At 41.4% G+C, this 127023-nt stretch overlaps 1 protein-coding gene across 1 annotated transcript; it reads right to left on the reverse strand.

Annotated features, from left to right (window-relative positions):
* Positions 1-33185: 33185 nt before the first annotated feature.
* Positions 33186-92502, reverse strand: LOC124555897 (unconventional myosin-Va-like). The gene is made up of 6 exons (XM_047129956.1): positions 92449-92502; positions 56360-56617; positions 56058-56192; positions 36944-37066; positions 34118-34234; positions 33186-33224 (listed from the first exon to the last, which is right to left on the reverse strand). The coding sequence occupies exons 1-6, from the start codon at positions 92500-92502 to the stop codon at positions 33186-33188; spliced, it is 726 nt and encodes a 241-aa protein (XP_046985912.1).
* Positions 92503-127023: the final 34521 nt, after the last annotated feature.

The raw sequence follows: 127023 nt of genomic DNA on the forward strand, positions 1-127023 counted from the left end.
TATAAAACTGCTGAGGAAATGATTGCACTACAAATTGCATCTATTTGCAAACCATTACAAGAAAAATTCCAGTGATGATGTTAGATGAAAAAGATCTTGCATTTCTCCTTGGACCATACTGATTTTTTCAATAATGATGGATGTGCAGGATTTATGTAAAGTTCCTTATTATCAAGTGAGAAGGTATCATGAAAGGTTATCCTCAGGAGTCACATTCTCTGGCCACATAAGTTGGAACAATATAGTCATAAGATATATTCATTGTATCTCTGTCAATTAAACCTTATACTTATTTCCTCACAAATCATTTGTACATTGGGTGAAGTTTAACAAAACACAAGAAACTAAATACAGTTCATCAGCATTCTTAAAATAGGGACTTCATAGTTCAAGGATATATTAAACAGGTTGGGAAGCCACAGAAGATGATCACAGCATTTACAATCATATAGTCATATCAGGAGGGTGAAATCTGTAACTCTGGGCGTACCAAGAGTATCCTGAGAGGAAGCATTCAGTAAGTAATGTAAAGTAGGAGTACAATGCTTTAACATTTCTGGCTCGGTTCTTTACTGCATTATGAACATGAAATCTGCAGCTAAATGACAGATGCAAAGCTGCCATGATTTTTCTATGCTGAAACCAGTAGGTTGTATACCATAATCAAAGAAGTGAAGCAGATGATGCAATACTGGTAGAAACTATACTGCTTTCAGAATAAGATTTTCACTCTGCAGCGGAGTGTGTGCCTGTCAGGAAGTTTCACTATACTGCTTGCATATAGTGGCAATGAACTGCTAACTCATTACAAAAGCAGCAATAAATTGGATAATAATATTTTAAAATATAACAACTGGAATTTACATAATTATTCATGGTATTAGCAAAGTTTTCTCAGATGAGCTGCAGCTTGGCACAGGGTAAATGACAGCCAGTTGAGTCTTTAATTAGTACCCAACACAGTCAACATGTCTGCAACACATATCATTGTAAATATAATGCTTTCAATCAAAATTTCCATAATCAATCTAATGTTCATGACAATTTTCGTAACACATGTATATCTTCCAACATGCCTGTGTGAGAAGTGAAACCATTACAGATATGTTGACATTACAACATTTTATTTCTACGTAAAGAATATTTCACATCAAGTTGCTGTTAACCTAATAAAAATGTACTGGTAATCTAATAACTTACATATTCACACACGCCTTATTGCCACATTCTGCAAAGTAGACGTGAAAGTTAATTTAGCATCAGTTCCAGTCAACTCTACTCTTCATGAAAGAATGCCACTGACATAGGAATGAAGGTGAGTGACCATTATGTGGAATCGTGATGAGGTTGGGTGAATGTGCATTGCTGTTGTTCAACTTTTAACATATCGTTTCTCAGCCACTCATGTGCACTAGTCCTGTCCATTATCTTAGTTGCCTCAGCCAGTTTCCAGCTGCAGAGCTTCATGATAAACCAAGTTACTTCTCATACTACAGGAAACAGACTCAGAAGGAGTATGGATTTCAGTTTGAACTTTTCAGTGCTCCAGGCAAGTGTGTTTTTAAGTGCAAGTACATTTCTTAGGTAAGCACAGCCCTTCTATCAGATTGGAGTGACATTAGTTAGCTGGAAATTAGTGTTTGAGACAGTGAGATCAATGTGGGAATGTTTAGCTTCAATAGAAATTTTTAGAGTAATGTCTTTGTGTGAGTTTTTCTCCATTTACATTGACTTTGAACTTCCTTTTTAGTTATTATTGACAACAGCTGCCAGTAGCCAGCTGGAGGTGATGTATTCAACTGACAGCATTTATCATTTTCCAGTCCAGAGCTCATATCTCTGAATCTGTCCTGAAAGTAGTTTGGTAAGGACAGGGTTTTCAATTATTGACTCTGGAGTAGTGAGAAGTTCAACCCTCTCTCACAGGTCAAGTCAAGGCTGGCAACCCTTATTTCAACTGACTGGGTAGTGTGGCAGTGCCGAGAAGTTATCCAGTTCTACTAATAATGCTTCAGAGTGAATCTACAGAGCAGTAAATCACATTATTTGTGTAGCACACTGGCCATTGCTAAGAGTAGTGCATTCCAACTGCTGCCATGGATGGAATTGCATGCAATGCCACAGAAGCTCTGACATATGGACAAAAGGAATGTATCAAACCCAACATTGCATAGTAATGAATGCAGCCATAAGGGTGATTGTTGTTTTAGTAATATAGTGGAGTTTAATAGCTGTTATTAAAATAGAATAAAAAGTTATGAAAGTAGTGATAAAATTATAATATGGTTTATAGGAAATTAGGAGTAGCATAGTATACAAATACTAGTTTGACAAAGAGAGAATGAAATTTTTCACAGAAAAAAAACAAACATGAAGAAATTAAGACTGAAGATGTGTTGTGTAACAACTGCAGGTGTAAATTGATTCCAATAGAAAATAAATGGTTTTTTTATTAACAAGAATATGAATTTTATTGGCTGGAAAGACAATTTCTGTCAGAGTTTTGCTTAATTGAATAATAAAGGTAATTATCTCATGTTAGTGCGTAGGTGCTCACCCAGAGGATACCAGCTTTAACGGTGATGATGGAAGAAAGTTTCATCACAGGAATCTGGACAAGGGGATGAGGCAGGGAAAAGGTGGAAGCAGAGAAGAGAGGTGGGGTAACATCCCTAAAGTGTGTCACTCAGTCATTATGAGAGGGTATTTTGTACTGTTGGTTATTCCTCAATCAAATGTGAATGTAAAGTTTTACAAACACCCTCCAAGGATTTTATTTGAAGAATGAAGTATGTGAAGTGAGAGTTTACTTTCATTCCATGCTAATCTGCAATGACAGAAAAATACTGCACTGCAAAAGCACTCAGCACAGTCAACTACACAAGAAAAAAAAGAGAAAAAATGAATAAAAGAAAGAAGAAAAATGAAATGGACACTTCACTGCTGGGTCACAAGATGAAAGCAACAAACATTTTCCACTAGTATCTGACAGAGAAAGCAGTATGGTATTTGTGCCCAGCCATGAAGTTCAGCATTAAGTAAGGGACTAACTGGAAACATCTAAAAAATTGGCATAATTATGAACTCTTAAAAAGACCACAGAAAACTACAAATATTATTGCTGATTTGGCCTCAGTCCTCTATGCATTCTCCTATTGTTAAGTTTTGTTACTGAGAAGAAAGCATAGAATTATACATTGTTTCCCCATTATAGCAGTCTGTATTATCACCTCTTCATGCAAGTGTGTTTCCTCCTAAGACATCCTGTACATGCTATAAGCTGTTTTAATGAAGTTTTTAAACATTAATATGATCTGAATTAATATTCACCAGCTTTTCTGAAGTCACTCTTATAATTTCATGTTGCATAAAAGGGGGGGGGGGCTTTTAGTTAAGCTTGGAGATAAAAGCTTGTGCTGATTATCATTCTCCTCTCTGAGTTTCTCATTTTCTTGTTGGAGTTGTTCTCTTTCTGCTTGCCACTTATTTTTCTCTTGGTGCAATTCATCTTCCAGCTGCCTACATGAATTTACAGTTTAAAGAGTTAATGATTCCCAGACTTAACTAACAAAAATAAGATATGGTACTGCATTTTTGCACATACCTGTTTATCTTCTTCTGTGCTTCAAATGCCAGTACTAGCTCCACAACCTCATTTATTAAGTGTACATGACTTCCATAGTTGATACTAGCAACATTCTTCAAACCTTCAGTTTGCTTTGCTAGAATACTGTGTAACTGAATGCATTCCTCTTGCCATCTGTCAACTTCAAGTTGCAGCTGATTGTACTGCTCTGAATGAGAAAAAATTTATAACACTGTCATAACTAAATGAAATTAATACTAATTCAAGTATAACAAAATAACACCAGTCGTGTAGAAAATCAGATGTTATGCTGTTAAACAGTCACCTGTGAATGTCAAGTTACCATCCCTAGAGTATTTGGAAACACAGACTTAAAATGCACATCAGGAACACATTCTCAAACATTATATCTATTATATTTGTTTTAGTGTTATAGCAATTTTATACCTTTAGCATGTAGTATGATAGAATAATTATTTCTGTCTAGAACTGGCAGTATTTGTAAAAACCTGCACTTACAGAAGTCCTCAATTATTAGAAAGAGCGTCTATGGAGGGAAAAAAAAACTGTTTTTCAGAATGAAAACCATGAACTTGGCCATTTGGGAACAACAGCAACAAGAAAGATCCTTACTATGATGAAGGAACAATTTGAACTTACTTAGCAATTCTTCTCGTCCTGGTCCATCATCTAATGTTTGATTAGAACAGCAATCATCGAATGATAGCTGAAGTTTAGTCATATTTGCATGTAATCTTCGATTTTCCACTTCCAGTTGCTGCAACTGAAATTGAAATATAAAAGGTCTCTCAAGAATGATGCCTCAGAGATAACAGATACTTAAAACAGAATTAAACTGACTCAACACTGCTCAGTTTATGTTCCTGGCTCAAAAAAGATTTTTATGTAATGATGTCACTCATCATTTTTTATGTACAATTTGAGGTACCTTAATATGCAGTGGTCTTTGTAGTATTGCATACTTGAGATTACCTCAGAGTCTGTCACACATCTATAAGTATGAAGAACATTGTCTCTTAACTGTGTCCACATTGGAGTCTATTTCTCAACAGAGTATTTGTTAAACAGACATGCTGTAAAAATGTCAATTTTCTCTGGTCCTCTTCCGTAACAGTTAGTTGAAAATGGAGCTATTTATACTTTTTAACACTACTGGTGAATGGGGTTGTTCATATTAGTAATTGGGTCTTTTGCAGCTCTGTTTATTTTATAATCAGTTTCATCGTAACAATAATAAACACCTACAGCCACTGCACATACCAAATGTTTAACAGTGTCGTGTGTAGCCGGCAACATCAAATGTTGCCTAAAGAAATAGTTGTTTTATGTTATGGACTAAAATCTACATCCAAGTTTTATTTCAGTTTCACCACCATGTCTAAATGCCATAATAAACATGTTTAAAATACTCTAATGCTAACTATGAATGAGCACTTTTTAAAAAACAAAAATTATGACATTGTAGCCTCGTTGCCTGGGAGCCCCCTTCCAGGAATGTTCAGCCCCGGGTTGCAAGTCTTATTTCAGGTGACGCAACGTTGGGTGGCTTGCATGTCAGTGGTGGTGGTGGTAGTGGTGGTGGTGGTGGTGGTGGTGGTGGTGACACAACACGGCCGGAAATCGAACCTGGGCCCACTGCATGGCAGGCAAACACATTGCCACTCAGCTAAGCGGGTTGACTACTAATAACAAATCAACATACATACACTGCAGACCACCATATAGTGCACAGCAGAGGATACTTTGTGCCACTATTAATCACTTCCTCTCCTGTTTGACTTGCAAATGGAGCAATGAAGAAATGAATATCTAAAAGCCTCCATACAGGCCCTAATTTCTTACATCTTATCTTCATGATCCTTATGTGAAATGCATGTTGGTAGCAGTAGATTCATTATGTAGTCAGACTCAAATGTTGGTTCTCTAAATTTCAGGAATAATGCCTTGCAGAAAGAGCATTATCCTTCCTCAAGGGATTCTCATTTAAGTTCATAAAGCATCTTCATAACACTTGTGTGCTGATGGTGCCATGTACCCCTCATTCACCTAAAGGGATCAGCAACCCCTCAGACACTGATCCATCATGGGCTTGCATATGTACAAGGTATTGCCTCACTGCATTGAACTGATCACATAAAGGATGACAGACAGCAGGACGAGCACCACCAGAGGTCCTCCACGTCAGGGACCTATTTCCTCAACTGGGTTGTGTGCAGAACTGGATTGGCATGAATTCCTCCATGTCCCATCTATACAGGACAGTGCAAGCCAACACGATTTGACGGTTCACCACACCAGGGTTCTGGGCCAATTCACACACAAGCTCTAAGCAGCTAATCAGTCAGGGCCTGATCAGAAGCCCCCACAGCAGCACTTATAACTTTCCAGTGATATCCTGAGACATACCTGTCAACCAGCTATGTTGAGCACTCAACCTCTGTCATTAGGGACTATCTGTGGCATGGTCTTCATGCCCCACAATGTTTATTCACTGAGTGTTCCAGGTGTGTGCCTGTTAGTGTCAGAGAAGTTGTATTATATTTTATTGAGAAGAGTTTTCCTTTGTTATTAAATCTCTCTATTGTGGTTGTAATAGACCCTTGTTCTTGTTTAGCTGTATCTTACTATTTCTTATCAAGCATCTACCCATGGGACAAATTGCAGATTGAATCTACTGGTAACAAATCCAGCTGCCCACTCTGAACTGCTTCATGTCTTCCTTTAATCCAACCTGATGGGGATGCCAAATACTTGAATGAATGACTAGCACTAGCATTCTATACACCATCTCCTTAATGGATGAGCTACACTTTGCCAAAATTCTTCAACTAAAATGAAGTCTACCATTCACCTTCCCCACTGCCATTCTGAGGTATTTATTCCACTTCATATCTACATCTACATCCAATCATTTCACTTATGTCATACTGCACAACCACAGAAAAAAAACCTATACAAAGGGTAGAAACTGGCACATCCCCATTATGATTACAAAAGTGGCCTCCTGCTGCTGCTCATTTGATACAGAAGTCTTATGATAACACAGCTATAAAACATTCTCATAAAAATTGGAGTATGCCATGCTGAAACTTTTGCTTCCACTGATAGAAATGCATTGCACAGAAGCTCGTTAAAAAGTGTATAATCAACTGTTTGAAATATTTCTCAATAATAGTTGCAAAGAGGATCCAAGTTTGTACCATTTATCCATCTTATTTGCTAAGTGAATAACAATTTCTGATAATTAGACAAAGTTAATTAGCAACAGTTAGAAAAAGTACCCTTTTAAGAAAGTGTCATTTGCAGCCTGTCTAAGTTTTCTGATTTATCATGGTATAGTTCTCTAACTGGATTCTTTCATGTCATGGTATAGTCCTCTAAATACATGTTTACATTAAGAATATCCCCCCTAACAAATCTTTCTTACTACTATATAGAAAGTCATTACTGAATTGAATCTTTACAATAGGAAATGTTCCCATACATCACAGCTATTAACTACAGGCAGTGTAGATAACTGTTATGAGCCTGAAACAAGAGGACTGAGTGGAGAGCAAAAAGTTTCACTTCTTAATCAATACTGGTTCTATGATACTGGTATAGGATAATTGCGGATTAGAAACTGACATTTGTTTTATGTGGGTGACATGAGCTGCGTACAATTTAATAAAGTATTGAGGAAGATTAGCTCAACATCCTTCTGGTAATGACAAATCAACCATGTCCTCCTCAACAGTGATATCTCATCATTCACCATAACTGATTTAGGAAAAATAAAAAACATGTGTTTGAAACCTGGGAAAATAGGCAACTTTATCTCCACAAAAAATTAAGACCTGCCATGCAAGTGCATGAGGTCGGGCTTGCTGATCACAGCTTACTGTAATTGTGATAGTGCTATAGGTTAACATCAACAGTGATCTGATAAACAATTAACCATTATGATAAAATTCTCTTGGCCTCACAATAACATAAAATGGTGTAAAATCATCAAGCCCTTGGGCCAAGTACTCCTCTGCCATTGTCAAGTGGTGACTATCTTTTGGTTGCTGCCATCATACTTATACAGCAGTGCTTCCTTCTTTGTTGTCACTGGTGTTTGCTCCACTGCCATATAGTGTAATACTTTCATTGCACACCCACAGCACCCACTTCAATTTTCTGATGGTAGGGTCCCAAGGCTTGCTTAACTATAGGCCATCAACTTCATTGAGAGTGTTGTTACAAATTTTTATCTCTATTGCTTTTTTAATTATGATATCCTAGAAACAACACATCTGTGTAATAACTGATGTCTTTTTGAATGAAATGTGATGTCTGTTTTCCAGAGCATGCTCTGCTACCACTGATCCCTCAGGGTAACAAAAGTGAAAGTATCTTGTGTTCTACTCAGCACTGTTCATTAGTATGCACAGTCTGTCCAACATAAAAATATCCACACCCACACAGTATTTTATGTACTACTGGCATTCAAACACCCATACCATCTTTCAAAGGACTGATGAGTTGTGAAACTTTTGTTGGAGCCCTGATGACCGAATCTATTTCATGCCTCTTTAGGAAATGGCTGATCTTTCCCATTATTGAGCCATAGAATGGAAAAAACACAAGCTTATATTTCTTCTCGTGGCCCTTCAGCTTCTATGTTTCCGGGAAGATGGCTTTTGAAATCTGGCGATTGTTGTAGCCGTTTTCCTTGAATACTTTCTGTAAGTGACTCAGTTCCTTTGGCAACCTTCCAGTGTATGAGAGAGCTTTCTATTGATGCACCAAGGTCCTCAGAACAAAACATTTCTGTGACAGATCGTGATAGCTGTTAGCTTGCAGATCCTGATGTGTGTGGGTGGATTTCCAGTAAACACTGTGACTGAGACACACATTGCCTTACAGCAGATGAGGACATCAAGGAACAGCAAGGCACTATAGGTCTCCACCTCAATTGTGAACTTTATATTGTCATGGATATTGTTGATGTGATCCAAGAATTACCCCAGTTTTTTCACATCAATGAGACCAGATGATGAATGTGTCATTGATGTAATGATAAAAGCAAACAGACTTTGCAGGAGGCATGTCCAGCATGATGTTGTCCATAAACAAGTTGGGTATAACTAGAGCTAATGGACTTTCCAATGTGAGGCCATCCATCTGATTTTGTATGATGGAGAATATAGAAGGTTTTAATCAGACAAATGCTTTTCACTGGCTGTGGCTCCTGCAAATCCTAGTTGCTTTTATCATTACATTGACAATACATTCATCATCTGGTCTCATGAATGTAAAAAGCTTGGGGAATTCTTGGACCACATCAACAATATCCATGACAACATCAAATTCACAATGGAGGTAGAGACTGGTAGCGCCTTGCACTTCCTTGATGTCCTCATCTGCCATAAAGCAATTTGTGTGTCAGCCACAGTGTTTACTGGAAACCCACCCACACATACTGCAGATACCTGCACATTAACAGCTATCACTATCTGTCACAAAAATATTCTGTTCTGAGGATCTTAGTGCATTGTGTGGAAGGTGTCTCAGATGCTGAAAACCTGCTGAAGGAACTGAGCCACATACAGAAAGTATTCAAGGAAAACAGATACACTAGTTACCAGATTTCACAAACCACCTTCCTGAAAACACAGGAGCAGAAGAACCCTGAATAAAACTCAATGAAGTTTATGTTTTTTTCTGTTCTGTGGCTCATTAATCAGAAATATTAGCCACTTCTTAAAGGGGTATGAAACAGATTCAGTCTACAGGCCTCCAACAAAAATTTGACAACTCACGAGACCTGTAAAAGTGATGTAGGCCTCAAAATGCCAGGAGTATATAAAATACTGTGTGAGCATTGACAGTTTTCTGTCAGACAGAACATGAGAGATGCTTTCCCCTGTCATGTCATAAGAAATCAGTGATAGTAGAGCATGCTCTAGAGTATTCACATCATACACGTACATTCACATCATACTGCATTCAAAGAGACATCATTTATTACATGGACTAGTTGTTTCTGGGATAGCATAATTAAAGAAGTGATAGATAAAAGTTTGTGAAAACACCCTCAGCAAAGGTGGTAGCCTACCGTTGAGCAAGGATTGTAAGACTGCCACAGAAAGCTGAAGCAGGTGCAGCAGGGGCACAATGCAAACATTACCCCATATGGTGCTGGAGTGAGCACCTGTGACATCATGTAAGGCAGTGCAGCAGTAAAGGATGTTAGCGGCAACCAAAAGACAGTCATTACTTGACAGTTGCCAAGGAGCACTTGACTGAAAGCTTGTGAGTTTTAAACCACTTGCTGCAACTGGAAGTTCAAGAGAGTTTTAGTGGTACATATCACTGCAAAACCATGCATTAATATAAATCCTCCACAATATTTTAAATGACTCCACATCATACTTAATCAACATGGAATGAGGTTCAGAAATGTTATATTTATGTATGGCCAACTTCACTGATTTGTACATCACTAAAACTAACCGACTTACAGCTAAGATCTTCCCAATTTCATATTCAAAAAAGATAAAAGGAGCACTAACAACTAGCCCCATGTTAGCACTTTGCCATCCTCAAATCTCGTACAAATTTATACACTTGGCGCTGGCAGCACTAATTCAGATTACTTGGCTTGTCACTGGCCACTTGTCACCTTTCCATAGATGACAAGCTTCTAAAACATTGACTTTTGTGAGCTTTAATTTTCCAGAAATCCTCTATTTTCCATGTCATTCCACAAACTCAAATTTTCTTTTCAAGTAACTTCTTTGCAAGTTCTACACTGTTATAATAATCAGCCATGAAGAAGTGGTGCCACTTTCCCTCAGAAGGTGTCAATAGTTCCATCACTGTTTTTGCTAAAGGCTGTCCAGCACCGGAGTATATATCGAATGAAGAAATGTATCCTGTACTCGAATCACACAGCATCCGAATGAGTATGCTGTATTTCACAATTTTTGATGGATTATAAACTTTAAAATTTAACTGTCCACCCAATGGTGTCATTCCTTCATCAGTTGAGTTGTTCTGACTTGGATTAAACATTTATTCAAACTTTTTGGAATTGCACTTTGACTAGTCGGTCGGCATTATCCGGTTTACTGTTGCTGTTGGAAAAATGTAAAAATGATAATATTTGTCTGAATCGGTTGCAGGACATTACTATGAAATAAACACAAGTGACCTCAACTTACAACATTAGTCTTCCTTCTTCTCTGACTTTTGAACTATGAAAATGAAATGTGCATATGGCATATTTTGCCAGGGGTACCCTTTCAGGGAGTTTGTCAGCTGCAAGTCGTTTTAGTTGATTTCATTTTGATGACTTACATGCCGGTATTGATGAGGGCAAAACAATACCCAGTCCCCAAGCAGAGGAAACTGCTGACTCTGCTGGTAATCAAATCCAGGCCCCTTAAATGTCATTCAGCCTCACTGACCACTAAACTATGAAGGTGGGAGTGAACTATGAAATGCAGTTAAAAAAAGTTCATAATTGAAGTATCAAAAATTTCAGTTATATGCTTAAAATAATTAGACATCACTTTTGATTATAGATCTTCACAGTTATTAATTTACAAGATATGTCCACAAAGCAAGTTCCATTTGGTTATATAAAACAAACGTGCACAGACACAGACAGAAAAAATATTTATTGTAAAAAATCTGCAACTGTTAAACTACTTTTTTACATAGCTTCTAAAATTTTGTAGACACTTGTCATACCGTGGCACAAGTTTTTGTATGCCTTCTTCATAGAAGGTTACCACCTGCGTATTCAACTATGTGGTAACATGTTCTTTTAGCTTGTCATTATCATTGAAGTGTTGACTACCAAGGGCAGATTTTAGGTGTAAGAAGAGAGCTAGGAGCAAGGTCTGGGCTGTACAGAGGATGATCAAATGCATCCCAGTGAAATTCTCATAAGAGCTGTGAGGTGGGGGAAAAAACACCACCTTTTGACAGTAATCCTTGGCGCTTGTTCTGTATTGCACGGCACAATTTCTTGATGGTCTCTCAGTAACCATGTGCATTGATTTCTTACCATGAGGCCAATCAATCAATCAATCAGCAAAATGCCTTTTCTGTCCCAAAAAACGGTGCACATGACTTTCAGAGGTGTCAAGATTTGCTTAGGCTTAACCTTTGTTGGGGATGAAGTGTGCCTCCATTCCATTGATTGCTGTTTTGTTTCAGGGGTGTCTTACATTACCCAAGTTTCATCCCCCCCCATGACTATCTGAGAAAGAAAACCATCGATTTCTTCACTGTACTGTGTCAAAAACTGAAGTGCACTGCCCATCCATTGTTTTTTGTGTTTTTCAGCAAGAAATTTGGGTACCCAACATGAGCAAAGTTTCTGAAGTTTCAGTTTTTCAGTAACAATTTCATGAATTAGTGATAGTGAGATTTGCAGAACTTTCATAGCAAGGGCACTAAGTGTAAACTTATGGTTGTGCTTAATCTTCTCTTCAATTGTGTGAACCAGTTCATCAGTAACCATAGACAGGCGTTCACTCCATTCTTCATCGTGAACTTGATCACGTCCTTCATTTAACAGTCTGACCCATCTTCTAACCATTGAATCACTCATAGCATTTTGTCCATAAACCTCACAGATTTGCCAATGAATTTCCTTTGGTTTAACTTTCTTTGCATTTAGAAAATGAATCGCAGATCTGATTTCACACGTGACAGCATTTTCAATTATGGCTGACATTATAAAGAAGCACTACAAAGCACATGTCGGCAGTAGCAATTTGAAAATGGCTTACATGTCCTCTCATTGAGGAAGAGTAACTGCCGCAGATAGAAATAGAAACAGAACTTAATTTGTGGACTACCCTCGTATTATTCAGTGTGGTCATTTAAAGATACAGAAGGGATGAAATTATCATGACTAGACTTTTGAAAATATATTTCTCATTTATCTGAAACAACTCTGTATCTTTATAGTAATTCTACTTTTTTAATAAAAATAAGGAAATGTGATTTTTGGATTATCTTAGAAGAGAATAATTTACAATAAGCACTGTAACTACTCACACCTCAAGTGGAGGGTCATTACTACAGTAGCACCGGCAATGCCTGAATGATAAATTCTGATTTAAAGACCCTGTAGTTAGGTCACTATTCCCATTTAATTCTGTTCTTTGATGTGGCCAGTATTCACGAAGAACATATTTCTGTTAGTCTAATGTGATATTTTATAGTTTTAAACAAATGAAATGGTAGTTTCATCCCAAAAACAACATTGTGGTGTACATACAGAAGGGAAAAAGCAGGGTTAATAGCACTGGGGGGAGTTTAAAATATTGCTTCTTTGGAAACAGCTCATACAAAATAATACCAGTTTTTAAATTTTTCATAAAACATAGTTTTTAAACTAAATATAGCATCACCTGGTTCCTTTAGAGGCTGTGAGGAAGTACATGAACAATGAGTATTATACAACTTTCTTAACAATGGTACAGTTTTAAGAAAATCTGCACATGAAAGAAATATTTTATGTACATCATGTTCCTAGCCAAGCATGTTACTCATATTCACTATCCATCAGAACTGCTAAAAACAGTTAAAGTTCAGCACACAGATTATTCCTCGCTGATAAGCTCGGCAATATTTACAGTTAACAGTGACTAAAATAGCTTTTTATGGATTTAAAATTTTTATTCAGTCATAGTCAGAGGAACAATACAATTCGTTTCTACATCTTATGTTCTCAAAGTCTCACACTATTTACTGACAACAGAAGTAAAATTATGCATCTTTCCATAGTATAGTTAACACCACAATCTTGAATTATGATGGAAATAAATTTTTTCAAGTCTCTGTTCCTTTTTACCTACATTTTAGCCCAAGAAATATTTTATACTTCAGCTAAAGCCAATGACTGATGTAGAAATATCTAGTAGGTGTTACACAAAATATATAACAGGAAAAACAAAAAGAGTCATTAAGATGAAAAGTTCACCTCATGCAGATCTTCTCAAAGAGTGGGTCTGCCTATCACATTTATGATGGATTTACTAATAACCTCATTTGTTTTACTTTTAGCCATCTGAGGGCCTATTAGTATTAAATTTTTAAAAATGAAAAAGTGATTTTTGATTAACAATCAATATTAGTCAGCAGAGAAAATAATATTTCAATAATTTACTTGAATTTGCAAGATGAGCACCAAACTTCTGCCTGATACATGATACCCACAGTTAACAAATGTTACAGTACAGATTTTAAACCAATACATAATAATAATCTTTCACACAAATAAGAAGATATAAGTAATGTCATTATGTTGAGTCATAAATAGAAAAACATGGCGTAAGAGCAAAAAATAAAAGAATTAGAAACTATCAAAGCAAGTTCATCCCCCCCCCCTCCCCCTTTCAATAGGCAATTACATTTTAAAATCAAAGGTTTACTGTCAGTCATGAATCACAGCAGTTTGACAGCCTCCAGATTATCATGGCTTTCCAAAGTTGCTAAGGCTGCATATGATATGATGTGTTATTTCTTCATTAATTTTCATTTTATTGACAATGAATCATTCTTTGATGTCAAATGTGATTGTCTGTATGAGACACTTGGAACACAGACACAGACACACACACACACACACACACACACACACACACACACACACACACTTAATAGGGAGCATGTCCACCGTTTTCACATGGATAACAGCGGTGAGGTGACACATAATGGCATGTAAGCAGTGAGGTCTTGGTAGGTCACTGTAGGGAGCTGGCAATACACCTGGACACCCAAGGCACCCGATTTCCATAAATTCCAGGGGGGGGGGGGGGATGACCTCTGATGCCACATTCAATCAGGTTCAGATCTGGCTAATTGAGGTGGCCAGCACATCAATTGGAACTCACCACTGTGTTCCTTGAACCATTCTGTCACACTCATGGCCCTGTGATATATCACATTATCTTTTTGAAAAATGCCACTGCTGTCGGTAAACATGATTGTCATGAAGGGATACACGTGGTCTGATACCAATGTATGGTACTCCTTATCTATCATGGCCTAGCGTAAGCTCCACTGGACCCGTGAGTGTCTACTTGAATGCTCCCCAAAGCATAATGGAGCCACTGCCAGCTTGTCTCCATTCCAAGTGAAGGTGTGAAGGAGATGTTCCACTGGAAGATGACAGATTTGCACCCACCCATTGGCATGATGATGATGGCATCGGGATTCAATGCTCTGCCACTGCACCAATGTACAGTGCCAATGGTCACTTGCTCTTTTCAATTGTAGTTGTTGATGTTGTGGTGTTAACATGGGCATATGCTTGGGTCATTGGCTGCAGAGGCCCATCATTACGAGTGTTCAGTGCACTGTGTGTTCAGACATACTTGTACTCTGCCTAGTATTTAAGACTGAGGATTGTTTTGCTACAGTTTGCTGCCTGTTCTGTTTTACCAGTCTGCTCAGCCTACAACGTCCGACATCTGTTATGAGTGGCAGTCCCTCAACCCCATGACGTTTGGATGTGGTATCACCATGTGTTGAAGGCAATCACCACAGCACCTCTCAAATACCTGACAAGTTGTGGAGTTTCCAATATGCTCATGCTGAGCCTCGGGCCATTACCATCTGCCCTCACTGCCGTCAGTCAAACTCAGACTGCGCACCTTCCCCATTCTACACGCGCACACGCACACATGCACACACAGTGTGTGTGTGTGTGTGTGTGTGCGTGTGTGTGTGTAGCAGTCATTCCTCACAAGGTGACACTGCTATTGATGGAAGGTTGGTGACCATAATGTTCTGTGCATGTCAACCAGTAACTTGCAATGTCTCTGTAAAACAATGTTCAAATTACATTATCATGGCGAGTCCCAACAATTTAAAAAATTATATTATTTCTGACAAAAATCACTTACACAGAACAGACAGAAAGAAAGAAGTTAACTTGATTTCTTTATCATCACAGTAATTTCTTTTGTATGGTTGATATGGATATTGTGAAAAAGCAAAATGTTTAAAAAAATGAGACCATACTAACTGATACCCATATGAAATGAAACAGAAAATCCATTTTTAAATATCCTTATCAGGGTACAACTCCTTATTTACCTTTTAACATGAAATGCCTTAGTCTGAATGGAAATCTCTAGCTAAATAATAACAAAGGCTTGCTGGAGGCCCATTATGCACACAGTAACTAGTACAAAATTGATACTAAAAACCAGTCATATCTGTAAATCACTTACACATAGCAGATCTGATATTCATTTACATGGCAGTACTGGCCAGAAACCAAATTCTTGTAACAACTTCCAGACTTATATTTGTACTGTTCATTTGCAGACAAACCACATTATGATTACAACAAAGTAATTTGGCACTCATAAGTGGCTGAAAGTAACTTGTCACTAAAAAAAGGAAAATAAAAAAAGCAGTCCTGCCTGAGTACAGGAGATACAACTTTACATTTAAGAGGCCTGGAGTAAATTATAATAGATACCTAGTTGGCAGACACTGAGGAATGACTACAAATGAAAAACAAGATCATCCTGAAATTAATCATGCAAGTTTTACCTAAGTGTTAATGAGGAACAGATGATGAAGAAGCAGTATAAGAGGAAGAAGGTGGCGAGATAAACAGAATACCAAAGATACGATAGAAATTTTTCTTTCATATTAGGCAAAAGTGAGAATACGGAGGAACAATCAATGTCCTTGAAAGAAAAATGGCTTATGTATTTCAGTTTCTTCATGGTTACTGATCTGTCAGATGACAACATTTTATTTCTCTGTCTCCTGAATCCTATTTTTCTTGAAATAATTTTAACAAAAAGGAATAATAGTCTAGTAGTGACATGACATTTAAATAAACCATCATTGTGGAGAATTAAGAGAGCTTAAAACACTGCTCCACATAGTATATACACATTCTTTGACTTTTAGAACAAAGTTTTGATTTCACAGGTAGAGGAGGAAAAATGACAGTTGTGTTGCAAGTAAACAAAGTTGTCATGACAACATCTGTTTTTACATCTGCAAATATTTGTTGTTGACAGTGATTTAGGACATTATACAGATCCAAACACACACACACACACACACACACACACACACACACACACACAACCCCAGTACCTCCAGCCCTTTCCCCCCCACTCGCACATGAAAGCCAAACATTAATCACATATTTCAACAAAAGCCATATGTACACAAATTGCAAACATTTTAAATAATTATAAAAGATATTTTATATATAATATTTTTGATGAACAAAAAAACTGTAAGCAGATAGATTAACATAATAACGATATATTAAAAATGAAATGAATATTAGAGTGAAGGAATAAAGAAGTTTACATTTATAGGATGCTGATGACTGTTTAACATTAAATACATATCTCATTACAATTTTTACATTTATTACTTCAGAACCCAGATCTCCAGAAGGAAATCTACGTAAACCTTGTAGTAGGGCACATTTCTGTTTTCCTGATGAACACTACTCTCACAAGTTGAAACTTTCTTCAGCATTGGTAGGTTCAACACCTCTGGTACTTCTATATCTTCAAGCTTGATTTTTGATGGATTAAAAGGAAATCTTACTGGAAACATGAATTTTGTGTCCATCAGCAATGTGGCCTGCAAGAGCAACAAGGTTATGCAAACAGTGATGAATAAAATACACAACATGAACCAGTGTACTTCCATAGCAAAACACCCATACACACACACACACACACACACACACACACACACACACACACACACACACATCTGGAGGGGAGATGGTGTATTCCTTTACCACAATGAGCAGTTATGGGTACCAGGAAATGCTCGCGGCATGCAGCACCATATTGCACAACATCAATTCACAGCTAACATGTGGGTGGGTTTGGTCAGTGAGTGCTTCATTGAGCAGTACCTTTTACCATCCCACGTATTATCAGACTTTTCTGGAACAGGTTCTTCCCAGTTCGCTTGAAAATGCTACAGTACATGTGACGCACAGCATGTGGTTCCAGCATAATGGGGTGCATGCTCATTTTGGATTGGCTATTCATAGGTGTTTGAATAAGTCATTGTTGCATTAATTGATTGGGCATGGTGGTCCAGGTCACTCGATTTGAGTCTTGGTTTCTTTCTGGAGAGCCATGAAATCTCTCATGTATCGTAAGCTTGTGTAGTCTGAAATGGATCTCGTCACAAGAATATTCTTTGCAGGTGTTGCAATCAAAGAAACTCCTGGTGTGTTTGACCATGTCTGGCAGTCAATGCATACTTTGATTTCATCATTGTTGAATGCTAAAATTATACTTTTATACTTGATGCTTGCCAATCAAATGAAATAATGTGGAAACGAACTCATCAGTTGGCATGTTAATGATTTCATGAATGTATTCAAAAAGAGTATTGCCTAGGGGTCCTGAATAAACACAAAACATCTATGGCTTTTTGTAATACAAATATGTTATAATCACTAAATAGCACTTAACAGGAAGCACTGTACATTAACTCCTCACATTGGTGAAGAGCCTTCACACTTTTTTTTATGTATTTGTTAAATCTTCTCAAAACATACCCAGCTGAGTTCAACTGCTTGAGTTTTAGTACTCCTATAGCTACATGTCAACTTTTGCAGCCCGTCCTTAACATATGATAATCACAATTTGTTTGCTCTGTATTTTTTACTCATTTGTTAAAATACTATGATAGTACAAACTCACTGTTGAATTATCATATCTACGCTTGTTTGTAATGTACCACTCCACACATCACTTGTGTAGCTTGGTAAGACAGTTTATATTTCTTATGAACTACTAGTGAATGCAACTCCCACAAACATTTGTATTTATTAGGGCCATGTGGAAGGTCCAGGCAAAGCTTTGGCCTAGTTGTACACCATGGAGGTGTACGTGAATAGACCTCAAGTATATGGTGGTAAAGGCAAGGACTCCACTTCAGACAGAAGAGATCGGATGCAAACTGCACTTGTAAGCCCTGACCTGGGCTTCCAATGTGGGAATGAACCCCTGTACATGCCTAACCTTCAATGGAGGAACTCCGGCCTCCACCAGGAAGCTGGTCACTGGACTTGTGCTAAAAGCTCCCGTTGCTAGTTGAATGCCACGATGGTGTACTGGGTCGAGTAAATGCAATACTGAGGGCACCGGTGTACCATAAACGAGACTCCCATATTCAAGGCAGGATTGAGCAAGGTCTCTGTAGAGCTGCAGTAGCATAGATCGATCTGCATCCCAGTTGGTGTTCCTCAGGCAGCAGAAGGCATTCAGGTGCTGCCAGCACTTCCATTTCAGCTGATGAGATGAGGAAGCCACGTCAGTCGGGCATCAAAAACCAGTCTTAAGAATCTATATGTATCCTCTACAGTGAGTGGATCATCATTAAGTTAAAAGATCTGGATGAATGGTACGACACTGACAGAAGTGCAAGACGCACGACTTCACGGCTGAAAACTGGAAGCACTGGGCTACAGCCCATGACTGCACCTTGTGGATGGCTCCCTGTAGGCGCCACTTGTAAAACCAGTACTGGAGGAGGTCGTCTGCATACAGAGAAGGCGAGACCAACACCCGGCAGCTGCTTCTAGACAGTTAATAGCCACTAAAAATAGAGATACACTCAATACAGAGCCCTGCGGGATCCCATTCTCCTGGATATGGGGGAACTATGGGAGGTGCCAACTTGGACACGGAAAGTACTGAAAAATAGGAAATTTAGGATAAAAATCTGGAGCGGGCCCTGGAGACCTCACTCATATAATGCGGCAAGGATATGATGTCAGCAGGTCATGTTGTAAGCTTTTCATTAATCAAAAAATTCGTCAACCAGATGTTGGTATCTGGAAAAGGCTGTTCAGATTACAGACTTGAGGGAAACAGGTTATCAGTGGAAGAGTGACCCTGGTGGAAATCGCCCTGGCATGGAGCCAGTAGGCCACGTCACTCCAGAACCTAACACAAACGCTGATTTACCATACATTCTAACAGCTTACAAAGAACGTTGGTGAGGCTGATGGGCCGATACCTATCCATATCAAGCGAGATTTTACTGGATTTGAGCACTGGAATGATGGTGCTCTCCCACCATTGCGATGGAAAGATGCTATCGCACCAGATCTGGTTGAAGATGACAAGGAGATGTAGCTTGTAGTCAGACAAGATATGTTTGATCATGTTACTGCAGATCCGATCTCGTCCAGGAACTGTGTCAGGGCAATGTGCAAGGATGCAGAGGAGCTCCGACTTTGTAAATGGTGCATTATAAGGTTCATGGTGACATTGAGTGAACGAGAGGGCTTTCCTTTCCATCTGCTGTTTGAGGGTGCAAAATGCTGGGGGATAATTCTCCGACATGGAGGTTGGGGCATAATGCTCAGCAAAGTGCTCGGAAATTGCATTTGTGTCAGTAGGTAACATGCCATTGATGTTAATGCCAGTAACACCTGTCAGGGTCTGGTACCCACAAACACATCTGATCTTCATTCAGATTTGGGAAGGTGATATATGGCACTGAATAGTCAAGACATACCTCTCCCAACATGCCTGTTTCCATCTTTTTATTAGGTGGTAAACGTGGGCACAGAGCTGTTTTAAAAGCTATTAGGTGCTCTAGGGAAGGGTGCTGTTTATCTCGCTGTAGAGCTCGCTGACACTCTTTAATGGCCTCAGTGATTTCTGATTACCACCAAGGTATTGACTTTCACTGGGGGGAACCCTAAAGAACAAGGGATTGTGTTTTTCGCCACAGGAATGATCATTATAGTGACCTGCTCAACTACCATCGATGGCATCTTGTGGGGAGATTCAGTGGTGACAGCAGAAGTGAAAGCTTCCCAGTCTGCCTTGTTTAAAACCCATCTTGTTGGACGTCCAGGAAGATGGGAAAGTGGTCACTACCACACAAGTCGTCGTGGGCTCTCCAGTGGACAGGTGGGACAAGTCCTGGGCTGCAGAAGGATAAATCAATGATCGAATAAGTGCCATGGGCCACACTGAAATGTGTGGTGGCCCCAGTATTTAAGAGGCAGAGGTCGAGTTGAAACAGAAAAGTTTCGACATCTCTACCTTGGCCAGTAAGCACAGTGCCACCCCACTAGGGGATATGGCCATTAAAATCTCCCAAAAGTAGGAAAGGTTTAGGAAATTGATGAATCAGTGCAGTCAATGTGTTCAGGGGTACTGCACCATCTGGAGGAAGATATATGTTGCAGACAGTTATTTCCTGCGTCGTCCTTTTCCTGATAGCCACAGCTTCAAGAGGGGTTTGAAGGGGCTCAGTTTCACTGCATATTGAGTTCAGGACATAGACACAAACTCTACCTGACACACTATAATAGGCACTACTGTTCTTGTAATATCCCGTATAGCCATGGAGGGCAGGGGCTCACATTGCCGGGAACCAAGATTCCTGGAGCGCAGTGCAGAAAGCAGGTGTAAAGCTTAACAGTTGCCGTAGCTCAGCCAGGTGGTGGAAAAAACTGCAGCAGTTCCACTGGAGGATGACGATATCGTGAGGTTGGGAAGGCATGAAGCATGCAGGGAGGCAGGTTACGCCTCAGGGTCACCTGCTGCCACCGATTGAGTATTTGTATCCATTCCTATTGTGGATGACATGTCAGTGAGATCCAGGTCCTTAAGGGATGGTGAGGTATCCACCTCAACTGCAGGTGCATAATTGGTCTCTGGAGGGTCCTTTTTCTTAGCAAACTTCTTTGTTTGCTTGCCCTCTTGCTTCTCTTTATGGGCGCTGGGAGTACTTCTCTGAAGTAGTTTCAGGCACAGAGGAAGACCGAGAAGCCCTTCGTCCAGCAGCTTTTGGCTCCTTTAGCCACTGGTGTGTGTCCCCCCTGTGTCATTAGTAGAGACCTTGGGAGAGAGGGTACCAAAGGACCCCTTCTGCATGAGAGGAGCTGGAGGAGGCTGTTGCTTCTCTGGCTGGAGAGAGGGGACTGATGTCCCCTGCATTTGGGGGGCCTTGCTCCCGAAGTAGGTACTATGGGAGGAACGAAAGGAGATTTTCCCCATACCACCAAGGGGGCGGATGTATTCTGGTGGCCTGGAGGGCCCCCTGTTCGTGGCGCACAGAGTGTGGTATGGGTGGTACTTGTGATGGCAATTGTAATGTAGCAGCAGCACATGTGGAGATCAACCAAATGGGGTGTTATCGATCAAATTTACGTTTAGCCTCTTAGTAAGTCAACCGGTCCAAGGTCTTGTATTTCATGATTTTTAGCTCCTGTTGGAGCACTGTGCAGTCTGGTGAGTAGGGGGAGTGCTGGTCTCCACAGTTGATACACGTGGTAGGGAGTGTCTGGATGCAGTGGATGTCCGCAGTCTTGTCATGTGGTGGTGGAAATGCAGTGGGAAGACGTGCCTGAATTTCCAGCATTAAAGCACTGCATAGGGGGAGGGATGTATGGTTTATCACCACAGTGGTAAACCATCACCTTGACCTTTTCAGGCAATGAATCACCCTCAAAGGCCAAGATGAAGGCACCAGTAGCAACCCTGTTGTCTTTGGGTCCCCTGTAAACGCACTAGATGAAGTGAACACGCCACCAATCTAGATTGCCACGTAGCTCATCATCAGACTGCAAGAGTAGATCGCAATGGAAAATAATCCGCTGGACCACGTTGAGGCTTTTATGGGGAGTGATGGAAACTGGAATATCATGCAGCTGGTCACAAGCGAGTAACGCCAGGATTGGGCTGGGGTGCTGTCTGAATAAAGACTGCACCACTGCTCTTCTTGCACAGTGCTGTCACTTCCCCAGGCTTATCCTCAAGATGTTCAACAAAAAATTGAAGCTTCATAGGTAGAAAAGAGTCCCCGTCTATTCTGCTACAGACTAAATACCAAGGCGAATATGGCTCTCTTCTTTCTGTAGCCCACTGTTCCTCGCATGGTGTAGTGAGGGGGGGAAACAATTTAGTGTCATATCTGTCAGCATTGTACTCGATCTTGCCCTTCGCAGAGATTGCTGGTGGCATATGGTCACCAGCGAGAGATGACTTAGTCAACTTCATTGCAGGTCATCTGCCCTGATGCCACCCTCTCCGATCAGGGGCTCTCCCCATAGGTGACACCCAGCCACAGCAAAGGCCACCTGGCATGATGACCATTGCCAGGAGTCCTGATGCTGCAGGAAGACAGGCATCTACTTCTTGGCATACATGGGGAGTTTACAGTTCAGGCATCAGCAGTGCAATCCCTGTGTTGTCAGGGGACTACTACCAAATGGGTACATGACAGCCCCACTACAACGGACTGGCTACCATGCTGGATAGTGGGTGCAGAGAAATACAATACTGTCATGGTGGCGAATGAGGACAGGAGACAACAGAAGCAAGTGACATACCCTGTAAAGTGTCCTCGCGCAAATACTTGAGTTGCAGGTGGATATGCAAAGCCATGACAAGAGGTTCAGGCGATCGAATCTAAGGGCACTATGGACAACTCTTGCACCATGTAAGGTGTCCTTCCCCATATGGCCTGCACTTCTGTGGAATTTGGAAAGTGGCAGGTCAAATCATAAAATGGGACCAGAACTTATAGCGCCAAAAAGTGCGAGATTCCGTTTAGTCACCTATTACGACAGGCAGGGATACCTCAGTCCTATTCTAACCCCCGGACCCGCAGGAGGACTCTGAACAGTCAAAGGGACTGTGTCTGTGATACAATATCCACAGTCAACATCTATCTTTAGGAGTTCTGGGAACCGGGGTGATGCAAAATGTTTTTTGATGTTTGTATAATCAGAACCAGCCAAGACCAAACCTTGTTAAGACAAGTCTGTGCATTTCATCTGTGGGGTGGAGCAACTCATTGTGAGCTACATATAGTATTGTCAGGAACCAGATTGAAGCATTGTTATGCTACTAAATGTCTAGGTTCAAATCAGGTGAATCTGGTGGTAAAGACATCAACGTAAGGTAACTGTATTGCCTCCTAGATCACTACAGGATGTTTCCAGGCATGAGACATGGAAAGTTATGTTGGAAGATGCCATCACTGGCAGAAACAAATCAAGCATGAAGGAATGTAAATGGTCTACAACAGTGTCCATATACTCCATAGCTTTAATGTGTCTGATTATTTCTATACTTCCCACGAAAAACAAGGTGAATGTCCAACAGAGAATAAAACTACTCCAATTGGCCTGCATCCTGGCCTGTATATCCAGACACAATTACTGATCTTGTGTAACAAGAAATGTGATCCATCTAACTAAGCAAGACATTTACATTGATTCATGGCTTAATCTCCCTGATTCTGTGGCCACTGCAATCACAACTGGCAGTGTCATTGGGTCAACATGTGAACACACAAGGGTTGTCTGTTGTGGGGGCTTATTTTCAATAATGTGCACAAAACTATGCACCCCTTAACACTTCTGCCTGTTCAGCACTGTGTCATCAGATCTACCACTGAGCACTCCCTGTCTGCCTTTATAGAGCCGGCAAGTCTCTGACCTCCACATTCTATGACCAGCCATGGAGATTCAGCATCTTGTCACCTACCAGTGCTTTCGCCATCCTTCAACCACCACTTTCTGTGGGTGCTCATAACAGTTGCATGTTATAGGTGACCTTGGGGTGGACAGTTGGCTATGATGTCAGGGTGGGAGACAGTGGGGAGTTCATGGTTGGTGAAGGACGAGAGAGAAGAGACTGTCAAAATTAATGTTTTGTTTTGCACTGTTACATTATCACTGTATCTATACTGGGAGATGGCCTTGCCCCGTTCTATGGGTGTCAGCAATGCATGAAGGTGAAGAGTAATCTTGCAGAGGTAGCCAATCCTGCAAATGAGTCACTGCACCCAGGCAGCCTCTGCATGTGGCACAGAGGCATGTCCACTGCGGTGGTGAGAAACAGCTGCTGTGCATAGGTTGCAATTTGTTGCCTCGTTGCCATCATGACAGGAGTTGGGCTGCTGCTGGAGTGAGCCAGGAAGGTCTGCTGCACTGTGGTACTAAATCTGAAGCACAGACTCCATGTCATCTCCTTGTCTGCTATAGCCCTGTGCCCTTGTGGAACTGCTGCTTGAGAAAAACTGCTACAAAATTGATGACACTAATGGGGGAAAAGAATCGCAACCCCAAAAAATAATTGTATACTCTATAACTATTCATTTTCACTTTGTTACCTATCATGTTTGGTTGGTTACTTTGTTTAAAGGCAGGAGAAGGGACCAAACTATGAGGTCATCGGTCCCTTGTTCCTAATAACATAATGCCACAAGTGTGAGAATAAAACGGACGAAACATATAACACAAAACAGAAAGAAAGGAAAAGCCACAAGAATGAAGGGAAGGCAATGAACACTAAAAGGAACAAAAGAGGACAAGGAAACAACAGGGACGCTAGAAACAGAAGAGAGTAAAACATGAAAGCAGATTACAGTGGCTAGCCAACCACGAGAAAAAAAGGGAAAGCCAGTCACTCTGCAACACATTAAAACCTCCACCCTAAAAGTACTAGGGTGGAGGACACAAAGGGTCAAAGGACATGTACTAAAACCTAGATAGAAGTATAAAACCCACTCTCACGGATAAAACGTAAAACTAAAGCTGCTGTGGAGGCATTGTTGACCAACACCAAAGTCAGGGTGCTGGGAAAGTTAAAAGTCTGCTGCACAGTGGCTAAAAGTGGGCAGTCCAGCAAGAGGTGGACAACTGTCATTTAGGGGGCCACAGTGACACTGAGGTGGGTCCTCGCAGTGGAGTAACCATGCGTTAGCCACATATGGCCAATGTGGAGCTGGCAGAGGACAACTGATTCCCTGCGAGAGGCCTGCATGGAAGACTTCCACACATCCGTAGTGTCCTTAATGACATGCAGTTTGTTGTGCATGCTGTTATCCATTCCGTCTCCCAAAGCCGGAAAACCCCGTGGTGTAGGACAGAACGCAGGTCAGCTTTGGAGATGCCTACCTCCAGAAGCGGTTTCTGCATTGCCTGTTTGGCCAGCCTGTCAGCAACGATTCTGACGTATCCTGGTGTCCACACAAACACCACGGAATGGCGGGACTGTTCCAAAAGATAGATAGACTCCTGAATGGACGCTACCAGAGGGTGGCAAGGGTAGCACTGGTCGATAGCTTGTAAGCTGCTCAATGAGTCAGTTCACAGGAGAAATAACTCGCCATGGCATGAGTGGATGTACTCAAGAGCACGAGATATGGCCATCAGCTCTGAAGTGAAAACACTGCAGCCAACTGGCAAGGAGTGCTGCTCAGCATGTCCTCCATGAACATATGCGAAGCCTACATGACCACCAGCCATTGAGCCATCGGTGTAAACCGCTTCAGAGCCCCGGGACACGTCAAGAATTGAGAGGAAAGTGACAGTCGAGAGTGGCAAGGTTAACGGAGTCCTTAGGGCCATGCAAAAGGTCCAGACGAAGCTGCAGCCAAGGTGTACACCATGGAGGCATACGTGAACAGACCGCAACTAGAGCTGGTAAAGGGAAGGACTCCAGTTTGGAGAGAAGGGACCGCACGCAATCCACAATCATTAGCCCTGATCTGGGCCGCCGATGCGGGAGATGGACTGCCGCGGGCAGGAAAAGGAGATGGTAATTCGGATGCTCAGGGTAACTATGAGCAGTTGCGCACGTCCGATCTACAGTGGAGGGCACCAGCCTCCACCAGGAAACTGGTCACTGGACTCGTACTAAAAGCTCCTGTCGCTAATAAAATCCCACAGTGGTGCACAGGGTCGAGTAAATGCAATGTTGAAGGCGCTGCTTAACCATAAACCACACTCCCATAGTCAATTTAGGATTGGACAAGGGCTCTGTAGAGCTGCAGCAGTGTAGAGCGATCTGCACCCAAATTGGTGTTGCTCAGGCAATGGAGGGCATTGAGGTGCTGCCAGCACTTCTGCTTAAAGCTGACAAAGATGAGGGAGCCAAGTCAATCGAGCGTCGAAAAAAGTCCTAGGAATTGATATGTGTCTACTACAGTGAGTGGATCGTCATTAAGGTAAAGTGCGGGTTCCAGATGAACAGTACGACGCCGACAGAAGTGCATGACACACGACTTTGTGGCTGAAAACTTGAAGCCATGGGCTAGAGCCTATGACTGCACCTTGTGGATGGCTCCCTGTATGTGCCGCTCGGCAACAACAGTACTTCTGCAGCAGTACGAAATGCAGAAGTCGTCTGCAAACAGAGAAGGTGAGACAGAGGGCCTAACAGCTGCTGCTACACCGTAAATCGCCACTAAAAATAGAGACACACTCAATACAGAGCCCTGAGGGACTCCATTCTCCTGGATATGGATGGAACTATTGAGATGCACCAGCTTGGACATGGAAAGTACGGAGCGACAGGAAGTTTTGGATAAAAATCAGGAGTGGTCCGTGGAGACCCCACTCATACAATGTAGCAAGGATATGATGTCGCCAAGTCATGTCTTATGCTTTATGTAAGTCAAAAAAAGACGGCAATCAGGTGTTGCCGCCAAGAAAAGGCTGTTCAGATGGCAGAATCTATGGACACAAGATTATCAGTGGTAGAGTGACCCTGGCGAAGGCCGCCCTGACATGGAGCCAGCAAGCCACGTGACTCGAGGACCCAGCCCAAATGCCAACATACCAGACTTTCCAGCAGCTTACAAAGAACATTGGTGGGGCTGATGGGCCGATAGCTATCCACATCGAGCGGGTTTTTACCGGTTTTGAGTACCGGAATGATGGTGCTCTTCCGCCATTGCGATGGAAAGATGCCATAGCACCAGAGCTGGTTGAAGATGACGAGAAGATGTCACTTGTAGGCAGATCAGAGATGTTTAATTATCTGGCTGTGGATGTGATCAGGCCCAGGAGCTGTGTCAGGGCAATGTACAAGGGCACTGAGGAGCTCCCACTCTGTAAATGGGGCGTTATAGGATTCACTGCAGCATGTAGTGAATGAGAGGACATTCTCTTCCAGCCGCTGTTTAAGTGTGCGAAAGGCTGCAGGGTAATTCTCCAACGCAAAGTGCAGGTCAAAGTGCAGGCCAAAGTGCAGGCCAAAGTGCAGGTCAAAGTGCTCGGCAAAGTGCTCGGCAAAGTGCAGGCCAAAGTGCAGGCCAAAGTGCAGCAAGAAGTGCAGGCCAAAGTGCAGGCCAAAGTGCAGGTCAATGTGCAGGTCAAAGTGCAGGTCAAAGTGCAGGTAAAAGTGCAGGTCAAAGTGCTTGGCAAAGTGCTCGGCAAAGTGCAGGTCAAAGTGCAGGCCAAAGTGCAGGTCAAAGTGCAGGTCAAAGTGCTCAGCAAAGTGCAGGTCAAAGTGCTCGGCAAAGTGCAGGTCAAAGTGCACGTCAAAGTGCTCGGCAAAGTGCTCGGCAATTGCTTTTGCGTCGGTATATAACTCGCCATATACGGTAACACCAGGGACAGCTTTCGGGGCCTGGTACCTGAAAAGACGTTTGATCTTTGCCCAGACTTGCGAAGGTGCCATGTGGCACCCAGTGGTGGAGACTTATCTTTCCAAACACTCCTTCTTCAGTTGTTTGATAAGGTAGTGAACATGGGCACGGAGCCGTTTAAAAGGTATGAGGTGCTCCAGGGAAGGGTGCCGCTTATGCTGCTGTAGAACTCGCTGATGCTCCTAAATTGCTTCAGCGACTTCCGGCGACCACCAAGCGACTGCCTTACGCCTCAGGCAGCCTGAAGAGCGAGGGATCGCGTATTCTGCCGCAGAAACTATTGTGCTAGTCACCTGCTCAACCATCACATCGATGTTACCATGTGGGGGAGCTTCAGCAGTGACGGCAGAGCTGAAAGTTCGCCAGTCCACCTTTTTCAAAGCCCATCTGGGCAGGCGTCCTTGTGCCTGACGCTGGGGAAGTGGTCATTATCACACAGGTCGTCATGTGCTATTCAGTGGATAGATAGGAGAAGTCCTGTGGTGCAAATTGATAAATCAATGGCCGAGTAACTACCATGAGCCACATTGAAATGTGTGGCGGCCCCATTATTTAAGAGGCAGATGTCGAATTGCGACAGTAAAGTTTCGACATCTCTGCCTCAGCCAGTAAGCATGGTACCACCCCGCAAGGGGTTATGGACATTAAAATCTCCCAGAAATAGGAAAGGTTTAGGGAGTTGATCAATTAGTGCAGCTAATACATTCAGGGGCACTGCACCATCCAGAGGAAGATATACATTGCAGACAGTTATTTCGTGCGTCGTCCTTATTCTGACAACCACAGCTTCAAGAGGGGTTTGAAGGAGCACATGTTCACTACAGACTGAGTTTAGGACATAAACGCAAACTCCACCTGACACACTATTATCGTTGCTATGGTTCCTGTAATATCCCTTATAGCTGCAGAGGGCAGGGGTTCACATTGCTGGGAACCAGGTTTCCTGGAGGGTAATGCAGATAGCAGGTGTAAAGCTTAACAGTTGCCGTAGCTCAGCCAGGCGGTGGAAAAACAAGCCGTAGTTCAACTTGAGGATGACATCGTGAGACTGGGAAGACATGGAACATTCACTGAGGCAGTTTACGCCTCAGAGTCACCTGCTGCCTCTGATTTATTGCCTGAGCAGTCTATATCCATTGTGTCTGAGGGTCTGGTGAGATGTAGGTCCTCAGCAGACGCCAGAATCTCCTCCTCATCGTCAGAGGCAGAGCTTGTAGGTAGCAGTGGTGTGGGTGCCACTGAAATTTCCTTCGTCTTAGGGGTTTTCTTTTTGGATTTCTCTCGCTGCTCCTTGGGTTTCCCTGGCTGGGAGGACTTCATTGGCTCAGTCTCTGGGACTGATGATGAGCGTGAAGCCCTACAACCAGCTGCTTTTGGGCTCTTCAGCCACTGCCGGGCGTCATCTTTCCCACTAGAAGAAACCTGGGAAGGGAGTGACCCAAGGGACCCCTTCCTAGCCAGAGAAGCTGAAGAAGACTTATGCTTCTCTGGCTTAGAAGTGGGGACGGACGTTCCCGATGGTTGGTGGAGTGTTGCTCCCAAAGTAGGTGGTGCAGGAGCAACAGGGAGGGAAACGCCCCCACCATCAACGGGGCAGGTGTAGTCTTCTGGCTCTGAGAGGTGACTGGGGTTGGAGGAGCTGATGGTGCCAGAACTGTTGTAGCGGTGGTGTAAGACGATGTCATACACGCAGCATGCAAGCGTTCAAATTTTCTCTTAGCCTCAGTGTAGGTCAGTCTGTCCAGGGTCTTGTACTCCATGATTTTCCTTTTTTTCTGGAGAATCCTGCAGTCAGGCGAGCAAGGTGAATGGTGCTCTCCACAGTTGACACAGATGGGAGGTGGGGCACACGGAGTATTGGGATGTAATGGGCGTCTGCAATCTCAGCACGTGACGCTGGAAATACAGCGGGAAGACATATGGCCGAACTTCCAGCACTTAACGCACCACATCGGCGGAGTGATATAGGGCTTTACATCACACCATTAGACCATCACCTTGGCCTTCTTGGGCAAGGTATCACCGTCAAAGGGCAAGATGAAGGCACCGGTGGCAACCTGATTATCCTTCGGACCCCAGTGGACACACTGGACGAAATGTACAGCTCGCCGCTCTAAATTGGCACGCAGCTCATTGTCGGACTGCACAAGAAGGTATCTGTGATATATGATACCCTGGACCATATGTAAGCTCTTGTGGGGCATGATGGTTGCAGAAACATCCCCCAGCTTGTCACAAGCAAGTAACTCCTGTGATTGGACAGAGGATGCGGTTTTGATCAAGACTGACCCAGATCTCATTTTGGACAAGCCCTCCACCTCCATGAACTTGTCCTCTAAATGCTCAACAAAAAAGTGAGGATTCATCGTCATGAAAGATTCCCCATCAGCTCTCGAACATTCAAGGTACTGGGGTGAATAAGATCCGTCGCCATACTTAGCCTGACGTTTCTCCCATGGTGTGGCCAGGGAGGATAACGATTCTTATTCATAATTCTGTGCGTTGAATTGAGCTTGTGATCGCTTAGAGGCTGCTAGTGTTTCACCACCAGCAAGAGATGATGGACTACGCTTCATCGCTTGTCATTCACCCAGATGCCACCAACTCCGACCAGGGACCCTCCCCACGGGTGCCACCCAGCTGCAGTAAAGGCCACCTGGCAGGATGGCCATTGCTGGGAGACCTGATGCCCCAGGAGGATGGGCATCTACCACTTGGCATACATGTGGAGTTAATGGCACAGGCATCAGCAGAGCGGTCCCTGTGTGGTCAGGGGCTACAACCAACAGGGTACATGGCAGCCCCACCATAACGGACTGGCTACTGTGCTGGATATCAGGTGCCAAGAAGTCAACGCAGACATTGACACTGCATAGTGCATGGTGGAACTCACACCCAGGAATTTGTCCTCACCCAAGAGATGGAGAATGGGCAGGACTGCAATGCGACAACATGAAAGTGGGCTAAAGATCTCAATGCATGATGGACACGATGTACCTTGTAAGACACCCTTCACCAATTGGCTCGCTCTTCAGGAAAATTTTTGAGAATGGAGGTCAAACCATACAGGGGACCATCACATAAAGGCCGAAATGTGTGAAACTCTTTTTAGTCACTTCGTATGCCAGGCAGGAATACCTCAGACCTATTCTAACCCCCATACCTGCAGGGGGGGGGGGGGGGTATACATGTTTGTTATCTTGATATGGGTCTTATATTTTGGGAAATACCATTTTGACTATCTGCATAATTTGAAAATGTATCCCAAGCCAAAACTTGTCAATGAGTAAATGAAAGTGAAATTTTCAGCCTTGTCTGTTTTTCCATTGTATTGAATATTTGCTTCATTCTTCTGTCCCAGCTCATATGTATGTACATATTCACCTTGCATATTCTGTTGGCATAATCCGCTATGGCTTGTCAATGCCTCCTTGTAACAGTACTCAATCATTCCTGAAAGAACATTGCACAGCTCTGCTTCTTGTACCTCTTGAGAAGCCCCTAGTTTATCTGCTCAAACATTTATGATTTCTTAGTGCCTTTGTATATCCCACAGTAGTTTTCAGTTCTTCCACTAGATGTAATTTTGACACCAACAACAACTGACCATTGAACTAATCACCAATACCTGCTGACATCATTGGGTTCTCAACAAATACCACCACGTCCTCAGATGACCTTCCAGGAAAATGTGGAGGGGGGGGGGGGGGGGGCGTGCAGCAGCTGATCTATTACTTGGTCTGGTGCCTGGAGCAATGCCATTTCCTCATCCTTAACTGCAGTTTGCCCCCATTACTGTTTTATCTGCTGACAACTGTACTATCTTTTCTTTCAAAAAATGAACTGCCTTAAGCTCCAAACTGCACCATGCGTGACTGCCATTGCAACACCTTTACTCCTCACCCACACACAATACACAAAGGCAAAGTATAAATATGCAACAGTTCACAACCTGAAAAAATAAATAAATTACAAACTACACCTTATCATTAACACTACACTCCATATACAGCCTTGCAACATGGCCATATTGTAGGACGTAAAGCAAGTTACATATACTCACTCAGCCCACACTGCAGAATTCCCGAGCAGATTACTTTGTGAATATCTAACATGCTCCATATACTGAGCCTTACCATTATCCTGAAACTCAGACACATTAACCAGTTGCTCTGACCTAAAACAAATAACTTCAAGTTATGGTGATAGTTACTGCTAGATCCCATGTCCGTCACACACAACAAAGATAACCAATAGTTCTCTCACTCCCCCTACTGTGCTGACACTGTAGGCAGTGGTCCAGACATCATGCTGCTTGGACAATGCACCATCTGGTGCCTACTGGAGATGCCACCAATTCTGGTGCCAATTATGGCCAAGCCTGAGATGGAGGGGCTACTACAATGTAAGGATGGCAGACAGCAAATGGTTGAGGCAAGGTAGCAGGCTGGTGAAGGTTCAGAAAGAGGTGGCTGCCAAAATTAATATTTTATTTCGCACTATTACGTTAGCACTGCATCAGTGCAAGGGGGCGACCATGCCCTCACTTCATGGGAAGAGGGCAGGTGGTCAGCAGGATGACAGCAAGCAATTGGCCAGCTGGCTGCAACCCACTCACACACAGCTATGCTGACACCTGCAGTTGGTGCTTGGCATATGACTGTCACAAGAGCCACAAACAACAGGTGTCAGTGGTGAATGAAGGCGAACAGGAATCTTGCAGAGGTAGCCAATGAGTGACCATGCCCAAGTGGCTGCTGCTTGCAGGGACCAATTGCTCCCGGGACAAGAGTCCAGCTGCTGCACACTGTACAACAATCTGTGCAACTACAGTGACATTATTTTTCTGCCGTGGAATATGCCTCTCTAGTGTGAAAGAGCAATGGGTACAGGGAACAATGAAACCTTTAGGCTGACTCAATGCAATAAATTTTATTACCCAGCTGGAATAGTGCCATCCTTTCTACACAAATAGGGGTAAAGGGGTGGGGTAGATGGGGGTAGGGCGAGAGAAAGGGGCAGGGGGAGGGGGAGGGGGAGGGCGAGAGAAAGGGGGAGGGGTGGGCGAGGGAAAGGGGGAGGGAGAGGGGGAGGGTGAGAGTTGGGCAGATCATGTAACCATTGTGGGGGCATACCCCTCCTACTCAATAGCTGAAGTACAGGACTAGTTTCCTATGATCTTCCAAGATTCCTGCTGCAATACCTGTGAAGGCAAGTTTTTAACTACAGAAGGAGAAACCACTCTGGACCACAGGAGGGCTGCTACTGAAGAGGAGACAGACTTCAAGAATACAGTCTTCAGTGTTACCCAGCAGCAGTTTTTGGTTATACGGATATGCATTTTCAGACTGCTTTTATTTTGCTGCTTGCTTTGTTTCATGGTAAATATTTTTTCTTCCTGAAGGCTTATTCTTCCCCTCCCTGCTCCTGTAGAATTCTTACCCATACATATCTATAGGTACTAAGGTGCTGCAAAACTTTTTTTTGTCTTTTGGTAACGATAAACTAGCACTGCAATTTAACAGCTATGGTACTGCAGAGACTGTTAGACACCATATCATTCTTTCTAAATCTTGAATATTTATTAGGTACTTACCATCTGCAAAGGGTAAACAGTTAGATGGGATTGAATATGGATATATGGCATTCACAACTAAGTATATAATAAACAAAAAATAGTCTAAACCCATGTAGCTAACAAAATTTCAGCTGTCATCCTTAGGGAATTGATTGGATGTCGTATCATTCAACCATCTTGCTGATCAGTGATATCACACACAAAATACTAGATAGTGAGTAATAGTATAGGTCAGGGAGAAACTGTGGGAGATGTCACTGTCAAAGCTATCGAGGTGGTCAGTCAGAAAATGGAACACTACTCTCAAAGAGCTCTCCAGGAGTAATTAATTTTTCATTGGACTACAAAAACATCATACTGCTGAGAGGAATTAAAATGAAGTAGGCTAATTGTGGTACCTTTGTCAGTGTAGAAAATGCAACACATTACATGGTTTATAGACGTCTAACAATTTCTCTAAAAGGTTCAGTAGTTATGAAACATTGCAAGAGCAGCAATTTGCTCTCATTTCTCCATACCTGTTTCTGAGGTTCACTTCTTTCCAGGAGCTTGGCCTGTATTCTACAAATAAAGCTGACAGGAACACATTCTTCAGATTCATCAATGGTTGTATACAGATTGAGTATTTTGATTATCTGAAAAACATGTGTAGCAGTTAGAACCATACAAAATAAAATACAGTAATAACAACAGCAGAAATATTCATTAAATTAATAGCTGTACTACTACTACTGCTGCAACATTACATTTGTAAGGATGTCAACTTTCTCCTAACTTCAGTATCTGATAAAATGGAGACAGACAAAACTGTTCCTCAAAGAAGAATTTCAGAAGGAAGAATTAATTGTACATACAAATAGTACATAATTCAGAGACAACAGCTGATACTCATTAAGACTTCAAGCACATAAAATTCTGATGATATTCTGTCTGCAAGTATCATGTCACCATATCTGATATAACGAATGCCAACACATTTGTGTTCTCACACTGACAATGGCAGATATCGTTAGCCATGAAAGCCCCATGCCTTTGTTGCAGGAGGAGACAATTCCATTTACTTATATAGATGGATGCCTGCAGTGTTGTGTATGCTACGAAGTATTTAATTTTGCCAATATGTATACCATACAACATGACTGTACGAAGACATCCTGAAAAGCAATGCCTCTGAATTTTCTACACGAAAACTCTAAGATTCCTAAATAAAACAAATATTCTTAGCAGTCTGTATCTCTATTCTCAGTATAGTAATCCTGGTAACACATTTCTCCCTGAGACGACAATTTCTTGGTACAGTCATTGCAGAATATTTGACCTGCTTGATGGACCCAGAACCTCACCTCGGCTTGCACCTCTTTTTCATTGTCAAAGTAACATATTTGAAGGTGTTCTTTAAGTTTTGGAAAAATGAAAATTTGATTGTGCCAAGTTGGAATTGTATGGAGGATGATCGATGACAGTGAAACAAAGGTGGATGATTGTTGCAGATGTCACAATGCTAATTTGTGATCAACCTTTGTCATACTAAAGGAGCAGCATGTGTGGACAAACTCTTCTAACCCAGAATCTGATTTTAGCATGCTGTTTCTAATCCACTGACATAGTTACATTACTCACCACCATGTTACATGCTACAATTCAGAGACCTCTCATGGCAGAGGGCTGTAAATATATATAAATGAAGAATAAAGATGTAGAATGTTAATAACATGTGCTTTATTTAAAATGCATTAAGAATTTATGTATAAAAAACTTGGAGGCATAAATTTTCAGCACACCCTTGTACATGCTCCCACGCAGGGCATTAGGAGCAGATAGTGGGCAAAATACTCAGAGATCTAACAGACTTAAAAGCAAAATATCAAGAGGGTTACATCTGAAAAAAAAGTTTATTGTAGCAATAAGTCTGGTAGCAGATGCATAATATTTGTCTCGAAAGGAGTTACAGAGATTTTAAGGAGTTTCCCTTCCCAACAAATTGCAACTCGCTGGAACTTGGACATGGCAACCATGGCAGGAGAAAGATATGGATGCAAAGTATGAGGACATACCTAACCACACCACAGTTAGCTTGATTGGTAATTTCTTGTTAATTACTTTCACATTTGTGAGCAAGCTTTTCCATTTGCGAAAGTGATAGGGAAAGAAGTGTAATATCTGAAAGATTTAAAATGTTTATCAGAGCTAGCGTTCCTGGCAGACATGAAAATATATCTGAACAATTTAAAATGTTACTGCAATGGATGGAGAATTAAATGGTTGATGTGCAAAACAAAATCTGAGTGTTCTTGGAAAAGCTATGTTTGAGACACAAATGAGAAACTGCAATTTAACATTTTTGGGTCACCTGGCTTCTTTAAGATTACTAGTTTTACTGATTACCAAGTCAAGATAAACCAGTTAAGCATGTCTTTAAAAAGGGACTGCAGGAGCTCAATATTTTGGAAATGGAAATTAAATTATTCAACAATCCTTTCCTGGTTTCATTCCATGATCTGTCACCACTACCAAAGTTAAAATATGTGAATCTTTTATTTCTAACTTCAATGGAAGAAAGATACCACAGCACACTGACTTTGTCCTAGTGGGATTTTTCATTACAGCAAAAATGTTTCACAACCTATACAAAAATATGGTCATGATCATGTGCATGTTTGGGTATATATATACTAATGTTATCACTTTTTTTGTCCATAGCAAGAGTAAAAAGCAAAGAAGGGAGTTTTCTTTATGAGGTTACAATTAATCTTCCACAGTAACACTGCAAACACTTTGATTCTCAATATTTCCTCTTAATATGGAAAAACGTCAAACTTCAGAAGCCTAATGAACATATTACATACTATTAATAGAGTTCCTTATTACTTACTTCCTTTGTTTCCTGCATTTTTTAGTTAATGTAACACTCCAAATTTGTTGTTGGCAATAACACAATGTGCACCAGTTATAGTTGTCAGATTACAAGGTGCTGCTGTGCAAGCTAATTCAATTCCTCACTTACACCAACACTGGTTGGAGCAATCCACAAATTATTACAAGCACATAAGTTGGAACAACCTGTTCTAGCTGCAGAGAATTACATCATCAGTTGCTGTATAATATACATATGAAGCACCAAGAAATGCAAATTACTTTAATGAAAAAACAACTGTAGCTCACAAGTCTTTATAAATATGTTTCTTCCTAACCCATATGGTATATAAACCAGTCTTTAACATGAGTGGATGCATTACTATGTAAGAACCATCACAGTGAGCAATCTAATCATGTGCAAAATTTAATAAATCAGTTATAACTGACACCAATTTGAAACAATGATACAGTTAATTTTGAGTACATACCTGCAACATTGAAAGTTTATCACACATATTGCATACATGCTGAACATCTTCATCCAGCTTACGAGCCTGTAGCAAGTGGGCAGCCTGAATTATGGGCTGTAATGTGGTTGGCACATCAGTATACTGGAACAAATGCGATAATTAACCATTTGAAACACTGAATTTTGCTGCATTTAAAATAATTAAGAGAACACCAAGTACTATGTTTTGGTCTATATTGAACAGCAGAATTGAATAGACATCCACAAAAGAAATCTCAATTCTTCAGTTTACCAAATGTGGGCACTGATATAATCAAGTTATGTGTCATAAGTGGACTTCTGCTGGTGATCATCTGAAGTACCATTTTATGTAAAAACTAGTGGAATACTGGTAAAAAAGATCTATGTAGATTCCCATTTCCTTTCAAATTTTAATGCTCTGTTGATAGTACAGCCAGGAAAGGGAGGAACACTTTTGATAATGTGAAAGGGTCAAAAAAGAAATCAGTGGTGAGGAGTAGAAAATTTAGGACTGGTCCTGTATGAAATTCCATGAACAAACACAGATGAATGATTTTAGTGTCACATGGACATCTTTGATTATTATTCACAAAAAAGGGGAGCACTCTACAACACAAATGTAGAGTGGGGTTCCTACAAATGATAGCTTTTCTCCTATAAAACTCTATTCCCTGCAGGAGTACACAGATCCTCTTCACTGCATTATTAAATCACTTAACTCAGTCACAAATGGGAAACTTGGATGGCTGGTGCAGTTATTCCTACTCACTGAAATGAATGGCTACAGATGACAGTGATAGACCACCAATATGTTAGAAATATCAATAAACTGCCAAAACAATACTGATATTCATACATTGCTACTGTACCACTGATATTTTTCTCACTATACTGGCCTTTCATAATTATATTTGATACACATTTTTACTGGACACTGAATTAAATAATCACTGTTTTTCAGGTATCCCTGTTAGAGGGACTCTGTAAAATGAAGACTCATTAAGTACTGTCAATACCAGATTGATATGACACATAATAAAGAAGATTAGAGATTGTTACATTCATAAAATGACCAGTAAATATCAATGTGCAAAGCATGGTGTGCTCTGAAACATTTGTGCTTGCATCAGTGTTGTGCTATGTTGTTGGATCTTTCTTAATCTGTGTTACAGAGCAGACAAACTTTCAATCTCCATGTCCTTTGGTGGGGTGCAGCTGTCCAACATGTCACCTACTCATACTTTCACTGCCCTTCAACCACTTTCCATGGATACTGAGAACAGTAGCACACAAAGAGCTAACCAACTTAGGTTTCAAGTCATAATAACTGCCATTTGTAGTAGTAGTAGTAGTGTTAGTAGTAGTGGTAGTAGTAGTAGTATTAGTAGCAGCAGCAGCAGCAGCAGATTTATTCATCCGTAGATCTCTTATTACAAGGATATTGGACATGTAAAAGTATTTACAAGTTTAGAACAATTTAAAATAAGCTAATTAGTAGACACACACATTTCTAGACTTCTAGTTAGAGACAACCATTAGATTTACTCCTGGTATAGAATACTTTTTTTAACAAATAATTTGTTAAATAATGTAATGCCACACTGTTCAGTCATATCTCACTATCAGTCACTGCACATGGGCCATTTTCTATACCGCAACTTCCCATTTGCTATCCTGAAAAACTGAATCAGCATTCCTCCATAAAGAGTGAGATGTTGAGCTCAGAAAGAGGAAGAGACGATACTATTGTGCCATGCATAGCTTGGGGGTAAGTATTTCTAGAAAGGAAAAGAGAACGAAAAAAACTAAGTGAAGGAGTTTATGTGGAATGTGGAATGTTGTATGTTTTATCATCATCATCAGCATCATCATCATCATCATCATCATTTATTTATTTATTTATTTGTATAACCTTTTTTTATCAAACCCCTACTCTGTTTTAGCTAAGTAATCCTTCAATGTATAAAATATATCGTATAACAGGCACTTTTAGCTGTCTTTTTAAAGAAGTGTATATCTGCAATTTCTTTAATCTCTTTTGGTAATTTATTGTACAGTTTTATTCCTTGGTAGAAAGTGCTGTTTTGAGTTTTATGTTTCTTTTCTTGGTAAATGTAAGTTGAGTCTATCTCTTGTTGCATGGCCATGGACAGGGCTGTTTGTGCAGTAATTATGAATGTTATTTTTGATGTGTACAATTGAGTGGTAAATGAATTCACAAGGAGCAGTTAAAATCCACAGTATTATGAACAGAACTTTACAAGTTTGAAAATTATGTTCATATTTTGTGCATTTGTTCCCCAAAAAAGAATGCCATAGCTAATCATTGAGTGTACATATGAATAATATGTAACTAAATGACACTGCATGTTACACACTGATGATAGGATTCTAAGGGCTGATGACATTCTGTTTGCAAGTACCTTTGTGTGTTCGCACCACTTCAACTGAGAATCAATAGTCATTCCTAAAAATTTTGCATTTATTACACAGTCTATAGAGGTAAAATCTACATTTAATTTAACATGGTCATTTTTCCTCTTCAAACTGAAATTCATGGCATTAGTTTTCTTCATGTTAAATGTCACTTTATTGCTTATTGACCAATCATAAACTTCCTTGAGAGTTTCATTTGCTTTCTTGGCAAGGAGTTCTCTTGTTTTCTCCACGACTATAATATTGCTGTCATCAGCAAAGACAATTTTTTCACCACGAGTAACACAAGTGGGAAAGTCATTGATGTGCTACCATGTGGAACCACTATATTAATGTATTTTGGTTCTGATAAGAGTTTTACTAAATGTTTAGTTCTATTTGAAGTATGTGTTCTCTATTCTTTGTGCCCTATCTGCTTCATATGATGGAAACCAGTCATTAGCTACACCTCTTATTCCTAATGCTTCTAATTTATTTAATAGAAGCTTGTGGTTGACTGTATCAAACGCCTTAGAAAGATCCAAAAATATGCCTGTGACATACTCATCTTTATCAAGAGCATCAAGTACAACTTTTGTGAATTCTACTATTGCTGACTTCGTATTTTTGCCACTTTCTAAACCAAACTGTGATTCGCTTAAAAGATTGTATTTATTCAGGTAATTCATTAATCTGTCTTTCATAATTGCTTCTATTATTTTTGAGAATGCTGACAGCAGGGAAATGGGCTGGTAATTTTCTGTGTCTTCTGCATTATACTGTATTCCTTAAGCAAAGGTACAACTCTTGCCTGCTTTAACTGCTCTGGAAATATCCCTGATGTGAAGGATTCATTTATTATATTTGTTAAGGGGCCTTGTATAATCCCTATGCAGTGTTTCAGTACAAACACTGGTACTTTATTTAAGCCTGCTGACAATTTATTTTTTAGTTACTGAACAGTTTTATTAACTTCATTCTCTGTGGTTGGAAGTAACATCATTGTATTTAGTGCAACATTATTTGCAGGTGTTATATTTGTTTTGGGGAATTTTTGTTGTAACTTGTTGGCAATACTTGAAAAATGCTCATTTATATAGTTTGCTAAGTGTTGTGGATCATTTATTACCTTATCCCATTCCCTTCGCAGTATGTTATTCTGCATTTGTTTGCCTCTCTCCATTTCCTTTTTTAATAACATCCAAGACTGTTTTGCTTTTATTCTCTGCATTATATATTATTTTATCATTAAATGACTTTTCTGCAGAAATCAGCACATTCTTGTACGACCTTTTTGTATCTGTGATAGAAATTTAAGAATTCTGGATCATTGCAAATCTTTTTGTTGGAACTGAGTTGTTTAAGTGTTTGGGAGGACTTCTTAATACCTGCTGTTATCCATCTGTTTTTGTGAGATGTTCATACAGACATGTATACTTTTGGAAATGCCTTTTCAAAGTTAAATTCAAATAATATGGAGAATTTAGAGAATTTCATATTCACATTGGTTTCCTTCTGATAGAAGTCATTTGTAGACTTGGAGTTTAGGGAATGATTCGATGCCTGATTTTACTACTGTTATTTGACAGAGATTGTCTGATAGTTTGAGATCTTTTACAGCTAAATCACATTTTTCCCTGTCCATATTTGTGACCACAGGGTCAATTACTGATGCAGTCATTGTAGTAACCCTTGTTGCACTATTGACCAATAGGGACATGCCAAAACCTTTGCACTTCAGACTACTTCTAGAACTTCTGTTAATTTATTGAAAAAAATGTCCACACTACTACTGGGAGATCTATACTCACACAAAAGGATTAATTTCTTGGTTATATCAAGCCCTGTTAATTCAGTAGCTGATATTTCAAAGTGTTTAACTTCACTTACTGTACTGAGGTCATGTCTTCATTTGAACTGTATTCCTTTTCTAATATAAATACATGATCCTCCACCCCTTGAAATAGTTGCCATTCCATACAATGATAATACTACATATTCGATTTCTGTGTCTCTACACCAGTGCTCAGTAATACAAACTACTGTGCAGTTCAAAGATTGGAGCTCAACTTCTAATAGTTGTATTTTAATTTTTATTGATTGCATGTTTTGATGGAGGATTGTTAAGTCTGTGAAATGCCCCATGTTACTCTTTCCAATGGTTTGTTTTTCTTTGCGACATCTGGTACGTGTGAAATTTGAAGTGTTAAAATATGTCTTGTGAGTGATTGTTTCAGTATTTTTTAAACTGCTTGAGATAATCTCCATGAGGGGAACCTGGTGTCTGGATTTATCCTAAAAAAGACCTACTTTTCCTACCTATGACAACAGTTATTTGACCATGTGTGGCCCAAGATCCACTCCCTGTACTTTCATGAATCAGCTGTATCAATCTTCCCTTCCTAGTCCTGTTTAGGTGCAGGCCATGCCTAATGAAACCCCATCTGTTGACAATCCCGATGGGCAGCAGAGAAACATGAGCAAAGTTGGTTGTTCTCAGAGCCATCCTTAACCCCACATTGATTCACCTCACAGCTCCATCAAGGTGTGGTTGATCATGAAGCAGGAACAGCTCAACAAAGTGTACGTTGGTGCCATGAGTCAGGGAAGCTATCTTGTCCGTGTCACCACCTATGTCATATGCCCCATCCCTGTCCAAACTGTTTCCCATCCCACCCACTATCACTACATGGTCCTCTTCTGTGAAGTCCTTACATAAAGACCCTAGGTCCTCTATCAAATGACTTAGCCCTGCATTTGGCTTGAATATACTGGTGGCCTGGTACGCTGCCCCTAAACTTTCCTTTAACTGAGGACCTACACCTCAACCATGGCTACTACCTAGCAGCAGCACTTTCTTCTTCCTAACACTTTGTACATTCCTAGGCTTCTTGGCCATGGTTGAAGTGTGCTGCATATTTCCTGCTCCTCATTCTACCTGAGGCACTTCTCCATGTAACTCTGGTACTGGTAGATGCCTGTTTTTGCTGTTGACGATAAAACTGTCAGATAATGTTCTCTTTCTTCCTATCCTCCTACCAGCTGCCACTTCCCAGCCACCCTCCTCCCTCTATCTCCCTTGATCCTTATGAATTCCTTCCTTGCTCCCTCCGACTGTGTCTGAAGGGCATAGATTTTCCTTTCCTGTTCCCCAATCAAAATGTTCCTACTGCATACTCTGCAGTTCCAGGAGAGAGCCTCTTCTGTTCTCCCAAAATTCTCCCCATTTCTATGTTTGCTGTTTACTTGTACATGAATAAACAAACATTGTTCTTTGGGCCGCACTATTGTTTATGTCTAACATTATGACACAATTGGTGTTGAGTGTGGTGTTCACTTCATCATGCTCAGTGTATTTGGTTTTTCTGTCAGTTCTCATGTCCATGCAAGCAGTGCTGAAATCTCTCCTTTAGGAAATGGAGGCCCTTTCAGTTGCTACCACAAATTTGTCAGCCACACTGACTGTGTAGGTAGGCTTCTATGTTGTCAGCATAACCACTACCCTTTCCCCATTATTGTGTTGGGTCTGAAGACAATTGGCTTATGAGAAGTGGCTTAGGTAACAACACTTTGTTTTTGGTGTCACCAGTGCAATCATGCTTAAGGCTTTGTTCACTTCTTGGATTTCCCCTCAAATTTACCAGTTGTTGTTCCATCTTGTCCCACTCCAGGAACCATCATCACTTTGATTTGATGAAATGTGTAAGTGTGTAATTTCTCCAGTTATCACCAAAAGTGCATGCATGTAACTGCAGCACATGCTGAGTTCTATTGTTGACATAAATAGCCCCATCAGTCCTACGGCCTCAGTTGCAAATATCAGTTTGTTACTGATGCTTGTCAGGATTCACATGCTGATTCTATGGTCTGTGTTGCCACCATTCGATTGGCTCCGGAAAGGAGGGGCATCAATACAGACTACAGTCTGATAATCTATTTTTGGCCTGAGTTGCAAATATCAGATTGTTACTGATGCTTGTCAAGATTCACATGCTGATTCTATTGTCTGTGTTGCCACCATTCGATTGGCTCCGGAAAGGAGGGGCATCAATACAGACTACAGTCTGATAATCTATTTTTGGCTGAAGTGTTGAATATTAGTCAATCTTTTGAGGCATCTCATGCTATTGGTGATTAGACTGAGGCTTGGTATGATGTCACCACAGCAACTTCTGTTCCTGGTTGTTTGAAATCAGTTAGTTCTTGGGGGAAGAAGGAGGGGAGGTTGGAGTATACCAATCAGATTCCTTTCAGAGTATGCAGGCACAATAGCGCTTTTCTTAGCAATTGTATACAACCACTCACTTGACGAAAGGTCTGTTCCTAAAGACTGGAAATAAGCACAGGTCACACCAATATTCAAGAAAGGAAATAGGAGTAACCCACTGAACTACAGACCCATACTACTGACCTCAATTTGCAGTAGGATTTTGGAGCATATACTGTACTCTAACATTATGAATCACCTTTAAGAAAATGACTTATTGATACATAACCAACACGGATTCAGAAATTATCTTTTTTGTGCAATGCAGCTAGCTCTTTATTCCCATGAAATAATGAGGGCTGTTGACAAGGGATCTCAGATCGATTCCATATTCCTTGATTTCCACAAGGCTTTTGATACTGTTCCTCACAAGTGACTATTAATCAAATTGCGTGCATATGGAGTATTGTCTCAGTGGTGTGACTGGATTCGTGATTTCCTCTCAAAGAGGTCACAGTTCGTAGTAATAGACATTAAATCATCAAGTAGAACAGAAGTTATATCTGGTGTTCCACAAGGTAGTGTCATAGGCCCTCTGCTGTTCGTGATGTACATAAATTATCTAGGTGATAATCTGAGCAGCCCCCTTAGATTGTTTGCAGATGATGCTGTAATTTACTGTCTATTAAAATCATCAGACGATCAATTCCAATTACAAAATGATCTAGAGAGAATTTCTGTATGGTGGAAAAAGTGGCAGTTGGCACTAAACAAAGAAAAGTGTGAGGTCATCCACATGGGTACTAAAAGAAATCCGATAAACTTTGGGTACATGATAAATCGCACAAATCTAAAGGCTGTCAATTCAACTAAATACCTAGGAATTACAAGTATGAGCAACTTAAATTGGAAAGACCACATAGATAATATTTTGGGGAAGGCGAAACAAAGACTGCGCTTTGTTGGCAGAATACTTAGAAGATGCGACAAACCAACTAAAGAGACAGCCTACATTACACTTGTTCATCCTCTGCTGGAATATTGCTGTACAGTGTGGGATCTTTACCATGTGGCATTGACAGAGGACATCGAAAAAGTGCAGAAAAGGGCAGCTTGTTTTGTGTTATTGCATAATAGGGGTGAGAGTGTCACCTGACATGATACATGAGTTGGGGTGGCAGTCACTGAAACAAAGGCAGTTTTCATTATGGCAAGATCTATTTATGAAAGTTCAATCACCAACTTTCTCTTCTGAATGCGAAAATATTTTGTTGACAACCACCTATGTAGAGAGGAATGATCATCATAATAAAATAAGAGAAATCAGAGCACGAACAGAAAGATTTAGGTGTTCCTGTTTCCCACGCGCCATTTGAGAGTGGAATGGTAGAAAAGTAGTATGAAAATGATTCGATGAACCCTCTGCCAGGCACTTAAGTGTGAATTGCATAGTAACCATGTAGATGTAGATGGCAAGTTACCCAGTGCCTAGGGCACATAGCCTTGACATGCTACATGAAATAGTGTGGGAAAGATGGGCGAGGTGGTTGGTTGTCATTTGTCACTGTCGATGAGGGTGCAGAAGCTGCGTGCGCTATATATAATATTTTGCATGCGTCATTCCAAGCCCTCTTCTGCAGGTGTTAATTGTGTATCTCCAATGCTTATGACTTTTAACAAACTGTTTATTGAAGTGTGAGTAATAGACAAAGAGTTCAGGCAACAAGTGGACACACACATGCAGCTCTGACATTGCTGAACTGGTGAACCTATGTTAATTTGGTATGTTTGGTATTGTGTCTGTGTACTTAACATCTGGCGAGTTACAACTGAACAACGTATTCCAGCTCTGGGGCAATTTACAGCTTGACTGTGTATAAATCTGTGGTTCATTCCTTAACTCTTCTGGTAGTGGATGATGCTGGTGCCAACAATTTATTTGGTCTGGATGCTTTCCATGTTTCTGGTTTTTTATTGCAGATGCAGTGCACCTCGCTTCTGATGAGGTCCCTTTAGCAGCAGTTAGATTCGCAGATTCTGAGTTCACATTTTTTTATGTTTTAGGTTGTGCCACTAATTTTACAGCCCACATTACCTTGAAACCTACTGTGCAGCCACATTTTTACATGTGTGCCCTATTCCTGTAGCTTCGAACAAACAAATGAAATCGGAATTGTATAGGCTGATGATTTTGGGGTCTTACAGACTATTACAACAAATATGTGGCCTACCCTAACTGTCTGCTAAAAAATCAAATGGTGAGTAGCGCCTCTGCAGTGACTATAAAGTTTCCGATAACACTCACACTATTATTGACACTCACCCTTTGCCCCATCAGGATGAGTTGTTGGTCAGACTTATAGGAGGCTAGTTATTTGCTAAAACCGAATTATCTGAAACCTATTTACAGGTTGCATTGGATGAGGATCCAAAAAGGCTCCTTGTGACTGGGATGCCCTTTGGGATATAACAAAATCAGTGCCTCCCATTTGGTGTGGCTGGCACACCTGTGATTTTTTCAGCATTTTTGGAACAATTGATGATGTCTGTTCTGGCATGCATCAACTGTCCTGATGATATTGTCACGGTGGGTGTATCCAAGCATTTATGCAACTTATGTTATTTGGTCATGGCCTCACATACTGCAGCCATCAATTGTGTATTTGGGGTTTGAGTTCTCTCAGGATAACATAAAGCAGGGTTGATCAAGATTTCAGCTCCCAGGCCATGTCCAGACACAAGGGCCAAAGTGCTCAGCCTCCCTTCATGTTTCCGCTATTGCCATGATACACTGTCTCAGTGCAAGGTGGGAGAAGAGGGGAAAATGGAACACACCTTATGTAAATGGCAGTACAAGCACACTGCATACTACGTGGTTTTATATTTTACATTTACCAACAACATAGCTAACAAAGAAACAAATTTTTGGTATTATTTAATTATTTTTGGCTCATCGAAGACATAATTTTTATCTGGTAGCAACTGTTGGTATATGGACAGATGCAGACAATTTCACAGTTTTGCACTCAAGTTGCCACATAATTGTGACTTATTTAGTTTCATAGTCAAAAAAAATGTTTTTCACACAAATATGATGATTGAAACATTGTAGCACTTTTGTAATCTCATTATGATGACTTTGAAACTCTACCTGGTAAAATACAGACGTTCTGGACAGTTTTAATGCAGAAAGATTTTTAATGAAAACTAGAATTACAAGGCAGTTCAATCAATTGCATCTGTATAAGATTAGGGGCACTTTCAACTGAAACAAAGGGTCTAAGAAATAGATATACAATTGACAGTGTCCTCAAAATCTTTATAAAACTATCCTTGAAATTCTTGCAAGGCCACAATGGATTCCTCAAACCATGTATTTTCTTCAATGCTAGTCAGCTTATGGAACTGGACTGTCTTTGTCAGAATGTATCCATTCTACATCGCAATTTTCTTTTCAAATGCATCCACATAAAATCAGAAAGAAGTGTGGATAGTGTGCAGTTGAGTCTGCTTCAAATGCAAAGTCCTTACTCCATTGTGGATGTTCAAATTTTCATTCCTGCTCTCCTTTTTCCTTCATAAATTCAACAATAGTGACTTTTAAGTCAAGAAATCATTCCAGGCATGCCCCTTGACTTAATGAATATACTTTCAGTAATATATGAAATATCTGCACCCTTTGTTCAGTTCTATTGAAATCTATTGCAACTGACAATGGAATAATGTGTGACTTCAGAAATTTTACTGGTCATACCATCAATTTCTTCAGGCACTCCAGGCCTGCAAATGTATCATAACATGCAATTTGACTTACAGAACAATGAATCCCATATGTATCATAACAGTTTTTTGCTCTTTCATTGTCAACTAAACCTTCAAATTTTTGTTGCATAGTATTGTAATTTCATTTCATAGCAAATATACAGTACCTGTCACTTATGCGAACAGAGAATTCTCATCCCTCTCTTCTGTCATTCCTATTCACTTTAAAGGATTGCAGTGATAGATTGCTAGACTGCCTCTTTTTGTAAAACAACCAGTGGACCTTTGAACATCCTTCCATACCATCAACAAACAGCAAAGGTTAAACAGCACTGGCAGTGCAATTCTGCCAAACTCAGAAAGTTGTGCCAACTGAAAAATGCTGCACCACACTAGTAAATGAAATGTCACAACATTCCCTGTATGTCCAAGGAGGACTGAGCAAAGCCAAGTGACAGGCTGGGCGTTGTCCTGCCCACGGTCCACACCCGTTGCATGCGTGAAGTTTGGCACAATGTGGCTGGCCCTGTTGTAAAGCCTTCATGTCACCATGTTGCTGTCACAGCTCTTTGCCTCACCCTTCCAATGTCAAAGAACACCCAACTGCTTTTAGGGAAAATTGCTTACTACCATAAATTCATTCTGGCTGTGCCCACAGCAGACCATCCCCTCCACAAATTTCACCACAAGGACATTTCTTTTCACTGAACATCGGCCTGGCAGCATGCATTAATGCTTCTGAAATGTATGCTGCATTCTTCTCCTGGCATCCTGGCCACCAAATGGTCTTGGCTACAGGCTCCTCTAAGTATGGCCTGATGGTCATGAGGATGGTTCTTAATGTCTGATAGTTGACATGTCAAAAATGCTCAATTCCACTCAGCAGCACTACTGCCTAGTTGAGGAGGAGGCATTGCTATCATCTATACCCTCAAAAAGTTTGATGTATTCTTGTATGGATCTAAGTTCCACCTCATTACTTACCACAAGCCCGTGGTTCTGTTGTTTAGTCCTTCTGCTTTGTACTTTGACAAAGCAGCAGATTGCCTCCAGTGTGGGGCCTTGTTTCTGTCTCACTACAACTATGAAATACATTTTTGGCCTACTGCACAGCATGTCAATGTCAATGCACTGTCCCTGATTCTGACAGGGCCATACCCTACTTTTGATCAGGAAGAGTGCCTTTGTTTTCATTTAGATGTTGAGGCAGAACGTATAGTGGAAGGGTTTCCTATTGCAGGCTTCTGGATTGCAGCTGCTGTTGCTGTCAACCTGACTTTGCACCAAGTTGTTCAACTTGGTTTGCCAGACAGGTCTTTGGGCAGGACTTCTGATTTTTTATGTAGCTATTCTGTCCTTTGTCACCACCTTCCAGTGTGTAATGGTGGTTTTCTCTTAGCAAATGATGGGCTGTCATCCAGGGTTGTGATTCCAATGGCTGTAGAGTATGGTGTGCTTCAGTTCCTACAGCTGGGAAAGTGGAGGGCTCTATTATACCAAGTCACTGACCCATCGACACATCTTCTGGCCTGGCATTGACGAAGACATTGTGTGTCTTGTCACGGCCTGCTGTCAGTGTGCAACCCATCAGGTGGTAAAGCTCTCTTCCTGGCCTAGGTGGTTACTGACTTCAGCATTGGTGCAGTTCTGCCACTCTGAGGACCCAGATGTCTAGATGCTACCAACACCATTCTCACCGGCCCTCACTTATGGCACTTTGCAAGAGGTGGCCACTGCACATGTCAGGGGCCATGTCACTTCCACCTTTACTCATCAGTTCCAGGCCAGAATCTCCTCCCACAGCCACCAGCATCTCTGATGCCCACCACATAGGTCATGGTTGTGTCATCATTTGCCCCAATTCCGTCATCAGACGAGTGCCATTTGGTAAGGGGGAGGGGTGCTATAATCCTGTACATATGGATATGATCCATGTTACCAGGTTACCAGTGCACTACACTCATACTCTACCAATGGCATCTGTGCGAGATGGCCACCAGAGGCTGCCCGTAATTTGGGCATATGGTATGGCACATGGTGCATCTGCTGGAGATCTCCTCCATATAAGGACAGCACAGCAGGTGCTCATCCTCAGATTATGTTCTACTGTTTATTGTACCATTTGTGTGTTTGCTGTTTACTTGTATGTGGATAAACTAACTTTGTTCTTTGTGGCAGCACAACAGACACGTAACAGCCAATCATCACAACTGTAGATAGAATGATATGGCATCTACACAATATTATTGAAACACATATGAAGATATATAAAATGATGAGACAGAGTGTCATTGTATGGTAACTGTTATACACTCCTGGAAATTGAAATAAGAACACCGTGAATTCATTGTCCCAGGAAGGGGAAACTTTATTGACACATTCCTGGGGTCAGATACATCACATGATCATACTGACAGAACCACAGGCACATAGACACAGGCAACAGAGCATGCACAATGTCGGCACTAGTACAGTGTATATCCACCTTTCGCAGCAATTCAGGCTGCTATTCTCCCATGGAGACGATCGTAGAGATGCTGGATGTAGTCCTGTGGAACGGCTTGCCATGCCATTTCCACCTGGCGCCTCAGTTGGACCAGCGTTCGTGCTGGACGTGCAGACCGCGTGAGACGACGCTTCATCCAGTCCCAAACATGCTCAATGGGGGACAGATCCGGAGATCTTGCTGGCCAGGGTAGTTGACTTACACCTTCTACAGCACGTTGGGTGGCACGGGATACATGCGGACGTGCATTGTCCTGTTGGAACAGCAAGTTCCCTTGCCGGTCTAGGAATGGTAGAACGATGGGTTCGATGACGGTTTGGATGTACCGTGCACTATTCAGTGTCCCCTCGACGATCACCAGTGGTGTACGGCCAGTGTAGGAGATCGCTCCCCACACCATGATGCCGGGTGTTGGCCTGTGTGCCTCGGTCGTATGCAGTCCTGATTGTGGCGCTCACCTGCACGGCGCCAAACACGCATACGACCATCATTGGCACCAAGGCAGAAGCGACTCTCATCGCTGAAGACGACACGTCTCCATTCGTCCCTCCATTCACGCCTGTCGCGACACCACTGGAGGCGGGCTGCACGATGTTGGGGCGTGAGCGGAAGACGGCCTAACGGTGTGCGGGACCGTAGCCCAGCTTCATGGAGACGGTTGCGAATGGTCCTCGCCGATACCCCAGGAGCAACAGTGTCCCTAATTTGCTGGGAAGTGGCGGTGCGGTCCCCTACGGCACTGCGTAGGATCCTACGGTCTTGGCGTGCATCCGTGCGTCGCTGCGGTCCGGTCCCAGGTCGACGGGCACGTGCACCTTCCGCCGACCACTGGCGACAACATCGATGTACTGTGGAGACCTCACGCCCCACGTGTTGAGCAATTCGGCGGTACGTCCACCCGGCCTCCCGCATGCCCACTATACGCCCTCGCTCAAAGTCCGTCAACTGCACATACGGTTCACGTCCACGCTGTCGTGGCATGCTACCAGTGTTAAAGACTGCGATGGAGCTCCGTATACCACGGAAAACTGGCTGACACTGACGGCGGCGGTGCACAAATGCTGCGCAGCTAGCGCCATTCGACGGCCAACACCGCGGTTCCTGGTGTGTCCGCTATGCCGTGCGTGTGATCATTGCTTGTACAGCCCTCTCGCAGTGTCCGGAGCAAGTATGGTGGGTCTGACACACCGGTGTCAATGTGTTCTTTTTTCCATTTCCAGGAGTGTATTTGACAAAAAATAATGATGAAATTGATTTTAATGTTCTAATCTAACATCTTCATAAATGAACCTTAATTTGAAATGAGAATGAAAACTGTTTTGTCATTCAAAACTAAGGTGGTATTCTATATCATACGTTTATTGATTTAAACTATCCATTTTCCTTTTTTCCTAAAAAGTTAAATAAAATGTTGCAGCACACATCTTAATGCATTATTTTCTTTTAAGGGATGCAAGGTTGAACCCATCTTCCATAGTGTCCATCTTCTCTGGTGTTCTGACAACCTAACTGCCACAGATCTGCTTGACTGACCACTTATACTTTTCCAATGTGTTTGCAGTTGATTTTGTACACACTGATCTGCTCTTAATATTTCATTGTGTCTTTAATTTAAAATAATGATTAAGTTATGGATATTGTTTGAAAATCAGATTTGGATAATGGAACCAGTGAGAGGTGACACACCAAGGAACTGAAAGCTGCTTACTTGTGACTGGATGGTACCATCATGCACAGGTCACAGTAGAAGTAGCTGTTTTTCTGTAAGTGATAAATAGACCTTTAATTGTGTTAATGGGAGATCCTTCTATGAAACATTTGCCAGATCACAATTAAAAAGTGCTGCTGCCAATAGTGATGCTATTTTGTGTGGTGAAATTAATACAATTATCAAGTTCAAGAGGAAACTTGTGTCTAGCGATGTTATCACTAACAAAGTCAAAAAATAAAAATGCCTAAATAATTCTAAATTTCACAATCTGTATGAAGATCCAACTGCAGCTTCTAACAACCAAGAGGAACAAAACATTATAAAATCATGTAAAAATTTCGGGACAGAAACCAGCAGCTGGACACTTGTAAATATTACTCCAATGGCTCCTAGATGTTTTGGTTTACCTATGTTACATACGTATGACAGCCAGTAGTGTCCAGTTTCTCTGCTTCTTGTTGATTACTATGGAAGAAACTAGATTACATCACAATAAGAAAACAAAACTTAAACTAATATTTGGCATCAGAAATTCCTCAGCTCTTGTAGCTAAAATTCAAACAATATTGGCTTTAACTACACTGCCTGTCAAAAAGTCACTTAATAGCCATGGTCAGGTATCAATTTACTTTCATATACATATGCACGATTGTTGAGTATGTAATGATTAGAGTTGCAGGTAGTCCATTACTGTCGTTTGAGTTAATTGTTGTTACCAAGCCTGGTAGGATATATAAGGAGCATGGACAGTGTAAGATGTTGAATGATCATTGTGAAGAACGTGGAGGTGCCACATACTCTTTTTAGACAGTGTTATCAGCACCTGACAGAGTTTGAAAGGGGCCTCATTGTGGGTCTTCAATTGGCTGCCTCATCATATTGTGCAATATCCAGATCTGATGGCATTTGTATGTGACAGTGACTGTTTGACTGTATGGGAGTGTGAGGGCTCATATACTTATTGTTAATGTTTCAGTGAACCGCACCTAACCACCACATAGAGGGACTGTCATAGTTTGCACTAACAACACTGTAACCCCTTCTGACTTACATCTGCCTTCTGAGAACAAATAATGAACTGTTGCTACATTCTGTGTCATTCCATACCTTTGGTCAGAAACCAGCAGCAGTTTCACCAGAGAATTACCATCCCATGAGGTGGTCATTAAAACCAAAAACAGACTATTTTTTTTTTTTTGGGAGTCATGGTACGGCCAGGAAGAATAAATTGCTAATTAATGATGTCACATTGTCTTTGTTGATGAACTGAAGTTTGTACTACCCTGGATAACCATCATTGGTGAGTACAATGCCAGTCTGGGAGAGGTCCCATTCTTTCATGGTTTTGTAGAGGCACAAGGTGTTACTCCTGGCATTACGGGGTGTAAAGCCATTGGGTGTAACTCCAGGTAACAGGTTATACTGACGCAGAAAACTCTGAAAGACAATGGTACACCACAGGCATTCTGTGTGTTACCTCTCATGCAAGAAGATTATGGTACCATTTTTCAACAGGATAATGGTCATTCACACATGACGTGTATCTATGAACTGTCTGCATGATGTTGAGGTTTGCCGGTGGCCAACAAAATCCCCAGAACTGCCCCTGATGGAACATGTGTGGAATCAGCTTGGATCTCAACTAACATCCCATGCTGGCATGCAGTATATTAAGGACTAGTTACAAAAGTTGTTGGCCAACTTGTCTCAGGAGAGGTCACAAACTCCTTATGACACCTTTTTCAACCAAAGAAGTGCATACATCAATCTCAGAGGGCTGCAGCATCATACTGATAAGTGGACTCCTACTATTAAGCTCTTTGTAAATTTGATTCAGTTTTGTAACCACTGCTGTAACATCACATAACTTCTCAAACTGTGAAGTTTATATTTCTTCCCTTCTTGCAGGTTCACTTTCTTTGTCAGGTAGGGTAGTTTCGTTTAACATCACTAGCTTGTATACAAATACTCCCACTGATGAGTGCAAAAACAAATCGAGATACCTTTTGCACATACCTAAGCTGAATTCCATAGTGCTACACATCAACAATTACCACTGAAACATATGCAAAACAGAATTATTTTCTGTTTGAGAACACTTACTACAGACCATCTAATGACATAGCTATGGATTTCTTTTATTAGTCCTAACTACATGGTGTTTTACAAACAAATTGAACAAGTGCTCTTCCTGTGAAAGCAACAATGAGCTGAAAAATTAAATACTGGATCAGGTATGTTGGCAATGTGAAGTGTTTATGGAATGGTATCACTAGATAAATGCATTCCTACAACATTTAAAGTCACAATACAAGGTGTACAACTTTGCTTACACTGTTTGCCAATAGGTGGCGACAATAGTAAGTAGCAGTCGAAACAAACAGATCACAGAGATCAGGCAGTTAGCTTGGACCTCAGTCAACATAACCTCAGTCAAACATTAGTCAATTTTTGTCTGCATCATGAAGTTGTACTTGATTGAAAATGTCATTTTATGAGCCTAGTTCTCATGATTTGTGGGAGATGTTACTGTTTTGTTTCAATATGAAGAAAACAGTGGTTGAGTCTCATTGAATGCTCTCAAGTATGGATGGTAAGGATGCTATTAGTGAAAGAATGTGTCTTGAGTGGTTTCAATGCATCAAGAACAGTGATTTTAATGTCGTTGACTGGCATGGTGGAAGAGAGAATGTTTTTGAAGATGCAGAATTGGAGACATTGCTGAGTAAAGACTCGTGTCAAACTCAAGAAGAATTGCCACAATTAGTGGGAGTGACACATCTAGCAATTTAAAAACTTCTCAAGGCTATGGGCATGATTCAGAAAGAAGGAAGTTGGGTCCCATGTGAGCTGAAACCAAGAGACGTTTAATGGCATTTGTAGGTTTGTGAACAGTTGCTTTAAAGGCAAAAACAGAAGGGATTTCTGCATCATATTGTGACCAGGGACGAAAAATGGGTTCATTACGATAACCCTAAATGCAAAAAATCATGGGGATATCCTGGCCATGCTTCCACATTGATGGCCAAACCGAATATTCATGGCTCCAAGATAATGCTTTGCATTTGGTGGGACCAGCTTGGCATCGTGTACTATGAGGTGTTAAAACCACGTGAAACAATCACAGATGCTTGCTATCGAATGCAATTAGGTGCATTTGAGTGGAACATTAGAAGACAAACGGCCGCAATACAGTGAGATGCACAATATAGTGATTTTGCAGCACGACAATGCTCAACCCCACGTTGCAAGAGAGGTCAAAACATACGTGGAAACATTAAAATGGGAAGTCCTATCCCACCTGCTGTACTCTCCAGACATTGCCCCCTCAGACTATCACCTGTTTAGATCAATGGCACGTGGCCTGACTGACCAACACTTACGATCTCATGAAGAAGCCACAAACTGGATCGATTCATGGATTGCTTCAAAAGTTGAACAATTTTTTTGATGCAGGATTCATACACTGCCTGAAAGATGGGAGAAAGTAGTGGCCAGCAATGGAAAATACTTTGAATGAAACACGTGTAACCATTTGTTTCATTAAAGCCTCAAATGTTGGGGAAAAATGGCGGAAGCAAAGTTGTACACCTTGTACAATAAAATCCAGTTCACTATGGAGACGGGAGGTTCTTCTGTAAATTATTTCAATACAGATCTACTGCTCCATACAATGAAACATCACGCATGAAGTTAGTTTAATGTAAGTGTATCTGTCATGTTTTTAGAGTAGAAGGTATCCTAGGCACCTGTGCTGAGATACCTCACAATATTATCCCACATGACATCAAGGAATTATATACAATTCAAAGTAAAGTAGTTAAAGCATACCACAGGTGCTGACTGTAGATATTGGTATTATTATTGTAAAGCATGTTATCTACATTCACCATTTGCAGATGAAATGTACATGCCTTCCACAAGAGTTGCCACACTTGTCTTCAGTCCTAGAAGTCTGACGTACCACACTACATGATTAGGACATTATTGATGGCTGTAATAACACCAATCCAAAAGGAATTATTCAATAAAAATTACTTATAGTACATTTTTATTGTGACAGAGTTACACTCTTATATGTGACACATCAACAGATTTCCCTCTGATATGTTATTTGTGGGGCTACATTATGCGGTTCCAGATGACAGTCTATTCCTTATGTTATCTGCAAGTTACTTTGGAGTCATCTGCTACACTTGATGACAAGTCATTGTTGAGTAACAGGAAAAGAGGGTGTCCCAAGGCAAAACACTGTATAATACCCCAAGTAAGTGACCTAATCAGACCAAATTTAATTTTTAGTTACATAATAGTCTAAAACAACATTATTTTTCCCACAACATAATGAGATTAAAGGGACTGCATTGATTTCCCTAAATCCTTATTGTTGTCGATTTGACAATACAAAAGTGATTCCATAAGCCAAAGCCTATGAATACTCCACGTTTCATTAATGTTGTTCTTTGCAGGGAGGAGGAAAAAAAATAGACTACTGATAACACTACATGTACCTGTAGTCTCATGTCACGACACCACTGTTCAAGATGTGATAGATTATATCTTATCTGCATTCCTTTACTCCAATGACACAAATCCTTTCGGAGCAGCAGATTATTCATTGAAATGGCACAGATGAAGTAGAATACCTGCAAAATTAAAACACACAACTTCACTTAAAATGGTAACATTGTCATGGGTATTTTCTTTTATTTCTGGTTTGCAATCTACTAGAGACTTCAGTATTTACAAAATACAGCAGTTTCCTTATAGTCTAGGATCATGTAACTTACTGTTAGAAAATTGGTCATCTCACCTGCTGAAATATCTGGACAGTAAGTTCTGGGTCAACACCATGGTTCCCCATAACTTTATAGATATAATTTAGTTCCTGCAAGAGTGCATCCAATGACTTCTGTACACCCAAAAATGGCTCAGAATCCCATGATGACAACACAGCTCTTCCTCTCTTTCCACTAGCTATCTGACTTGTCAAGCCACTTATTTCTTCATGTTCAAGAATAGCTGGCACCACCAGTGGCTCTATCTTTTCTTGTATGTGCCCAGCAAGACTCTGAATAATGGCATGTGAATGATAGACATTATTTTGGGGACAGTTATTATATACCCTGTAGATGAATTCATAAAACTGCTACTTTCATAGATGAAATGAGACCAAAACAATCTGTTAAGGAAACTCAAAATAGGACTAAACATGTTCTTACTTCAATCTTTTAATGCAGATATTCAATCCTCTATATAGCCAACAGAAAAAAATCCCTACTTTATGTCCTCCATGCAAAGATTTAAGAATTAATTAATTAATTAATTAACAAAGGAAGCGTATAATTGAGTCTGTAATGTTTCTCAGCACTTACATAAGAAAACCAAAGAGAATACAAAGACTATAAACCATGTCTTCAAAACTGAAGAAATTTACAAAACCCACAAAACTTTAAACAGACCTGATCAACATTGTTTCTTCACCTCTGTGCACCTCTGTTGCATCTCATACTATGGTGTGCATATCATCTCGGGGTATTACATGCTACATGATTTGGACAGTAATCCCACAATCAGTCTGCACTTTCTTATCATGTAGCCGTGTAGTAGTTACACACTATAAGGGTACAATATTCAGTAGGTGTGATCTAATTTGAGCTAGAACTTGGGTATTATTTTGAATATTTCATAAATACAATAAGTGAATCAAGTGCCTATCGCCTTAATGAAAATTTTCGAGTTTTGCCAAATGAACCTAGCTCCAACTACTCAAAAATTTGACACTGAACTGTGCAGTCTGTGCATGGTTCTTAGTAGAGTCACATTTCCATGATAACACTGTATAAAATTAGCTTGTTTCTTCATACTTTGAGTACAGTTTCTACGTCTTATTCAGTATTTAATTTGCATCAATAAGTTGTGTTCCAATTCAAAAGCTATCCTATGCAATGACACACTAAGAAGCTGAGGTTAAGGAGGAGACTAAATTTCAGTTCAGCTCATGAGTCTTGCAAGGAGCATATGAAGGTTACCTTGAAATGTAATGAAATCACGTTCTAGGCATAGCCTCATGAGGTAATCAGTTAGGTGGGAATTGTTAGATAATACTCACAGGTCACATGATGAAGAATTATTGCACTATTAAACACAATGGGAGAACATTAGGTGGTATTTAAGAAAGATTCTCAGAAAGTTAAGATAGATCTGGATTTTGCACATGAAAAATTTAGACAGACACAAAATAGTTAACAGAAATCTGTTCTATGGCTTGGGCATGCATAAAATACAGAGCATAAATTATAATAAGTCACATATAGAGTGAGTAGGGAGAAATTTCAACACATAAATTGCCATGTTTACATTCCAAGTTACAAATATTGCTCAATGTTATGACCTCCTGCATCCATGATAGCCTGGATACCATCTCAATTGTTTGCAGCACTTTTTGAACAAAGGACAATGGAATGTTCAGCAGTTGTGGCACAGCTTGAAGATCGTTACTGTGTCCAGCTTTCTCAGCCATGGCAACAGTACATTCTTCAACAACATGTGACACAACTGGCCACCGGCCTTTTTCAGGAGTAATTCCCAAATTGTCAGTTAGTTCTGACTTCTGAATCATATTCTTCAACACTGGTGTAGAAAGAGGACCTCTTCATATACCTTTAATGCATGAGACTTGTGAAGAGCAGCAACACTAGTGCTGCTGTTTTGATAAAAAAAAGTTCTATGAGTAAAGCTCTGCTCACATGCCCAGACCCTTATTGACTGTCTGCAGCTGTAATGCACATTGATACTTACGTTTCAGCACTTTGTCTCTGTACTAGTATTCCTACTAATGGCAAGTCATGATGCTACCACTGCTGACAATGCAAATTCTGCAGCACACAGTCTGAACACTGTAAAGTTGGGTACCCATATGGTAAATGGTTTTCCACCTACACCTGCTCAAATAGCGAAGTTCAATAACAATGCTGTCCCTCCCCCTCCCTCTGCCTCTCCCATTTCCTGCCTCCTCCCTGGTTCGAATTCAGGTGTTCTAGAAAGTCATTCAAGTTCTCACTGCCATGAAGCCAAATAACAGAACTATCATCTACGTATCTGAAAAAACATGCTAGTTTCAGCTGCAGACTCCAAGGTGTGTTCCTCGAAATCTTCCATATACAAATTGGTAATGATGGGTGACAATGGGCTTCCCATTATAACTCCATCTGTCTGCTCACAGTACTGGTCATTGAATAAAAAGTAAGTGGGTGTCAACACAGTGCTTACTTTCTGCAGTTTTGCATTGAAAATGGCAAGGTATGTTCCTGTTGAAGTATCTGAAGTTGTCAACGATGCCACCCAGCTGCATTCTCTTAAGTTATTTGAACACTGTATATGCCAGAAGAAACTAAATCTCACATTGTTAATATCCTCCCAATAGAACTAATCACTGCTTGTGGAGGTTGGATAAATTCTGCAGCAGTACAGTAAGATTGCAACGTGCAGTGTCGTTTTTACTGCAGTGTTGTGATCAAAATATTGTTCCAACATTTGCCAAAGTAGTGCATCATATTAATTCTCCTGCCACTAGTCTTATCAAGCAATGCACTAGCCTAGATATTGTTTATGAGAGGATCCATTACACTCACTGACAGCTGGATTTTGTTTCCAAGGAATTTTTTCAGCTTCATTTAACGCCTGCTTCAAAATTTCAGCTTTTTCTTGGGATTGGTGGATGATGCTTCATGGCACTGGGAATTTCATTCTGTAACTGCCAGGCATTTGGCAAAGTTTGAATGTTTCTGTGGCTTGGAATCTATACTGTATCTCAACATTCTGTGATATGTCTCATGGAGAAAGCTTTTTGATGAAGCAGCTTTATCGGTGCTCCAAAGCATTTGCCAGTGGTTGATTCTATAAGTTCTCTTGTACACACTGTTTTTAAACTACCTCCTTATGTTGCAGAATATACTAGGAGGAAGGCATATTGTGTGTTGACTGGGGGACGTACACCCAAGAGTAATATCACAGCAGCTGAGAGGACTGCTTTACATTCACTTAGAGTTGACCCGTCAAAGGATGCAGTTTTTACTGTCTGATTCCACATATCGCAGGATCGGTTCTGACCCAACAAAAAGTGTTGAGAGAAAGACTAACAACCTCCTGGAAAAAGTTCCTTATGGTAGGAGAATATCAAGAGCCTCAATTCTTATTGTGCTGTTCTCTCTAGGGTACTTGGCCTCCCTAAGGACCACAGGGAAGAGGCTCCTCTTCATAAGATTGTGATTAAGACTGTTGCTCTGACATTGTGTAGAAAAAAACTTTGTTACTCTGTTGAGTCATATAGTAGGTCAATGTAAGCATCATGTTAAGAACTCAGCAGATTTTGTAGATCAGTTAGAGTGAATGCATTTGAATGACATATTCTTGTAAGTTTTGATGTGGTCTCTCTCTCTCTTCACTCATATACTTCTGTCCGATTCATTACAGTTAATTGAGGTTAGGATTGGTGCTGAATTAATGAACCCATTTCAACATGTGTTAACTCACTTCCTTTTTATTCAATGAGCAGTACTATGAGCGGACAGATGGAGTTGTCACTTATCATTGCCAGCTTGTTTATGGAAGATTTTGAAGAACTTACCTTGGAGTCTACGGCTTTGAAAACTGCATGTTTTTTTTTCAGATATGTAGAAGATTCTTTTGTTGTTTGGCCTAATGGCAGTGAGAATTTGAATGACTTTCTAGAACACCTGAATTCAACCCACCTCAATATTCACTTCACAACAGTGGTGGAAAAGGATGGCTGTCTTCCATTCTTTGATGTGGTGGTTAGGAGGAAGATGGATTGTGCGTTGGGACATGCCAATTATAGGAAGCCTCCTTACACTAACTTGTATCTGCAGGCTAATAGTTTTCACCATACAGCTTAACATGAAGGGGTACTTCAAACCTTGGTTCACAGGGCCCATGTCATCCTGGGCCCTGAGAGTTTGTCAGCAGAGTTAGTCCATCTTGAAGTCACCTTTTGTCGGAATGGTTGTAGTGAAAGAGAGATAAGACATATGTTGCACTCTTGACCAACTATGCACTGTGTGAGCCATGATAATACTGAGGTGGTACCAAATTCTACGGCTTTTTGGCCTTACACAGGAAGCATTTCAAACAGGATTGGTCATATTCTGTGGAAATACAATGTGATGTGTGTGTTTTAATAACCATTTAAAATTGGGGTCCTTTTAGGTAACATAAAGGATGATCTTGGTTCACGTAAGGTGGCTGTCTACTGTATTCCTTGCAGCTGTTTCATGTCATATATTGGTCAGACTATCAGGACTGTGAAAGGCCAATGTTCTGAGCATAAATGGCATGCACGCTTACAACAGCCAAGTAAATCTGCCACTGCAGGACATTGTCTTGACACCAATCATTCTTTGGAATATAACAGAGATTCCTATATGCACTTCAAGCTATTGGGATAGTGTTCGTGTATTGAAATAGAGAGAGAGAGAGAGAGAGAGAGAGAGAGAGAGAGAGAGTGTGTGTGTGTGTGTGTGTGTGTGTGTGTGTGTGCGCGTGTGTCTGCGCATACGCACGTTAGAGGACCCAAACTTAGAAAGTGATTTGGGCTGGCTATCCTTATGGAAACTGTAAAAAAAAGAAAAAAAGCAAGGATTGTTGATTATCGGTCAACGAATCCGTTGCTACACACACCGATATTTGACAAAGCGCTGTCCCGCAGGCGATTCACACAAATATTATCATTTTTACATTTTTCTGACAGCAAAATAAACTGGATAATGCTTACCAGCTTTTCAAAGTGCAACTCGTAATTGATTATTTTTCCAAAAAGTTTAAATGAACAAACATTTGAAACAAACAAATTTTGTATTTATTTACATACGTATATCTTCGAAATTTCATGTAAGTAGGGGAACAGGATTGAGAACTTACAAGAACTAGTGATGATATCTCCTAATAATGTCAAGAATGGCCAGTGACAAGCCAAGTAATCTGAATTACCACTGTTGGGATCAATTTGTACGATATATGCAGCCAGCAAAGTGTTAATATAGTATCCCGTAGCAGCATGGCTCTTCCCATATCATTTTCTCTTCTCTTTCCTTTGATTCCCAGTCAATCCAGCAGACACATATTGCCCAACAAGTAATGATAATAGCTCTTTACGTGCAACATAATACATTCAGCATCTCAAAATTATAACAAATTATTGTTGTGTTAGTGGTGATTTCTTAGTGCTTAACTGATGAATCACAGTATGATAATACATACATATATGAATTCCTTCTTCATGAATTAACTGTAAGCCAAAATCAGTAATGGCAGTATCAAGAGATTGTTAATAGTGTTTTACTAATATGCCATTTTCAGAGTGTGGTACCTTCTTTCGTCAGTTGCAGCTATATATCCTTTCAAGCCACATGGCAATGGCCCCATTATATGCCTATTTTAAAATTATTCCTGCATATGTCTCTGCAGCTTTACTGTATGGTTAAATGACGATGGCATCCTCTTGGGTAAAATATTCCAGAGGTAAAATAGTCCCCCATTCGGATCTCCGGGCGGGGACTACTCAGGAGGACGCCGTTATCAGGAGAAAGAAAACTGGCGTTCTACGGATCGGAGCATGGAATGTCAGATCCCTTAATCGGGCAGGTAGGTTAGAGAATTTAAAAAGGGAAATGGATAGGTTAAAGTTAGATATAGTGGGAATTGGTGAAGTTTGGTGGCAGGAGGAACAAGACTTTTGGTCAGGTGAATACAGGGTTATAAATACAAAATCAAATAGGGGTTGTGCAGGAGTAGGTTTAATAATGAATAAGAAAATAGGAGTGTGGGTAAGCTACTACAAACAGCATAGTGAACGCATTATTGTAGCCAAGATAGACACGAAGTCCACGCCTACTACAGTAGTACAAGTTTATATGCCAACTAGCTCTGCAGATGATGAAGAAATTGATGAAATGTATGATGAATAAAAGAAATTATTCAGGTAGTGAAGGGAGATGAAAATTTTATGGTCATGGGTGACTGGAATTCGAGAGTAGGAAAAGGGAGACAACAAAACATAGTAGGTGAATATGGATTGGGGCTAAGAAATGAAAGGGGAAGCTGCTTGGTAGAATTTTGCACAGAGCATAACTTAATCATAGCTAACACTTGGTTCAAGAATCACAAAAGAAGGTTGTATACACGGAAGAATCCTGGAGATACTCGAAGAGATCAGATAGATTATATAATGGTAAGACAGAGATTTAGTAACCAGGTTTTAAATTGTAAGACATTTCCAGTGGCAGATGTGGACTCTGACCACAATCTATTGGTTATGAACTGTAGATTAAAACTGAAGAAACTGCAAAAAGGTGGGAATTTAAGGAGATGGGACCTGGGTAAACTGACTAAACCAGAGGTTGTACAGAGTTTCAGGGAGAGCATAAGGGAACAATTGACAGGAATGGGGGAAAGAAATACAGTAGAAGACGAATGGGTAGCGTTGAGGGATGAAGTAGTGAAGGCAGCAGAGGATTAAGTAGGGTAAAAAGACGAGGGCTAGTATAAATCCTTGAATTTAATTGATGAAAGGAGAAAATATAAAAATGCAGTAAATGAAGCAGGCAAAAATGAGATCAACAGGAAGCGCAAAATGGCTAAGCAAGGATGGCTAGAGGACAAATGTAAGGATGTAGAGGCTTATCTCACTAGGTGTAAAACAGATACTGCCTACAGGAAAATTAAAGAGATCTTTGGAGAAAAGAGAACCACTTGTATGAATATCAAGAGCTCAGATGGAAACCCAGTTCTAAGCAAAGAAGAGAAAGCAGAGAGGTGGAAGGAGTATATAGAGGGTCTATACAAATGCGATGTACTTGAGGACAGTATTATGGAAATGGAAGAGAATGTAGATGAAGATGAAATGGGAGATACAATACTGCATGAAGAGTTTGACAGAGCACTGAAAGACCTGAGTAAAAACAAGGCCCCGGAAGTAGACAACATTCCATTAGAACTACTGATGGCCTTGGGAGAGCCAGTCCTGACAAGCCAGTCCTGACAACGTTCTACCATTTGGTGAGCAAGATGTATGGGACAGGCAAAATACCCTCAGACTTCAAGAAGAATATAATAATTCCAACCCCAAAGAAAACAGGTGTTGACAGATGTGAAAATTAACGAACTGTCAGTTTAATAAGTCACAGCTGCAAAATACTAACACGAATTCTTTACAGACAAATGGAAAAACTGGTAGAAACCAACCTCGGGGAAGATCACTTCGGATTCCGTAGAAATATTGGAACACGTGAGGCAATACTGACCTTATGACTTATCTTAGAAGGAAGATTAAGGAAAGGCAAACCTATGTTTCTAGCATTTGTAGACTTAGAGAAAGCTTTTGACAATGTTGACTGGAATACTCTCTTTCAAATTCTGAAGGTGTCAGGGGTAAAATACAGGGAGCGATAGGCTATTTACAATTTGTACAGAAACTAGATGGCAATTATAAGAGTCGAGGGGCATGAAGGGGAAGCAGTGGTTGGGAAGGAAGTGAGACAGGGCTGTAGCCTCTCCCTGATGTTATTGGGTTGGGTTGTTTGGGGGAAGAGACCAAACAGCGAGGTCATCGGTCTCATCAGATTAGGAAAGGATGGGGAAGGAAATCGGCCGTGCCATTTCAAAGGAACCATCCCAGCATTTGCCTGGAGTGATTTTAGGGAAATCACGGAAAGCCTAAATCAGGATGGCCGGACGTGGGATTGTACCGTCGTCCTCCCGAATGTGAGTTCAGTGTCCCAATGTTATTCAATCTGTATATTGAGCAAGCAGTAAAGGAAACAAAAGAAAAATTCAGAGTAGGTATTAAAATCCATGGAGAAGAAATAAAAACTTTGAGGTTCACCGATGACATTATAATTCTGTCAGAGACAGCAAAGGACTTGGAAGAGCAGTTGAATGAAACGGACAGTGTCTCGAAACAAGGATATAAGATGAACATCAACAAAAGCAAAACAAGGATAATGGAATGTAGTCAAATTAAATCAGGTGATGGTGAAGGAATTAGATTAGGAAATGAGACACTTAAAGTAGTAAAGGAGTTTTGCTGTTTGGGGAGCAAAATAACTAATGATGGACGAAGTAGAGCGGATATAAAATGTAGACTGGCAATGGCAAGGAAAGAGTTTCTGAAGAAGAGAATTTTGTTAACATCGAGTATAGATTTAAGTGTCAGGAAGTCGTTTCTGAAAGTATTTGTATGGAGTGTAGCCATGTATGGAAGTGAAACATGGACGATAAATACTTTGGACAAGAAGAGAATAGAAGCTTTCTATATGTGGTGCTGCAGAAGAATGCTGAAGATTATATGGGTAGATCACATAACTAATGAGGAGGTATTGAATAGAATTGGGGAGAAGAGGAGTTTGTGGCACAACTTGACAAGAAGGAGGGACCAATTGGTAGGACATGTTCTGAGGCATCAAAGGATCACAAATTTAGCATTGGCGGGCACTGTGGAGGGTAAAAATCATAGGGGGAGACCAAGAGAAGAATACACTAAGCAGATTCAGAAGGATGTAGGTTGCAGTAAGTACTGGGAGATGAAGAAGCTTGCACAGGATAGGGTAGCATGGAGAGCTGCATCAAACCAGTCTCAGGACTGAAGACCACAACAACAACAACAACAACAACAACAACAACAACATGTCTTTTTCCACATTCAGATTAAGAAAAGAAAGAAATGTATTAGAGACAATATGGATGTCACGTCAAACCTTATTCTTTTTTAAATTTACAACTTTTTAAGCAAATATCCAGCAAAGTTTAACTTCTTGAACTGATGAAATACCAGGACCACAGAAATAAAAGGCCTCAAATGGCACATCTGATATCTGAAGGCAATGACTTGTTATCGGGCCCACTTCAAACAAACAGTCAGAGAATGTGTCCAACGGGCAGCCAAATAAGAGACATGTGGAGACCAACAAAGTTCCCTGTCTAGTGTGAGACCTAAAACCTTTGTTGACTCCATGAAGGGGAGAACAACAGGACTGAGTTGTAAGGATGGTGGAAGGAATGCTTTATATCACCAAAAGTTGATGCAAACCGTCTTCTCTTCAGAGAACCGGAAGCCATTAGCTTCACTCCATGAATATAGGCTGTCAAGACAACGCTGAAGGCAGCGCTCCAGGAGGCATGTTCTCTGGGCACTGCATTAGATCGCAAAGTCATCGATGAATAGAGAGCCGGAGACGTTAGGTGGAATGCAGTCCATAACGGGCATGATTGCTATGGCAAAAAGGGCTACGCTCAAAACGGAGCCCTGAGGCACTCCGTTCTCCTGGAGGAAGACGGACAATACGGAACCCTCACGTAGCCTAAACATTTGATCTGTTAAAAATGAATCAATAAAAAGGGGCAGGTGACCACGTAGGCCCCACCTGTGCATAGTGCGGAGGATACCTCCTCTCCAACAGGTATCATAAGCCTTCTCCAAATCGAAGAACACAGCTACCGTTTGGCGCTTTCGCAAAAAGTTGTTCATGATGAACGTCGACAAGGTGACAAGGTGGTCAACAGCGGAGCGGCGTTGACGAAAGCTGCATTGAACATTAGTAAGTAGTTGTCGAGATTCAAGAATCCAAACCAACCGAGCGTTAACCATGTGCTCCATCACCTTACAGACACAGCTTGTAAGAGAAATGGGGCAGTAACTAGAAGGAAGGTGTCTATCCTTCCCGGGTTTGGGTATGGGAACGACGGCCTCACGCCAATGCGTGGGGACCTGACCTTTGGTCCAGATGCGGTTATAGGTACGAAGAAGAAAGCATTTGCCTACCTGAGAAAGGTGTGTCGGCATCTGAACGTGAATGGCTTCTAGCCCTGGAGCAGAGGACTGGGCAGTGCAAGTGCACGTTCGAGTTACCGCATCGTAAAGGGGGTACTATAATCTTCCAGATTCAGCAAGTGGAAGGAAGGTCGCCGAGCTTCTTCTGCCTCTTTTCTGGGAAGGAAGGCAGGGTGGTAATGGGCGGAGCTTGAAACCTCCGCAAAAAAACGGCCGAAGGCGTTGGAGACATCCACAGGGTCTACAAGTACCTCATTACCTGAAGTCAGGCCAGGTATCGAGGAGTGTGCCTTAATGCCCCACAGCCGGCGCAGGCCACTCCAGACGACAGAAGAGGGAGTGAAACTGTTAAAGGAGCTTGTGAAAGAGGCCCAACAAGCTTTTTTGCCGTCTTTGATGACTCGACGACATTGCGCTTAGAGTCGTTTGTAATTAATACAATTCGCCAGTGTAGGATGGCGGCAAAAAGTGTGTAAAGCAGGTCGTCGAGCACAGATAGCATCTCTGCAAGCCTCATTCCACCAGGGGACTGAAACGTGATGTGAAGAAGAGGTAGTACGAGGAATGGAACGTTTGGCAGCGTTGATGATAACAGCCGTGAGGTATTCGACCTGACTGGCACAGCTGAGAAAATCTTGGTCTGGAAAGGTCGCCAGGAAGGAGTAAAGTCCCTAGTCAGCTTTTGGTATGTTCCAGCTCGAGGGAAGTGGGGATGGGGTGTGGTGCAGGAGACGAACAACACAGGGGAAATGGTCGCTCGAATAGTTGTCAGAAAGGACATACCACTCGAACCAATGGGCAAGATTGGTAGAACAGATCGAGAGGTCCAAGTGGGAGTAGGTATGAGTAGAGTCCGAGAGGAAAGTCGGAGCGCCAGTATTGAGGCAGACAAGATTGAGATGGTTGAAAACATCCACCAAGAGGGAGCCTCTCTGACAGAATACAGGAGAACCCCTAAGGGGATGATGGGCATTGAAGTCAAAAAACGATAAAAACGGCGGAGGAAGCTGAGCAAACAGGTGCATCATGTCAGCCCGACTAACTGCGGATGCCGATGGAGTGTAGACAGTACAAACAGAAAAAGTAAAGGCACAAAGAGTAATACGGACAGCTATTGCTTGGAGTGGGTTGGTCAATGGGATGGGATGGTAATAGACATCGTCCCAAACGAGCAACATGGCCCCACCATGAGCTGGAATACCGTCCACAGGGGTTAGGTCAGATCGCTCGGAGGTATAGTGGGTAAAAGCAATACGGTCAGTTGGGCGTAACTTCATTTCCTGGAGACCTATGACGAGTGGACAGTGCAGGCGGAGGAGCAGTTTTAATTCCTCCCAATTAGATCGAATACCTCTTATGTTCCAATGTAACAGAGCCACCACGAGTCAGAGAAAGGGGGAACGAAACGGGGGAGAGCCGGTCACCTCGATGGCCGCAGAGGGCCAGGTTTCAAGGGAACATCACTACGACCGTCGGGAGGCAGATCCTGTTCCATCGAGTCGTCGCCAGCTGCAGCCACATTATTGGGTTGCACAGGACGGGCAGTGTTGTCTGCTGGCAACAGGCCTGCTAAGCGCCTGGCAGCCGAGCATCCCGGCGAAACTGAAGATGGCTGGGAGCAGCGACTGTCAGATAGAGCATCAGACGAAATGTGCCGGGGTGGAGAGGGGGATAAAGACTTCTTCTTGGAGGCCTTCTTGGAAGACTGATGAGTCACAGGGATGGTGAGCTGTGGGGGCTGGACCTGAAGAAAGTCCTCACGCTCGGGGTCCTTTTTTGAATGCCGGACCTCGGAAGCTGGAGTCCGTAATGTTTCCCCGATGGACGCCTGAGAAGAGGATCGCTTCTCAGGACGACGACGACGACGACGACGACGACGACGAGGATGAGGAGGAGGATGAGGATGAGGATGAGGATGAGGAGGAAGAGTGGCCCCTGGGGCAGAGGGGGCAGGGGCCACGAGGGAGGAGGATTTGGAAGGGAGGGATGTGGGAGGCGGAGGCATAGACCCCGGATGGGGTGAGGAGGTGGAGGGGGGACAGGATAGGGGTGAGGATACTGCAGAAGGAGTGGACACGACTGAAGCAACGACGTTGTCAACATCACGGGATGGAGGCGGTCATATTTCTTCCTGGCCTCAGAGTAAGACAGACGGTCCAAGGTTTTCAATTCTTGTATGTTCTTCTCCTTCTGATAGGCGGGGCAGTTGAAAGATCTAGGCAAGTGGAGGCCAGGACAATTGACACACTGAGGTGGTGGGGTGCATGTATGTCCCTCGCGAAGACGATGTCCACAATCGCCACAAAGGGGCTCAGCTTCACACCGGGACAACATGTGCCTGAAGCGCAAACATCGAAAGCATCGCATAGGAGGTGGGACGTTAGTTCGAACATCGCACTGGTAGCACATCACCTTTACCTTCTCCGGGACAACATCTCCCTCGAAGGTGAGAATAAAGGCCCCAGTGTCGACGCAATGATCTTTGGGGCCGAGCTAGACTCGCCAGATGAAATGCATGCCACGGCGCTCCAGGTTGGCCCTGAGCTCCTCATCAGATTGCAGCAGGAGGTCCTGATGGAAAATAATCCCCTGCATCCTATTGAGCTCCAGATGTGGGACAATGGACACTGGGATATCCCCTAGTTGGTCGCATGCCTGGAGCGCCGCCGATTGTGTAGCGGAGGTGGTCTTTATGAGAATGGACCCCGAACGAATTTTATTAAGAGCATCAATTTCTCCGAAGATATCCTTGATATGCTGTACAAAGAACATGGGGTTGGAGGTGGCGAACATCCCCCATTGGTCCGAGAACAGACTAAATAGCGGGGGAAGTATTTAGCCCCAAGCCGGCGGGCCTGTCCTTCCTCCCAGGGAGTGGCCAAGGGGGGAAAGGCAAAAGGACCAGAACCAGAGACAGAACCTTTCCTCTTAGAAGACGCGGCCGCAGAGCGCCCCGATTCATGTTGACGTTTCATCTGCGAAACGTCTGCCCCAATACCATGCACTCTGACCAGGGGCTCTCCCCACAGGCACCACCCAGCCTCAGCAAGGGCCACCTGGCAGGATGACCATTGCCGGGAGTCCTGATTCCCCAGGTAGACGGGCATCTACTCCTTGTCTTACGTGGGGAGGGTGCAGCTCAGGTACCGGCAGTACGATCCCTGTGTTGTCAGGGGGCTACAACCTAGAGGGTACATGATGACCCCACCACAATGGACTAGCTACTGTGCTGGATCTCGGGTGCCATGGAAAGTCCATCACGATTGAAGGTGCAGATGGGGACACACTACGGGCGTAACCTGTGCAACCCATCAGGTGTTTAGGCCCAAATTGATGATCAGTGGGTGCAGTTACGACGCCGTTATGATGATGAGTGTCAAGGTCTTACTGCACTGAGGACCGGTGATACACCACGTAAGGTGTCCTTCCCCAAAAGGCTCATACTTCTGTAGAATTTTGAAAAATGGAGGTCAAACCCCAATGGGGACTATCACGATGAAGGCCGAAATGGTTGAGACTCCTTTTGGTCGCCTCTTACGACAGGTAGGAATTCCTCAGGCCTATTCTTACCCCGGACCCGCAGGGGGGGCTCTTCCCTGATGACAGCAATATTATAGTCACTGAGAAAGCAAGAGAACTCCTTGCTGAGAAAGCAAATGAAACTCTCAAGGAAGTTTGTGATTGGTCAATAAGCAATAAGGTGACATTGAACATGAAGAAAACTAATGTCATGAATTTCAGTTTGGAGAGGAGAAAAGACCATGTTAAATTAAATGTAGATTTTACCTCTATAGGCTGTGTAACAAGTGCAACATTTTTAGGAATGGTTACTTATTCTCAGTTGTAGTGGTGTGAACACACAAAGGTACTTGCAAACAAAATGTCATCAGCATGTTATGGCCTTAGAATCCTATCATCACTGTGTAACATGCAGTGTCTTTTAGTTACATATTATTCATATGTACACTCAATTCTTAGCTATGACATTCTTTATTGGGGAACAAATGCACAAAATATGAACACAATTTTCAAACCCCAGAAAAGAACCATAAGAATAATAACCAAAAATAGTAGTCAAGCACATTGTGAAGATCTGTTCAGAACATTGGGGATTTTAACTGCTCCATGTGAATACATTTAGCAGTCAGTTGTACACATCAAAAATAACATTTGTAATTACTGCACAAAGAGCTCTGTCCATGACCATCCAACAAGAGATAGACTCAACTTACATTTACCAAGAAAAAATAAACATAAAACTCAAAACAGCACTTTCTACCCAAGAATAAAACTGTACAATAAATTACCAAAAGAGATTAAAGAATTTGCAAAAATACAGCTGAAAAGTAGCTGTTATGCAATACATTTTATACATTCAAGGATTACTTAGCTAAAACAGGGTATGGGTTTGACAAAAAATTTTATACAAATAAATAATAATAATAATAAAGAACAAAAACACTGTTACAAAGGAGCACGAGGATGTAAAGAGCAACTGATAATAGATGCAGAGGTGACATATCAAGCTGAAACTAAACAAAGGTCACTACACTACGCATACATTGATTACCAAAATGCTTTTGATAGTGTACCCCACTCATGGTTACTACAAATATTGGAAGTATACAAAGTAGATCATAAATTGATACAGTTCCTAAACATAGAAATGAAAAATTGGAAAACCACACTTAATATCCAAACAAATTCAAATAATGTCACATCACAGCCAATACAGATTAAGTGTGGAATATACCAAGGAGATTCATTAAGTCCTTTCTGGTTCTGCCTTGCTCTGGACCCACTATCCAACATGCTAAATAATACGAGTTATGGATACAATATTACTGGAACATACCAACACAAAATCACACATTTGCTGTACATGGATGATCTAAAACTACTGGCAGCAACAAATCAACAACTCAACCAATTACTAAAGATAACAAAAGTATTCAGCAATGATATAAATATGGCTTTTTGGAACAGACAAATGTAAGAAAAAAATAGCATAGTCAAGGGAAAACACACTGTACAAGAAGATTACATATTGGATAACCACAGCAACTGCATACAAGTAATGGAAAAAACAGATGCCTATAAATATCTAGGACACAGACAAAAAATAGGAATGGATAATACAAATATTAAAGAAGAACTAAAAGAAAAATATAGACAAAGACTAACAAAAATACTGAAAACAGAATTGACAGCAAGAAACAAGACAAAAGCTATAAGTACTTATGCTATACCAATATTGACCTACTCATTTGGAATAGCGAAATGGAGTAACACAGACCTAGAAGCACTCAATACACTTACACGATCACAATGCCACAAATATAGAATACATCACATACATTCAGCAACAGAAAGATTCACATTAAGCAGAAAGGAATGAGGAAGGGGATTTATCGACATAAAAAACTTACATTATGGACAGGTAGATAATTTAAGAAAATTCTTTATACAACGAGCAGAAACTAGCAAAATACACAAAGCAGTCAGTCATATGAATACATCGGCTACACCACTGCTATTTCATAACCACTTCTACAACCCTTTAGATCACATATCAACAGATAAAGAGAAAGTAAATTGGAAAAAGAAAACACTACATGGCAAGCACCCGTATCATCTAACACAGCCACACATTGATCAAGATGCATACAACACATGGCTAAGAAAAGGCAATATACACAGTGAGATGGAACGATTCATGATTGCAATACAGGATCAAACAATAAACACCAGATATTACAGCAAGCATATTATTAAAGATCCCAATACCACAACAGATAAATTCAGACTTCGCAAACAACAAATAGAAACAGTAGATCTCATCACAAGAGGATGTACAATACGAGCATATACAGAATACCCTAGAAGACATGACAATGTAGCACAAATAATATATCAACAAGTTGCCATACAACTTAAACTAATAAAACAACACATTCCCACATACAAGTATGCACCACAAAATGTACTGGAGTTCCATTAAATTTTTGGTGTTTGATGATGCTGGTGTTGAGAACTTGTTCAGGATGGACACATTTCAAGCATTTAAGTTTTCTATCACTGGCACAGTTCACCTTATATCCAATCAGGTACAGTGTTCTCTATTGGAAAAACTGTGTGAGGAGTTTTTAGGCTTGTTTTTGGAAGGTGTAGCATGTGCTGAGAATTTTTCTGCTCAATTTTTGTTAAAATTCATGTATCTGCCTCATTTTTGTCATGCGCGTCCTATTCCTGTTGCCCTGAAAGTTCAAGCGAAAGCAGAATTGGATAGAATTCAATCTCTAGGGTTGGTGCAATGTGTTATAGATAGTGAATGATCATCTCTGCTGACTGTAGTTCAGAAGCTGTCAGGGAAACTTCGCCTCTGTGGCGACTTCAGTACTACTGTCAATGCACAGTCGATTGTGGATACATATGCTCTCCCATGCAAGGGGGAACCGTTGTCAAAAATATTGGGTGACCAGTACTTTTCTAAAATTGATTTGTCTAAAGCATATCTGCTGGTTACTGTGGACAAAGTGTCTTGGTGAGTTCTGGTTTTGAATACTCCTTTTGGTTTATATCAATATTTGCACCCTCCTATTGGTGTGGCTAGCATTCCTGCTATTTTCCAAGAATTTTTAGAGGAATTGACTAAGCCTGTCCCAGTTTGCATTAATTATCTGGATGATGATGTCATGAGCTGCTCTGCAGCGCTGCCTGGTTTGGCCGAGTGGTTCTAGGCACTTCAGTCTGGAATCGCGCGACCGCTACGGTCACAGGTTCGAATCCTTCCTTGGGCATGGATGTGTGTGATGTCCTTAGGTTGGTTAGGTTTAAGTAGTTCTAAGTTCTAGGGTACTGATGACCTCAGATGTTAAGTCCCATAGTGCTCAGAGCCATTTGAAGCATTTTTTCGTTCTGCAGCTGATCACTTGAAAAATTTGCACATTTAGTCTTACCTCTTATGGTGTAACCTCACGAAATCTGAGTTTCTTTCAACTTTCTGTTTATTTGTGGTTCGAGATCTCCCTGTTTGGTGTTCACCCTCTGCTGGACCCCACCTCCACTGTTACATCTATCATCTATGCCTCACTCCACATCTATCACAGCTGAAATCATGGTGGATTAGAAACAGGTTGATACCAAACACCTGACTTGCCGCATTTTTGTGGAGGTCGTGTCCATTTATCTGGGAGGATGGTTGGTTGGTTGATTGGGGTTGAAGGGACCAAACAGCAAGGTCATCAGTCCCTTGTTTCAAATGTAGTCCATTCCGATAGTGTGACATCTCAGAAAAGTCAGAACGATAAAAGGGAAAAGCTAAAAAATGTAAAAGTGCAGTCACGTTGTCAATGGTAAAAACAGCAAGTCAGCAAGAGAGCAAACCCAACGCTATGCTAGAGACAGGAAATATCCCACCTCTGAAGCAGTAGAGGCAAGCCCACCTGCGACTTAAAAGTGTGCAACTGCTAGAATGTAGAAGTGCGTATGGGAAAAGGAGACTAACCAATCGTAAACAGTGATAAAAACAGAGTAAAAGGGGAAGAAAAGAGGATCTCGACCAGGGAGGGGAGTCGGGAATCTCCAAACACAGCTTACAGTGGGAGATACCCCAACTCACCACCCTGCCCCAACACCAGAGAGAGATTAAAAACCTTAAAACTGAGAATAAAAACCACTTTCCCAGAGGAAACCGAGAACCAGTTCGACCATCCAGGAATCGTCAGCCAACATCAAAGGTAAAGTGCAGAGGAGTCTGTACTTAGCACGCAGAGCCAGAAGAAGGGGGCATTCAACCAAAATGTGGGCTACTGACTGGAAGGCTCCACAACCACAAAGTGGGGGTGGCTCATCACGCAAAAGAAAACCGTGGGTCAGCCTTGTATGGCCAATGCGGAGATGACACAGTGTGGTCGAGTCCTTTCGGGAGAGGTGAAAGGAAGAATGCCATGGGCCTGGTGTCACCTTAATCACATGAAGTTTATTAGACAGGGATGTAGCCTGCCAAGAATTGCCCCTTATTGTGTGATGTGGGATTTGATTTGAAGCCATAAATCCGCTACAGGAGGGGTTACAGAAAATGGGGGGTAAGTGATTGCTCCCCCAGCCAAACGATCAGCAAGCTCATTACCTGGGATACCCACATGGCCAGGGACCCAAAGGAAGTCAACGGAACAAGCAGCATGGCGAATATCAGCGAGATGGTCATGGATGGCAGAGACCAAGGGATGGCCCAAAAATCACGGTTTAATAGCCAGAAGGGCACTCATTGAGTCCATACATAACAAAATGCGGTTGTGTTGGGACTGTTTGTTGGCACTGTTTAACAAAGGTAAGGGCCTGGGAAATTGCCATCAATTCCGCAGTAAACACCCCACATGTAGGTGGCAGCAGATGATTTTCCATTCCAACAGAGGACGTGAAGGCATATCCGACATGATCAGCAGATTTAGAGCCATCGGTGTAAAAAACAGCAGCATCCCGAAACTCCCATAAAATGGAATCTTTCGGACCTTGGTTAAGATCCATCTGAATTTGGGGCTGAGGAACTAACCAAGCAGGGGTGGAGGTGGGTGGAGGGAGCGTGGAAGACAGGACAAAGAAGGAAGCTGAAAATCACGGTGAAGAGACGCAAAGCAGAGCCCAACCGGTAAACCTGTCCAAGGGCAGGAATCAGGTGGGTGGCGTCCATGGTTTTGGAACAGGACAGAATAGCAAGTATGGGAGAGGAACGGACAGCGATTGCATAAGACACCAGAAGCTGGGACCGCCGAACAGAAAGGGTGGGTATCCCTGCTTCAACCAGGAGACTATCAACAGGACTACTAGGGAAGACACCGGTTACCAAATGGATACCATGATGGTGGACTGGATCCAGCACGTGCAGTGTGGAAGGAGCAGCCGAGCCATAAACTTGACAACCATACTCCAAGCGAGACAGAACTGAAGCACGATAAAGGCAAAGAAGGAGGGAGCGGTCCACACCCCAAGAGGTGTGGGCAAGGAAGCGAAGAACATTGAGTTTACGGAAACATCCTACCTTCAGAAGTCTGATATGGGGCAGCCAAGTGAGCTTGTTGTCGAAAAGAAGACCCAGGAAACGAAACTGTGGGACCACAGGCAATTGTTGTGCATCAAGATAGAGCTCTGGATCAGGTTGGATCGTAGTACGGTGACAGAAGTGGACCACCCACGATTTTAAAGGAGAGAATTGAAACCCGTGTGAGAGGGACCATACAGAGGCACACCGTATAGCTCCCTGGAGCTGCCGCTCTGCAGAGGCCATCAAAAAGGAACTAACCCAGATGCAGAAATCATCCACATACAGAGCAGGAGTGACCAAAGGACCGACAAAGGCCACAAAGACCGTATAATGAGAAAAAGAAAGTGTGGAAAGAAATTCCCATTCAGTAAAAGGTTTGTTTTAAGATTCTGACTGACAAGGGGTAAAACATAAGGCGGAAGATTCGGCCAGCTGTTTCCGGTGAAGGAAAGAAGCTGGATAGGAGGCTGATGCTGATGCAAAATGGGTCGCAAGATGTTCTGCAACAATCAACAGGTCCGTACAAAGGTAAAGGCCTGGGAGGGTGGGCTGCCGATGGCAACCTTGGAGAGAGTGAAGTGTAGCCCATACCCGTGACATACGGACAGTAGAACCGAGGGAAGAAACAAAGCGCTCCCAACATATCCATTTGCTCCATTTGATTAAATAACAGGCTTTACTGCGACGGTGTTTAAAGGTAATATGGTTGGCAATGGATGGGTGTCTCTTAAGGTGTTGCAAAGCTCGACAACGATCACGGATGGCAATGGCAATAGTTGTACTCCACCATGGGACTTGCCGGCGACGAAATGGTCCAGATGAGCGCAATACAGCAACGCTAGCAGACGTCATCAATACAACCTGACAAAGAGGGAGAAAACATGACCTGTGCAGTATATAGAGGCCAATCGGTGCATTGGAAAGACCAACGAGGTAATCTGTCCATGGGGGAGCAGGAAGGGAGCAAGAGAATCAACGGGGAATGGTCACTATCACAAAGGTCGTCGTGTGGCGACCAGTGTAATGAAGGGAGGAGGGAGGGAGAAGAAAGAGAAAGATCAATGGCAGAAAAGTTACCATGACCAGCAAGAAATGAGTATGGGGGCCATCATTAAGAAGGCAGAAGTCGAGGTCTGTAATAAACTGATCTGTGAGAAGACCTCGTCTAGATGGAAAAGCACTGCCCCACAAGGAATGATGAGCATTAAAATCCCTGGGAAGGAGGAAGGGAGGAGGAAGTTGCTGAAGAAGGGTAGTTACGGCAGCAGGTGTAAGAGTCCTGTCAGGAGGGAGATAAAGATCGTGAACCGTGACCTCAGAGTCCATGTGGAACCTAACAGCAACCGCTTCCAATGTAGTTTGAAGAGGAAGTCACGTGCTAGCAACATCTGTACGGACCAATGTACAAACGCCACCAGAAGCCCGCAGGTGTCAGACCTGATTTCGACAGAAAACACTGAACCCACAGAGGGTCGGTGAACGATTATCAGTAAAATGAGATTCCTGTAGAACTACACAAGCTGCACAGTAAGACGAAATAACTGATTTCAACTCTGTAAGGTGACGGTAATAACCATTAGAATTCCACTGGATAACCACAGAACGATGATTCAAATGGGGGTTGAACAGGCTAAAGCCAGTCATACCGCCGGGTCACCACCCATCACCGACAAGAATCTGGTTGTGAAGCTGGGGATGGGACCTCTGGTGACACAAGAGGCTCCTTGTCCCAGGACTTATGTTTCTTCTTCTTTTCTGTTTGAGATCGAGGAGGGCTGTGCGGCATAATGGAGTCAGCTGCAACAAGATTGGGAACATAAAGAGATCGGGTGACCTGGGGCCCAACAGACCACGGTTCTCGCGGTCGTCGCGTGGCAGTAGACCTTTGGCTTGGAAGGTGCCGGGAAGGGGCACCCCGGGAGGGGCGCCCTTGACTGGCAGACGCTGAAGAAGTGGCTTGGGAGGGGGAGCAGCGCTTGGAGGAGAAGGTGTGGGAGCCGCAGGGGAGGGGGGAGAAGAGCTGTCCGGGACTGGGGTAAGGAAGGGGGAGGAAGGGGTGAAAATGTAACTAAAGCATAACTAGACGTCATGGACACAGGGGAAGACATGCATACCTCTTACGAGCCTCAGTGTAGGTTAAACGATCAAGGGACTTATACTCCTGTGTCTTCTTTTCCTTCTTATAAACTGGGCAATCTGGTGAACGTGGAGAGTGATTGGCATGACAATTAACACACACAGGAGGGGGAACACAGGAACTCCTCTCATGGAGTGGACGTGCACAGTGACCACAGAGAGGGGCCCGTGAACAGAGGGAAGACTTGAAACACCTCATAGGAGGTGGGATATGCGGCATCACATCACATCGATAAAACATAATCTTTACTTTCTCAGGGAGGGAATCCCCCTTCAAAAGCCAGGATAAAGACGTCAGGATCAATGCGATTGTACTTCAGACCCTTCTGAACACGCCGAACAAAGTGAACACCCCACCATCCGAGATTGTCCCGATGCTCCTCATCAGTTTGAAGGATGAGGCCCCTGTGAAAAATCACACATTGAACCATATTTAGAGACTGGTTGGGGGGGGGGGGGGGGGTAATTGACACAGGAATCAGGAATTGTGCCAAGATGGTTACAAGCACGAAGGGTCACAGACCGGGCAGCTGAAGCAGTTTTGATCAACAACGAACCCCACCGCATCTTTCTCAGGGAGTCCACTTCACCAAAATTGTCTTCAATGTGTTCTGCAAAGAATAAAGGTTTGGTATTCGTGAAAGTATCCCCATCAGTCATGGTGCAAACCAGCATTACCGATGGAGGGCGTTGCAAACTTGTAAGTGATTTTCAGCCAGCTGTCCAAATACTTTTGATCACATAGTATACATGGATGCTAAATCAGCAATGCTCACACCACATTTGCGTTTTTCAATGATTTTACGTTTCATTTCTAAGGCCACTTTCTCTCTCTTATTGTCGTCTCCTAATGGCTTTATCTAAGGGACATTTGTATGAAAGTTATTAACGTTTGCACACAGAAAAACACCATGTGAACACAAATTTAGAAAAATGTATGATCATAATCTGCACTAAGATGGTAGCTGCAGACAATGAAAGGTGTTTATGTTGTTGAACGTTTCTCCTGCTATGCACAAAAGTCTGGTGACATCACACTAGCCATCGTCACTCATTATGTATAACATTACTCGTTAATTGAGTCATTTTTTACCATTTGTTTTGCTCGTTATGCGAATTGCACATTATGAGCAGTGCTCGTTAAGTGAGGTTCCATGGTATAGCATTTGTATCCACCTGATTCCGACGAGAAAGAGATGTCCCCTGGCAAGTCCCACATCCCAGTTCATTCTCTCGAAATCCCATTACGTCCTGACAGCACCATTCTATTAGTTGGAAGACTGTCTATTCCTCCACCCATCACTGATTGGGCAGAGAGATATCGCAACGAGAAAAATAGAACACTAACATGCAGAAGGAAATTCTCAACTATGCAGGGTATACATGGACGGTACAAAGAAATTCGGAAGCACTACACCTACAATTCATCGATATCGAATGACTGTCTATAAATATCCCCCTGTACATGTCCTAATCTTTATCATATTCCTATGATTACTATGCTAGATATACAACAGTGTAATAGTGTCAGATCGTCAGATCCTTTGTTAATGGCAAAGTCTCTCTTCTTCTCCCGCGTCCGACCATCCTGATTTAGGTTTTCCGTGATTTCCCCAAATCACTCCAGGCAAATGCCGGGATGGTTCCTCTGAAAGGGCACGGCCGACTACCTTCCCCATCCTTCCCTAATCCGATAAGACCATTGACCACGCTGCCTGGTCTCCTTCCCCAAACAACCAACCAACCAATCTCTCTTCTTCTTCTTTTTCTTATTCTTCTCTCTCTCTTTCTCTCTCTCTCTCTCTCTCTCTCTCTCTCTCTCTCTCTCACACACACACACACACACACACACACACACACACACACACACACACACTCACACACACACACAATTTGCTTTTATAATATCCAATGAACTATTAAAACTTCACCAACGCCACCTGGTAGAGAACGGTGGTAAGGTTTTAACATGCCTCTCATTTCCAATATGTCGAAAACAAATACTTTCTGCATGCTGACATATCTGGAGATCCTATTAAATATGTAGGTATTTGCACACTGAAGCAGGTGGCCAGTGGTTAAAGTTGCTTGCACAGAGCAGTGCAAAGTTTTTTCGTCTGTGCTGGAGGAAGGACCATATCCTACAGACCATCAGTCACAATAGAGGGTTCCTGTGTTGATGTTTCATAAGCAGTTTGATACATTGATTTTTTTTTAATGCATCGAAACAGTGTGTGGCTACAGCTTTGTACACTACCATACATTTTGGTTTTCTACCTTGACTTTGAGGTCTGTGTCAGGTGCTAAACTGACATTAACACTTTTCAATCCCTGAGCTCTCACAGAAACTTGGACATACCATGGCATAAACTAAGCTGCTGCCAAAACACACAGGATGGTTGAAATAAAAGACAGAGGTGGTGTTTCTTATTGACAAAAATTTTGATGAGACTGCAACATATGGAAACTGTGGCACTGCAGCATGAGTCTCATTTTCTGTATCACTGCTAAACCATACCCTCCATTACTTTGCGAGTGCTATATACATGTGGACATATCGCAAACCCTGTTACACTTCCTACATGACATGAGACAAATACTGTTCTTTAATGTGGGAAATAGTCATTAGCAGAGAGAATGTGCAAAAGCTACTTTCCTTAGCCAAAACACTGCATACATTCTGTAATATTTTATTGCAATTGCCTATGTCCCTTGCATTCATAGAATAAAGTCTGAGATTGAAAGATCACCTTTGATAACTACCATCCCAACAAAAGAATCATATTCATAGCAGCACTCTGCCCTCTATATCAAAATGAGCTGCCCCTTGATTGAACCTGTCGACTAATGATCCTGAGAAAAAACTCTAGACGCTCTCTCTATGCACCTTGTAACTGTCCCTTGGCCTTTAACCAACCTTCCCTGCGCACATTGTCGCCAACTTAATTTGGAACTGACCTGAAGTATGAGCGCACTATACCCACTACATTCGATACCTTGTTAAAGAACGGGATGAACTGAGTTCCATGTAATCAATATATTTCGATATTGTGCTTTCAGAAAGAGCATAACACGACTTCCAAACTTGCACAACCAACTGATACTAGCGATACAGACCAGTATGCACATTCCACTACTGTAGCTGCTGTTCTGTGAAGACTGTTTGATACCAATCTTACATCACTCATCCAATTACACACGATCTCTCTAGATGCATCCATGCTGAGGAGGTTAGCACTCTTTACTTGTGTGAAGCGAATACGAGCCTGATACATTTGAGACTGTTGCAGTGATATAACAGATGATCAAGAAGAAGAAACGTATGGTTTATGCATGATGGAACTCCAGGAGGAAGGAGTTTAAAAAATTGTACATAAATCACTTGTGCTAGCAATTCTGTAGTATTGGAAAAAGATAAATTGTCACAGAAAATGAACATACACTCATAAGACTACACGATTCAACACTTAAACATGCTATAATGTAAAAGCAGTGTGGTTTCCAATATGTTAGTTACATGGAATGCGATGCTATTAATACTCCAATGGAGTAAATATATGTCCAACACCTGACATATACTCACCCTCTAAGATTTCTATCCTACTTACTATGGTGAGAAGCTTTATGATGATAAAACTACTACCTTCTACACCAAGAGGAAAAAATAGATTCTTTGTGAAACATGCACTATATAGCTTTCTGGAGGTGTACAGCACACACTGTTCATGTCCAAATACGGTTCAAAAATTATTCTACGCTTGCGTCAGTCATATAAAATGACTGTCAGCAATGGAAAATTCATGAAACTACCACATCTTATGAGGAAAAAGACAAACGCATAGCAGTGGTGTTTGACATGTCAGACTACACCAATGCTGCACTATCTATGAGAACAGAACACAATCTCTTCCAAACACAATAACTGTGAAGCAAATGTATACGCAGGGATTACAGTACCTCACAAACCCCTGCCTCAATTTATGTTCAAGATGTGGCAGGGGAATGGAGTACTTTGCATACATCTTCATTTGTTTAGAGGAGGATGCTGAAATAGGTTTTCCATCGGTTTGGTAGACATGGTTCATCGCACATGCATTGGAAGTGCTCCGCTGGCTGTGGTATGGAGGGGTTTCCTGTTAATGATCGCAGGTACATAGCTCTCTAAATCACATGTAGAACATACAATTATATATGAGTTGAATGAAAGTTATACCACACAACTGATACACTATGAGAAAACATCAGAAAAAAATGGTTGAAAGTGCAATACATGACCAGCCACAACTTCTCACTGTCTCTAGAATGCATCATCAGTCTACCATTAAATCATAACTCATTACACCCCCTCTCAGCTGATTAATCCACCTACTTTTTATCATCTTTTAGCACAGATCGATGTCAATTTAGATGCAGAGGGTTTTCTTTTCTAGTAGTGCAGTGAACTTGCATATATCTCTATTATATCAGTAGACATACTGCAGAATGTCGTTAAAAAGCATTCTGGAAATGTTCTGAAAGGTATCTGTTAGCTGACACCACATGATTGTCAGTGGTAACTGCCGTCTGCTACACATCTCCTGTGCAGCAAGCAACGTAAATTGAAGTATTAACTGTGTTTTTCTTACTTGTCACTTCTTTTTCCGTGTGTTTTTGCTTTTAGGAAACTTTAATTTTCGAGCACTAGTAATAGTGTTCCATAGATTTTGTGTTTGTTTCGAATACAGTCCAGAGACAGTTAGTGCTTAGTCTCATTGTTTCCAACAAGAAGTGTCTAGTAACCACAGTTTAGTCAGCTATTAGCCGCCTTTACTGAATTAGCAGTCTAGTACAAAACTGATTACTTAACGCTCTACAGTAAATTGTTGATTCCTTGGGATGGACAGGATGTGTGACGGATGCAGGAGGAGCTGGCCACTGTTTGCGAACAGCTGAACATACTGATGGCCACAGTCAGCCGTCTTCAGGCTGCTGCCTCGGAGTGTAGGGGCAGTGGGGAGTCTGATGCATCCCGTGGTACACCCCAGGTGTTACATGCTTCACCCACAGTCCCTGCTGTCGAGACATCTTCGCGGGTACCGGGCACAGTTGGGCCACCCTCTTCCCAAGGGGAGTGGCGGGTTCAACGATGTTCGCGTCGCATGAGGCGGAGGGCCAATGTGGAGGCTGTCCATGTGGCATCGCCCGCTCAACCTGTGAGTGGACATGTGGCCGCTCCTTCAGCAAGGTCCGAGCAGGCACATGGGGGGAGGGGTTTATTAGTGATTGGGAGCTCCAATGTTAGGCAGGTGATGGATCCCCTTAGGGAAATAGCGGAAAGGTCAGGGAAGAAGGCCAGTGTTCACTCTGCTTGCCATGGGGTCTCATCCGAGATGTGGAGGAGGCCCTGCCGGCGGCGATAGGGAGCACTGGGTGCACCCGACTGCAAATTGTTGCTCATGTTGGTACCAATGACTCCTGCCGTCTGGGTTCAGAGGTCATCCTCAGTTCATATAGACGGTTGGCGGAGTTGGTGAAGGTGGCTGCCTAGATCGCAGAGTGGAAACGGAGCTAACTATTTTGAATGTCATTCCCAGAACCGATCACGGGCCTCTGGTTTGGAGCCAAGTGGGAGGCTTAAACCAGAGGCTCAGACGATTCTGCAGAGATCTGGGATGCAAATTTCTCGAGCTCTGCAATCAGATAGAGAATTGTAGGGTCCCCATGAATAGGTCATGCATGCACTACACCCAGGAAGCGGCTACAAGTTAGCGGAGTACGTGTGGAGTGTGCATGTGTGTTTTTTTGGGTTAGAGAATTCCCTCCCTTGGCCCAACAAGACGCCTCCTAGGACGCGACAAGGTAGCAGTAGGCAAAACGCAACAGCGAATGACAATATTAGTGTGGTAATAGTAAACTGCAGGAGCATCTATAGAAAGGTCCCACAACTGCTCTCATTAATAAACAGTCACAATGCCCACATGGTACGAGGAACGGAAAGTTGGCTGAAACCAGATGTAAACAGTAATGAAATTCTAAACTCAGATTGGAATGTATACTGCAGAGACAGGCTGGACAGTGGAGGGGGAGGCGTGTTTATAGCGATAAAAAGTGCAATAGTATTGAAGGAAATTGGCGGAGATGTGGAATGTGAAATAATTTGGGTGATGGTCACGGTTAAAGCAGGCTCAAACATGGTAATTGGATGTCTCTATAGGTCCACTGGCTCAGCAGCTGTTGTGGCAGAACACCTGAAGGAAAATCTTTAAAATATCTCTAGTAGATTTCCCAACCATGCTATTGTTTTGGGTGGAGATTTTAATTTACCAGATATAGACTGGGAGACTCAAACGTTTATAACGGGTGGCAGGGGCAAAGAATCCAGTGAAATTTTTTTAAGTGCATTATCTGAAAACTACCTTGAGCAGTTAAACAGAGAACCGACTTGTGGCGATAACATATTAGACCTTCTGGTGACAAACAGACCCGAACTATTTGAAACAGTTAACGCAGAACAGGGAATCAGTGATCATGCGATCATAAAGCTGTTACAGCATAGGTGATTTCAGCCGTAAATAGAAATATTAAAAAAGGTAGGTAGAATTTTTTGTTCAGCAAAAGTGACAAAAAGCAGATTTCAGAGTACTGGACGGCTGAACACAAAAGCTTTATCTCAAGTACAGATAGTGCTGAGGATTAGTGGACAACGTTCAAAACCATCGTACAATATGCTTTAGATGAGTATGTGCCAAGCAAGATCATAAGAGATGGAAAAGAGCCTTCGTGGTACAAAAACCGAGTTAGAAAACTGCTACAGAAGCAAAGGGAACTTCACAGCAAACATAAACATAGCCAAAGCCTTGCAGACAAACAAAAATTACATGAAGCGAAATGTACGTGAGGAGGGCTATGCATGTGGCATTCAACGAATTCGAAAGTAAAGTTCTACGTACTGACTTGGCAGAAAATCCTAAGAAATTTTGGTCTTATGTCAAAGCGGTAGGTGGATAAAAACGAAATGTCGAGACACTCTGTGACCAAAATGGTACTGAAACAGAAGATGACAGACTAAAGGCCGAAATACTAACTGTCATTTTCCAAAGCTGTTTCACAGAGGAAGACTGCACTGTAGTTCCTTCTCTAGATTGTCGCACAGATGACAAAATGGTAGATATCGAAATAGATGACAGAGGGATAGAAAAGCAATTAAAATCACTCAAAAGCGGAAAGGCCACTGGACCTGATAGAATACCAGTTAGATTTTACACAGAGTACACAAAGGAACTTGCCCCCCTTCTTGCAGCGGTGTACCGTAGGTCTCTAGAAGAGCGTAGCATTCCAAAAGATTGGAAAGGGGCAGAGGTCATCCCCGTTTTCAAGAAGGAACGTCGAAGAGATGTGCAGAACTATAGACTTATATCTCTAACGTCGATCAGTTGTAGAATTCTGGAACACGTATTATGTTTGAGTATAATGGCTTTTCTGGAGACTAGAAATCTAATCTGTAGGAATCAGCATGGGTTTCGAAAAACACAATCATGTGAAACCAAGCTAGCGCTATTTGTCCACGAGACTCGGAGGGCCATAGACACGGGTTCCCAGGCAGATGCCATGTTTCTTGACTTCCGCAAGGCGTTTGATACAGTTCCCTACGGGCGTTTGATGAACAAAGTAAGAGAATATGGACTATCAGAGCAATTGTGTGATTGGATTGAAGAGTTCCTAGGTAACAGAATGCAGCATGTTATTCTCAATGGAAAGAAGTCTTCTGAAGTAAGAGTGATTTCAGGTGTGCCACAGGGGAGTGTCGTAGGACCATTACTATTCACAATATATATAAATGACCTTGTGGATAACATCGGTAGTTCACCGAGGCTTTTTGCGGATGATGCTGTAGTACATCGAGAGGTTGTAACGACTGAAAATTGTACTGAAATGCAACAACGAATTGACGCATGGTGCAGGAAATGACAATTGAATCTCAATGTAGACAAGTGTAATGTGCTGCAAATACACAGAAAGAAAGATGCTTTATCATTTAGCTACAATATAACAGGTCAGCAACTGGAAGCAGTTAATTCCATAAATTATCTGGGAGTAGGCATTAGGAGTGATTTAAAATGGAATGACCAAATAAAATTAATTGTTGGTAAATCAGATGCCAGACTGAGATTCATTGGAAGAATCCTAAGGAAATGCAGTCCGAAAACAAAGGTAGTAGGTTGCAGTACACTTGTTCGCCCACAGTTTGAATACTGTTCACTGGTGTGGGATCCGTACCAGATAGGGTTGATAGAAGAGATAGAGAAGATCCAACAGAGAGCATTGCACTGCGTTGCAGGATCATTTAGTAATTGCAAAAGCGTTACGGGGATGATAGATAAACTCTCTGCAACAGAGACGCTCAGTAGCTCAGTACGGGCTTTTGTTGAAGTTTCGAGAACATACCTTCACCGAGAAGTCAAGCAGTATATTACTCCCTCCTACGTATATATCACAAAGAGACCATGAGGATAAAATCAGAGAGATTAGAGGCCACACAGAGGCACACCAACAATCTTTCTTTCCACGAACAGTACAAGACTGGAATAGAAGGGAAACCAATAGAGGTACTCAATGTACCCTCTGCCACACAGCGTCAGGTGGCTTGCGGAGTATGGATGTAGATGTAGATGTAGATGTAGATGTAGATGGTAGAGAGGACATAGGAGCATATTGTAAATTATGTTTGTTAGAGTTTAAAACACTTAAACAGTCATACACAGTGTCAAACACACGGTCCATTCTGTAGTTGTATATTGCAGTCCACAAGCTGGTAATGAAATGCTCTTCAGCTAAGGAGGACATAAAGTTTATTATGGTAACATGTCACATGTCTACTGTGACCTTACAAAGGCATTCAATTCTGTGAAGCACTCCATGCTGCTTCATAAACTAGACAGATATGGCATCAGGCAAAATGCTCTGCAGTGGCTCAGGCGTTTTCTGACAAACAGGTAGCAAATACTAATCAAGACCTTCTTTACACAATTTAGAACCAAACAATAAAAAGTCAGTGACTTCAGTATTGTACACAAAAATCAAGTTATGGTCGAAGCTCTGTCCATTAAATTCTTGGAAATAAACTTGGACAAAAATCTAAGCTGGCAAGCACATATAGATTATTTAACTTCAAAATTAAACAGCCTTGCCTTTGCAGTGGTATACCAGACATAAGCTGCAGGAAAGCGGTGAACCGCAGTTACTTTGAACCTGTAATTAGATATGGTTTAATGTGGGGGGAGGGGGATTCAAGCTACATGTCATGAATCCTGCTACTTCAAAAAATAATTATTAGAAAAATCTGTGCTGCCCCTCCAAGAACATCCTGCCACCAATTATTAAAGAACCTAAAAATATTACCTATCCCTGCATTGTACAGATTTTAAATTATCATCTTTTTAAATAGTAAACCTGAGCTGACAGAAGAAAACCATTTTAAACATACGTACAACACTAGACACAAAGAAAATTTCATGCTTCCACATCACTTAAAACTCTACCAACGGACACCTCAGTCCATGGAAATGAAAATTTACAATAAACTCAAGGGTAGAGCTGTACTGAGCATGGAGATAGGTTCATTGAAGAGAAAACTATATAATATCCTCTTGGAAAAATGCTGCTATTCAATTGAGGAATTTATCAACAATGAAATTGTCATTTGAATAGTGTGACTGTTTAATATTATAGCATTGGGTATAATATTGGATACATATATAAAGATAATGTACTGTTACATCATAAGAAAAACAATTTTATATAATTACTATGGCCATCATTTTTACAGTGTGACTGTTTAATATTATAGAATTGTGTATAATATTGTACACATATATAAAGGTAATATACCGTCACATCATAAGAAAAACAATTTAATAATAGTGCTGTGTCCAGTATCAACCAGTAATGGTAAAAATACTGTTATGTAATTATGTATATCATAAGGCTAAATTTGACGTGTATTCTGTACAGCATGATCGGATAATCTGTAAATGTATGTTATGAGATGAATACAAAGTATCACATAGCCTTTAAAAAAACCTTGAGCACTCCACGAATACCCCTGCTACATGAGTAGCTCCTTCCTTTGTGTATTACACCCGTGACCTGTCAACAGGGGTCCTACGACTTTCCACTCAATAATGTAGCCCTAGAAATCTGCATCCAAGATCATCACAGAGCCAAAGATAATGGTTGAGGAAACAATGCTGCAATTTGCCATCTCTGGTTGCATCCCACAGGCGAGGCCAGCAGGCTACTCCACTTCCCCGAGCCACTGGCATGAATTGAGGATAGGCTTGTGGCGGCCACACCATTCAAAATTGCTGAACTATTGCACAGACGACACAAGTAAGCGACGATCGGCATTCACGAGTGCAGCTATACCGTTATACCAAGTTTTGGCATCAATGCATCCCATTCCAGATCATACAGGACAAAGCAGACAGACAGTGCGAGCTGATCAACGCGACGCAACACATGTCTCTGACTTCTCATGCCGCGGACCACATGCATCGAGTGAAAGCGACTCCACCGCAAATGCATGTGCGCAGCCCTAAATGGAGTCGCCCGTTTAGTGGTGTACACTCCTCCATTGGCAGTGCCTTTCGCCCTTTCACAGACATCACGGCGCCTCCGGTCATGCCAGGAGCTAAACTTTTGGTGACACGGCTTTTGTCTCAGTCAGTCCACACTGTCGCGCCAAGGCTCATCACTGGAGTGTACACCCTCCAGGATTGGTGATCAAGCTGTACAGCTAGCTCAACACACCTGTATGGATGGAGGTTACTGATGAATGGTATTTGTTACTTATTGTAAAACTAGTGAAGAATAAATGTGTCACGACCAAAAACTGCCCTAGTTGTTTCTGTCACCAAGCCTCTCCCTTGAACACAGTGCGTTGGCATGGCAATAAAGCTGGTTCACTGCACATCATGACAGTAATACCACACGTCCCCGCTTAACTGGTGACCCCGACGTGATCCAAGGCTAAAAACACATGGTGACGAACGTTTGTCGGTATGAGTAATGTGGAACCGCGAGTAGGCTGAACAGTGCTCCTTAGTGATAAACTTTTTTTGTGTACAAACTCTTTTTTTGTATTGTATTTGTGCGCATATGTTTCGTTCGTGAGCTGTCTAATGTTTTTCTTTTTTGTGTGATTTCCTTTGGCGTGTTATTTTGTGTGCTTTACTCTTTAGTGAGGATTCGACTCTGAGCTAAGATAGCGACATTGGAAGAGTTGCAAAAGGCTGTTGAAGACCCATTCGCATGCAACAAGGGGCTGGAGAGTGAGCTACAAGCATGGACTACACGTGCGGATGCTGCACAGCCAGACAGCCCAGGACAATTTTGGCGCGCAAATCCCTGCCACAGTGATGCCTCCTATGATCACTGGAATGCCAACAAGCACTGGTCGGATGTTGATCAGGCTGCCTCCCTTTAGGCCGCGCGATCCTCTAATGTGGTTCAGCCAAGTCGAGGCAGTCTTTATGAGCAGCCACATAACCTGCAACCTGGCAAAATTTGGACACGTAGTGAGCCAGCTCGACCAGAATTACGCGGCCGAAGTGCAAGATGCCCCGCTGACGCAGTCATCCTACAGATGGCTCAAGGAAGAGCTGATCCGGCGGATCTCATCATCTGAAGAACAACGAGTGCACCAACTGCTGCGGCAAGAGGAATGCGGCGACTAGAGCCCCTTGCAGTTCCTGCGTCACTTACGGAGTCTCACGCAGTCCAACATGGTGCCTGATTCACTGTTATGCACTATCTGGGTGCGCAGCCACCCAGCTGAGGTGCAGGCAGTGATAACAGCACAGATGGAGATGCAGCTGGACACTGTTGCAAACTTGGACGACCACGTGCACGATGCGCTGACAGCACCGTGGAAGCTTACGACACCGTCCCCCCCCCCCCACCTCAGTGGTGGCATGCGCCTCCCACACCCACATTGGATGATGACCTGCACAAGCTAGTGCAAAACTGGGCCGCACAGGTGGCAACTCTCTCCACGCAAGTCGACTGGTTGGCGCGCTCACGGCAAGAGGGCAGCACGCATCGCAGCAGCAGCACACCACGCTACAGGCAGCGCAGCTGGCAATGCAGCAACAGCCGCTCCAACTGTACCCTGTAGATGTCAGATCACGCACAAATTGGCTTCTGCTGGTACCATGCCCGTTTCGGCAATGAAGCAACCACGTGCCACGCTCCTTGCTCGAACCCAAATGCCAGCTACGATCGGACCTAGGCACACCCGGCTGCAGTGTGATATCAAAGCGTCTATTTGTCTTGGAACGGGGTGCAGGCGTGAGGTACCTTGTCGACACCATTTCAGACCTTTCGATATTCCCCTGTTCTATGATACGAGACTGCAGGCGGGTCGAGGCACTTTCCCTCACAGTGGCAAACAATTCAGCAATTAAAAGTTACAGCACACACAGCCGCAATTTAGATCTAGGTCTATGCCACACATTATCATGGACTTTTACTGTGGCCGGTGTCAATGAGCCGATTCTGGGTGAGGACTTTCTCGGCCACTACAGGCTGCTAGCCGATATCACAAATGGCCAGCTCATCGACGTGACAACAAATTTAAAGACAGTGGGACAGCTCCGGCAGGCCGCATTCTACAGTGTTAAACCTGTGAAGTGCCCCAGTCCTTACGGTGACATCCTTGAAACATTCCCCGACCTCACCCGCCCAGCCAACGCACCGAGAGACATTAAACATTCGATGGTGCACCACATAATAACCACGCCCGGACCACCCACATTGTGGCGCCCACGTCGACTCGCGCCTGATAGACTTGCAGCAGCAAAGGCAGAGTTCGAGCCATGCTGCAGCAAGGCCTCATTCGACCATGGCCATGGCCATGGCCATTGGTGTTACATTTGGTACCCAAAAAAGACAATTCAAGGCGTGCATGTGGGGACTACCGCGCCCTTAATTTGCGAACGGTGTCGGACTGATACCCAGTCCCACACCTTCAAGACTTCAGTTATGCTTTGGCGGGCTGCGTGGTGTTTAGCAAGATAGAGTGCGCAAAGGCATACACCCAAATTCCGATGGAGCCCGAAGACATTGAAAAAACAGCTATTGTAACGCCCTTTGGGCTTTCCGAAAGCCTATTTGTGACTTTTGGTCTTCGGAATACTGCCCAGACTTGGCAGCGGTTCCTGGATGGCGTCTTGTGAGGCTTGCCAATTTTGTTTCGCGTACCTCGACGACATCTTGGTGTATTCCAAGACGACCGAGCTCCACTGCCGCCACCTAATGACTGTCTTTCAGTGCCTGAGTGAAGCCGACATCGTTATTAATGCAGCAAAATGCGAATTCCGTGTGACGGAAATCGAGTTCCTCGGCCATTTAATTACCCCCACAGGATCGACGCCACTACTGGAGAAAGTGCAAGCGATACTGATCATACCGCGACCGCAGACACACAAAAAACTACGTCGTTACCTTGGCAAGTTGAACTTTTATCGCTGACACCTGCCCAACGCTACCGCCGAGCAAGAGCCGTTGACTAAGGCGTTACACGGTCCTACCTCAAAGGGAAAGACCCCTGTGAATTGGACAGACGAAATGGAGCAGAGCTACATGGACTCAAAACGGAATCTCACAGAAGCGACATTGATCGCTCACCCAGTAGATGACGCGTACTTAGCTGTAGTCTTGGACTCCAGCCAGGCCGCCACTGGTGCGGCGTTAGAGCAGTGCGTCGGCGGGAGCTGACAGCCTCTCGGTTTTTTCTCTATGAAGCTATACAAATCGCAACACGCTTGGAGCGCTTATGACCGAGAGTTGCTTGCGGTGTATGTGGCGGTGAAATACTTCCAACTGTCCTTAGGAGCACGACAATTTGTCATTTTCACCGGCAATAAACTGATTATGCACGCGTTCCATAACAACCACACTAAGTGTTCACCGCGCCAACTCAAGCAATTAGAGTTCGTGTCGCAATTTACAACATACATTCGACACATTTCGGGTATAGAAAATATTGTCGCCGATTATTTGTCTCGAGCGTGTGCCGCTAACTCACCCTCTATGAACTTTGAGGACATCGCCCAAGTACAGGAGAGTGATGAAAAACTGCACCGCTTCCGGCACGACACTTCCAGCAGCCTGCAACTGGAGCTGGTGCCTGTCCCCGGCTCTGCACGGAAGATTTGGTGTGACATCTCAACTGGCATGCACCGACCGTTCCTTCCGGAGCAGTGCCTTCGACTGTGCCCACAGACGTTCACACCCCAGCACCAACACCACTGCGATGTTTGTGGCCACGCGTTTCATCTGGCCCGTGCTTTGGAAGGACTGCCGTGAATGGGCGCGCACCCGCACGGCATGTCAGTGCGGCAAAGTCGGGAGACACACCCACGCACCCGTAAGCACCTTCCCTGATGCGACACGCCGAATTGCGCATGTTCACGTGGACCCCATCGGCCCGCTTCCTGTCTCTCGAGGCAAGCGATATCTCTTAAACGTGGTGGACCGCTTCACTCGCTGGCCGGAAGCAATGCCTGTCGTGGACATCACCACCGAGACCATCACCACCACATTCGTGGACAGCTGGGTGGCACGCTTTAGATGCCCCAGTCATGTGATAACTGTCCGCGGCCACCAGTTTGACTGCGCATTGTTCACGCACGTAACCAGACTGTGTGGCATCCGGCTACACAGGACAACAAGCTACCACCCGGCGTTGAATGGCATGGTCGAATGGTTCCACAGGACATTGTAAGCCACCCTAACTTGCCACGACACCTCATGGCCAGAGGCACTCCCACTGGTGCTGCTCGGCCTGCGAGTAACGCCGAAGGAGGAGATCGGTGCGTCACCTGCCGACCTCGTTTACGGTCAATGTCTGACGATCCTGGGCGATTTCATTGAAGAAGTACCACTCCCACATGACACCGTGGCACCCACTCTGGCAGAACGTCTGTGGACTCACACGGCCAGCCTCCGAGCAGACGCACCGATGCAGCAAGGCATCAGGAAGCTATTCGCGCACACAGACCTACAGTGCTGCACGCATGTCATGTTGCGTATCAATGCAGTACAATCATCTCTCTGGCCGCCCTACTGCAGACTGCACCAAGTGATCGCTGAGGTGACTAAATGCTCGTCATCAAGTGCAACGGGAAGCCATCTACAGTGTCAATTGACCACGTCAAGCCAGCCTACGTCTTGCCCACTCCAGCAGCCACGCTTTTCTTCGACCCAGCAGAAGACCTGATCACAGACGACACTCCCTCTGCCAGCAGCCAGACGGAGCCCGCACCCATAGCCGCCAGTGATGCACAGCAGCAGCCTTCTGTCATCACGCCACCACGTGTGCCTAACACCACCCCGCCCAGGCAGCTGGCACGGCCACTCGGACCGCGCCCACCACTGGTGCACCGGTCGCTCCCACCACAGCCGCCAGTGGACTACGTCCCGCGCGCCAGCCACCGTATCCGATTCAAACAGCAGTGCTGCATCACCAATGCGCCACACCACCCACAGCAGAAAAAAAGCGCCCGAGCTGCCGAACCCGTCAGAATCTGGCGTGCACCTGCCGCCATCTGCTGTAGAGACCTAGTCTCCAGCTTACCACGCTTTCAGCTGGTAACCCCAGACAATGCCTCCTGTGTCTGTCGCAGCTCCTGGATGCGCGTTTGTGTCCCTGTGCCTCTGCCACATTGGGCATTGAAGCCGGATTGACATCCGTGCCAGTTTACCGATTCGCATCACCGTCGAGCTGCAGATATCGTGCTCCGCACCGCCCGGCTTGTCCGTATCAGCTCCCGGACCCGCTTTCCAGTCATGATAGTACCGTACTCATGCATGTTCTCCAGACCTCCGTTGTCTCAAACGTTGAGGTCGGTTCGAGTGCTCTGCTGCTTCCGCGACTGAGTCACTCGGCGAACTTGTGCAATGTATGAACACTTGAACATGTCACTCTCAATACCACTCTGAACAATGTAAATAGCGAACTTTTTCTGTAGCTCTTGTGAATACCCGACATTGTTATTAAGAAGTCAGTGCCTTAGAGATGTCACACCAAATTACCCGCATAGTGAGACATAGTGCGTTGAGTGGTTTGGCAATTATTTCATTTAATGCAAAAAAGTATCTTCTTCTTCTGTAGCTGCAAATTTTGTAGTATAAACAACTGTCATATATTTTTACTTCAGTCATCACCATACATTTTAATCACTCTAGCAAATAATTGTGACTACTTGTGACAGTTTTACCTTGTACCTTAACTACAATAAAGTCACCTTTCTCCACTGTTTCAATATTTTCAACACTTGTGTACAAGTTAGCATCAGATGAATCAGTGTATTGGACATGATCAGAATCTTCAGAGCTACTGCTCCTTTCTGCCAGTATTTGGCATACTTAATTTAATTTATGCTTATTTGGCAATAGCTTTGCTCTTCTGTCTTTTGCTGCTGCCTCTGTCCATTGTTTAACTGTTGTACTGTTAAGGACAGTTTATTTTCCTTTCCTTCTGTGTCTCATTTTTTTACTTGTACCAGCTTTAGTACATGGACAAACTTATAATGTATGCATAATTTCTGTTTGCTTATCTTCTGGCTGGTGTCCGAGATTCTGAACATTGTCATCTGCAGATATGCTTGCATGTTCTCCCAGTGAATCATTTGTTATTTGTTGTCAGACTGGGAAAGGTCTGCCCAATATGTAAGACGATAAAAAATTGTAGGCATAAAATACGAGAGAACTGATACGTTTGATACTACTAACATGAAAGCCTTTCCAAATGTCAGGAAATGCAACACCAACAAGGGCTGTGTTATATATGGTATTTTTCTTGGGCACTAGAATGTGTTTCTTTGAAATTACTCATGAGATCAGAGCCTTTACAGGTCAACATAAAGTTGAATTTCCAGGCAATTTCTGACAGCAAGCAAATGAAACTGCATGAAAAATGGTTTTTACTTGATCGTGCAAACCTTACATTTATGTAATTTATTAGATGTTTTGCAACTGTCTGGCGTTAACTGCACCAATCCACTTAATGACAAATTTTACTGGTACACTTAACCCCACCTTCACTTTATCAACAATCTTCAGCATGAAGGGAAAATGACTCCATGCACAGTTTATATTTCATGGAGTATCATAAAGCAATAAACAATTAATCTAACTCAAAAAAGTAAAACTGTAGGAGATATTGTTAAATGCAAAAATAAATTACTCTTACCCGTGGATTTCAGTTATTTTAATCTATATCTGCAAATGTAGCTAACAGACAACATCCATATTAGCTCACACAGTACAGCCCACCTAAGGGAACATATTTGTGGTATGAAAAAACAATTTTCCCCCTTGAATTGTTTATAAATGTGATGGTTGCATTAGCTTTGAGAATCAGTTAACCCAACTTTTCCTAAGTATATGAAATTCAGAAAGTCATTGCCCCAAAGTAAAATTTAATTAAGTTCAGTTGTCTGTATGAAAGTTCATCTTTTCAGTGCATGTGTGCCATATTATAAGTCTTTCAGGCCAAAATAAAGAATATTGCAGTAATAATAACTGTTGCATACACAAAATTTTAGTGAGAACAAAGTGTGTCATAGACTTGCTCTTCAAACATGAGGAAAATAAAGTGATTATTTGAATACATTTTTCTCTGCTATGTGATAGAGAGTAATGTCTTGTCATTAATATGGGTGGTTGCTGTTGAGAATTATGCAGTAGTCATTTTTTGTGTATAAAGCCAAACAGAATGAAGTATATGAAGTAGCAATGTATTATGTAATTGAGAAGTATATTATAATGAATTGATGAAAAGGAAAGTGAATATGAAGTGGCAAACTGAATTAAGTGCTTTGGAGTATATATGAAACAGTAATGATTAGGGACCCTGCCTTTGTAACAGCTTCTTTTGCAAAAGTACCTCTTCAGTCAACATGTCTGAAACAGAATAAATAAGTGGTATAATGAGCATTGATAAACTGGAAAGTGAAATGATACACAAGAGAATAATATTCTTTTGTTGTGATGGCATGCCTAAGTAATATGATATAACTTGTTGAGAACATGCTGGACATTACAGCACTGTATTCAGAAACAGAGTGATGCTTTCATGAAAAAAAAAAAAAATGATAATAGTACTGAAAATTATTTAATGAAGCTAAGTGAAGTACTAATTTATTTAATGACTTGTTGAATATAAATTGCTACAAAGTTCATTTCTATGATACTGTACTGTTCACCACCTATGTGATATCATTTTCTAACTGGAATTAAAAATGCAATGAATTTCACTAACTCAATCTTCATTTCAAGAAAGTTAAGTCATAGTCAGAGGAGATCTTTGTTGTAAATTCTCTGTGTGACATTATACTGATAGCTGTGTTATTTTATAACATGTAAATGTCCAATTAATGAGTAATCATTCTTATTGGAGATATACAGATAGGAATTATTAGTGCACCAATTTAGAAAATTTGTTTGTCTTTTCATGTTTGTAAATGCCGAACACCACTTTGGATCAATACAATACAATACTATACAATACAATACATCGGATGTGAGTGAAAATTTGAAGGAGAAATCCCAGAAAGAACCTACAGCAAACGTTGAGTGTGGTTTCTGTTAAGGTGGTGCCAATGATGAGTAATGAACTGTGTTAACATGGTGAAAAATTTGGGAAATATCAAGAATAAGTTATGACCCATGAAGTTCTCTGACATAAATGTGTTTTGAAATATTGTAGTTACACACTTGTATTTTTTGAAATTTTTTAAAATTTTATGTCATAAGATGGCCAGGGAAGGCTGTTAGGTAACATTTAGTTAGGATACCTGATTTGAAAATTAGTTTAAAGTATTATGATAACATTGTTTCTTTTTTATGTATTTTGATACATGTAAGACTTATAGACCACTGAATTATCCAGTAAGCTAATTGTCATAAGTGTCTGTTTAATTCAGTTGGAGGGTGAACAGATATAGGAAGTTGTAAAATACTGCAACTGTTGTGTTTTCTGCTCATATGAATAACTAAAATTCTTTCACTTTTTCATCCTGTATCTAATGCTATCACACACATAATATGTAAGATATACATGAATGTGTAAATTTGTTATTTATGTGAAATTTTATTTAAATTTATGGTTCAATTGTCTGTATTTATCTTCCTGATTAAAATGATGTAGTTTTACTAGAATACTCAGAAATTAAAAGTTGTGGTTAATTAAATTTCCTGCAACAACACTTAATGGGAAAACATATTGAGCTAATGGGCAGGATAGTAAGTATTATTACCACTCATTCAAAAACAGACATTCCCAATTTTTCATGACCATATTTTAAATTATCTGAAATTAATTAACATATGGGATAAGTGACATTAAAAGTTTGGACACTCATAATTTCAATAATCTATTTTGCTTTAATGTCAGTGGGATTTTGGCCTGTGATGGTATAATTATTTTTTTGCTATATTTTTTTCTGAATCACATAACAACTCTCACTAATTAATTCAGTCATTAATTAAGATTTTGGATAACTGAGGATCACAGAATATGGATTTCAGGAGAGATGCCCTACTTGTAGATATGGGATTTCAGACTACGAAAACATAATGATGTTCCACATGATTTTATGGTTTATTAACCTGAAATATTTTTCACAAGCTAGATAATAGTAAAGTCCTTGAGTCCACACAATATAGTAAAATCTAACCTAGCCAAATTTTAAAATTATCGACAATTAATTTTATATGATCATTCCACTTCAAATTGTTCCGTACGCCTACTCCCAGTTATTATACAGAAGTAACTGCTACCAGCGTTTGTTCTGCTATCACATAATCATACAATAAAGGATCCTTCTTTCTATGTATTCGCAATACATTACATTTGTCTATGCTAAGGGTCAGTTGCCACTCCCTGCACCAAGTGCCTATCCACTGCAGATCTTCCTGCATTTCACTGCATTTTTCTAATGCTGCAACTTCTCTGTATACTACAGCATCACCCGCAAAAAGCCACAAGGAACTTCCGACACTATCTACTATGTCATTTGTATATATTGTGAAAAGCAATGGTCCCATAACACTCCTCTGTGGCACGCCAGAGGTTACTTTAATGTCTGTAGATGTCTCTCCATTGAGATCAACATCCTGTGTTCTGTTTGCTAACAACTCTTCAATCCAGCCACACAGCTGGATATGGATGAAGCCATCAATGAGATGGAGGACAATGCCAAGAAGATGACACATAGGGCTGAGAAGGACCAGATGGAGAAGATGGGAGAGAAGGTGTTAAGGTTGTGGATGAATGAAGATAGGATATCTTGACCCTAGGTCCAGATCATGAAAATATCGATAACAAATCAGAACCAGACAAGGTGTTTGGAGTTTTGGGGTTCTAGGAAGGATTCCTCTAGAAGGTCTGTAAACAGATTGGCATAGAAGGGTGCCATGCAGGTGCCCACGGCTGTGCTGTGGATTTGCTTAAATACACTGACAAAAAAATATTGCAGTACCAAGAGGGAGTTGTGTAAAACAAATGAAAGTTGATATGTGTGTTTCTGATGTCTATTAAAATTTCATGCTAGTCGCATAAGAGTGCTGGTAGTAGTGCCACTATGAGGATGCAAATGAGGCTTGCTTTAAATACATGCTGTAATGACTATAGTGTTGGTTGAATTTGGGACTAAACATAACGACTTGATATTAGTCAAGAACCACTTTAAGGCAACAAAAATGCCATTATCAGCACCTCACTGAGTTTGAGCGAAGTCATGTAATAGAGCTATGAGAAACTGTATGTTCCTTCTGTGATATTGCGGTAAGACTTGGCAGAAATGTAACCACTATAGATGATCATTGGCAGGAGTGGTCACGAGAAAGTACAGTCACAAGAAGATGGGGGGTCTGGACAGTCACATGACACTACTGAGAGGGAAGACCATCATGTCTGGCGTGAGGCTCTGGCGAATTGTGCTGCATCTGCAGTAGCAATTAGCACACAGTGACACAATGAATTTCTACCAATTGGTTGCTTCAAGGGCAGCTGTGAAACAGATGCCCTGTAGTGTGCCTTCCACTGACCCCAAACCACTGTCATTTGTGACTTCAGTGGTGTCAAGTGGCTCATTGGAGGCCAGGGTGGACGACTGTTGTGTTTTTAAATGAAAGCTGGTTCTACCTCAGTGCCAGTGATGGCTGTGTGTTGGTTATAAGGAGGCCAGTTGAGGGCCTGCAACAAACCAGTTCATGTGCTAGACACACAGGACCTACATTATTGTTTCGCATGTATAACTTGCTCTACTCTGTATCTGCTCCACAGGATGATTTGCCCTGCAAAAAGTTTTAAGTTTGTTTATTTACCTGGCAGCTGCAGTTAAATGTTTTGCAGTACCATAGTGAATTCACAAGTAAGATATTTTCTTCGATACAACAAATATGTACACCTGTTGCAAGTCTTTTGATTTGACGCCACTTTGGTTACTTGTGCATCGATGGGGATGAAATGATGATGATTAGGACTACACAAAACCCAATCCCTGAGTGCAGAAAATCTTCGACCCAGCCGGGTCGAATTGAATTGAACCCGGGCCCTTAGGATTGACAGTCCGTCGCGCTGACCACTCAGCTACTGGTGGCCGACCCGTGCATGTAATCAACTTGCATGTAATCAACCTTAATGCATCGACATCTACACATAAAAAAGTCATTACATGCAAGAGGCAAACAGAATTGTCATTATCCTGAACAAGTGACTCAAAACATGTTGTACTATTATTTATCATTTCTTTCAGGTCACATGAAGACTTGAATTCAGACACTCAGTTTGAACACCTATGGTTATGCTAGACATTGTCTACAATCTAAACCCATAGGATGTAGTCCCCCAGATGATGAGAGAGAGAGAGAGAGAGAGAGAGAGAGAGAGAGAGAGAGAGAGAGAGAAGAGAGAGAGAAAAAATCTCTATTATAATTTTAATTCTCTACTAGTAAAGTTAATAACAATGTTACTTTCAGGGTAATCAGTGCATGTTTCAGCAAGTGGAAGGCAAGGTTGGTCACAACATTAGCAGATCAACAGTAAGCTCAATTATAAATTAGAAATTCAACTTTTCTTCAGATGAGGGCAGTCTAAGGGATCACTGTAATTTTTGCCAAATTTACTACCAGTCATACTTTGAATTCTTTCTCTATCATGTCAGAAAATGTAGCTGAGACACAACTAAACATTACAAAGAGGTTATAAATCATATTCTAAATACATACTCATACTGGACTATGTGGTAATCTATAGGACTGTGAACTTTACACAAAAATATATTATTATTCCATTACTAGAAATTTAAAGCCTCATAATGAAATTTAATTCACAATTTCTATTGACTGTTTTGATGAGATGAAATTTTCTTTCTAGATTAGATTAAGTTTTTGTTCCACAGACCCAAACGTGACATGACTCTCATGGGCATGGAACATGTCAGAAAGTATAACATAAAAAATATAGAACACATGAATACAACACTCACTTCCCCAATCATTTGGCAGGAGATTGTCACAATATGTGAACATATTACAATAAATTGGAACTGCTAATATTTACAGAATTAATACACTATCAGAATGAAACCTAGTTATAAGTATTTGATAAATTTATCATCATACCTAATCTTAACTGTTGTGACCAAGTGCTGTCAAAACAGAAATTTTTACATTAGCTGGTATAACTGTCCCTGTTAGGATATTCGTCTACAGAGTAGATGAGTTTCCTAACAAAAAGTCTTTCAAACTCTGTTTAAGCTGTAATTTATCTGAAGCCAAGTTCTTAATGGTTGCTGGCAGTTAACTGAATCTGTGTGTTCCTGAATGTTGGGCGCCTTTTTGGACCAAGGTACGTGATGTTAGGTTTTTATATAGATTGTTCTTATCACTAGTATCGATATAATATATTGAGCTATTGGTTGTAAATAGGCACATTATTTTCAACAAATTTCATTAAGGAATAAATATACTGAGAAGCAGTGGTTAGAATATCCGATTCCTTGTGTCCACTACTACAATAACTTTGTCTAGACTTCGAAGCTGAACACGCTATCCTTTCGTACTGACAAGACCTTTGGCGATGTTACACTGACAGATAATAGGAGGAATTGGCACAAGCGCGGAGGGTGTGCAAGTTATCCATTTAAACTGTTATATTTTGCTGTTATAAGAATAGCGATAACCAAGAAAAATTTTATTTAATAGAAACGGTTAAGCTCAGAAGTATTTGCATTTCGGTTGAAGAGATTTGGGAAGCTCCAACATTCCTGCTTGTTACGCTCGTTGAAATTTTAATCAATATTATTATTATTATCGTCGTCATTACGACTAAGGTATTAAGCTCTACAGGATCTCTCCAACTATTTTATGTCGATTCTTTTACGGCTTCTGTGCTTCGCCAACCCTCCTCCTTTCTCCGGGCTTGGGACCGGCAACAGCAACTGCAGAGCTACTTAATTCACTCCAACAGTAACTGCAGGCGGAGTTAAAGTGGTTTCCCACACCAACATCTCAATTTCTACGTTCACACTACAAACAAATTTACGATAAGTGCTATTGCTTTTGTCTCTGCTGTACTTCAATTTTCTCTCTCAATTGCAGCGCCGAAGACTCGCTATTTATAGGCTACAAGATTGCCGCTCACAACTATCGATAGTTAACGAGTGTCGAACCATTGCAAAGAAATTTATTACACTTGTATTTCCATGGACCCAGCTTTCGTTGAATTACTTTGTTTTGCAATACTTGTAAATATGTAATAAAGCGATACAAGTACAGTGTTTGGCGGTGAATCGCACAAGACTTTAATAACAGCGAAACAAGGGGAAGTGATATAGTTCTCAGAAGTTACCACATCCCATTTGAAGGCGTTGTGAGTATTAACTTTGAAGACGAAATTTTTGGCGAGCGGGAAGATCTGTGTTTGTTATTGTTTTGGTCAAGATAGTAGGTGCTTCGTGGAACTGTAGTGGTAACTCAGCCATAGGCTTCGTGCTGTTCCGATTTATAAGAAACGAAAAGCAGAACGCAAAATGGGTTGCAAAATTGTTGGAGAGAGAATAGGAAACGTAATATACATTGACATTCTGGAGGCAAGTGAGTTGATCAGTTAAAATGATTGTGGTTAGCATATCGTATTTTCCCGTAGAATATAAATGTAGAGGATTTATCTAATACTGTGTCGTATGTGCCCAAGATGCAAGTACAGCGTTGTACTGAGAACGTTATAAACTGCAGATTTAGTTTCATAGTTGTAAGTGTATATTAAAGAGTACAAAGGTATGTTGTATGCAACTTAGTACTGTTTATATGGTTGATGGAAGGCTTCTTGAAAGTTAACTCTCATTTAAACATTTTGAGTTGTTAAGTAGTGAAGTTCTTGAACTTCATTTTCAGTCACTGAACTGTTTAACGATGAAACTTGCTAAAAGCAGAAGGTGACATGCAGCTAAACAGTAGATACTGTGAGAAATTTTTTCATTTGCAAAACAAGATACTGAAGTAGCAGGTAAGGGTTTATGCGGCTTACATTCTGAAAATCACCGTCGTCAAAATTCGCTGTTTAATTAATCTTAAGTACCAGTGGGGAGTAAATGGTTTAGGGTGTAAGTATATGAATTTCAGTGTTAGAATAGACGATTTTTAAATCTTTGCTGCACTGATTAAAAAGAATATGCTGTAGTACAGATTGAATAAAATTGTGCTGTCAGTCTTGTTTGTGGGCCAGTACAGTGAGAACGATTTCTAAGTGCAAAGCAGGCAGTGCTGACATTTTTTGGGTTGTACCAAAAAGATGCACACACTGAACAAATGTTCCAACAGTAATTAAGCTTCTTTCTAGATAATTTAGTCCTGTTTCCTTGCCAATTGGCAGTCATTGCCTTATCAATATTTGTGAGGCGGAAAGCGAAAAGGGACCTCTTGTCGAAAATTTAGGAATTTGAGTTTTTGTAGTTTTTACATTCAGCATTTAATTCTGAACAACCTGTAAAAAAAATTTATTTCTATCTCTAAATTTGAGGAAGTCATGGCAGGTTGAATATTTATAACATAAAAGAGGTGTTTTGAGATATGGGCTTTTAAAGTTTCACTTTATTATCATTGCTAGACTATACATATTTAAGAAACAAATTCTGCATGTATATTACACTTAAAATGTCCTTTGTCAAGTGGTTTGGAGTTTTTTTAATTAACACTTCACAATAAGTGGGTTACTCCCTGAGACCTATATCACATCATAGTGTAAATACATTTGAAACCAAATAAATTGGCCCCTTGTTGAGAAATATGTAGCAAGCCCCGTGCTTATTTTTTTAGCATAATATTTATATTTTTACACTATGGTATGGCATCTTTTGGATCAAATTTTGATCCTGGAGCAATTAATGGCACTAGAACCACAAGAAATTGGAAGTCACAAATCCTCCAAAATAGATTACTGAGGTCCCATATTTTGTAGTTGCCAAACGACTTGATTTTCTGTTCATAAAAAAAAAGGCTGAATGGGGTTAAAGGCACTTTAACAAGAGCATTTTCACCTCTTCTTTTTTTTACTGGAATATTTGTTTGTTCAGGTTCTTCATCAGGATCTTTACTGTTGCTGACGTGAGTTTCTGGTTCACATTCTGAGCCTACTTCAGGACACATAATGTCTTTGTAGTTCTCGCTGCAATAGGTCCTGATGTTTTTAAAAGGGTACTGTTTTCGTTGTCTTTTCATGCCTGGAGGAATTACTGCAGCAGGAAACCCAGTGGGTTCATTGTCATTGGGGAAGATGCAAAACACAAATTCATTTCCATCAATGTCCAATTTGCAATGTACTCTACCTTTGGAGCTAACGTTGAACTCAAAGTGGTTGTATTTAGTTATGTGAGGTACTTTGTTAGCATTACTATCCTTCAAGAAATTTAGCCAGTCATATGTATTCACAGCAACTTGACCTATTACATTTCCAACAGCAACAGTTGAGTTAACATGTGTTGTAGATGTAGATTTCTCAATGCAGTCGGCGAACTCTTGTATGGAAGAGATATAGGTGACCCTAAATCTTTTCTTTAAAAGTCCAGATGCCCAGTCACATGCAAATTTTGTGTGACCTACTGGCATGAATGACAAAACAGTTCTCTTATTTTTGTTGTTACTGATTCTCCGAGCAAGATATCGTAATAAGATGTTGTTCTTGTTCTGACCTACACAATTGTCAGCATGAATGAACATTGTCTTTTCCATGACTGTAGTTTTTCGAGTAGTTGTGGAAAAGACTGGCAACAACATTGGATCCCTTTGTTGTTCCTACACTTTCTGGGAGTAGATAGTTTACTTGTTTGTTCACAGTCTCACACATAACCCCAAATATTCCTATTCTGAATGGAACCAAGAACTAAATAGGTCCAGGCTGCAACGGGTTACTGGGTATGTAAACCTGCTGGGCCATGTCAAAACCGTAGTGTACACAACTTCTATCACCATCTTCAAAATTTTCCTTAGTCTTTTTGATAGTTCCCTTATAAAACTCTCTTTATTTTGCAACAAGTTGTAGATGGGACCTCATTTTTTCAATAGTTTCCATTTTAGTTTCTTCAGGCACTGATGCCATTGCAGTTCCTGGAGTGAAATGCCATTGGCAAAATGCACAAAGATCTGATTTGGGCTTCATGACAACTATTTTTGGGCATATCTCTTTCCAAATATTACAGAACACTTTACTTGATACTGGTTTTACGGGCATATCATTTGTAAAGGAAGCCATGTAAGTTTCAAAAATTTTGGCTTTATTAGCACTTGAAGGTAGAAGTTTGAAATTTGCATTAAATTGAGTGCTACTTCTGCCTGGTAAAATTATGGCATGTTGTTCTGCGTAGTTGTGTAAAATCTTTACAACAAACTCTGAATCAGAAAAAGAAGGCACATTCTTAGGAAGTTTTCTTGCATTACCATGAGCTTTGACAGTCAATCCTGTATCATTTTACATTTTTGTTAGAGCGCTTTAGTCTTTTAATTTTAATATTGTTGGAAAACATGTAAGTGTTTTTACAAACATGCCGACCTTTTACTTAGTATTTACTTCTGGTTGTTTCCTCTCAGTTTGTACTTTATGTTTACGAGCTGTCAAAGAAGAATCTGAAGTTACACACCGCAATTGGCCTAAAATTACTTGATCTAATGTGTTGACATTGTTCTCATACTGATCAATCTCAGCACATTCATGACGTATTTCCAAATAGTCATCAACTGAACAGTAATTGCAACATTCTTCTTTGCACCCGCAACCTGCTTTTAAAAATTCTGAAACGAGAGCATGATCTCTGTCAGCATCAAAAGAGTCAATTAAATTTATGCAGCCATCAGGTCAAAGTCTACAGCACCATCGTTCTCATCTACAACTTGATCACTATTAACTTTTCGTTCTATTTCAATAATAACATTATCAGTAACATTATCGTTGTTACCTAAGGCTTCATTAAACTTCGGAATGTCTTGTAATAAAGAAATACCAGATAGGTTAACTGATTCATCACCTTGAGGTTCCAGTTCCTCATCACTTGATTCGTCTCTACTTGGCATTCTTCCAGAAAAATAATCTCGAAATACTTCATAAACTTTATCATATAAATCAACACCAATATCGTTTAGTGCTTTCATAATTCTATCTTCACACATTGCATACTTTAAACTGAGCAAGCTGTAAACACGAATTTGTAACGTCAGCTGTCAGCTGTTCTTTAAGGGCTACCAACTATACATTGGCAACATCTGTAGGCATTCGCTAAAATAGGACCACGTGTGTTGTTTGGCATTATTGAAATCACAAAATGGTTTTATTTTATACGAAATTACTCTGAGCTCCTTAAAATGCTTCTAAAATTTAAGAGATGCTATTTTGGGAAGTACTGCATGTATAGCTGCGATATTTAGAAAAGGGACCTCTTGTCGAACCAATGTTATTTCCCCATAACAGCAAGAGGTCCCTTTTCCGCAGACTAGCATAGATTGTTTTTAATGATATAATTGACTCTTGTTGCATTGAAACAAGTTTCAAATCAATACGAGTGTGTACAGAATGAAATAAAGTATTATTATATATGTATAAAAAACGAAAATTGATATTTTACACATTATTGAATGTTTTTGCTTGTACTGAAAATTTTACTCTTCCGACAAGAGGTCCCTTTTTGCTTTCCGCTACACATTTACTATCTGAGGCTACTGTCATGTTATTTGCTCAAGGTCAGGTGCTGATGCTACACCCATCTGCTTAGACCTGTGACGTACCTGCGATGTGGTGTTAATGTCATGGTGAGGTTTGATGTTTCTGTGTGTTTGTAGATGGTGTGTTGTAGTATTTGGAGGCGCTCTCTTGTGCTAGATGTATGTTAGTGAGTTGTTTGACATGAATTGAATGTTTCAGGTTACTATTGGAAGAATTTCTGCTGGTTTTCTGCTGAGATAGTTTGAATTTTCACATTGTGCCTGATGGATTCATTTTTATGTTTGGAAACATTAGTGGCATGTGTTTCTTATGGTCAGAGTTTTAATATTAATTTTTTCTTTTTTCTTCAGTTGTGAATAAGATACAGATATTTATGAGTAGGTCATTACTTGTTGCAGTGGGAGATATTTTTGTTTTTATTATATGTTTTATGATGGCAATGAATGAGTCGTCGCCAGTGTTGGCTGGTGACCAGTGCTAAATAGAAACATATAAATCGCAGCAGGTTCGTCAGTAATGTCAATAAGGTGCTGGCTGCATGGTCTGGATCTGCAACGACTTAAATAATTAGAAGTCGTTGGAAAAAATTATATATATTGTACTTAACTGGTTGTTCAGGATTCTTTTTGGCTTCATACATATAATTATAAACAGATAGCTATTGAGGCTTCACTTAGGCCATACGGTACTAAGCGCCTTGTTAGAGGTTGCTTCCTATCAGCTGAAGGTTATGCTTCTTTACTACTTGATGTTCCGAGCAAGAGTGGACGAGAGCTCGCTAGAAACTTGATACAAGCTGCAGAGCAGCGCTAGCGGCGCTGGTTATGACTCATGGGTACAATGATACTAATACGGACAGCAATTGATAACTTCAACCCCTGACAATTGTTATCATACGTTGATCCCACATTACCCCCTCGCAAATCTGTGAATGGCCGTTGAATGTGGCTTATGGCCGCCACGTGGGGGACGCCATGCTGATGTAGTTGAGGAGGTGGGGAGCCTGACTGCAGGCGAGGCGTGCCCACCTACACCTTGCCATTCCGACCAACGGGATACAGGAAACGCCTGGAAATCTACTCCAGGGTGCACATCAACATGAGGCATCTGCGCTTCTACAACTATGGGAGCAACCGAAGGGTTGACCTCCATCGGGTCGGGGCACCTGACCGGCATCAAAGACTGGAAATCAGGAAGTGCAGACTGTTCTGAGGCGTTGGATGGCGTTGTAACCTGAATTTCACTGTGGCCTATCACAGTTGAAGGCACCTGGTCCATATGGTCATCTGGTCCCCGCAGCGTTGCTGGCACTGCGGGCGACTCCCCTGTGAGACATGGTATGCGCGCTGGCATGTCATCGCGCGGAAAAGGCGAAGCTATGAGTGCTGGCACCCAAGGGTGAGGAGAGCAAGAAAGAGAGCCCTTCAGGGGCACCCCCGACGGCGCCGACACTGGAAACATAGGGCAAGTGGCAGAGACACCACGGCTAGAGACGCATCTGCTTCTAATACCTGGACACCTCACCAGATGGACCTGATATGACAAACATAGCACTGCCAAGATGGCAAAGGGTGCACCCTTTCTACCATCGGCGATTGCCGTGGGAATGATGAAAATAGACAGTATCATCTGGCAAGAATTTGTGGGTCTGTCATGGCAGAGAAACGCGGTGTGGGGGATGCAACAAATGCAGAGTTCTGTGAGGATGACCTTGCAGCGATTCACCTGCAAAGCACCGTCACATGGCTGTGATCGGTACAAAGACAAAAACAACAAAAGAGCATCCTCACGAGAATGAGTCAATCATTTGCGACTTAAATGTCCGAACGAATCTTTAAACGGGTCCGTTCGATTGAGGGGAGAGTGGTGCTGAAGTTAAATGCTGAATACCATTAGCTTCATGAAAGGTTGTGAACCCTGCAGACACAAATTGAGGTCCACTGTCGGTGACAATGACTTGTGGCAATCCTTCTATGCTAAATATAGAAGACAAGTATTTGATGGTAGCAGATGATGTTGATGACATGTGAACAACAGATGGAAAACTGCTAAATGAATTAACCATTGTGCATCCCAGACAGGACAAGCGAAATCTAAATGTAAACTATTCTGTGGCAAAGTTGCCTTAGACCAAGAGAAAATTTTCTGCGGTGGTGCGGATTGGTTTTCTGCACACACAGAACAAGAAGAACAAATCTTGGGTATGTCAGCAACAATACCAAACCAGGTACGGTGACGGCGAGCCAACTGTTTTGTCTGTACGATTCTCTAATGACCTTGGTGAAGAAGTCGTAGCACAGGTGACTGCAAAGAACGAGGAACAATAATACGAGACTGATCGATCTCTGTGCAGAGCAAAATAACACCACGTTGGACAAAAAGTCGTCTGCACAAAAAAAAGATGAACCAATGGATCTTCGATCCAAATTTTAGACAAAGGCCGCTGCTTAGTAACATAAAGCAAAACAACACTTAATACTAGGTTGTTAGCTGTTGCTGTGGGGTTATACAACAAAAGTCAGCAGAAAAACTTTCTACTGCATCATCATTTTGCACACCAGTGAACATACAAGCCTGTTCGGAAGAGTCGAACAGCAAGTCTTCAGCTATTGGCTATCTGGGTAATGTGTTGGCGTGGGTTTTCGTAACTCCAAAAATCGAAGCAAGAGCTTCCTTCTCGATCTGCGAGTAGTTACGCTGTGCAGAGTAGAGTAGCTTTGATGCAAATGCAATCAGGCAATCGTGCAAACCAATTTTGTGTGCAAGAACAGCTCCGATCCCAAAATCGGAAGCGTCAACCATGAGGCCAAGAGGTTATGTACTAGATAACAATGCAGATTTAAGCTGCTGAAAGGCACATTCGCATTCAGGCGGCCAATTGAACGAAACGTTCTTTCAACATAGTCGATGTAACGCTGCTGCAAGAGATGATACGTGAGGCAAAAACTTGTGATAATAATTGAGCTTTTCAAGGATGGATTGTAATTATTTAACTGTCTTGCATGCTGGTAGCTCTGATATTGCTCTTAATATGATCTGGACTTGGGTGGATGCCTTGAGAGTTTATTACGTGTCCTAAGTAGGATAACTGTTCAGAAAAAAATGTACACCTGTCCTTATTGAGTTTAAGTCCATTCTCATGTAACACTTCAAATAACTGTCTCAAATTATGCAAATGTTCATGCTGTGTAGAAGCAGAAGCTACGATGTCATCTAGGTAATTACACACTGAAGAAATCGATGCACAGAGTCTGTAAGTACTGCTGAAATAGTGCAGGTGCAGAGGCTCATCCAAACAGAAGCCTCTTAAATTTGTAGAGACCTAAATGCGTTTTCATGACGAGGATCTTGTGGGATTCGTCATCCACAGGAATTTGAAGATATGCATCTTGCAAATCTAACTTGGAAAAATATTTACCTTGACACAATTTGTCAAACAAGTCTTCTGGACGTGGCATAGGAAATCTTGCAACAAGTGGAGGATTGATGGCGGCTTTAAAATCCATGCACAGTTGCAATTTGCCTGATGGTTTTGTTAAGATAACCGACAGTGAAGCCCATAGTGATGCTGTCACTGGTTCAATCACTCCTTGTTCCTTAAGTGCATGCAGTGTTTTAGCAACTTAATCTAGAAAGCGCGTGAGGTTGTGCATTGTCCTTAAATTCAGTATGCGTCTGAAAATTTGTCTCACACCCTAAACCTGGCGAAAAAATATCAGCAAGCTCTTGACATAGTTCGGAAACACTGTTGGTGGGAACACGTTTAGTGACGGCTAGTATGTCATCGTGCATAATTAAGGAGAATACATCAAATAAATCAAGATCAGGAATGTTTACAGATGAGGGTGAACACAGTACATGAAAAGAAATCACTTGAGTTTGCCCACGGTATGTCACTGGCAAACTGCCCAGTCCTAAAACCTGATTCTTTGACCACTGTAGGTAGCTAACGTAACATTTGTGTTACTCAATGGAGGTGAACCAAGCAATTCCTAAGTTTTATGATTCATGAGTGTAACAGAAGCGCCAGTGTCCAACTGAAAAGGGATCATATGATTCTGAATGTTAAGGTCTACAAACAGTTTGTTCTGCCATCAGCGAAAAATGGCATTGAGAAGCAGTGTGCACTGGCTTATGTAGACAGGCAGATCGTGTGTGACGGGTCTCCTTATGTTGGCTTGCACTGGCATCACAAAGAAAATTCACACACTCGGGCAATGTCACAGGTACTGGAGGCGAATGTACAACATTTATTTCCATTGCTTACGGCTCATTTTGGAAACCGTTCCGGTGGAAGCTACTTTGTCTGGAAACATAATATGGAGCATTAGACTTTTGTCTTTTGAGGCACATTGCCTGGACATGTCCCTTCTTGTTGCAAAAATGGCACACGGCCTTGTGCGATGGGCAGTTCTGGTGTGAGTAACCGTGATAGCGTTACGGAGATGTTTAATAAACTCAAGTGGCAGACTCTGCAAGAGAGGCGCTCTGCATCGCGGTGTAGCTTGCTCGCCAGGTTTCGAGAGGGTGCGTTTCTGGATGAGGTATCGAATATATTGCTTCCCCCTACTTATACTTCCCGAGGAGATCACGAATGTAAAATTAGAGAGATTAGAGCGCGCACGGAGGCTTTCAGACAGTCGTTCTTCCCGCGAACCATACGCGACTGGAACAGGAAAGGGAGGTAATGACAGTGGCACGTAAAGTGCCCTCCGCCACACACCGTTGGGTGGCTTGCGGAGTATCAATGTAGATGTAGATGTAGATGAGTGCTTTGAAGTACATTGCGGACATGAGCGCAAAGCAGGCGGCTTCTGCCGGCGCATAACAGGTGTCTGTTTCCTGGAAGTGAATTGGGCAGGCGCGCACCGAGCCGGTACAGCATCATGTATGTGTGATGCGCGTGCAGCCAGCTTGCTAACCTGACAGACAGCGGGAGGCGACTCAAAAGAATTTGCAGCAAAATCCAAAGTGTCCTGCCTGTCCAAAATGTCCAACACCTGTTCTAAAGTGGGGTTGGATAATTTAAGAATTTGCTCTGTAATGCGTGTGTCTGACACGTTTTGCACAATAGTGTCCTGTACCATTATGTCAGAATATGATATGCCACAAGAACGTGAAAAGCCACAGTTGCGAGTGAGGCCTTGCAAAGTGGCTACCCACTCACGGTAACTCTGCTGAGGTGCACGTTTTGTGCGGAAAAATTTGTACCGCTGAGTGACAACATTCACACTTTCCTTGTAATAATCAGTTAATTCCTGAACAAGTTCTTCGAAACTGTGCTGATCTGGAGAACTTCTCGGGAAGAGTTTGAGGAGAATGCGGTACGATGCCACGCCAACACAAGATAAAAGCACATGCAGCCGTGTTTTACGTTGGATGTCATATGCAGCAAGGTTGTGTGAAAACTGTACGTGTCACTCATGCCAGCTTTCCACGCAGAAGTCAAATACGCGAAACGGCGGGGCTGTGACCTGCTGTACGGCCGGCTCCTCTGCCGCCGGTACTTGTGGCACAGCTTGTTGTTGTCCCTGGACGAGCAGTCCCAATGTGTGTAGTAGTGCATTGGGATGCTGATTCTGTAATCGTAACAGTTCTGCCTCTGGATTTGCCATCACAACGAAAGCAAATAATCACAAACGGGAGTAGGAAAAAATGTCATGCACTCACAATCACACCATGCGGAGAGGATGGGTGGCACAGCCGGGTATATAGTCTGTAAACATGTATAAATCGGCTGATTTCACTGTTCCACTTTCCAAAAAATCTGTACCTTTAACCTTGTCGCCAATTGTTATGACGACGACGAACGAGTCATCACCAGTGTTGACTGGTGGCCAATGCTAAATGGAAACATATAAATCACAGTAGGTTTGTCAGTAACGTCGATAACGTGCTGGATGAATGGTCTGGATCTGCAACGACTAAAATAATTAAGTCGTAGGTAAAAAAATAATATATATTGTACTTAACTGGTTGTACAAGATTCTTCTTGGCTGCATACATATAATTATAAACAGATAGCTACTGAGGCCTCGTTTGGGCGATATGTTACTAAGTGCCTTGTTAGAGGTTGCTTCCTATCAGCTGAAGGCTTTACTACTTGACGTCCCGAGCAAGAGTGGATGAGAGCTCGCTAGAAACTTGATACAAGCCACGGAGCGGCGCTGGTCGCAACTCGCGGGTCCAACGATACTAATAAGGACTGTGGTTGATAACTTCAACCCTAACAAGTGTGGTATCGAACATTGATACCACACTATGTATGGTATGAGTTTGTTGACTATAGTTTCTTTGTGTATATTGAAATTGGTGATGACCAACTTTTCATAAATTTTGGGATTTTTCTTGTCAGTGTGTGGTAATTGTGTTGGACTGTGATTGGTTGATATCATGGTTATTGATGTACCATTAGAATATGTTTCTGATATTAGTCATGTGGGCATGGTTTGGTTTGTTGTACTGTGGTCTTTGCATTAGGTAGAGTAAGTGAAAGTGTGGAAAATAGATTTTAGCATTTGAGTGTGTTTCTTTTTGTACAGTGGGCTTTGTTTTTTGGTGCTATATAGGTCAATTTGTGTCATCGGGTTTTGGAGTTGGGTGCAAGTTCACGATATCAAGACCTTTGCTTGAGTATTATGGGTGAAGTGAAATTTGCAACACCATTTTTTAGAGTTGTATGTTGGTTCCTGGTGTCGAGGGCTTTGTTGGAGCTATGTAGGTGAAAATTGTGGTGTTGAGTTTTTTAGTTGTGTATGGGTTACTGGTATTGTAGTCCTCATTTGAGATACCGAAATTTACAACACCAATAGATTTTGTTTTTGTAATTAATTTGTGTTAAATTTTGAGGATTTCATGTGCTTGATTTTTGGGCAAATATTTGTTTTGCTGTAATGTCATTATTCTTACTGTCGTATATTTGTCCGCGCCCGAACCCACCTCCGTCATAGAGTTCTCCTGTCAGTTTCATTCTGATGTTGGAGTTAAAGACTTCACATGTTATTTATGTTTGTTTGCAGTTGTAATAAGTAATGTCAAGGTCACCGTATTGTATGTGCTTGAAATAGTTTAAACCATTTTGATGACATTACTGTTCAAAACAGGTGGGTGGAGTCATGATTTTTGTTTTGCCAATCTACCTTTTATAATAGAGCAGTAGATCCCTTTATATAGACTGATTTTGTTCTTCAGATATAGTTTGTGTGTCTAACTAGAAATAATGCTATGTTCCAAGGATCATTGGTCTGTTTGTACCAAAATGGTGTAGGTTACATTGGTTTTACACTCTGTGTCTTCTGTGTCTACATTCTAGCTACTTACAGATTAGCAGCTAGCTCACTGGCTGAAAAGTAATAATAATGAACATATTGGTCTCTGTCACTGCTCATGTTACTGTGAAGGAATATTGACATTTAGTTCTAAATAGCCCAAGCAATCGTAGTCTTATGCCACAAGGTTTTTGTTAAATACCTCTCTTCAGGCAGATGTTGCCAGAAGAAGCAATTTCAGTTCAGGTTTAAAATTGTGTAAAGGTTTCCAGCAACCAGGCACCTTTGATTTTATTCTTCAGTTTCTATTTACCATGACTGGTTTTGAATTCACAAGAGATTTATTATCAGATGGGACATATTTATTGCATATTTCCAGCATTGTTGTGGCTCTTGTAGCTATGGCCAGAGAACAAAACATGTACACACTGAATGTAGTGAGAAGTATGTACAGTTCACGCCTGGCCACAGCAGCACCACTCCAGCAGTGCTGCAAACATGCACCATCTGATGATAAGGCAACAGTTGGCTCTCCCCATCCTGTGCATCATACTGCACCTGAGAATGCTGTCTGGTGGGTAAAAAAAAAAAAATCAGTCATTATAGTGGGCATATAGGTGTCATGAAAGAACTGTAGTGTGGCTGTGAAAAATCAGTTCAAGCTGAACTGTGATCTGCACCATCAATACAAGACAGAAATCTAACTTAGGAATTATATCCTATGGTGTGAAGATATTTGAGAAGCTCCCATCTGACATACAGCAAGTAATTGGTTATCTCAGCCAATTAAAAACATTCCTGGTGATGTCTCCTTCCACTGCTTATCTTAGTGCAAGGGTTTGATTCCTCCTTTGGATGGATGGCAAGTAGTATGTTGTAAACTATCCTGTGTAATAACAGATTTAGGTTACTGTTTTCTTTGAAAAATACTTAATTAACTAAGTAGATATTAAGTTCCTGTTAAGACAGTCTGCAGCTACCTAACATAACTGAAGTCACAGCAGCTTTCTTTCTAATTCATTAGAACACTTTTATCTGGCAGAGACAGAACTATTATTAAGCAGTATTGTGATAGTTTCTTGTTAATATAATGTAGGGCTTAAGCAATGTTTGGTTGTTTACTTGTTCCATAGCCCTGTAAGTTCACCTTCTTGGTGGGATGTACAGAACATGGTGAATGAGTAGAAGGAATCACTATTCTTTCGAAATTGTGATGGTTTATTTATGTCAAGCCAAATTAGTAAATGTATATCTTGTGAAGGAGCTGTTAGAATGTGTGACGTTTGCCTGCTTTATTTCTTCCTCGATAGTCCTCTGTGTCGGCGTGCTGCATTGTTATACTAGCTGAAAAATAGTGGGTGGAAGCACAACACTGACTACTGTAAATGATGTGGCCAACAATTGCACAATTGCGATTCACAGTTCTTTACTTTCGCTGTTCACAACCTGCCCAATATTACACAATTATATGGCGGATTAACTATGGGTTAATGTTGAAAAGCCTCATTAATAGGTTGCAGGCAACATCAGCATATTGCTACAATAGTTTGCCATTGAATATCTATGAGCAGTAAAAACCTAACTAGGCAGTTCATGCAGAATAATACGATGACACTATTTCTCAAATAAATTGAACAGACATTGTCATTAATTGTTCTAACACACGGCTTATTTGTGTTACACTTACTCCACTGTTAAGTTGATGGATTGTTGTTAATTTAACGAATACATAATTCCTGTCTGAAAATCGGCTGTGGACTGACTGTCTCAGCACCAAAAATCAGTTTTTTGTATATCCTCACAATAATAGGCACTGAAGCTTTACATTTTCACTGTAGAAGTTACAGAAATTACAATTAAAATTTAACTCATAACTCATTCTTTTTAGTAGTACCGTCTACCACAAAGATTAGGCCGAATCATTTGTTTAAATAATGAAATTAATATAGTTACACAAACAATACTTTTGACAAACCTGGTAATTATTTTGGAATTAATTAAGGGCTGACTTTGCTAATATGTTTTTGAATACAGCCAAATAGATACTTTAAGAATCTGAGTAGTCTTTCTTCCAAATGTTTATATTTACTACAGAATTTATATTTGTTTATAAGTCAACAATAGAATCTGTCACAAAACAATTACTGATTTCACACTATAACAAAAATTTAACTAGGAAAGTGTCAAAATAAATTAGGAAATTAATTACATATACAAAAGTAGGCACAAAATTAGACCTCGTGCTATATTCCTTAAGACAGAGGGCCATAATTTCTCTTTTATGGAAATGCAGATTATATTCATACATGTAAAGGTAACTAGGCAAAAATTAAAATGAAAATAATTTAAGGAGGCAGGTGGAAAAATAAGAGACGAAGTAAAGAGATCCCAGCTTGCTTCGTCACAAATGCTTAAGGCCTTGAACATGCACCTATAAAATGACTCTTGGTAAACACTAGCATCACTGTCCACAGCTGCCCATTTACATTGTGAATGCAACATGTTACCAGATTAGCTGATTATATGCTTCACCATTTGACAGCTTAATATTTGCTCGGATGCAGCAGTTTTCACTCCTAGGTGCTTCATTGGCAATGGAGTGGTATACTCTACACACAAAATTCATGTTACTAATCAGTACATATTTAATTCTTTTCTAATTTGACATACAGTGATGTTATTCTACTTATGTTTGTTCTTTTCACTCATTCAGTATATCTTTGATTTATTTTCAGAAAGATATCGCAACTTCAGTAGTACCACAACAGAACAACTACAGGAGCGAAATGTACACCTCGCCACTCCAAATTGGGGCCCAGCTCATCGCCAGACTGCAGAAGGACGTCTCTGTGAAATAGGATACCCTGGACTGTATTTAAGCTCTTATGGGGTGTGATGGTTACAGAAACATCCGCCAGCTTGTCACAAGCTAGTAACGTTGGTGACTGGGCTGAGGATGCTGTTTTGATCAAGACTGACCCACATCTCGTTTTGGACAATCCCTCCACCACTCCAAATGCTCCACAAAAAACTGAGGCTTCATTGTCATGAAAGACTGCCCATCAGCTCTCGAACATACAAGGTACCGTGGCGAATAAGTTCCGCTGCCATCCTTAGCCTGATGTTCCTTCCATGGTGTGGCCAAGAAGGGGAACGATTTGGCGTCACACTTCTGTGCGTTGAATTGAACTTGTGATCCCTTAGAGACTGCTAGTGTTTCACCACCACCAGCAAGAGATGATGGACTACGCTTCATCGCGTGTCATTCGCCCTGATGCCACCCACTCAGACCATGGGCACTACCCACAGGTGCCACCTAGCCACAGCAAAGGCCACCTGGCAGGACGGCCATTGCCGGACGTCCCGATGTCCCAGGGGGATGGATATCTACCCCTTGGCATACGTGGGGATTTAATGGCGCAGGCATGAGCAGAGCGATCCCTGTGTGGTCAGGGGGCTACAACCAACACGGTACATGGCGGCCCCACCACAACAGACTGGCTACCGTGCTGGATATCAGGTGCAAAGAAATCCATGGTCATCGTCGACACAGAAAGCGACACTGCACAATGCATGGTGGAAAACACATCCAGGAAGGTGTCCTCGCCCAATAGATGGGGAATGAGCGGGACTGAGATGCGACAATGAGGAAGTGGGCTAAAGATTTCAATGCACAATGGACATTATGCACCATGTAAGGCTCCCTTCCCCAATTGGCTTGATCTTCGGGAAAATTTTGAAGAATGGAGTTCAAAACCCTACAGGGGACCGTCACATAAAGGCTGAAACGTGGGAAACTCCTTTTAATCGCCTCTTATGACAGGCAGGAATACCTAGGGCCTATTCTTACCCCCGGACGTGCAGGGGGAGAACCATCAGTGATTTCACCATACAGGCAAAGCAAAGATGACTGATGTGAATCTTCTACTTACTATCTAAACATTTTGGGGATGACTGGAAGAGCATAGGAGATTTAGATTTCTGTGCAAACTTCATTGGTGCAGTTCCTATTGTAACTGGCAGTGAGGACGGGGTTTGTACATCAGCTTGTAGTTGCTTGAAAGGAGCATGAGGACCTTACCAAATATTAAGAGAAACCAAAAGAATGGCCATTCTCAAGATTCTATAAATCAAAATATTTACCAGAAAGACATGCTGAGTTTGATATGAAATGATTATGACCATATTTATTGTGTAATCAAAATGTTTTCAAAGACAAATGGCGCCAAAAAGGACATCATTAACACTATTATTCTACAATAGTAACAAAAATAAATACTTAGTTATGTATTTGCCTCATTATTTTTATATTTGTATTTAGTCATGGCGTATTAAGACTGACACATTTTCCTTAAATATGAAGAACAGAATTGCAAAATTGATTTCACTTTTTCATGTTTCTAGAACAACATTTCAAACATAACAACTTCACATTTTAAAATTTGTGAAAAATTTCCCAGGTTACAGGTATTGAGTTTTTTTGTCATTATGCAATTTGAAATGATGCTCCCCAGTTACACATAGTGGACAATTTCACAAGACAATGAATTCACGGGCAATGAACATAAGTACATTCTCTCAAAGAATGCATTTTGGACCTTCGGCATTAGTATCTAACTGCATAGATAGTAAATTGAGCCAGATATAGCTTACTGTTGATGCTATTTTTAATGTTGCTGGAAAATATTACAGTGTTACTGACAGATAATTACAGGTAAGTTCTTAAATATCCATGGCAGTGTTGTTCCAATTTGATGGGCATTTGGATACCAATTTGAATTTCATTCGTCTTCTGCAACATCAACCTCAATGACATGCAGAGAATGCATCTACATCATTATTATCTAATAAGATGTTTCATGATATTTTAGGGGTGCCACTGAATGGGATGAGGGCTTGTGGGAAGTAATCATCACGAATAGTTAAGTAAAATTTCCACAGGCATGATGAATTAACCCCATGCTAATATACAAATGGAGTAACCAATTTCGAATGAGATGTTTACCCTGTTTTTATTTTTCAGGGTAACTGCCACAAGACGTACATTCTTCCCAGACTACTCACCGTGCCATTTCTTCCTGTGTGGACCTCAAGGGCAAAGACCATATTCCTTGATTTCTAACAACCGAATTGAGAAAGTGCACCACCACAGTTAATGAAAATGTTAGACTATATCTGCTAGAAAGAACTCGATTCTCGTTACAGAGATAATGTTAGGATAACGTATTTCTTTGTTTATTTTAGATGAAAATATGGCCTTCCACAACTTCCAGTTTCTGTTCAACTTGTACACTGAAGTGACAGAAGTCGTGGGCTACCCCCTAATATATTGTCAGACCACCTTCTGCCTGACGTAGTGCAGCAACTTTATGTGGCATGGATTCAGAAAGTCATTAGAAGTTCCCTGCAGAAATATTGAGCCATGCTGCCTCTACAGCCACCCATGATTCTGAAAGTGTTGCTGGTGCAAGATTTTGTGCACAAACTGACATCTTAATTTTGTACAATAAGTGCTTGATGGGATTCATGTCAAGTGATCCAGGTGGCCAAATCATGTAGAATATTCTTCAAACTAATCATGAACAGTTGTGGTGTGGTGATATGGTCAATTGTCATCCACAGAAATGAAGTCCATAAATGGTTGCAAATAGCCTGCAAGTAGCTGAACGTAACCATTGGTTCAGCTGGACCAGAGGATCCAGTCCAGTCTGTGTAAACTCAGTCCACACCATAATGGAGTCACAAACTGCTTGCACAGTGCCTTGTTGATAACTTGGGTCCATGGCTTCATGGGGTCTGCACCACACTAGAATCCTACCTTCAGCTCTTACCAACTGAAACAGGGACTCATCTGACCTGGCTACAGTTCTCCAGTCATCTAGGGTCCAATCAATGTGGTCATGAGCCTAGGAGAGGCACTGCAGTCTATATCGTGCTGTTAGTAAAGGTACTCCTGTCGGTTGTCTCCTGCCATAGCCCATTAACACCAAATTTCACCATGCTGTCCTAACGGATACATTCATCATGTCCCACAACAGTTTCTGCAGTTATTTCATGCAGTGCTGTTTGTCTGTAAGCACTGACAACTCTATGCCGCATTTGTCAAGAATGTATACAGAGTTCCTTAAATACTTTGTTCTTATCTTCCTCCCTCATTCTTTCTTCCTCTTGTCTACTAACAGCTTATCTTATTAAGAAAGAAAATGTATGCACTGAAACACTGGAATCTCCATTAATATGATGACTGCCATGAGGTCATAGCAGAGCCTCACCCCTAACACTGTGTGCCTGGTTTGGCCTGGTGGTGAAACATCTGTCACTATGCATGTGGCAGTCAACATGTTAAGTCACACACACTATTAAGGCTTTTTTTTTCATTTCTTCCCCTCTTCTCCCCTCTCCACCTCTAAGGAACTATACATCTCTTAGCAGAAGTTCCTTAACATTTTTCCTCAAACTTGCCACTTATCCTAATTTTCTTACTAACATGTATGGCAGTGAAATTGATGATCTTGAAACCTCCACCACCAATAAAAATTTATTCACAGTGCTAGAAAAGAAATAAAATAAGTTTACAATGCTTGCACTTCAAGATGACAATCACTTGAAATGATGTCATGTAGCTGACGACACATTTCATGTCTTAAATAAGTTAGACTTCACATCTTGCAAGACTGGCACTGAACTTAATTAATTTCCTCCTGAATTTGATCCTTCATTTCCTGGATGGTGTTTGGTGGGTCCACTGGAAGATCTGAGATTTCAAATGACCCCAAAGGAACAAATCACATACTGGAAGGTCAGGGGATCTTGGAGGCCAGGAAATGTCCCCACTGTTGGAGATCAGATGACCAGGAAAGATGTTCTGTAGCATATTAATGGAATGCTGCAAGGTATGGTCTTGTTGAAAGAATGTCTCTAAAGTTACAGGAAGATCAGGAAGTTGTCACATTAGGGTGTGTTTCACTATGTGAACATAATGTTTTGTATTCATGGTACTGGCATTAGCACAGTTGTCTTAGAAAAAATCGCACCCATCAATTCCAAACATTAATATACTGCACCACACCACCACTTTATGACTGAAGTTGTGTTTCATGAAGAATTTCAGGATTTTCACATGATCAGTCGCTAAAGTTTTGCTTGTCAGCAAAGCCTGACACCTCATCATTCATTGTCAGATTGTTGCACAGACATGGGTGGTGGTTCTTGAACCCCAAAAATTTCTGGTGAAAGAATAGTATTTTCAGGAGCTTGTTTGCATCAGTTTTTGGCACTATCTGAATTTTGTATAGGTAGTTTTGCAGTTCTTTGTGCTATATTCACCACACACTGCAATCTGTTGGGTCAAGTTTCAGCACATGCTTTTGTGCAGAATGCCTGGAATTTTGGCTGAAGGCTTCTTCCATTCTTGCAACATTCTCTAGTGTACACACCCATTTTGCACTTCCATCCCTCTTTTGCACCTCATCACCCATTTCCACAAAGTTCTGTACCTGTACTTTGATAGCATGTGCTGATGGGACAGGGACATGACTTGCGAGATTGTAAAGAGTACAAAAAACACACTGCATAGCTGCTTAGTTGTCATTTTTGGAAATCACCTTCGTGGCAACAACACGTTCACTGGCCCATGATGGCATCTCCACTGAACATAAATATCAGGGTCAGTGGCATCACTCCCGTTTTGTGATTCCTACTTCCAGTGTTGCCAAATCTCTCATTTCACTGCCGCACCTGTTGTTTATTTTACCTTTCCTATCCAAAGCTAAAGAACCAATGCATGTGTATATGACATTGATAAGTGCATCAAGTGATCTTCAGTGGTTTCAGTTGTAGTTTTCATGTTCATGTTTCATTAATATTCCTGATGCACACTTAATTGTGAGATCATAATGCCATGGACAATATGGAGATACTACTATACCTGAAAAATAAACTTACTTCCTTACTACTTTATTTTCCAAGAGGCTAAATTACTGCCTCAGATTAATTTTACAAGTAGTTAGCAAAGTTTGTGTCAAATGTTATCAAACAGTGTTTTTTCCAGAGATTGTAGCCAATGGATTATACTCTCAGCCAATATTGCAAGTTATTTTTACTCTCTGCATAGGACATTACATTACTATGAAATAAACACAAGTGACCATGCTCAACTTACAACATTACTCTTCCTTCTTCTCTGACTTTTGAACTGTGAAAATGAAATGTGCATATGGCATATTTTGCCAGGGGTACCCTTTCAGGGTGTTTGTCAGCTGCAAGTCGTTTTAGTTGATTTCATTTTGATGACTTACATGCCGGTATTGATGAGGACAAAACAATACCCAGTCCCCAAGCAGAGGAAATTGCTGACTCTGCTGGTAATCAAATCCAGGCCCCTTAAATGGCATTCAGCCACACTGACCGCTAAACTATGAAGGTGGGAGTGAACTATGAAATGCAGTTAAATAAGTTCATAATTGAAGTATCAAAAATTTCAGTTATATGCTTAAAATAATTAGACATCACTTTTGATTATAGATCTTCAGTTATTAATTTACAAGTTATGTCCACAAAGCAAGTTCCATTTGGTTATATAAAACAAACATGCACAGACACAGAAAAAATATTTATTGTAAAATATCTACAACTGTTAAACTACTTTTTTACATAGCTTCTAAAATTCTGTAGGCCTTCTTCATAGAAGGTTGCCACCTGTGTATTCAACCATGTGGTAACATATTCTTTTAGCTTGTCATTATCATTGTAGTGTTGACCACCAAGGACAGATTTTAGGTGTAAGAAGAGAGCTGGGAGCAAGGTCTGGGCTGTACAGAGGATGATCAAATGCATCCCAGTGAAATTCCCATAAGAGCTGTGAGGTGGGGGAAAAAACAACACCTTTTGACAGTAATCCTTGGCACAATTTCGTGATGGTCTCTCCGTAACCATGTGCATTGATTTCTTACCATGAGGCCAATCAATCAATCAGCAAAATGCCTTTTCTGTCCCAAAAAACGGTGCACATGACTTTCAGAGGTGTCAAGATTTGCTTAGGCTTAACCTTTGTTGGGGATGAAGTGTGCCTCCATTCCATTGATTGCTGTTTTGTTTCAGGGGTGACTTAAATTACCCAAGTTGACTAAAAAAGAAAACCATCGATTTCTTCACTCTAGTGTGTCAAAAACTGAAGTACAATGCCCATCCGTTGTTTTTTGTGTTGTTCAGCAAGAAATTTGGGTACCCAACATGAGCAAAGTTTCTGAAATTTCAGTTTTTCAGTAACAATTTCATGAATTAGTGATAGTGAGATTTGCAGCACTTTCATAGCAAGGGCACTAAGTGTAAACTTATGGTTGTGCTTAATCTTCTCTTCAATTGTGTGAACCAGTTAATCAGTAACCACAGACAGGCGTTCACTCCATTCTTCATCGTGAACTTGATCACGTCCTTCATTGAACAGTCTGACCCATCTTCTAACCATTGAATCACTCATAGCATTTTGTCCATAAACCTCACAGATTTGCCAATGAATTTCCTTTGGTTTAACTTTCTTTGCATTTAGAAACTGAATCGCAGATCTGATTTCACACGCGACGGCATTTTCAATTATGGCTGACATTATAAAGAAGCACTACAAAGCACATGTCGGCAGAAGCAATTTGAAAATGGCTTGCATGTCTTCTCATTGAGGCAGAGTAACTGCCGTGCATGCTCGGAACTGCGATCGTAGCGCTGCCACAGATAGAAATAGAAACGGAACTTACTATGTGGACTACCCTCGTATTATTCAGTGTGGTCATTTAAAGATACAGAAGGGATGAAATTATCATGACTATACTTTTGAAAATATATTTCTGATTTATCTGAAACAACTCTGTATCTTAGGAGTAATTCTACTTTTTTAATAAAAATAAGGAAATGTGATTCTTGGATTATCTTAGAAGAGAATAATTTACAATAAGCACTGTAACTACACACACCTCAAGTGAAGGGTCATTACCACAGTAGCACCAGCAATGCCTGAATGATAAATTCTGATTTAGACACTGTAGTTAGGTCACTATTCCCATTTAATTCTGTTTTTTGATGTGGCCAATATTCATGAAGAACATATTTCTGTCAGTCTAATGTGATATTTTATAGTTTTAAATGAATGAAATGGTAGTTACATCCCAAAAATAACATTGTGGTGTACATACAGAAGGGAAGAAGCAGGGTTAATAGCACTGGGGGGAGATTAAAATATTGCTTTGGATACAGCTTATACAAAATACCAGTTTTTAAATTTTTCATAAAACAGTTTTTAAACTAAATATAGCATCACCTGGTTCCTTTAGAGGCTGTGAGGAAGTACATGAACAATGAGTATTATACAACTTTCTTAACAATGGTACAGTTTTAAGAAAATCTGCACATGAAAGAAATATTTTATGTACATCATGTTCCTAGCCAAGCATGTTACTCATATTCACTATCCATCAGAACTGCTAAAAACAGATAAAGTTCAGCACACAGATTATTCCTCGCTGATAAGCTTGGCAATATTTACAGTTAACAGTGACTAAAATAGGTTTTTATGGATTTAAAATTTTTATTCAGTCATAGTCAGAGGAACAATACAATTCGTTTCTACATCTTATGTTCTCAAAGTCTCACACTATTTACTGACAAAAGAAGTAAAATTATGCATCTTTCCACAGTATAGTTAACACCATAATCTTGAATTACAATGGAAATAAATTTTTTTTCAAGTCTCTGTTCCTTTTTACCTACATTTTAGCCCAAGAAATATTTTATACTTAAGCTAAAGCCAATGACTGACTGTAGAAATATCTAGTAGGTGTTACACAAAATATATAACAGGAAAAACAAAGAGTCATTAAGAAGAAAAGTTCTCCTCATGCAGATCTTGTCAGAGTAGGTCTGCCTATCATATTTATGATGGATTTACTAATAACCTCATTTGTTTTACTTTTATCCATCTGAGGTCCTATTAGTATTAAATTTTTAAAAATGAAAAAGTGATTTTTGATGAACAATCAATATTAGTCTGCAGAGAAAGTAATATTTCAATAATTTACTTGAATTTGCAAGAAGAGCGCCAAACTTCTGCCTGATACATAATACCCACAGTTAACAAATGTTACAGTACAGATTATAAACCAATACATAATAATAATCTTTCACACAAATAAGATATAAGTAATGTCATTATGTTGAGTCATAATTAGAAAAATATGGCGTAAGAGCAAAAATAAAAGAATTAGAAACTATCAAAGCACGTTCATATCCCCCCCCCCCCTTCACCTTTCAATAGGCAATTACATTTTAAAATCAAAGGTTTACTGTCAGTCATGAATCACAGCAGTTTGACAGCCTCCAGATATCATGGCTTTCCAAAGTTGCTAAGGCTGCATATGATATGATGTGTTATTTCTTCATTAATTTTCATTTTATTGACAATGAATCATTCTTTGATGTCAAATGTGATTGTCTATATGACACACACACACACACACACACACACACACACACACACACACACTCACTTAATAGGGAGCATGTCCACTGTTTTCACATGGATAACAGCAGTGAGGTGACACATTATGGCATGTAAGCAGTGAGGTCTTGGTAGGTCACTGTAGGGAGCTGGCAATACACCTGCACACCCAAGGCACTCGATTTCCATAAATTCCAGGGCGGGGGGGGGGGGGGGGGGGGGGGCGATGAGCTCTGATGCCACGTTCAATCGCATCGCAACTGTGTTCAATCTGGTTCAGATCTGGCTAATTGAGGTGGCCAGCACATCAATTGGAACTCACCACTGTGTTCCTTGAACCATTCTGTCACACTCACGGCCCTGTGATATCACATTAACTTGATGAAAAATGCAACTGCTGTCGGTAAACATGATTGTCATGAAGGGGTACATGTGGTCTGCAACCAATGTACGATACTCCTTACCCATCATGGCCTAGTGTAAGCTCCACTGGACCCGTGAATGTCTACTTGAATGTTCCCCAAAGCATAAGGGAGCCACTGCCAGCTTGTCTCCATTCCAAGTGAAGGTGTGAAGGAGATCTTCCACTGGAAGATGACGGATTTGCACCCACACATTGGCATGATGCTGATGGCATCGAGATTCAATGCTCTGCCACTGCACCAATGTACAGTGCCAATGGTCACTTGCTCTTTTCAATTGTAGTTGTTGATGTTGTGGTGTTAACATTGGCATATGCGTGGGTTATTGGGTGCAGAGGCCCATCACTACGAGTGTTAAGTGCATTGTGTGTTCAGACATACTTGTACTCTGCCTAGTATTGAAGACTGAGGATTGTTTTGCTGCAGTTTACTGCCTGTTCTATTTTACCAGTCTGCTCAGCCTACAACGTCCGACATCTGTTATGAGTGGCGGTCCCTCAACCCCATGACGTTTGGATGTGGTATCACCATGTGTTGAAGGCAATCACCACAGCACTTCTCAAATACCCGACAAGTTGTGGAGTTTCCGATATGCTCATGCTGAGCCTCGGGCCATTACCATCTGCCCTCAGTCAAACTCAGACTGCGCACCTTCCCCATTCTACACACACACACACACACACACGTGTGTAGCAGTCATTCCTCACAAGGTGACACTGCTATTGGACAGGTTTATATTGATAGTAGGTTGGTGACCATAATGTTCTGTGCATGTCAACCAGTAACTTGCAATATCTCTGTAACACATGGTCAAATTACATTATCATGGCAAGTCCCAGCTATTTAAAAAAATTATATTATTTCTGACAAAAATCAGTTACACAGAACAGACAGAATGAAAGAAGTTAACTTGATTTCTTTATCATCACAGTAATTTCTTTTGTATGGTTGATATGGATATTGTGAAAATTTTAGCTAATGTTTAAAAAAATGAGACCTTACTAACTGATACCCATATGAAATGAAACAGAAAATCCATTTTTAAATATCCTTATCAGGGTACAACTCCTTATTTACCTTTTAACATGAAATGCCTTAGTCTGAATGGAAATCTCTAAATAATAACAAAGACTTGCTGGAGGCCCATTATGCACACAGTAACTAGTACAAAAGTGATACTAAAAACCAGTCATATCTGTAAATCACTTACACATAGCAGATCTGATATTCATTTACATGGCAGTACAGGCCAGAAACCAAATTCTTGTAACAACTTCCAGACTTATATTTGTACTGTTCATTTACAGACAAACCACATTATGATTACAACAAAGTAATTTGGCACTCATAAGTGGCTGGAAGTAACTTGTCACTAAAAAAAGGAAAATAAAAAAAGCAGTCCTGCCTGAGTACAGGAGATACAACTTTACATTTAAGAGCCCTGGAGTAAATTATAATAGATACCTAGTTGGCAGACACTGAGGAATGACTGCAAATGAAAAACAAGATCATCCTGAAATTAATCATACAAGTTTTACCTAAGTGTTAATGAGGAACAGATGATGAAGAAGCAGTATAAGAGGAAGAAGGTGACAAGATAAACAGAATACCAAAGATACGATAGAAATTTTTCTTTCATATTAGGCAAAAGTGAGAATACGGAGGAACAATCAATGTCCTTGAAAGAAAAATGACTTATGTATTTCAGTTTCTTCATGGTTACTGATCTGTCAGATGACAACATTTTATTTCTCTGTCTCCTGAATCCTATTTTTCTTGAAATAATTTTAACAAAAAGGAATAATAGTCTAGTAGTGCCATGACATTTAAATAAACCATCATTGTGGAGAATTAAGAGAGCTTAAAACACTGCTCCACATAGTATATACACATTCTTTGACTTTTAGAACAAAGTTTTGATTTCACAGATAGAGGAGGAAAAATGACAGTTGTGTTACAAGTAAACAAAGTTGTCATGACAACATCTGTTTTTACATCTGCAAATATTTGTTGTTGACAA

The sequence above is a fragment of the Schistocerca americana genome, chromosome X (assembly GCF_021461395.2).
Source record: "Schistocerca americana isolate TAMUIC-IGC-003095 chromosome X, iqSchAmer2.1, whole genome shotgun sequence".
Lineage (NCBI taxonomy): Eukaryota > Metazoa > Arthropoda > Insecta > Orthoptera > Acrididae > Schistocerca > Schistocerca americana.

Excerpts from the sequence above, each read along its gene's own strand:
- LOC124555897 (XM_047129956.1), bottom strand. The coding sequence starts at position 92,502 with ATGTGGGAGTGGTACTTCTTCAATGAAATCGCCCAGGATCGTCAGACA. Across the intron at positions 56,618-92,448 it reads AGGATCGTCAGACATTGACC|AGTCTTGCTGGGCACATACA; the intron begins GTAAACGAGGTC and ends GCCATTATTCAG. Across the intron at positions 34,235-36,943 it reads ATAAACTTTCAATGTTGCAG|ATAATCAAAATACTCAATCT; the intron begins GTATGTACTCAA and ends CATGTTTTTCAG.